General features: G+C 38.2%; 4 protein-coding genes and 1 long non-coding RNA gene across 7 annotated transcripts; 3 read left to right on the forward strand and 2 right to left on the reverse strand.

Annotated features, from left to right (window-relative positions):
- The first annotated feature begins 434 nt into the window (after window positions 1-434).
- atcayb (ATCAY kinesin light chain interacting caytaxin b) lies at window positions 435-31063 on the forward strand. 2 transcript variants are annotated; one of them, XR_007438894.1, is made up of 15 exons: window positions 435-906; window positions 2717-2983; window positions 8258-8364; window positions 11630-11679; window positions 12570-12803; window positions 15498-15668; window positions 15953-16055; window positions 17147-17278; window positions 18437-18523; window positions 20651-20749; window positions 22245-22280; window positions 24553-24603; window positions 25438-25477; window positions 27433-30288; window positions 30334-31063. XR_007438894.1 is itself a non-coding variant. In XM_022678824.2 (14 exons), the coding sequence occupies exons 3-13, from the start codon at window positions 8288-8290 to the stop codon at window positions 25469-25471; spliced, it is 1074 nt and encodes a 357-aa protein (XP_022534545.2). In that variant the 5' UTR covers window positions 435-906; window positions 2717-2983; window positions 8258-8287; the 3' UTR covers window positions 25472-25477; window positions 27433-31063. The 2 variants fall into 2 exon arrangements, 1 of the variants encoding a protein (XP_022534545.2); XM_022678824.2 differs by having other exon boundaries at window positions 27433-31063.
- LOC107197029 (uncharacterized) lies at window positions 25758-52391 on the reverse strand. Its single transcript, XR_001518331.3, has 3 exons — window positions 52245-52391; window positions 51684-51908; window positions 25758-27217 (listed from the first exon to the last, which is right to left on the reverse strand). It is a non-coding gene; the product is annotated as an uncharacterized LOC107197029 (long non-coding RNA).
- Window positions 40111-43995, forward strand: nmrk2 (nicotinamide riboside kinase 2). Of its 2 annotated transcripts, XM_022678825.2 has the most exons (8): window positions 40111-40271; window positions 41257-41347; window positions 42156-42204; window positions 42573-42747; window positions 42842-42913; window positions 43044-43150; window positions 43492-43577; window positions 43684-43995. In XM_022678825.2, the coding sequence occupies exons 1-7, from the start codon at window positions 40246-40248 to the stop codon at window positions 43572-43574; spliced, it is 603 nt and encodes a 200-aa protein (XP_022534546.2). In that variant the 5' UTR covers window positions 40111-40245; the 3' UTR covers window positions 43575-43577; window positions 43684-43995. The 2 variants fall into 2 exon arrangements, with proteins under 2 accessions (XP_022534546.2, XP_049334818.1); XM_049478861.1 differs by lacking the exons at window positions 40111-40271; window positions 42156-42204 and having other exon boundaries at window positions 41256-41347.
- A 3931-nt stretch (window positions 52392-56322) lies between the features above and the next one.
- loxl5b (lysyl oxidase-like 5b) lies at window positions 56323-62673 on the forward strand. The gene is made up of 7 exons (XM_007235968.4): window positions 56323-57210; window positions 57332-57440; window positions 58980-59117; window positions 59352-59508; window positions 61416-61511; window positions 61673-61788; window positions 61944-62673. Exons 1-7 carry the CDS (start codon window positions 56499-56501, stop codon window positions 61948-61950), a joined length of 1335 nt encoding a protein of 444 aa, XP_007236030.3. The 5' UTR covers window positions 56323-56498; the 3' UTR covers window positions 61951-62673.
- Window positions 62674-90427: 27754 nt separating this feature from the next.
- On the reverse strand, window positions 90428-113371 carry si:ch211-178n15.1 (uncharacterized). Its single transcript, XM_022678826.2, has 3 exons — window positions 111192-113371; window positions 106520-107358; window positions 90428-92694 (listed from the first exon to the last, which is right to left on the reverse strand). Exons 1-2 carry the CDS (start codon window positions 112200-112202, stop codon window positions 106678-106680), a joined length of 1692 nt encoding a protein of 563 aa, XP_022534547.2. The 5' UTR covers window positions 112203-113371; the 3' UTR covers window positions 90428-92694; window positions 106520-106677.
- Window positions 113372-117846: the final 4475 nt, after the last annotated feature.

Consider the following 117846-nt stretch of genomic DNA (forward strand, 5'->3'; position numbering starts at 1 on the left):
ACTATAATTACAGTTCATGCTTTTATTCGAGCCTATATGCACGTTACTTAATACAGTCTGGATATGATGGATTATATGTTGTATCACGTGTGCTGCAACAACGCTGCGGGCTACAGTGAGAAAGCCCCATGAGAATTAAGCGATGACATCAGCGCACAGAGTGTGGAGACACAACAGAGCGTCTCGGCCAATAGGAGGGGGTGGAGGTTGTGGGGCTTGTCCAATCGGAGAGCTCAGAGAGGCGGAGGGATGAGGCTCTGTTCACTGACAGAGCCAAGCAGCTATGAGAGAGGGAGGCAGCTGGAAAGAGAGAGAGAGACAGAGAGACAGAGAGAGGGAGGGAGGTTGGGGGCAGAGCTTGAGAGCAAGAGAGCAGCAGCAAAGGAGGGAAAGGAGGGAATGAGAAAAAAGGGAGGAGTTCTGGACAGACAGCTTGTGTGAAAGTAAAAGAGAGAAAGAGAGAGAGAGAGTGATGTTGTTGCTAGGGAACAGTGAAAATGAAAGGTCGACCATCTTTCCCAGCCTGTATCACAGCAAAAACAGGGACATTCGCAAGGTGGTCCTCCCTCATACAGAGGCAATATAGACGAGACTAGATTAAAAAGCAATTTTATTTTCATATAGTATCATTAAGAAGAGAGATGCAGACTGCATAGGGAGGTGGCAGACCGAGCCCCGAAGGTGAGATTACGCAATCGTCCCAGCACTGCTGTCTGCTGGGTGGTCTTCGCTGGAGAGGGATTATGACAGTATCCAGGCTGGAACTGCGTCTATTTTGAACACCCATGTGAAAATTCCCTCAGCCCCTGAGGAGATGAACCAGATCCTGCAGCGGGGCATCCATCCAGGCGGCAGCAGCAGCAGCAGGCAAAGGTGGCAAAGGCAGCCCGGGTTTACGTCTTCCAGGTAAGGATTACAGCATTCTCAGGATGCTGAGATACAGTATCTAATCTCTGTCAAGAACAGAAGCTCAGGCAAGACAGGATCATCTAGTAGATAGTTGCAAATGATCTGTTTGATCTAGGAAGATCCAGACACTTGAGGACAAGTTGGCCTTCAAAAACTAGGATATTAGGATTTCGCTTGTGACTTTGGATTCATTTGAACATGGTCACGAAGCTGCTATACAGAAATTCAGGTCTGTATGAGGATGACAGTGGCAGGAAAAGATCCTAAGATCCTGAGGAAGGAACATAAAAACAAATGTAAGAATCTAAATCTAAATCTAAAACCATTAGAAGGAACACAGTTCATGGGTGAGGATCTAGTCACTGAAGATCAAGTTTATGTGTGAGGATCTAGTCACTGAAGATGAAGTTCAAGTGTTAGGATCAAGTCACTAAAGATGAAGTTCAAGTGTAAGGATCTAGTCACTGAAGATAAAGTTCAAGTGTAAAGATCTAGTCACTGAAGATCTAGTTTTTAAGTAGCGATATAACCACTGAGAATCTAGCTGCTGAGTAAGGATCTAGTGACTAAAGATTCTGTTGTTGAAAACCCTAGTTGCTGAAGATTTAGTTGTAGCAAAGTATAAATCTGTTGGTTTTCTGCACTCTTGATCTTTGAGGGTGATGTTTCTGAGGATCTAACTGCTATCTAGGTTAAAATGATCTTGTTGCTGGGAATTTGGTGGCTAACAGTAGTAAGAGAAGATCTTGCCAGTGACAGTATAGTAGCTAAGAATCTGGTGACCATTTAGTCACTAAGAAAATAGTTGCTGAGGATCTGGTGGGTAAGAGATGTTAGAGAAAATCTAGTCAGTGACAATCTAGTCACTAAGCATCTGCTGATTTCCAATCTTGTTAGAAATTATGTAGTCAGTTACAGCCTAGTCACAAAGGATCTAGTTGGCTAGGGTCTGGATGCTTACCTAGGATCTAAATGGTTAAGATCTAGAGGCTAACCTAGAATCTAGTTGGTTAGGATCTGGAGGCTAATAGGATCTGGAGGCTAACATAGGATCTAGTGGGTTAGGGTCTGGAGGCTTTCCTTGGATCTAGTTGGTTAAGATCTGGAGTCTAACATTATAATTAAAGAAGATCATGTCAGCTTCGAGTGCTCCAGTGAGCTTAGCGCTGCCACTATGATCAGAAGTTCTCCGGTTCGAATCCTGTGCATGCAGCTTGCCATCAGCTGCCGGAGCCCTGAAAGAGCACAATTGGCCTTGCTCTCTCTCTGGGTGGGTAGATGGCGCTCTCTCCCCACATCACTCCAAAGGGTGATGTCGATCAGCACAAGGAATCTGTGAGCTGATGTATGCTTTCCTCCGAGCCTGCACTGATGCTACTCGGCAATTCTGCATCAGCAGCGGTTTTGTAAAGAGGTGGTTGCTGACTTTACATATATTGGAGGAGACGTGTGCTAATCTTCACCCTCCTGGTGTTATCACCTGGGGAATCAGTCCTAATGCGTGGGTTGAGTAACTGGCCGTGTAAATTGGGGAAACAATGAGAAAAAGGGAAAAAAAATAGAAATATAATTATAAAAAAAGAAGATCATGTCAGTGATGATCTGATCACCAAGAAACTTGTTGCTGAGGATCTGCTGACTCACAATGTAGATCATTATGGTCTATTCACTGGGTATCTACAGTCTAGTTGCTAAGAGAGCAGTCACCTCAGTACTCAGTGCTGAGTGCAGATAATCTAGTCTGCAGTCATTTTCTTACCAAGTTCCACACCCTCCCCAAATCTTCCCTCGTCTTTGTCTGAATCAGCTCAGGAGAAAGGAGCCGCTACATGTGAGTGCCAACCACCAGCTGCCCGTTCCTGACCAGAGAAAGAGAGAAAGAGAGACAGAGAGGAGGAGGAAAAAGGAAGAGAGGCACAGCGCCGGTGACTGACTTCCCCTTCCTACAGTGGAGTGGAATGGATTTAAGTGGGTGCCGGCTGGAAAAAGAGCAAGCCTGGGCCTGAGGGAAGGAGCCGAGAGAAAACAGAAGGGAGGACAGCTTGTGTAAAGACTAAACTCTACTCGTTCTAATGTGAGTATTCTTTTAACGCTAGCGTTTGTGTTTTACATGTTATGCACATTCATGCTGGCCTACATTGTTTTGGTGTGAATTGGTAATGGGTTGAATTGCAAATTGGGCAGCCGGCGCTTGCTCTGTCATTGCCCTTGTGTCAGTTCTTTATTGATTAACTCTTGATTAATTCTCTGCCCCATTTAATGCACCTAATTAGTGTTTTTTTTCGTTCCTCTCTAGAGGATCTTGTATTATAGTGGGTGCTGTTTGGACTTGTGTGAAACTGTCACCTCGTGCCCAGTCTTTTCCCAGCTGCAGGATACACACCCCTCTGTGTGCACCATTCATTTCAAGATCATTGTCAAGCCTGTCACGATAACATTATTTTTGGGAAGATATATCATCCCAGAAATTATTGCGACAAACTATATTATTGTGAGTTTATAATTATTTAAATTACAAATTACAAAATGATAATAGTATAGCATAACAAAGCAATTATACTCTTTTAAATACAACAGCAGTTTAAATAATTATAGTTTGGAATACATTTATTTTTTCTTCACCTACTGCAGTCCACACTGTTTGTGTGAAGTCACAGTTATTAAAGCACTGGCTAAAATACTGGTCACTGTTATATATTTGAACAAACATTCAAATGAATACAATAGACAATTTTATCACGATTATCAAATATTATTGAGGTCATGTTCATTTATTGTACGATAAGTTGATAATGTAATTATTGTGACAGGCCTACTGTCATATCTACCAAAACTGGCACTTTACCATTGTAATTTTTTAATGCAAATAATAATTTTACCAAGTTTATTGTTTTGTTATTACATTTGATGTTATTACAAAGCATAGTGACATATCAGCTGTTTTATTTAGCTATGTTACCATGTTATCTCTATTGCTAAATTCAGATTACTAGTTAGATTACTATTTTTTTATTTTTTTTTATTTGAAATATGGGTTAAATCTCATAACTAACCCTCACTGTGTTACACCTCCCTCCCTTAATTTCCTACATTTAAGCTTTTACCTAAAAAAAGCTGTAAAAAAAGTCTGTAACTGGCTAAATATGAAGGAGAAGTTATATGAACTAACAATCTGAAAACATAAATGTTCAACTATTCCACATTTTAATAATTGAACAAGTTTGGGCCCAGCTTACTCCATAATTAACTCTTTTTTACAGAGCCTGGTGATGTATTAGCAGTTTTATATTCATCGATTTAAACACAGCATTAAAGGAACAATCAGTAATAAATGCAAGCGATTGTGAAAAATGGCTAAAGAAGTCCAATTTCCAAACATTGGATAGAGTTTTGCTCCTTCTCAAATCGACACAAAGTGGCATAATGCCCATCTTTACTAAGCTAGTGGTGGTGGTAAATTACCCAGCTATGGTCAGCTAAATGATTACCTGTTCAGCAGAAAAAAAATAGCTAGCTTGCCCATTTCAAAAGCTGCAACACACCGCTTGCGTGCTGTTGTCTATACCTGGCAACCCTGAGTGTGGATATGGGACTGGGGGAATGGCACAGATTACTGTGACCTTCTGCACAGTTCTAATAAGAAAATGCTGTCTGAAGCTCTGCTTAAATTCAGCATGTTTCCTTTATATCTGATAATACATCCTGATCATGTTATGATTTCCTACAGAAAATTGAAGTCTAAATGGTCCTTTAAGACAGCTGAGTTCAGAAGCTAGACTACTTATAATTTATGTTGAAATATAGATTAAATCTCATAACTAACCCACTCTCTTTCACACATACACTGTTGCTCCATAAACTACTGGTTTATCTGTTAATATCGTGTTTAACAGAAAGAGTTTTACTGTTTGAGCTGAGAGCTTTACTATGGTAGTGTTCATTTCCTCTATTAAAGCTTCTTTCTGTAAAATAAACTAGTCTATCACATTATTTGCTGAATGTACAAAATCTACCGGTAAAATAAAGCAGTTTGTCTCTGTAACTGGTAAAATGTGAAGAGTGAATAAGCTGAACAACATTATTATTATTTTTTTTTTTATTTCATACAAAACCTGGAAAAGTTCCAAATTCCAGACCTGGTTAAGTTTTGGAAAAATAAAAACACCCAGAAAGTTTTGGAAAAGTCATGGAAATTTGGTCTACAAATCTTTGTGTTTCATTTTATCGATGTAGAAAATCTATTTTGATCCAGTAATTTAGCCATACACAATTAAACTCTCATTTTATTGTTAAAGATTGTGTGTCAGGTTTGTTTTAGACCTACTATAATTAATTTTGATTATAGTTTTAGTTGATTTTAGCTTTTATTGTCCATGTCTGCACTGATGTTTTAAAAATCGTATGGTCATGAAAATTTGTCTTGAAGGCATGGAAAAGTCATGGAAATGTATTGTTTAAAACAACAATCAGGCCTCACATTTCAAGTTGTAATTCCTATTGTCAGACTCCTGTCCATATGCTCTTAAAGCTTTTAAACTTGTATTTTAAAATGCAGGGCATTTTAATGTGCCAGAGATTTCTGTAAGTCTTCAGCTGACACTCTAGGATTCTTCCTCACCTCATTGATCATTCTGAGCTGTGCTCTTGCAGTCATCTTTACAGGACATTACCACGCCTAGGGAGAGAAGCAACAGTGCTGAACTTTCTCCATTTGTAGACCGTCTGTCTTACCGTGGACACATCAACATCGAGGCTTTTAGATATACTTTTTGTAACCCTTTCCAGCTCCATGCAAGTCAACAGTTCTTGACCGTAGGTCTACTGAGAGCTTGATCTTTTGTGGGAGGCATAATTCACATCAAGCAATGCTTCTTAAGAACAGCAAACTCAAAACTGGTGTGTGTTTTTTGGCTTGACTTTTTACAGTACCAAAATATTATGTTAAACCTGCAGTAAACATGCTAGCTATATAAGCTTCGAACTTTCACTTAAGAAAGCCATTATTTTCCATGTCCATGAACCAAAATATTGATGATATAACAGACAACAGACACCGTTATAATACCATTTCTGACCACCCCACATAGGTATACACAGCTCTGAAAATTAGAGACCACTTAAAAATTATGAGTTTCTTTAATTTTACCAAATTGAAAACCTCTGGAATATAATCAAGAGGAAGATGGATGATCACAAGCCATCAAACCAAACTGAACTGCTTGAGTTTTTGCACCAGGAGTGGCATAAAGTTATCCAAAAGCAGTGTGTAAGACTGGTGGAGGAAAGATGCATGAAAACTGTGATTAAAAAACAGGCTTATTCCACAAATATTGATTTCTGAACTCTTAAAACTTTATGAATATGAACTTGTATTCTTTGCATTATTTATAGGTCTGAAAGCTCTGCAACTTTTGTTATTTCAGCCATTTGTAATTTTCTGCAAATAAATGCTCTAAATGACAATATTGTGGCGGCTCTGGGTTGTGTGTGTGGCTGCCTGCAGGCATGTTTCTGTTCTCCTGTGTGGGAGGATGACAGGGGTGGGGCATCTCCCTTGGGAGGGGTTATGCAGAGAGGGTGGGCACCACTCTGGATCTGCCATCTGGGAGACACACAGCTGGGTTGGTGGCCTTTGGGCTGTTTTAGCTCTGTGGGGAAATGGTTTTTAGCTCTCCTAGTCTTGCTAAAGACTGTAAGTGAGTGGCAAGCCGGTTCAATAAAGGAGCTGTTGAGCATTCAGCATGAGTCTCACGGGTCTTCCTTCCTCTTCCACGCCACAATATTTTTATTTGGAATTTGGAAGAAATGTTTTATGTAGTTTAAAGAATAAAACAACAATGTTCATTTTACTCAAACTTATACCTATAAATAGCAAAATCAGAGAAACTGATTCAGAAACTAAAGTGGTCTCTTATTTTTTTCAGAGCTGTATATTCTATATTCATTTATATCTAACTATTGTTTTTTTTCTGAAGCCTGAAGCACTGCTCTTACTCATAAATCCATTTTCACATAATCAGAGTCATGTAGCCATAGGCAACATTAGAACCACTGAGGTGGACTGAGTTAAACGGCCGAGAACCACTGATTTGCATGTTAACAATGAGTCTTTCTCAAACTGGTATTTGTCCCTCATTATATTACTACCATATAAGCGGCCTGAGGAAAGCTATATTCAAATATCTGCCACTATATAGATAAGCTGTGCTGCAGTGTAGTGTGTGAACTGCATTTATAATCTTTTGTATGTATTTGACTTTTATATTAAATTATTGTGAAATAATAAGTGAATAATTGCTATAATTAAGGTATTGTATAATATTACACCACTGTAGACTTGGATTTGTATTGCAAAACACAGCTAGTGGGCTTATTTCCCAGACCTAAAGGAACCTTAAGCCTCCACTCGAAAGGATTTTGCTGGTGATTCACCACTATGGATCGCCAAGTCATAGTCATATATGCTTTTTTAATACAATAGTCTTTTGTTGTCTTTTGTCTGCTTTACTAAAACTTCTGTTACATCTATTACAGTTACAGCAGCCATACTTTCATGTAAAAACTCTAAGGATTGTTTTTTTAGACAGTAATTAGCTTAAGTATACAGGGGTTGGACAATGAAACTGAAACACCTGGTTTTAGACCACAATAATTTATTGTGGTGACGGACAGTTCTGGTGGAAACAGGAGAGTTGAGGTGCACATTGAATTTTACCGTCATTTGATCAGCCGTGTTTTTTTGTTTTTTTGGATACAATCCGGGTTAGCACCCGAACATCCCTTTCAGACAGCTTCCTCTTACAGCGTCCACAGTTAATCCTGTTGGATGTGGTTGGTCCTTCTTGGTGGTATGCTGACATTACCCTGGATAACGTGGCTCTTGATACATCACAAAGACTTGCTGTCTTGGTCACAGATGCTCCAGCAAGACGTGCACCAACAATTTGTCCTCTTTTGAACTCTGGTATGTCACACATAATGTTGTGTGCATTGCAATATTTTGAGCAGAACTGTGCTCTTACCCTGCTAATCGAACCTTCACACTCTGCTCTTACTGGTGCAATGTGCAATTAATGAAGATTGCTGCTCCAATTTAGCCATGAAACCTCCCACACAGGTGTTTCAGTTTTATTGTCTGACCCCTGTAGAGATCTAAAGTCATTTTGTCTGTTTGAATGGAGGTTTCCCATTGAAATGACCATGTAGTCTAGGACTAAGCCTAACCCCTGTCTGGGAAACTTCCACTTAATGTTTTTAAATGAGCTTCAGGTTTGGATTAATTGTTGAATTGATGATGTAGCTGTAAAATATACCTGGTCTGAAGTTTCTGAATTTCCTTATGTTGCAGTGCTGTCTGCCTGAATCTCCAGAGAGGGGGATGGGCACAACAGAAGCCACTCTGCGCATGGAAAACCTGGAGGTAAAGGATGAGTGGCAGGATGAAGACTTTCCTCGGTAAGAAGATGTTATCTAAACGGCAGCACTTAAAGAATTCTCATACAGTAAAGTTTAGTTGGTAATTCCAGTTATTGCTGTGCTATGTCGCATCATACGCTATAATATACGCTATAACGCCAATATTTTTTAATATCATGAATTATATTATACTCTGAAATATCGTGCCATACCACCCACCTCTACTTATCACATCAGGGTACTATTTTTTTGCCATTTTTAGAAAAGAAAAATTCACACTGTTCTCATTTCCCATTATATATATCTACTAGAGACAGATCATATCTGTCCAGTATAATTTATTTTACTTATTTTTAATCCTGGATATATGGATACATTTTGAGTACAATAATAGTATCATGACATTCTGGATCATTGACTTCTCAGGTTGACAAAATTTCCTGTAAAAATGTCCTGTAACTCATGACTTTATTGTTTTAAATTGGCCTGTCTTTTTACAGTACCAAAACCTATGTTTAACCTGCAATCAACATGCTAGCTACATTAACTTTGAACTTTCACTTAAGAAAGGCACTATTTTTCTATACCTTTGAACTGGACAGTATAATTATCTGTCCAGTATGATTTATTTTACTTTAATCCTGGATATATGGAGATGCATTACTAGTATCATGACATTCTGGTTCATTAACTTTTACAAATCTGATCAAATTCTTGTCGTTTTTAATATCTCAGTTAAGGGTGTGCCATATCATATTGTATGCAATAATAAAACAAAATAAATACTTTTGTTGCAGTAATGTATTGTTGAAATATATTTTTTTAATTCAGTGTTTTGTCATATCGCCAAGAGTACCATTATCGCGAAAATACCATGAAATATTTTGATATTTTTTTGGGGCAATATCGCCCACCCCTAACTCCAATGCAATCCACATGGATTCTGAGGTGTCAACCCGAGTTAGGCTAGTATTGTTGACCCCAGTAAGGCTACAGTGGAGTACCAGTTGACTCAAGTTGGCTGGTCATAATAACTACATTATCGACTTATCGTTCAATAAATGAACATGATCTCAATCATTTTAATTATCGTGATATCGTCCATTGTGTTTGCACTTACAAAATGCACTTACATATATTGTAACTGTGGCCGTGGCTGCAGTGACCCGGTATTTTATTAGTAAAAAAATAAGAGACCATTGGACCTCTGGAATATAATCAAGAGGAAGATGAATGATCACAAGCCATCAAACCAAGCTAAACTGCTTGATTTTTACAACAGGAGTGGCATAAAGTTATCCAAAAGCAGTGTGTAAGACTGGTGGAGGAGAACATGCCAAGATGCATAAAACCAAATATTGATTTATGGACTCTTATAACTTTTTGAATATGAATTTGTTTTCTGAAAGCTCTGCGTGTTTTTTGTTATTTAATTTTCTGCAAATAAATGCTCTAAAAAACAATATTTTTATTTAGAATTTGGGAGAAATGTTGTATGTAGTTTATAGAATAAGACAAAAACATTCATTTTACTCAAACAGATACCTATAAATAGCAAAATCAGAGAAACTGATTCAGAAACTGAAGTGGTCTCTTCATTTATTGACATTTTTCACAGCGTCCCTACTTTTTTGAAGCTGCGGTTGTACTTTAATAAAGCATAACTTTTAAAACTAGCTTACATCTGGGCTATAAAACAGTAAACAACTCAGTCATGAGAATATTCATGAGTTTCCCATATGACTCACCCAGCAAAGTCAGTTCTGCAGGCGGGCAGAGGTGTTTTAGTACATTAGTCATGTATTCAGGTTGATATGTTTTCTATTTTTCTCCTGTTTCAACACTGCAAATGTCATCCAGAGACAGTGATATAAACTAATGCTGTCATTAGCCTACGAAATCAAAAACACGTGATGCGTGCGGCGAATGAGGTGGATCGGTCACGTGTTGGGCACTGTAGAACAATGAGGCTTGATTGCCTGAATCATGTGAACAGCCACAATAAGCAATGCTACAAGCTTGCAGCATAGCTTTAGCCTATATAAACACATATAGGCAGCACATATATGTGGTTAGTTAGGCATGAGCTCATAGTTACAGGTCTAATATATACAGGGATAATTTAATCCATTAACTACCTCCCACAGACAGCAGTCTAAAGCACTGACACTATATTCAGGAGTTCGAATCCCGGTCATGCAGCTTGCCATCAGCTCCCAGAGCCCTGAGAGAGCACAATTGGATTGAAAAAAAAAATGCTGTTTGAGGTTGTATTGTGCACAAAACAAGTACCTCATCTGATAAATATCATTATAATTTAGCACACAATTCCAAAAAAAGACCCCTAGTGTGTGAAAATACCAAAGTGTCCTTTTTATTTGACGGTCTCTACAGGATATGGGTATACACTCTCCTTTTTATGCTGCCCTGAGTTGTCAGTGAGTGCAGCATTGCGCTCTTATCTGTTTTTCTTTCATCATTATATAGAGAATCCAGGTCAGCAGCAGAACAATCCATCTTTTAATGTTGACCCGGGCTGTCAGTGCTATCATGCTACGTGCTATCATCGTTAATTACTACAAACAGGCCGTAGTGATGCCTGTGTAGCAAGCAGCCTAGTAGTGATCTGAATTTGTAGCTGGTGCTGCTTGTTTTTTTTTTCTGTCACAAATGCAAGTCACCTTTTTACCCCATAATTATGTGTGTCTTAGTAGTGATATTACAGTGGTTAGGACCTCGCTAATTGCAGGGTGACAGAATTCAGTGCCATCAGCAGGGGGTGCATGTCCCCAGGGACAAGAGCAACTACAATTCCTAGCTATTTATGCACAGATTTCTGGTTGTAAACACTAACGAACATGAACACACCAGCACTTTACACATAAAAGCTCTGAGTGGTGATACAGTAATTGCCGCTTTTCCTTTTTACCACAGGAAATCTCTATTGTTCTGAGGAGGATAGTGCTGCATGGCTTATGTGCTGACTTAGCCCTTCGTCCAACGTAGGCCAACCTAAAACTATGCCTTAAACAGGACAGGAAAGAAGCAGACAATGGATTCACATTTGCAGCACGCAAACACAGTAATATTACAGCATTAAAAATGGACGGCCTATCATTGTGGTTCTCGAAACTAAAGGGCATGCTGCCAAACTGCATTCCCAGAGGTTTCAGCTGGCATTAGCGGTTCCTCCATAAATGATGAGAAAATCTCTGTGTGTTTATGTGACACCGTGCTGAAACTGCAGATTCTGCAGTGCGATTTTGAACGATGACCTATATCATCTCTCACTGTGTCTTTCCAGGCCTTTGCCAGAGGATGGAGACTTAGACGGCCTTACTGACAACAGAACTTGTGAGTATTTCCAACATCAGAATCACACATCAGTAATTTACACTCTTAAAAATGAATCACTGGTCCTGTAATTTGATCTGCATTGATGCCAAAGACAAGGTTGCAAGGTGTTCGGGGATCTTGCGTACTGCAGATACTGGCTGCAGTATGTGGGTGAGCATTGTCCTGTTGGAAAAGTGCAACTGAGTGTGAGACTTGGTGGAAACAACCACCTACCATGATGAATGGTTTGCTGTCTCAAGTCACACGTCCAGAAGGGATGCTATTTGACACTTCCTTCTGGATGCTACTGTTTTTTTGATGATTTTTACATTACATTACATTTACAATGCGACCTTCAGTAATGATGTACATTTAGCAACAGAGGGTGTAAAATTTCATGGTAAAAAACATTTAGGACAGGGCCTAAAGGAGGCCAAGGGAAGTAGTGGGATAGAGGAGGAAAGGAGGAAAAGAAGGAAATGAGGTTAGAAGTAGTTAGTGTGTTAAAGGTGTTAGGAGAGTAAGTGCTCTTTGAAGAGCTCTGTCTTCAGGAGTTTATTAAAGATAGTGAGAGATTCTCCTGATCTGGTAGTAGAAGGTAGTTAGCTAGAGGTGTTAGGAGAGTAAGTGCTCTTTGAAGAGCTCTGTCTTCAGGAGTTTATTAAAGATAGTGAGAGATTCTCCTGATCTGGTAGTGGAAGGTAGTTAGTTAGAGGTGTTAGGAGAGTAAGTGCTCTTTGAAGAGCTCTGTCTTCAGGAGTTTATTAAAGGTAGTGAGACCAGACATTCTGAACCAGCTAAAGTCATTGTACAAAGCAACCCGGGAGGCCTGTTAGTATGGCATTGATGATGTTGAGTGTTTGTAACCTCCAGTGATGTTAACCTTCCTCTTGTGTTCCCTGTCTCAGCTCCCCCCGGTTCGCTGCACGGAGGCCATGGAGGCTCAGCAGCGCAAAGGAAGCGTAGAACCCTGGTTGCCCCGGACATCAACCTCTCCCTGGACCAGAGCGAAGGATCCCTCCTGTCGGAAGACTTCCTGGACACACCTGATGACCTGGACATCAATGTAGACGACATCGACACACCGGACGACACCGACTCTCTGGAGTTCATCACCAATGGAAACGAGTTAGAATGGGAAGGTCAGTACAAGCCCAAAGTTGTTTTCTGGAGATTGTGGGTTCAAATCCCACTCATGCAGCTTGCCCTCAACTGCTGGTGCCCTGAGAGAGCACAATTGGCCTTGCTCTCTCTGGGTGGGTAGATGGCACTCTTTCCCCTCATCACTCCTAAGGGTGATGTCGATCAGCACAAGGCTGCGTCTGTGAGCTGATGTATCAGACCACATCACTAAGCTTTCCTCCGAGTGTGCTGTGATGCTACTCTGCAATGCTGCATCAGCAGCAGTTTGAAAATAGGTGGTGGCTGACTTCACATGTATGGAAGGAGGAGTGTGCTAGTCTTCACCCTCTTTTTTTTGCATCACCAGTGATGGGGGATATAAGAAAATGGGGAAAATTGACATAAAATTATAAAAACAAAACATAACCTGTTCACATGATTCAGAAGGAGTGATCCCAGCAGCCTGAGGCACAGAGTCATGAGCTGCTCCTGTACGGCTGCCTGGGACTTTAACCTTTCTGGAGGTCACGCATGCCCTGGATGTGTTGCTATGTATCAGAATACACATGTATATAAGCATGCATTCTAGAGTGGGCTAAATATTAGACTAAATCTATTCATTTGTAAATAATTTAGTAGGGTGTTTTATATTACTTAAAAAATATATTCAATAAAAACATTTTCAGTACCACCATGAAATGATTCAGGACTCAAAAGAGCAATTCTAGCTCAAAAACTTCATCCCTGTCAAAGGAAGGTCGCTGATTCCATCCTTTCTTGAGTCCCAGAAAGCATAACTGGCCTTTCTGGTACAGGCCATGACCTGCTCACACTAACTGCACAGGCAATATGTTGCATTTTCATTTTGCAACATAGTTTGCAAAGAAATGATTGGCTTGGTTGCTGTGACTCAGAAGAAGCACATGCTAGCCTAGATCCTACCAGCACTGGTACATATGTATTTTATAGGCTGTAGGCTTCCACTAGAGGCCTCCACTTACCACAGTAGCAAGGACACATCATACAGATGCAGATACTGTAGAATTCTTTAAAACTTTTCACTTCTGATTCTGTCTTTACTGCCTGTCATGTTTGAGCAGAATTCAGGCACACGCTGATACAGCAAATAGTGTTTATTGAATAAAGAAGCAAAATAAAGAGTGGAACAAACAGGGTCAATTCTGGCAAACAAGAGCAGCAAGGGTTAACCATAACTGAGTAGGAGGACAGTCCAGGGGTCATACACAAATCAGGGTAAATGAGGAAAACAAACCACCATTGGTACATGAGAGATCAAAAACACAAGAGTCATTAAATGCATTATATATAATGCATTGTAAAGTAGGGGTTAGCCAAACTATACTCAGCAAGGAGTAAGTGGATTGGAGGTGTAGGGACAGGTGATATCAGTAACTATCTATCTATCTATCTATCTATCTATCTATCTATCTATCTATCTATCTATCTATCTATCTATCTATCTATCTATCTATCTATCTATCTATCTATCTATCTATCTATCTATCTATCTATCTATCTATCTATCCATTTATCCATCCATCTACCTATCTATGTGATTGGCTTTCAGGTAGTGCTGTGTGCAATGTAATGTGGTTGTGTAAAAAGAAGTGATGTCAGTGTGTGATGTGTTCTGGGCAATGTAGTCTGGATACTGGAGATCGCAGGTGGAGCTGAGTGTAGGAGAGAGACAGGTGCTCTCTCAGCACCAGAGAGCATTTTTGTTTGTAGTGCACCTTGATTTCATATCAAATTTAATATAGATCAATTAAAAATATAAAAATAAGTTGACAGCTAACTTATTGCCAATTCAGTGCCTTTCAGCTGAGACTGTTTAAGGAAAATTAACAGTGGTAGTGGTTACAGTGGGTATTTTGCATAATGGTTAAATCGCCAGTAATTGGCCGATCAAGACATTTTCTTGATTGCCATTTCTGAAGTCTGACATTAACCAGAATTCAATCAAAATCCAATCAGAATCCGCTTACATATAATATATAAAAGTCCTATGTGGCTCATTTTAAATGCCTGGGCCCTCAGAATTCTGCCAATGAAGTGTGTGGAGCTACTTTGAGCTTATTGTTAATGGTGTAAAAAATACAGATTTCTTTGCACCTCCATTATAAAACTGCTGGGAGCATCGGATAAAAGTGCTGTATTTTAGAATGCTTTAGGTGAACAGAGGTGGACTATTCTACAAATGTTGGCACTCGTTATCATGTTTTATTACAACCCAAGTCTATTTCACACCGGATTTCTCATTTAAGAAAAAAGCTCATCATATGACAGATATGACATATTTTAAACCAATATTTAATTGTTGTTGTTTTTTTTTTTTGCAATATTTTTTAAACTTTGTTAAACAGAGGTCAGTAAGGGCTTTAAGTGGTCCACAGTGGCAGAGGACTAATGCACTGCCACTATGATTGAGGGATTGCTGGTTTGAATCCCGTTTATGCAGCTTGCCATCAGCTGCCGGAGCCCTGAGAGAGCACAATTGGCCTTGCTCTCTCTGGGTGGGTAGATGACGCTCTGTCCCTTATTTACTCCAAAGAGTGATGTTGCTCAGCACAAGGCGTCTGTGAGCTGATGTATCGGAACCGAGTCGCTGCATTTTCCTCCGATAAATAAATTAATAAATAAATAAAAAATTGGTGAGTTTTTGATATTTGAGTGGTGATCTCTGTCTCCCACAGATGACGCCCTGGTGGCGTGTGCTAAAGGGGCTCCGGGTGCCGGCTCAGGCCACGGTGGTGAGGATGGTGACGGGACCGGGCGTCTTTGGAGGACTGTGATCATCGGGGAACAGGAGCAACGGATAGACATGCAGGTCATCAGGCCCTATTTGCGGGTGGTCACTCATGGAGGTCAGTACAATAACTTATATGATAATAGATATATTCTAATATTAAATATGATTAAAATACTGAAATGATGAACATGCACCACGTGTCTAAATGTTTTTAGATGCTCTAACATCTAACGAATGTGCATGCTCCAGAGCACAGTCAGAGTGTACAATGGATGGCCATTAGTTGAGAGCATGCTGCCCTCTAGTGCTATAAATGTGCATGACAAAGGCATGTCAAATATGTTTGAGTTGCAAATTATTTTAACATAATTTTTTTTTTACAAATTAATTTTTTCTCAGGTTATTATGGAGAAGGCCTGAGCGCTATCATCGTGTTTGCGGCGTGCTACCTCCCAGACAGCGGCTGCACAGACTACCATTACATCATGGAGAACCTTTTCCTGTAAGACTAGCTGCTGCTCAGACACACATATCTAGTCCATACACACACTATGTACTGGACATGCACTACTTTTGGCTGCTGCATCCAACAAGCCATTATCGGCTTATAACATAATATTGCGCATTAGCATCTTCAGTGTGGAATTGACGCACATAACAATGCCAGCTGGACCTTAACGAACTCTTTCTAAAGTTAGCACTGTCAATTTTACAGTATATATTTTAAAATACAATTGTTACAGAAATAGTTTGCAATCCGGTGCACCTTATGTATAAATTCTACCAGTCAGGTTATAAGGAGCAGTAAAGCCACTCTGCTGAAGTACAACATTATACAGGAGTTTTACTTTAATTCTCCAGTGCAGAGGCGTTAGCATTAGCTCTTTTGCCATTCAGTGGTGAGTATTATCAGCCTGTAGCCTGCTGCTAACCCCAGCTAGCACTGCTGGAGAAGTATTAGCATTAGCCGCTAACCGCACTAAGCACTAGCTCTTTCGCCGTTCAGAGGTGAGTATATTGGACTGTTGCCTACTGCTAACTCCAGCTAGTACAGCTGGAACAGCATTAGCATTAGCCGCTAACCGTGCTAAGCACTGTAGTTCTTTAACCGTGTTAAACAAGCCATGTGGGACGACCCGCTAGCTAATATCACCCTGACTTACCGGAGCACTCAGGGTTCCTCAGTGTAGCGCTGTTGTGCGGCATTTCGACACTAATGATGATGATGCTGCACCCAGCTATTTTGGAAATCTGGAAATCTAAGCTTACTGGCCAAGACTGGCAACAACAAAGAGTTATTCCAGGCAGATCTTGCAGAAAAAACTAAACGCTGAAGGTACAACAAATTGCACTACATCTATAAGGTGATTTTCATGCTTTACATCTAAAAAAGAAGATGAATGAACAGGGAATTCACCAAGATTGGCTTTATATATAAAATCATACCAGTGGCCTTAGACAGTGCACACCTAGAAAACAGTGGTGCTAATGCTATGGCAGATCGGTGTATACTTACTGTATGTATAGTCAGTTTTGGTAGTGTACTAAAAGTACATTGTTTTTATAAATATCCATCATCCATGTTTTTGGCAGGTATGTTATAAGCAGTCTGGAGCTGCTGGTAGCTGAGGACTACATGATCATCTACCTGAACGGAGCCACGCCTCGCAGGAGAATGCCTGGCATCACCTGGTTAAAGAGGTGCTACCAGATGATCGATCGAAGGTATTAAATACTTTATTAACTGATTAGGATAGAATACAGTTATAAAGATGTTTAAATGTGCCTTTCTTGTAGACTGTTTTGTAGTTTTGCAGACTGTGATGTTCTTGTAGACCTAAACTTGACCCCAAACATTAATATCAACTACCTTTTCTTACATGAACTGTACATTATGTAGTGAGGAAACCCAAACCTTCTTATTTTTGCCTTCTTTTGCATTGATGGCATCAATTATTTATTTTAATTATTTATTTTAAGGTAAGCAGCTGTTTAGAGGACTCTATGGCTGCTTGTTTTATTGGGACAAGGTTTAAAGGGTAAACCAAAATTTGACCGGTGACAAAGCACACCTCAGGCGACTCTGTTTGTGGCGTGCTTGCAGAAATGGCTTCACTCTCCCATACAGCTTCTCCTTGTGCAAAGTGCGCTGTATTGTCTCACCATTCTTCTTCTCTGCCTTTCTGATATTTTTCTTGGCCTGCCACTTCTGGGCTTAACAAGAACTGTCCCTGTGCTCTTCCATTTCCTTACTATGTTCCTCACAGTGGAAACTGACAGGTTAAATCTCTGAGACAACCATTTTTTATATCCTTTCCCTGAACAACTATGTTGAACAATCTTTGTTTTTAGATCATTTGAGAGTTGTTTTGATGAGCCCATGATGCCACTCTTCAGAGGAGATTCAAACAGGAGAACAACTTGCAATTGGCCACCTTAAATACCTTTTCTCATGATTGGATACACCTGGCTATGAAGTTCAAAGCTCAATGAGGTTACCAAACCAATGGTGTGCTTCAGTAAGTCAGTAAAAAGTAGTTAGGAGTATTCAAATCAATAAAATGATAAGGGTGCCCATACTTTTGCACTGGTCAAATTTTGGTTTAATGCATATTGCACATTTTCTGTTAGTACAATAAACCTCATTTCAATCCTGAAATATTACTGTGTCCATCAGTTATTAGATATATCAAACTGAAATGGCTGTTGCAAACACCCAAATATTTAGAACTAAAAATGATTAAGATTAATAGCGGTGCCCAAACCTTTTCATATGACTGTATCTTGTTAGTAGTGATGAGACCTAATGAGACCTGATAATGGGTGCCAATATAATTTTCTCAACTGTATTATTTTATTTAATTTTGTTTTATGTATTTGTAGGTTAAGGAAGAATCTGAAGTGCATGATCATTGCACATCCATCCTGGTTCATTCGAACTGTGCTGGCCATCTCCCGGCCCTTTATCAGGTACAAACAGGGAACGTTTCTGTAATTGACTCCTTAAACATGAGGTGTATTTGATTCATCACTCAGTAATCAATAACTATTTTTTGTGATTTTCCATGAAATTAAGACCCTTTTCATATAAGTACTAGTTTTTGTTTGTGTTTTAGTCTCCAATCCACACAAAAACCTGTGTGTCACTAAAATCACAATGTTGGGATGCACGACGATATCAGCCACATTTTTTTAAGAATCATCAGCTTTATGATAGTGCCTATATTGAATAGACAGATGTATTAATCGTGTTTATGCTGGAAAAGGACCAAGCGATGCTGTCCACGCTACTACAACTGGCCGACGCTGACCGTGCTACTTTAAAATGAATTGATTTAAGCAATTATTTATTTATTTATTCGATTTAATGTTTTAACCCTTTTCATATAAGTACAATGTAAATTTTATATTGAAGACTATATTAAAGCTGTACAGGAACACATGTTTCTGAAAACAAAAAGAGAATATGAATTAAACCCATCAGAATCTGTGTTATTCTTTAGATTCGTCTAAGTATCACATTTATCTTTGAGGACAAATTTGCACACTCTTGGTCTTTTAATGGCAGTGTCTTCATGAGGGAGAATCAACTGGAATAGTTTTCTCAGCGTTTGAAGGAGTTCCTGGAGGTGCTGAACAACAGTTTTTTCTTAAGGCTGTGAAGCTCCAGCTCATCCCAAATCACCATCTCAGTTAATCAGGTTTAGATACGTTTACTGTTTACTACGTAATTACATAATATGTGTCACTTAATTGTTTTTATGTTTTTATGTCTTTAATATTAATTTACAATGTAGAAAATAAATTAACTAATTGATTTAAGCAATTATTTATTTATTTATTCGATTTAATGTTTTAACCCTTTTCATATAAGTACTAGTTTTTGTTTGTGTTTTAGTCTCCAATCCACACAAAAACCTGTGTGTCACTAAAATCACAATGTTGGGATGCACGACGATATCAGCCACATTTTTTTAAGAATCATCAGCTTTATGATAGTGCCTATATTGAATAGACAGATGTATTAATCGTGTTTATGCTGGAAAAGGACCAAGCGATGCTGTCCACGCTACTACAACTGGCCGACGCTGACCGTGCTACTTTAAAATGAATTGATTTAAGCAATTATTTATTTATTTATTCGATTTAATGTTTTATTTAACAAAAAATTAAAACAAATTTCTCAGACGCAACCATCCATTTTATTGTTTGGATGCATTTGGTTGTAAGCTTAAATATAAGGCAAATAAATATTACATTTGTTCCTGTTATTTTCATTTTTTATTTAGACTTTTCCCGTTTTCTCCCAATTTCAATACTTAAGGAGTAATGTGTAAATTGGGGTTAAACCTCTCTCTTTATGACGTACTATCGCATCATGCAGTGCATAGCATGCTTGTGGATGTGTTTCATCCCTGAGTTGATAAAAAGTAGTACAGTACCAGTCAAAAGTTTGGACACACCTTCTGATTCAATGTTTTTCTTTATTTCTTTATTTAATTTATTTTCTACATTGTAAATTAATATTAAAGACATAAAAACATAAAAACAATTAAGTGACACATATTATGTAATTACGTAGTAAACAGTAAACGTATCTAAACCTGATTAACTGAGATGGTGATTTGGGATGAGCTGGAGCTTCACAGCCTTAAGAAAAAACTGTTGTTCAGCACCTCCAGGAACTCCTTCAAACGCTGAGAAAACTATTCCAGTTGATTCTCCCTCATGAAGACACTGCCATTAAAAGACCAAGAGTGTGCAAATTTGTCCTCAAAGATAAATGTGATACTTAGACGAATCTAAAGAATAACACAGATTCTGATGGGTTTAATTCATATTCTCTTTTTGTTTTCAGAAACATGTGTTCCTGTACAGCTTTAATATAGTCTTCAATATAAAATTTACATTGTAAAAAAAAAATCATAGAAAGAAAGAAAACACAATGAATTAGAAGAGGTGTGTCCAAATGTTTAAATAGTAAAAGAAAAATAGATATATAGATATAGATACAGATATGATGGGCGTAGTCTAATAAGTAAGTCATGTAGTTATTAGAGTGAGGGATGATGACTGATTATCCCTCTCTGTCTGTAGTGTGAAGTTCCTGGATAAGATCAGTTATGTGCAGAGTCTGGAGGAGCTGGCTCAGATCGTCCCCATGGAGCATGTGCAGATTCCAGAGTGTGTGCTGCAGTGAGTACAGTACCTCTCACCAGCAAGGGGAGCTGATGAGACAACTAATGCCTTAGCAATGCTTTAGGTACAGAGAGGTCTACTGAGAGACAGTTAGAGCACAATAAATAAAAACGCACATTTCTTATAGTGAAGATGGCAGACATGAATTTAAATCAGATTAGAACTAATTTAAACAGTAATTTATTGGCTGTTAAGGATTTGGTTGGCTTGTGTGGTTATAAAAAAATTATATGGGGTATAATTAGGAATTAGGCAAACTGAAACTAATTCTTAGCTATTGTATTAGATCATAGCTTGTCACAATTTAGTTTTTTTTTGTTTGTTTGTTTTTTTGATACCACTTTAAAATAAGACTACCTTTATAAAGGTTTATAAACAGTTTACAATTAGTTTACAATTTATATAGTTTACATTTATAATCAGTTATAACACATACATTGAAAGGCAACAATGACCTGTTGTTTGCCAAATAGTAAACCCACAGCCATCTATATTGTTGCCCTTTCTACGTATGTGTTATAACTGATTATTAATGATTTTAAGGCATTTACAACCTAATTAGTAACTATTAATAAACTAATTGTAAACCATCTATAAACCCTTTATAAAGGTAGTCTTATTTTAAAGTGGTACCGTTTGTTTTAACCCATAAGAGCCCAGACACATTTCTAAATATTAATACCAAATTCAGAATTGATCCAGGTAAATTCAGTGAGAAGCTCACATTCATGTATTTCTTCTTCCTGTGCTCACATGGCTAAATATTTCAAGTTTAAAATCCTGCTGTGACAAATGCTACAACAATAATTTCATAATTTTTACTTTTTTAACTTTATACTCTAAAAAAAAAGTCAGAACTAGTTATATGGAATTTAAAACCATCAATTAAAGCATTTGCATGGTTCAATCATGTCAGGTTGGGGCAAGGAGAAGACGCGGAGGCAGACGCAAATTGGAGTATTTATTATACGAGGTATTTATTATGCGAGGTATTTATTATACAAAAACAATAAAACAAAACAGAACAAGAAGTCAGAACAAATGAAACGAAAAAACAAACAACACGCAACCTAAACAGACGATAAACAGACGATAAACATACAACCACGGACGAGGGAGACAAGAATGAAGAGAACTGTTTATACACACAGAAGGGGACAGGGGACAAGAAACACATGATGGCAAGTAACAAAGGGGCGGAGCCACAAATGAACACAGAAAGAGCACATAGACACAGAGACAGACAGGGAACGGGGTAAGGGCGTGACAAATGGTTGTAACGTCAAATAAACTGTAGAATCAAACAATACATTTTTTTTTTTTGGCCCGCCACCACCCTACCTCTTCGGAGGACTATTTAAGACTTTATTTTTATTCATTATTTTATTAATTGAGGAAGGACAGGCGCATAAACCAGTTAAAGCACCAGTGTGGTTACTGTGAGAGTGTGTGTATCAGTGGAATAACTCGGCACGTTCTCTTCTTTCTTTAGATACGACGAGGAGCGTCTGAAGGTCCAGACAGAAAGGTAAAACTGCAGGGATTTGTGAGTCAGCAAACCATCAGGTGCTGCTCAAGTGTCCAGTGGCATTTACATGAAGCCATGAACCCTGCAGCCCCTGATCACTCTATCCCAGGGATGGGCAACTGGCGGCCCGGGGGCCGCACACGGCCCTCGTCATCACTCAGTGCGGCCCGCGAATAGATCAAAAATAATTTCATAATTTCATAATTAAAAAAAAAAAACAAAAAAAAACGTAATTCTACTTTTGACCGCTAGAGGGCGCTGCCAAACAACCACGAAAATTGACATTGACATCCAGTCCATTGTGAGCCAGCAGGCCAAACCACAGCTCTCTCATTAGCTTCAATAAATGTTGGGCCTCTGTGGTCTAGTTTTCTGCTATTATTGAATGAGCTATTTGCAATCAGTTTTTAAATCTTTTTTGTTCTTTGTTATAAATGAGTTCAAATGCCTTTTGCACTTTTATAAGCAAATGTTTTGTCCTTGTTGCTTATGAAGGACTTGTTATAATGAACTTATTTTACACAGAGGAACTACTGTATTTGCAATCAGTTTTTTAAGCAAACTTTTTGTTCTTTGATATGAAGGACTTCCTTTTTGCACTTTTTTTAAGCAAACGGTTTGTCTTTTGCCGTATTAAAATGCATTAATATGCAGAAAATAGTTGTTGATAAATGTTGGTGCTGTAAACATAAAGATATAAATTCATATAAAATTTGTTCTTATTGAAAATCATTTGTAGCGTTTTTCATATTCAATTATTTGAAGTGCGAGGTCATGTGGCCCTCCAATGGTCATGCTGAAAAAAATGTGGCCCTCTCCATCATGGAAGTTGCCCATCCCTGCTCTATCCTATAAATCAGAATGGGCTGTGGTACTGCTGTGCTTAGCTGAATGTGGTGTTCTTCTTCTGAAGCTATGTATGAACAAGATAAAAGCTCTCAAGCTACATACAGGGGTTGGATAATGAAACTGAAACACCTGGTTTTAGACCACAGTAATTTATTGTGGTGACGGACAGTTCTGGTGGAAACAGGAGAGTTGAGGTGCACATTGAATTCTGTCGTGATTTGAGCAGCCATGGTTTTATGTTTTTTGGATACAATCCGGGTTAGCACCCGAACATCCCTTTCAGACAGCTTCCTCTTGCAGCATCCACAGTTAATCCTGTTGGATGTGGTTGGTCCTTCTTGGTGGTATGCTGACATTACCCTGGATACCGTGGCTCTTGATGCATCACAAAGACTTGCTGTCTTGGTCACAGATGCACCAGCAAGACGTGCACCAACAATTTGTCCTCTTTTGAACTCTGGTGTGTCACACATAATGTTGTGTGCATTGCAATATTTAGAGCAGAACTGTGCTCTTACCCTGCTAATTGAACCTTCATATGTGCAATTAATGAAGATTGGCCACCAGGCTGCTCCAATTTAGCCATGAAACCTCCCACACTAAAATGACAGGTGTTTCAGTTTCATTGTCCAGGTGAACAGTGATGCACTGCAGTGATTATCACTAATTAGCATGGCGGTGGTGGTATATATAAGGTGTTAGTAGCATGTGTTGTGCTGTCACGAGATGATCAGATATTGCAGCAGTGCTGCTGGAGTTTTTAAACACTGTGTTTAATCACTCACTGTCCTCCACTCCACATTATACACTCCTACCTGCTTATAGCTTCTCCACCTTGTAGATAAAGTAAAAATCTGACATAAAAGCTCTGAATCTGACTCTGCACAGTTTGTGTTGGTCGTCCTGTAGTCCTTCATCAGCGCCCAAAAGATACTACCTACAAGACACAGGACACTATTGGTGGAGTATTCTCTTATTCCAGCAATGACAATGAGGTGTTTAATAACTCCAGCAGCACTGCTGTTTCTGATCTGCTCATGCCAGCACATATGTCAGCACATAACGTTTCAAACTGATGTGCTGGTTAAAGGAGAAAAGCTTAAGATAGTTTCTGATACTAAATATCTTTGAATAATTTTAGATTCAAACATGTCATTTAAATAGTCAGTTAAAAAAGTGGCAAATACTATCACATTAAACATGGCCAATTTCAGGCACCATATTTAACGACTAAGGCACTCAAACTTCTTATGCCTATGCCTAGATTGGAAAGGGGGTAATTTAGAGCATGAAACAATTGTTGGTGTCAGAAGGGAGGCGCTTTTAGTTTTAGTAAGTGCTGATCTCCTGGGACAACAGCATGACTCTCTCTAGGTAAATGCAATTATCATACACAGTTCCATTACATTTCCTTTCTGCACAGGCTTGAACAAGACCAGAAACCAACAAGAACAGAAACATCAGTCCCAGAAAGGTAAAAGCTTACTATCCTACAGCCTCCTCAGTTCTTCGATGAACACAGAAACTTTGGTTTGACTTTGGTCCAGTTTTCTTTATGGAGAATGTTGATGTTAATCTAGGATACATGGCGGGAATAAGCCTAAAGCCCTACCCAAAAAGGACTAGTTTCTCAGGGGGTTCTGGGGTAATTTTCTCTTTTATGAGGGTCCTCTGTGATTTTATTCCCGTCTGGAACGACCATGTATGTGTTTTTCTCAGACGTCCTATGAGAAAATTACTGGCTGAATCATCTACTGTTTTTCACTGAACTCTGTGGCCCTCCAGTAATTTTAGTCCCGTCCGGACTCACATCTCTGAGTTTTATCACATCGTGTTTAATAAAATAACTATTTGTCCACTGCCATGGACCATACTTACACTTTAGGGCATGCGTTTCCACGGAGATCTACGTAAACACACCAGCGAGTGGAAATGGAGGACCTACTGAACATGATGTAATGAGACCAAGAAAGCCTAAAACTCACTGGTCCTCCTGTTTTTTGCAATTGCAGTTCGGATGCAAGAGTTTTATCACTGAGTAGAAGTGTGAAAGATTTTACACAGACGTCCCCCTGAGAAACTAATCCCGTCCGAATAGGGCTTAAGACTAGAAAGAAGTATTTTAGTTTCATACTAGATATTTGATTTAAAACATTGGGTGTGTTGATGTGAATTAGATAAAGTTAATGAGTAAATAAGTCAAATTTCAATAAAAATCAATGTAATAACATTTTATTTCAAGTCAAAATTTAATACAATGTTTTTTGGTTATTTTAAACCCTGATCCTTAATCTAATATACTTTGCAGGCCTGTGTCAGTGGCTGCAGAGGCGTGTCCTTGACTTCAGGTGAGAAACCCTAATCAGTGTTGTTTGCATTCTCTCTGTAACTCTCTCTAACATGTTGTATTAATGTAAAATGATACACTGAAAATAATAGGGGGTTATTTCACTGAATAATATTTGCATTACCAGGTTAATCTCTACCACCAGGCTAGTGCTAATGACAGTAGAGATCTTCTCTAGCTGAGCTGGTTTAGTGACCACTGGGCGATATGCCATTCTAGGAGAGCGCCAGCCCACCCTGCCCCACCTCCCTGAACTGGAGGGGGGCGAGCCTCTCGGGTCCGGGTCCACTGAACTGGTGTTACATAAAACACATCTGCTCCCCTCTTTAGAACACCGGCCAGAACACCCACTCACATCAACACTATATCTTACCAGTGCATGAGTTACTCTCGCGCAGTGTTCAGAGCATTAGAAATCATATACTCTCTCTCTCTCTTCCTCACCTCTCTCTCTCTAACTAACTAACTCTCTCTTTCACTCTCTCTCCGTTAGCTCTCTCTCGCTCTCTCTCTCTATCTCTCCGTTAGCTCTCTCCTGCACTCTCTCTCTCTCACTCTCTCTTCCACTCTCTCTCTTTCTCTCTCTCTATCTTCTCCTCTGTCTCATCTTTCTCTCTCTCTCTATCTCTCCTTTAGCTCTCTCCTGTGCTCTCTCTCTTTCGCTCTCTCTTCCACTCTCTCTCTCTTTCTCTATCTCTATCTTCTCTGTCTCATTTCTCTCTCTTTCTCTCTCTCTATCTTCTCTGTCTCATCTCTCTCTCTTTCTTTCTCTCTCTCTATCTTCTCTGTCTCATCTCTCTCTATCTCTCCTTTAGCTCTCTCATGCACTCTCTCTCACTTTCTCTCTCTCTCTTCTCTAAGTCTCTCGCACTCTCTCTCTCTCACTTTCTCTCTCCTCTAACTCTCTCTTTCCACTCTCACTCTCCGTTAGCTCTCTCCTGCACTCTCTCTCACTTTCTCTCTCTCTCTCTCTCTCTCTCTCTCTCTAACTCTCTTCTCTGGCTCGCTCTCATCTCTCTTCTACTCTCTCTCTCCTCTCTCTCTCTCTGTCTCTCTCTCTCTCTCTCTCTCTCTCTCTCTCAGTGATTTATCTTTTATTTTGAGGGCCGTGTCTACCTGTCACAGATCACTGCACTGGGTACACTGGTGCATATATCACGCTGTTGTCAGTGGCCATACAGGGAGATGTTGCTCTAATGCCAGTGTGACTTGGCTGAAATGTGTTCAGGGAGGCTCTTGCTCACATACCCACATTAGTACTGAGGTGCTGAGAACCTGAGAGAGGAAATTCACAGGCAGAAGTGTATCAACAATCTTCAATATAAAGAAAAAAAAAATGTTTTAGAAGAAATGCTTTTATGATCAGTTGGTGAATAATACCTGCGTCAAGAACCATCATTCAACTATATCTGATAGAACCACATGAACACCTACAATACAAAGTTACTATATTCACTAATACCACTTACAACTTTACTGTACACAACACAAGCCTTAGATTAACCATGTCCAGAAGAGGCGTCAACTTCTCTGGGCTTGGGGGCATCTGGGATGAATCAGCACACAGTGAAACCCAGTGTATTGTAATCAGACAAATCAGTATCCCAGATTTATTTTTTGAAAAAAGAGCTCTAGACCACAGACAAAAAGGACCATCCAGACTGTTATCAGCAACAAGTCCAAATGCCAGGCTCTGTCATGTAGAGGGGTGTGTCAGTGCACTTCTGTAATGGTAGCAGGCCTGAAAAAAAAAACAAGAAAGGGTGTAAATTAATACATGGATTTAAATTGAGCTGACAGAAACTATAATATATACACTGCATTATTATCATTTTCAACAATGTCAGATTTTTTCTTATTTGGGGTTGAACATGATGTTTTAGCGATAACCTTTAAAACTTATGTATATATTTAACAGTGGCATATTTTTTGTTATTTCTTTATTTCACTTTGAAGGATCTCTGAAAGCACTGACACCAAGATCTGCGTGGAACATTCTTCTATTACATCCATCATCTTCATCACTGCCTACAATCCAGCTACTCATCTTCATCCCTCTGTCTGAAGAGGAGCTGTTAACGGTCTCCATATCTACGTCACCCTCATTCTGACCTGAACTGTGGGGCACAGCTGTACAAATGAAGGATGGAAAAAGACACTCTGTTGTGTAATAACTGTTTTCTTCCACTTGAAGTGCGACACCTGTATAAACTCCAGCTGCTTCAAAAAGTGACTTTTTGAAACAAGACTTTTTGGAACGGTCAAGAACTTCTTTTAAGGTCTTTCGAGGCCTAGAAACAGATGCACAACCAGCCCTCCAGTGGACAATCCAGCCTTGTTTCTAGCCAGCATCTCTCAGAGCTCATGGAGAATTTTTGTTTTTGCACAATGTTGCCAAATATTGAAGTGTAATATAGAAATTGTGATTTTATTTCTGTAATAGGAGCCTTCCATCGCTGTCACAAGAGAACCTCATATTTGAAAAATGGTGACTTTACAGGAGAAGTATTCTTATATGTCTTATATTTTAATGTGACAATAATTACATTCAGGATACTGTGGTCCACTGATTAGGAAATGTTCACACCAATGAAAAAAATGCAGAAAGCATGGGCACCATTGTTCCATTCTTTTCTGTTCTATAAAAAATTAAGCCTAAATTTCTTTCCCCAGAACAAGTCAGGTGTCTCAGGCTGCCTTCAATAAGTTTACACTGCTGCCTAAAACACCAGAAGCATGTCAGGGTGCAGGAAGTAGAGGATGCAGAGGCAAACACAAATGCAAGTATACTTATGTATATTTATTAACAATAAACAACAAACCATAAAACAAGAACTGAAACAAGAAATAAACCACACTCACCTTAACTGGCACAAACGTGTACAAAAAAAAAAAAAAAAAAAACAGGAAACACAGGAATATAAATGTACACACAAGACAGGAAAGGAAACAAGAAACACCCGGGAAAAGGTAACGATGGGGCGGAGCTACAGATTTACAGAATCACGTGAGGAACAAAGGACTGGGCCAGAGACACTTCCATTGGATACCCATTTTGAGCAAGAAATGTATTTTTAAACATCAAAAATGCAATTTATGTATTTTAGCACAGAATTATTTATACTTCCACCAAATGTATGATTAACCCTCCTGTTATGTTGATTCGTCAGGAACAGCAATGGTGTTCTTGGGTCATTTTGAACTGGTGCATCTTGAATTATCCAAAAGCTATCTGAAACCAAAAAATCCTAACAAGCAGTGTGAATATTTCATTACTAACTCCATTACTAATTATTCTATTAATATTTAGTGCAATGGTGTTCCTTACCTCTAACAGGTAATGGTTCAATTAGGATAATTCACCTGTTTTTCATTAAAAAAAAATACATGTTTAAACTTTTTTTAATGTTTCACTACTTTAATGCTTTTAAAAGACCAACATATAAAACACAATAGTTTTACATAACATTAAAACATAACATTGCAATTTTGTTTTAGTATTGGTTGTTGCAGGAGGTGTTTGCAAATATGTGAAATGAACCATTTTTATACTATATGTTGCTTTTACTAATTAAGGGAAGCAAAAGAAGTTTCATACTGAAACAAATACTGTTAACTATTTTTCTTAGATCTTCAAACTTTAGAACGGGTTTTGTCATTGAAACTGCCTATAGTTAGTAATATCAATGCACAAAAACGATTGATTGATATTTTGCTTGTTGTGGCTACTGCACTTGCGCAGATCTCCACATCGAATAGAGGGCCTCTTCCACTCTCGGTACAACTAGCAAACTGATTGGCTCTTTTTGTTAAAGGGCAGGGCTTCCTCCTTAAACAAGCTGTGAGTTAAGTGTTACAAATACTTCCATTCATATTTCCATATTCCATATTTCTCTGGCAGTGCTTTTCTGCAGTCATTGGTTTACACAGTGTAAAAAGCAGCTGGCATTCTCGAATGGTGTGAATAAATGACGGTATGAGGTTCTCATGTGGCAGCGGCATATCACAGAGTCATCTTTAATCCCCTAAAAGGAAGAACAGAGAAGAAACCCATTCTAGCAGTTGTACAGTAACAGGACTGAGTGTAGGGAGCAGCTGATGGTAGATAGCCATGTTTAGTGTTGTGCTGTGTGGGTAAACTTTAGCTAATTACAGTAATGTCTATAGTTACAGATGTATATTCCATCAGTGGCTCATTATTCTGTGTGCACTAGAAAGCCTACAGTACATACCCAACATCACTTAAAATAAAAAAATGGGCTTTCCTACTGTACTGTATAGTAGTAGTGAGCGCCAGGGTTCTGGGTGGTGGTCTCGCATAGCCAGGAGGATCGTAAGGACTGTAAGAAATGCTGCATAATATATCACGACCCTTCTGCACCGGCTCATTTGGGGAAGTTCCTTCTAATGCTGACATTACATCCAACAAGTTTATCTGGTAGAAAATTCATTAGACGCTCTGGAAAAAAGCTTTAAATGTGTTGTTTTTGATGCATTTACTGACATATTGATTTATTTTTTGAAGATAAAAAACTCTACATGCACTGTTAACCTAAAGGGTTCTTATCAATGATGCCATAGAAGAACCACTACGTTAGTTTTGTTCTTCTTTTGAAACTTTTTCACAATTTAAGTTTTAAGTTCTATACCAGCTCAAAGGTTCTTCCTACAACATCCTCATTATATGGCTTCTTCAGACTCTCAGCTTATTAGAAAACATTCTACATTTTACACCGGCTACCAGCCTCATCCAACATTGCTATTGAACTGTTAGCACTTCAGCTACCAGCCTCATTCAACATCACTACTGAGGTGTTAGCACTTCAGCTATCAGCCTCATCCAACATCACTACTGAGGTGTTAGCACTTCAGCTATCAGCCTCATCCAACATCACTACTGGAGTGTTAGCACTTCAGCTACCAGCCTCATCCAACATTGCTATTTAACTGTTAGCACTTCAGCTACCAGCCTCATCCAACATCACTACTGCAGTGTTAGCACTTCAGCTACCAGCCTCATCCAACATTGCTATTTAACTGTTAGCACTTCAGCTACCAGCCTCATCCAACATCACTACTGGAGTGTTAGCACTTCAGCTACCAGCCTCATCCAACATTGCTATTTAACTGTTAGCACTTCAGCTACCAGCCTCATCCAACATCACTACTATTTTTGTGAGGTATCAAAACTTTCAACAGTGGCTAATAAACAACAGGCACAACTATATTAAATGTCGGTTCAGGTAGATGTGGGTGAAAATCGATAAAACAATTGCAATAGTAAACAGCAGGGAAATTCTGACTCCATATTAAACTTCAGTAGTCTGATTATACATTACCACCCCCATCTGCTCTCTGTTTCCAGCTGTTACCATCCTGTTACTGAAGCAGTTTTTAATGTGAAGGGATTTTTGAAATAATGCAGTCTCCTTCTTGTATAAAGTAAACTGATCATACTGTTTGTACAGTGCGCTGTAAGTAAAGCATTTGTATCATGAGATCAATTTCACAAATAATATATAATGTTAATTTTGTGAAAATGGATGTTGGAGTACATGTGCAATAAAGTATAGTAAATGTAAATCTGTGTCCAGATCACCTTTTTTTAATCCCATGTATTATACATTATTTAGGAAGTCTAAAACAATGTATTATTCATGACTTGAACGTACAAATGTAAGTAATTACATTTGTGGTTCATGTGATTTCAGTCTGTACAGACTATTAAAAAATAATCTGAATTGTTATCACAAAAATGGATTCCATGTGGTTTCTGGCTGTACAGACTATCAAACATCAATCTAGATACAGTCTAGACATGTCAAACATTATATTTCATCTGCTCTATGTCTGTCCATACTACTAAAAGTCAATCTGGGTTCAATCTCGATATGCCAAAAAAAAATATTTAATGTGGTTTCTGGCTGTTCAGATGATCAGAAATCGATCATGATACAATCTAGATATGCCGAAAAATGGATTTCATGTGATTTCTGTCTGTACAGACTATTAAAAATGAATCTAGATTTAATATTGAAATGCCAAAAACCTGATTTAATGTGGTATCTGGCTGTTCAGGCAATCAAAAATCAATCGAGATACAGTCTAGCTATGTTAAAAATTGGATTTCATCTGGCTTCTGTCTTTACGGACTATCAAAAGTGAATCTGAATTCAGTCTCAAAATGCCAGAAATCAGATTTGATGTGGTTTCTGGCTGTTCAGATTACTAGAAATTAATAGGGATATAATCTAGACATGCCAACAATTGGCTTCTATGTGTTTTTTTGTGTACAGTCTATAAAAAAATAATCTGGAATTGATCTTGATATGCCAAAGAACAATGAAAATAGCTTTAGACCCATAACTCGTAATTAGCTGATGGCTAACACCATGTTCTGCATCTGCATTCATCACCTAGCCTACTGTCCTTTTGTAGAAGATCGCTGAACATTTCTAACTTTGACTGAATGTTAGAATGCTGTACATTGTAACATTCACGTCATTTGCCTTCCACTCTATTCTGATAGTTACTGATCACTTAGGTGCTTCAATCAAGAACACAATGATCCTTTTCGCTTCAGTCTCAGCCTATGACTACCTAATGGCTAAACCCATGTTGTGCTTTTCTGACCCTTAGCCTACTGCCCGCACAGAGCTACCTGTACCCACATTCCGTCTCAGGGTGACCCAGAGCGAAAACACTGCATGAATGTGCCTGAGGTGTTTGAAAACATAAGTAGTTGTCAGAGATTGTCATTGACGATGTTTGCCAACATTTACGTGGAGTATGAACGTGAGTGAACTGATAAGAAGCCTTAGAAGGTGTTTAATAGAACTATTTTCAGACTTTAGTCTTGTATCTTTTTCTCTGCATACTTTAAAAGGTCTCCTTCTGCTAAAATCCACTTTTTCTTGTTCTTTGTGAAATATACTATAGGTCTCTCTGAGTTGTATATTCATGCTGCATATGAAACTCTTCTTCAGCCTCCACTGTCTGCAGTAGCTAGTAAAAGAAAATCCTCAGAAATACGAGTTGATCAGAGAGATGTAAAATGTCGACGTTAACCAGTGAGTTCATGGCCTTGCCCACCGCGGCTCAGGACCGCCCACAGGCGGAGCTTACAGCTTCCGTTTACAGAGCTAATTAGCGTTAGCTATCTTGTGTAAGTAACTGTAGGTTAAAATCGAATCTCCGGTTGATTCTGCGTTTTACCGAGACCTTAAATATACACTAGGGAGGCACAGTTTGACAAGATAGCACAACTTGACAGCAGGTGGCGTTCTCTGCTGCAGTGCTGTTAGCCAATCAGATGCGACATACAGTATTTGCATGTATAAATATTCATGAGCATGAGCTCATGAGCTCTTTCTTTAAAAATCTCTAATTCAGTGATCTAAAGCAGGGCTAAATAGAAACACCGGAGCACTTTTTTTTCACAAAAAATGGCTCACATGGCATTCATTCACAACTATACTGTTAATACTATACTGAAATGAATGAAAAAAACGATGGAATGAGACTTTTAAAGTATTTTCCTCTTTTCATCCTGTTCTTCAACAGCCAGAAGCCCACCAGAGAGGAGGTAGTGACGCTGAGTTGTTTAAAAACTCCAGCAGCACTGCTGTGTCTGATCCTTCACTCATACCAGCACAACACCCAGTCCTAACACCTTATACACCACCATCACCATGCCAGAGCAGTCACTGCAGTTCTGGGAATGATCCACCGGTGTCAGTCTAAGCAGCTGGTGGTCTCTGACGGTGGTCCCTGTGCCCTTGATTAGGGCACCTAACCTCAAGTTACTCCAGTGGGCTAATAGACCCCCAGAACTATGGCATATAAATGTAATAAATAGCACTGTAGCCTTTAGTGAGCTACAGTGTGTTCTGAGCCTGGAGCCGTCTCGTAAATAAGTCTGTAGGTTAATAAAAACCCAACGCTGTGTGTCATATCACTACTGGAATTAAGGAGTTCATAACTGTTGACCCAACTCTACAGGACACATCGTTAGCAAAGCCATAACACAATCCCAACAATGTTACTGCCTGTCTGATCAGGGCTGTTTTCAGTGTACACCAGGCCGTTCTGCTCTGGTGGAAAAAAACTCAAAACTGTGATGGACATCTTTCTTAGAAAGATAACAACATCTTTGCATCATGATAACAACAGTCTGTCATCTGTTACAGTAGCTCTCACATCAAAACACTGGAGGATGAGTGATATATATGGTTACCTAAATTGTTATTTTGGCTTATATATATGTTATAAGGCATGTAAAAAAAATATAAGATCAGGCCCAAAATATCCAGCCCGACCCGGGCCAAGCCAATACACTGTCATTTTGAGCCCGAGCCTGATTTAAACCCGACATTTTTTAATAAGTAGAGCGTTAACACTGAGCGTTTAAAAACATTTTCGGGATGTTTGAATGAGCAAATCTGTTCAGAATGATGATAATTAACATGCAACACTGAACAAAATCTATTATTCTGGTTCAGGTCAGGCCTTGGGTAGGGTCAGCTTCAGGCAGAGAATCTAAAAGCTCAAAAAAAAAAGATAATTGGTACAGTATTGGTATCGTATGTCTCAATGCTGGTCCTGAAGCCCAATTGCCCTGTGATTTTTACACACATAATCCAACTAATCAGACATGAAACATCCAATCATTGAGCTGAAGTGGGTGTTTTAAAGCAGAAAAGGCAGCACTACAATGTGCAGACCAAGGTTGAGAAACCCTGGTGTAGAACATTGTCTAAATGGTTCTTGGTGCAATGCAATAGAGCTGGTTTGAGAAATTCTGCAAAGTTTTGTTTTTTCCTGCTTAATCACATCTGATTAACTCACTTTTGTAATTACCAGGTTTATTCTGCCTTCAAGTTCACATATGTATGCTCTATCTAATGACTACAGCTCTGGAAAAAGAAAAGAGACCACTTAAAAATGAAGAGTTTCTTTGATTTTACCAAATTGAAAACCTCTGGAATATAATCAAGAGGAAGATGGATGATCACAAGCCATCCAAGCCACCAAACTGAACTGCTTGAATTTTTGCACCAGGAGTAAAGCAGCATAAAGTTATCCAAAAGCAGTGTGTAAGACTAGTGGAGGAGAACATGCCAAGATGCAAGAAAACTGTGATTAAAAACCAGGGTTATTCCACCAAATATTGATTTCTGAACTCTTAAAACTTTATGAATATGAACTTGTTTTCTTTGCAATTATTTGAGGTCTGAAAGCTCTGCATCTTTTTTGTTTTTTCAGCCATTTCTCATTCTCTGCAAATAAATGCTCTAAATGACAAAATGTGGGGGGAAAAGTTGTCTGTAGTTTATAGAATAAAACAACGTTTATAGTGGCCAGGCTGTCTTTTATTGAGATAGGCCCGATAAAAGAATTATATAGCACTGATCATATTTATTCATCTGGGAGATCTGGCTCTTCCTGATATCCACTAATTCCACTCATTCAGCCACTGACATGCATTAAAAGGTAGCGCTTAATGACGGACTGGTCACGGCTCAGGCATGCAGTCACCCTTCCCCGCTAATAAAGCCTCTGATGTTCACAGCGGCCTGAAGATAAACAGCCATAAACAGCTACAGTGGTTTTACCACGCAGGAAGCTACGTGCTAATATAATAACATTACGACTCTTCTGCTATTAACAGGACTGAACATGTACATAAGTGGCACCTGTCACTGTCTGACCCTGGTAACATTCTGGATCCAATCAGGATTGAGGAACACAAAGGTTCAGGTTAGTTAAAACAGCATCCTGCTGGCACTAACGTCTGTCACTTCTGACTCGGGCATGACCGGTCCGGACAGACGAATCACATGTCTGCAGGCTATGCTAGTATTCCAGCTGGTTGCATCAGAAGCATCTGTGACGTGGTGCCACCTTGCTCACCCTCCCACCCCAGTACACACACACACACACACACAAAGTCACACACACACATATACATACACACGCAAAGGGACAAATATAGAGCAGGGCCTGGTCCACAGGGATCTGCCCAGGCATGAAGTATTTAAAACCCAGCTGGTGAAAATTCCCCCCGATGTGTAAGCTACGCAAGCGTAGCAATTAGAAACACTTTGATGAGCGGAAAAACACATGATTAAGTAATACCTATAATCATTATCATATCACAACGTTATAATAACATTTTCTTAAACATTTTAATGAAAATGGAACACCATACAGTAATACAAAGTATATAGAACTTTATATCTCAACAAAATAAAACCTTTTGTACATTGAATGCTCTAATTCAATTATTTTTCACCGCTGGTGAATTTTTCCACCTATTAGATATTCCACCATCAGCTGTGAGAGGTTATCACTAAAAAGGAACCACAACAATTCCGGTTCAAAGTGTCTGACCGTGTAAAGCTACAGAGCGAGGTGTGCGAGTGCTGACTCAATAACTGCACAGTTCCGCACCTGCTGTAAAAGCTGCAAAAAGGGGACCGACTCCACACTGATGTCTACGGATTTAAAATGGAATGTCATAAAAACTCCTGAAGGCACCCCGATACTTTTCTCAGTATAGTTTATTTGTTTAGATAGCTTATATATTTTAAAAATGTATAGGCTGATTTAACAATTTATGTTCAACAATTTACACATTATTTATCTCCATATAAATGACCATGGATTTGTAGGTGTAGTGTGTAGATGTCCCCATACTTTTGTTCATATGTTGTAAGTATGTTTTTCCTTTTCCTTTTACAAACACTTTTAAGTTTACTACATGAAGGCTCCGAGTGGTCCAGCGGGCTAAGCGCTGCTACTTTCATCGGGAGATCGCTGGTTCGAGTCCTGATCATATAGCTTGCCATCGGCTACCGGAGCCCCGAGAGAGCACATTTAGTTTCACCACTCCAAAGGGTGATGTCCGCAACACAAGGTGTCTGTGAGCTGATGTATCAGAACCGAGTCGCTGCGCTGTGATGCTACTCAGTCTATACGTGTAGTGATTACTGATAGAACTAGTATTTGAAGAGTTAAAGTACAAGTTGTTGTATATTATTTGGGGAAATCAGATATAGGTATTTTAGTTTTTTTTTTAATGCAGAATAACTGATTTCTCAAATTGTAATAATTTATGGATATATGGTTATTGATTGGAATGGCTCAGCTACAGTAAAGGCCAAAAGTTTGGACACACCTTCTCATTGAATTTTTTTTATTTTCAATTGAGTTTTCTTTATTTTCATGACTATTTACATTGTAGATTCTCACTGAAGGCATCAAAACTAAGAATAAACACATGTGGAGTTTTATGTACTTAACAAAAAATGACCTGTCCTCCACAGTCACCGTACCTGAACCCAATCCAGATGGTTTGGGGTGAGCTGGACCACAGAGTGAAGAAGGCAAAGGGGCAACAAGTGCTAAACACCTCTGGGAACTCCTTCCTTCAAGACTGTTGGAAAAGCATTTCAGGTGACCACCTCTTGAAGCTCATTGAGAGAATGAGGCCAAGAGTGTGCAAAGCAGTAATCAGAGCAAAGGGTGAATATTTTAAAGAAACTAGAATATAAAACATGTTTTCAGTTATTTCACCTTTTTTGTTAAGTACATAAAACTCCACATGTGTTCATTGATAGTTTTAATACCTTCAGTGAGAATCTACAATGTAAATAGTCATGAAAATAAAGAAAACGCATTGAAAAAGAGAAGGTGTGTCCAAACTTTTGGCCTGTGAGTTTCATAATAGATAATAAATCATTTCTGGTGTAGTTACTGAATAATAAACCCTTTTATTTGCATTATATAGATTACACAAGGAACTGCACAGTAAGCCTGGAGTTCAAGAGGTTAATGTGTACCCTGAGATACCGTGAACTGAACCCTGCTGCTGTTTTTAGAGAATGGAGTGATATACATTTTCACAGCAGTCCACATAACTAAAATTATATCAGCTATAAAATGTCCAGCAGTCTGGCCTTCAGCAGAGCTGCTCCCCACCTGAACCCAGCTGGCAGCAGAGCAGCGTCAGTGATCAAACACCAGCACAGGCTCTTCTCTCAACCTGAGGAAACGGTGCTGTACTGTCTGCTGGTATTGTGATCGAAATATCAGGAGTCTTCTGTTGGAGAAGTGACAGAAGCGGCAGTTCAGGAGGGTAAAGTGATACACAGACACAGTGTAGAACAGCAGCATGGCAGCCTGAGGGACGTGTCACCACCAAGGACAGATTTTACACACTGACTCCAAAAACACCTACCTCTACTGTTACTGTGCTCAAACACACACTAACAGCCTATAGCTAAACTTTCTGCTGTTTGTGTTTATTTTATTTATTTCACATGTACTCTAAGATGAGTGAATCATGATCATTTACTAGTGGCTTCAATCGATTAAAAAAATAATCAGATTAATCAAGATAATAGTCTGTTATAAACTGTGATTATTCACACTTGTTTTTCTTATATTATAAGTAAAACAATGAATGTAAGAAATGTAAAATGCACTTATATTTATGTTGGTGGTGTCAATTAAAATACTAGTATATACATATAAATGGTCATTTTTACACCTGTAGTTGGTTGCTATAAAATTTATGACCGTCTCTTATACTTTAATTTTGTAATTTTTAGGCAAATAAAGGTGGATAATAGCATCTGTTACTGACTGATGTTTTTGACTGAGCTTTCAAGTCCATGCCAGTTCATTCATTCATTCATTTGCTCCTCAGCTAAAACTCAATGTTATTGTACAGTTTAAAACGTGTTACTGATAAATGTGATTAAATGTGATTCAGAGTCAGATTTTTCCCAGAGAATGTATTTAATTATATTTTTATATATAGCTGATGTCATTGTGACGTCATTATGAGATTTTACTATGTTTTGTAAAAATAAAAACACAATGTATCCTCATTCATGTGACTTTTTCACTCAACCTCTTCTTTCTCACCTGACCAGAGGCACCACGTTGCTCAAACCCCTGAGTCATGAGCTTCCTTTCGTGTTCCATTGATCAGCAGAGACAGAGACCCACCCCCAACATATCACTACTGAAATACTGCTCACTTAAAACTTTCCATGTGACAGTTAAAAATAACCATTTCAATCTAATTTATCTTCAAAAGAAGCAGCATTGAGATTCAGGTCACAGGATATTAGCCTATAATTATAAATCAGTCATTACAGGGAGAGTGATATGGAATAATTTATAGACTCTGGTCTACTGGTCTGGTTTATTCTGCTTTCATGTCTCACACACAGACTGTATATATATATATATATATATATATATATATATATATATATATATATATATATATATATATATATATATATATATATATATATATGTATGAATGGGTGTCATTTGCTTTTTGTAACTCTAAAACATGTACTGGTCAAACTCAGGCAGCTTTACTTAATTTTTTGCAAGGTTTCTAATGTGAAGATGGTTTCAAAACTAATGTGACATTTAAAAAGCATGTTTAAAAGCAAGTCGCCTAATTTCTTTGATTTTCTCTGAAGAAAGTCAAGAAATGGTTGACTGCATGATCAAGTAATTAATATTTATGACAAAAAATCCCTCCTGTTACTGGCACTCATTCCTGTTACTTTTAATGTTTTGAGTAACAGGAATTAAATGAACAGTAATGAGTTTTTAGCATAGAACTAGCAAAAACATGAAAAATAGCTAAATGGCAGCTATGCTAAAAGCACGAGGACACTGAGCACATTCTAGTGATTTTCACAAAATTTGTGTTTTAAAAATAAACAAATAATATCTAAGAATTAATTTAGGAAACAGGACAGAGTGTTGAGATTGACCTTCTCAGTCATTGTTACAATAAGATCAAATATATACAGAAAAACAAATGAGGAAACTTCATTTTGGTCTTCCCATGATCTTCAAAAGAACCAACTGGTGTCACTTCCTGTTGTAGATGTGACTTGTAGAACTTGTACAATGTTCCAGATGTTTCAGATGGGTTGATGTTTTCAGGTAACAGGAATGAGTGAAACCTAGGGACACAACTAAAATGTGTATTTTAACTTAAATATTATGGATTTATTATGAAAAAACAACATATTTTTAAAGCCTAGATGGGATTTGGACTTACACAGAATTGAAAAAGAAAAAAAAAGATTTTTAATAATTTTATTTCATGGTAAAGTTTATAGTTGGGACAGGGAACAAATGCTATTTTTTTCAGTGTTCTAAGTATTTTTTTGTATTAATTTTAAAATAAATAAATAAATAACACTATAAATAAATAAATAAGTAACACTGGTAGTGGCTAGTGCGTGCTATCAGACATGAAACATTTTTCCAGTATATTTCCAGTGTAACCAGTGGTAGCTACTGGTCCTCAGGTCCTTATGTCCCCCCACCCCCCACCTTCCTCTGCAAAACCCCCCATCCCTACCCCCACCCTCTGCAGCTCCAGCCACATGGCGACGGACGAAGCGCGACAGGTGCAGGGCTGGTCATGTTGCCCTTGTGCGCAGGCAGACAGTCATGTGATTGGCCGGAGCTGCCACGCAGCTTGACCATGATTGGTTATAGGAAGAGCGGCCCCATTGGCTGCAGCTGCGCATGCGCGGGCCAGGGACCGGTCACTGCTCTATATATTGAGGAAAGTGAAGTCCATCAATGAAATAGTAAGAAAGGAGGAGGAGAGGACAAGAGGAGAAAGGAGGAGAGGAAAGCATTCCCACGCTTTACTCTTACTAACCAGTAGAGTAAACTTTATTATCTCAAAGACCAAGAAAAGAAAAATAGAGAAAAATGAAGTTCATCATTGGAATCGGAGGGTAAGTCAGCATGCTTCATTATTATTATTATTATTATTATAATTATTATTATTATTATTATTATTATTATTATTATTATTATTATTATTATTATTATTATTATTATTATTATTATTATTATTTTAATAATGTATATTTTCCATTATAATGTAACTAGAGATACAGACAAAAGAAAGAACGAAAAACACTTAAAATTGTAAATTAAAAAATACTAATATTACATTTAATTATTTAATTACCTTGCCTTTATTTCCTTTATATTGTTTGAATACAGTATATATACATATATATATTTTTTTAAATGCATAAAAATAGGTTTGCACAGTGAGTTAGACAGTTTACTTTACGAATATGAAACATCACTGATACATTAATTACTTTTTTGTCATATAATTCATTCAACTCATATCTTCAAATCATAACTTATTGAAACTTTTTTTTTTGCTGGAAACTTTTTTTTATCCATTTTTTTTTTATAATTTTGGGTGAAATAGACATCCTATAAAACAAATAGAAGGTAAATATATAAAAGCCTCAGAATAGGTAAAAACCCAAAGAATACTAACTTTTTAAAAGTTATAATGATTTTTTTTTTTTTGCCAGACATGATGTAGACAACATAATAAAAAGGTAGAAGCTTTTATATATTATTGTATAATTTTGTGTGTTTATATTTAAATCATTATATATGTTCCACAGTCATGTATGTGCTTTACGTTTGTACAATGTATTATTTCTACCTAATGTATGAGGCAATTAAATTAATAATAATAATAATAATAATAATAATAATAATAATAATAATGTAAAAGATGAATAATAATAGTAATTATAAATCCATTTGTGTGCACATTTGACATAAATGCAGTTCATCAGCCGTTCAGTGCAGTGTGTTAACCTTAACCCAGGAAGGTGAGAAGGTCATGAAATGTAAAGATGGCTAAATGCTTTCTGTGTTAATAACGAGCAGTGCTGCTATTTACAGCGTGACCAACGGTGGGAAAACCACACTGACGAAAAGACTTGAGAAGATACTACCAAACTGTTGTGTGGTACATCAAGATGACTTCTTCAAGGTATTAAACAATTACATATTTATTATTGTAATGATTAAATTAAAAAACTAAAAGTCTGCTAGCTTCTAGGTATATAGATAGCTATAGGTATATAACATTTCTTCTTCTAGAATATTTCTAGTATATGACCACCTGAAGTGTTAATTATAGAGTAGAATAAGTGTAGAATAAATACATTGATTTCAGTAAGGACTACACAGGTAAATTTAGCTTTATAGTAGCTCTGTCTAGTTAGTAACTGTGTTTGTGGGTGTTTTGTCCATGGCATGTGGTTCTTACACTCCTATGCTGATGTTCTCCTGGACAGCCAACCTCAAGGAGACATAAAATGAATGACTTTAGCTGCCTCTGACTAACCTCACATGCAGCAGGGATTTAGAGGTAGCTGACATTCATTTGTGTTTCCTCAGTTTAATGAATCCACTAATTCTGTTCTATTCAACTCAGTATCAATATTCTATATTCACAATGCATCACACCAGCTAGCTCCTGTAAAAACACATTACTGATCTCTGTAAAGACTCTCTCTTTATTCATTCAATTCTCACCTGCCAGCAGCTCACTGTTATTAGTGACTTTACTTACAGTCACACCAGTGACCTGCCATCTGTAAAATCCTGCACTTCTGTAATTGCCCGATTGAGGTTCAGTCAACCAAACCGAGCTGAACACTCCTATGGCTGACTGACTGACACTGAAGAAAGACAGCCATAGTATTTAGCCTGAGGGCTTGGCATTAAATGTCCAGGTGGGATCAGCACTGCGTGAGCGATCTGCAGCAATGTTTTATTGGTCACTGTTATTGCAGCCCCAAGATCAAATAGAGGTCGGGGAGGACGGCTTTAGACAGTGGGATGGTAAGAGTGGCTTTCGGCTGTAGGAAAATACGACAGTAATGTATTACTCATCTTTCCATGACCATTTCGATTTTGCTTTTGCAATTTTTTTTTTTTGCATTTTCCAAATCTAAAATCTAAAAAAAAAAAAAGCCTTTTTCTTATTCTCATTTGATTTGACTATTAATGTTAACATCCTAACATTTAACAATTAATCTTTTTTAATATATATTTAAGCTATTAATGCTAAAAAAAAGAAAAAAAAAAAAAGAAGAAAAAAAAAGAATACAGAACAAAACAAAGTGTTAAATTTTAAATGTTCACACCGCCATTATTTGGGTTTGTGAGATTTTTTTCTTTCTATCTTTTTCTCATGTTGCCCCGTGCAGTGATCACAGCTCTGGACATGGAAGCCATGGTGAACACTGTAAAAGGCTGGATCGAGAACCCGGTGAAGTTCGCTCGCTCTCATGGTGTGACTCTGTCACCCGTGGCTGATGGTTCTGATCCAGAGAGACAAATCCACATTCTGCTTGTCGAGGGCTTTCTGCTCTATAACTACAAGTAGGTTTGGATTTCTTCACTTTTTAGTCTAAAAAAAACACTTTTTAAATTAAGAATTGCTTTTAAACAAAGTTTCAAAACTTCTCTCTCGCAGACCTCTGATTGAGACCTTCAACAAGTGCTACTATGTCACCATTCCATACGAGGAGTGCAAAAGAAGGAGAAGGTTGGCTTTAATACGTTTTTTCATTTATAGAACTAAATTTATGTTTATTTCCGCCGTAGAATGGATTTGGTCTTTTTTGGTCGTTTTAAACTTTCTCTCATTGTTTTTTTATCCCTATTTACCCATTTAGCACCAGAACCTACACAGTGCCTGACCCTCCCGGCCTGTTCGACGGCCACGTGTGGCCCATGTACTTGAAACACAGGATAGAGATGGAAAACAACTGCAGAGTTATTCGTAAGTGTCCTAAAAAAACAACACCATCAGCACATAACAAATTTTTAGTTGCTTTTTAGTCAAGAATAAAGTTTTAATAGACTTTAAAGTGGTATTTCTACTAGGAAAAGTCACAATATTATAGTCAAAGAGGTTTGCAAAAGGAATATAGCAACCTCCATTTGTTAAAATGACTAAATGTGACCTTTTTTGCTACTATGCCACATTATTACGACTTTATTCTCGAAATAATACAACTTTATTCTTCATTCTAAGCAAATCTGCTCTCATACTTTACAGTACTCCACTTAGGTCTTTGAAGAATTCGTTTTTTAACACACTAATTTTTTGTTTTCTTACAGAATATCTGGATGGTATGAAGTCAAAGGAAGACATCTACAACCAGGTATACGAGGACATCCAGAACAGTCTGTTGAATAGCTAATAGGTAAATTCCTCAACCATTAATCACTCTTTATCTATAATTATTGTATGATTTAATGATGGATCTTTAAAACTGATTTTCTCTTTATTTCTCTGAATCTTTTTTTCAGCGGGTCCAGATCACCTGAAGCTGCCTGTGTATAGAATTGTAAATAGTAGTTGAAGTGAGAGCGCCTTCTGCCATTGAGTGAATCCTGTAAATATGATCAAAGAAATAACTTATTTTTTGAGCCAGTGGCTGAAGCCTGGAATTTTATATCGCCTTACTGTATGTAGTTGTTTCTTTTATAAATATGTAAAGAAGAGGAGTCTGGCTGGACGGCTGTATAACGCGATGCTAACGACGTTTTGTCAGCATATGTTATACTGTGTAGGAGTTGAAACAAAAGAACTGATCCTCATTGAAAGACATTCAAATTCAATCTTTGTGTGTTGTGTTTTTATTGAAGCTCTGGCAGTTGGAAAATTGCAATAGCTTACAAGAGGGAGTGTTATAATATATTGGAAGAGATATTGGCACTGGTGTACTGTGGTCATAGATCACATTACAGCACAAATCTCAACCACAGTTCCATTATCACAATTAATATGAACACTTTGTTTATTTATCCAAAAAAAAAAGTTAAATCCACAAGTTAAAATAGTCCCATTTTATTTGACACCCAAATTCTCAAACTTTATCATTTATCATGTCCTTCAGTTATAATAGCAGGGGTTGTTCGGTCATGGAAAAACCTGGAAATGTCATGGAATTTAAAAAAAAAGCAGTTTCCAGGCCTGGATAAGTTTTGGAAAGATAAAAAGGCCCAGAAAGTTTTGGAAAAGTCATGGAAATTTGCTCTACAAATCTTTATGTATGCAAATTTAGTTGGAACCTCAAAGCCTGGAGAAAATCTATTTGAAGCTAATAACTACGTCAGCTCAGAGTTAATTTAGTAATTTAGCCCTACAGAATGGAGCTCTCAGGATCTGACACACATTTTATTATTAAAAGTTGTGTTTCTCTGATTCATTTTAGACCTACTATAATCAATTTTAATTATAGTTTTAGTTGATTTTTGGTTTTACTGTCCATGTCTGCACTGATATTTTACAAATTGTATGGTCATGAAAATGTGTTCATTTGTGGTAACTACAGTAATTATTACAGTATATTAAACACATTGAATACAGCTCTGGAAAAAATAAGAGACCAGTAAAATGAACATTGTTGTTTTATTCTATAAACTACAGACAACATTTCTCCCAAATTCCAAATTAAAATATTGTCATTTAGAGCATTTATTTGCAGAAAATGAGAAATGGCTGAAACAACAAAAAAGACGCAGAGCTTTCAGACCTCAAATATTGCAAAGAAAACAAGTTCATATTCATAAAGTTTTAAGAGTTCAGAAATCAATATTTGGTGGAATAACCCTGTTTTTTAATCACAGTTTTCATGCATCTTGGCATCATGTTCTCCTCCACCAGTCTTACACACTGCTTTTGGATAACTTTATGCTACTCACTCCTGGTTCAAAAATTCAAGCAGTTCAGCTTGGTTTGATGGCTTGTGATCATCCATCTACCTCTTGATTATATTTGTAGGAGTGTCTAATAGAGTGGAGGACAGCGAGTAAGTGTGTTAAACACAGTGTTTAAAAACTCCAGCAACACTGCTGCAGTATCTGATCCATTCATTCTAGCAAAGCACACACTACTAATACACAGAACCAACACCATATCAGAGGTTGGTGGTGGTCCTGTGGGGGATCCATTGAAGCACTGAGGAATATAGTAAAAGGAGGATATATTAAAAAGTATGTAGAGAAACAGATATTGTAATACAACCTGTAATAATAAAACTTCACAGTGCTGTAGTGCAGACCTATATGATCAGTGGTGCAAAGAGGTGGTCATAATGTTATGCTTGATCAGGGTATAACTACACACTGATATAAACTCATTCAGTAACAGCCAGTGAGTGATACACTGCAATGTTCTCCTGATGATAACAGGCTAAATGGGACATTTCTGACATCTCAAGGGCATGCCTTTTAAAATAACTCCAGAATTACCTCCACAAGTGTGAAATACGTGAGAAAAATAGGGAGGAAGTGCGTTGCCACCGGCACGTCTTCAGAGCACACAGAGCTATTACTGTATTGTTTACTTATGAAGCCTTGACCTTGCTTCTGTTGAGTCAGGTGACTTGGAGGTTAGCAGTGAAGTGAAAATGAATCAACAGGTAATGTAATGATATTATCTCGCTCCAACAGGTTATAAACCCAATATATAAACATAAAATAATAGGTAATCTATTATTCATCCATTGTGGAATCAAAATACCATTGTAGAGTAAAATGGAGAAACTGAATTTCTCTGAAATGAATTTGTTACTATGTAAATATTGTCATTTAAACTGGTTTCATGTGAAGTGCTTTACTAGAGAACTGTGGTATAAAGTAGTTGTGATAAGAACTTCTGATGAAAGAATAACGCCTCCAAAGGCAACAGAACAGACAGCCATTGTACAAAATGTTTAATAGATAGATAGATAGATAGATAGATAGATAGATAGATAGATAGATAGATAGATAGATAGATAGATAGATAGAGAGTGTGTACCTGGATGACATTATAGAAGACATTACCACCCACAGTGGACAGCACAGTGGTGGGTACTGATAATGACTGGGGGTGTCTGGCTAGATTTTAAAAAGACAGACAGACAGACAGACAGACAGACAGACAGACAGACAGACAGACAGACAGACAGACAGACAGATAGATAGATAGATAGATAGATAGATAGATAGATAGATAGATAGATAGTGTCAATAAAAGTAGTATAAGTAACAATACAGTAGTAATGTATTCATAAATAGTGAAGAATATCTTACATAGAATATATGAATAATCCTACCAGAATAGAGTATTATAGACAAATAAATGCCTAGGACAAGGCAAAAGTCACGGGACACTAGCATAAGTAGTGGCATGTTATTGTATATCTCAAAAATTAAATTATACTACTAATTTCTGACGAAACAAAAACAACATACTGAATGACTAAAGATTACATTAATAATTTAAAATCATATATTCATACTGAAAGCCCACAGATCCACTACACACCCCTTCAGAACGCCTCGTTCTAAAGCACACCGTGAGCACAATGTGAAAAGCCTTGCTCTGACTGCTTTTGTGCCAGCCCTGGAAGATAAGAGGGCGAGTCTTATCTTTTAGTGCGTGGTCAGGAGGTCTGGAGTGCCTGCGCTGGGGCAGCTGGGAGTGGGTGGCAGTGAGGGAGTTTATATTTAGGCCGGCAGCGTCGAGGGAGGCGAGCTGGAATGGGGTCTTGAAATATTTCTGCCCTCTCATCCCCACAACCGCCCACCAAACCACCCCCTAGTTATGGCCTCGGGGAAAGGTGAGCGGCGGGCTGGCATTCCGGCCAGCATCACAGTTCACTACGAAGGGCAAGGGTGGAAAAAGGGGCTGGCAGCTGGTAGCTGAGCTGTACACTCTTAAAAATAAGTTCTGTAACTTCTTAAATGGTTCTTGGAGTACAGCCCTCAGGAAAAAAAGGAAAAAATAGATTACATTGAGGTCCTTTACATTAGAAATTGGGTTATACCATGATTTCCTCCTTTTACCCTGTTCTTTAATGTTCATGACACCACAGGACCACCAAAAGACCACCAATGGGCATGCATTATTTATATTATATGGTGGTGCGTCATTCTCTGCATTTATCGGATACAGCAGTGCTGCTGGAGTTTTTAAACACTCCTGTGTCACTGCTGGACTGAGAATAGTCCACCATCAGCATCCTGTGGGCAGTGTTTTGTGAGCACTGATGAAGGACTAAAGGACAACCTGTGCAGCAACAGATTCAAATTAAACAAAATTTATTTATGTAGCGCTTTTTACAACTGATGTTAACGCAAAGCAGCTTTACAGAAATGTTATAGCACAGCAGAGAATCAGACAAAAAAATTTGAACAAACAACACAGAACCTCCAGTGAGCATCATAGGCAAGGAAAAGCTTCCTCAGAGTTGGAGGAAGAAGAAATCTCAGGAGGAACCAAGGCTCATATTGTCGCTATTCAATGAAAAATAAGTATCTCAATTTTTATCTCGATTATTAGTTTACTACATAATTTAAACAGACAAACTGTTTCTCACATTGTGCCAAAATTTCTTGATGAACAGACCAATAGAAATATTCCAAAATTACCTGAAATAAACTCTTTTTACATTGACTTCCATTGAAAGTTTAGAAGGTTTTTTCTCCCTCCTGTAAAGTTGCTGTTTTGGAGATACTTACTTTTCATTGGACAGCGACAATATGTACCTTGTACTATCAAAGTTACTATCACATGTACTTTTAGGGCAATATATAAGGGGGGACCCATCCTCCTTTGGTCAGACAACACACTGGCAGTGGAAGCAACTTTACATCTACAAGGTGGAGCAGCTGTAGGTAAGAGTGTCTAATAGAGTGGAGGACAGTGAGTGATTAAACACAGTGTTTAAAAACTCCAGCAGCACTGCTGCTGTATCTGATCCACTCACTTGTTCCACCAGCACAATACACTCTAATAATACCCCATACACCACCACTATTGTCAGTGTAGTCACTTCAGAGCTGTGAATCAATGACCCACCACCCAAATAATAATAGCTGCTCTGTGGTGGTCTATCCTGTGGGGTCCTGGCCATTAAAGAACAGGGTGAAATGATAATAGGTTTGGAACCAAGAACCTTATTTGTCACTTATAACTTTTATCTAAGAGTGTAGATTAATTTTTACCCTATGATATTTTAAACATGTGGCAACAGTTGCATTATTATCAATAACATTTTGGACATTATCACAACTAAAGAGATAAAGTTATGTAATAAAATGATACATCTGGACCTCCTCAGCCCAGAATAATAAACTAATAGCCAAATCCTTCAGAACAAACATTCCCTGCTGACCCCCACTTCTACTTGGCTCCTTTCCAAAGAAGAACCTGTTTCATTGGGGCTTATGGTATGAACTGAGAACTTGTCACAGACCCTCATAACTGGCACAGATGGACAACAGCAGGAGCACTTGTATGCACAGCTGAAAATGTGTGAGGGAGCATTTCCTGCATTTGTGGCATGACTGTTTTGTTTTCAGAGTCCCCAAATGGGTTCTGACCCATTCAAACCAGTTTCAGACTAATAATAGTTTTACAGAGCGTGCAAAGACAAACATGACCAGATTTTAGGAGCAGTAACCTACTTAAGACATGACTTGAAGGCAGTATTAACTAGCTAGTGTAGCTTTTATCTAGTGTAGCTTTTATCTAGTGTAGCTTTTATCTAGTGTAGCTTTTTGCTTTTTGCTAGCGCAGAGTAGTTTTAGCTATGGCTAGGTAAGTGTAGGTAAAGGTAAGTGTAATTCTGTACTTAAATGTGTGAAAAGTATTCACAATCATTACTAGAACAGAATTATAGATAATAGGGGCCAAAATACTTCTGTAGAAGTTGAAGTATTAACAAAAAGTGTAAAAGTACTGGTTTCAAAACTACTTAAAGTATAAAAGTAAATGTAATGTAAGGGGAAAATGCCATTAAAGTCAAAATTTTAGGACATGCTACAGAGTTCTCTTGTGCACTACCTTCCACCCTCCCTCCCCACCCTCCCAGAAGGGCATAAATTTATCCAGAAGCAGTGTGTAAGACTGGTGGAGGAGAACATGCCAATATGCATGAAAACTGTGATTAAAAACCAGGGTTATTTCTCCACATGTTGATTTTTGAACTCTTAAAACTTTATGAATATGAACTTGTTTTCTTTGCATTATTTGAGGTCTGAAAGCTCTGCATCTTTTTTATTATTTCAGCCATTTCTCATTTTCTGCAAATATATGCTCCAAATGACAATATTTTTATTTGGAAGATGTCTAAAATGTTGTTCAGATAATTGTGTGACAATATAAGAAGTAGAAGTAAAAAGTTGTCTGAAAAATAATAGTTACTCCTGTAAAGTATAGATAACCAACATTTTTACCTAAGTAAGATAATGAAGATAACAACACATTTGTGATGCATTACTTGACATTACTTGACTTGTGATTCATTCTAACATTATCACAAGATTTTTAAAAAGTAATGCGAGAAAAATAAGGCATATCTATCAACAAATGGGTATAACAGATAGCAGACTAGCAGTTGGACAGTTGAACCTGATATTGGTGATAACAGTCACGTGTTAACACCGTGTTACCACCATAAATATCACAGATTGTCAGATACTATGATTGAGTGGGGCGAGATTGAGTCCACGTGACTGCGTTCTCTTGTGCTCTCAAATAATGAACCTATACGCGTGACCCAAATTCCACAGCAGGTGCAGGACCAGGGCCCCTCTAAGGACTTTTCATTTTTGTTACCTTGAAATGTCAATGCTCATCCTCCTGAGGAACAGGGGGTACACGTGGCACCTTGAGCAGCTGAATGGAGGGCAATCATTATGGTTCACTATAGCATGATAGCATTCTACACGTCTCTTCAGTTTTATAGTTCTGTAAGTTAGCATATTATTGAAGAGCATTCTTGGGTATTTTATACAGCAACTACAGAGACTGATCAGCCGTAATATTAATTATAGCTGTCTAATATGGTCAGATGGGTACTGCATATTAATAATGAAACTATTAAAACATCTTAAATCTATAATATTACAAATATATACATTATATAACTTAACTTTATTACAGATGTAGGATTTATGTTGACTTTAATTGGGCATCACTGTGGACAGGACATGGTAACTACGCTACAGTATATGACAATCCCAGCGCCGGAACAGGTCTCTACTATCCAATCCAAATGAGGCGGGACACCCTGAAAACGGGTGTTATGGAAAAACACGCCTTCATAACTTTCCCCAGGGTCATAAATACCAATAAATCATCCACAATATTTCATTGAATTGTATATTAAGCAATGGCTCATAGTCGTAATGCTTAAAAGTGGTGAAGTGCAGGAGAGTGAATAAAAATATTATTTCATAACAACACCCTGAAAACGGGTGTGTTTTGCAAAAGCACGCCTTCAGAAATTTCCTCAGGGCTCTAATCCCATTAAAACATTTTATTTTACTTTTGACCACAGCATTGGAACAGGCTCCTGCTATCCAATCCAAATTCATTAGAGGCGGGACTTTCTGTGTGTTATGAAAAAGCATGCCTTCAGAACTTTGCCCAGGGTCATAAATCAAATTAAAAGATTAGCTCATATTCTTGCTGCTTATACAGGACGTCCTCAAAACGGGTGTGTTATGAAAAAGCACGCCCTTACACATTTCCTCAGGGACCCTAATCCCATTAAAACAGTTTTATTTTAATTGTAATCCTAGCCCTGTGACAGGCTTCTATCCAAACCAAATCCATGAGAGGCGGGACTTCATGAAAACGGGTGTGTTATGAAAAGTTCTCCCAGGGTCCTAAATCCTAATCGATCATCAACAATGTTTCATTAAATAGTATATTCATATTTGTGCGGCTTAAAATTAGTGAACACCAGAAGGATGAATAACTTTAATATATTATAACTGCAAATACTGGAAAAAAGCTCATCTTTCCAATCCAAATACAGGATAGGCAGGACTTTCTGAAAACGGGTGTGTTATGGAAAAGCATGCCTTCAGAACAGGGTCATAAATCAAATTAAAAGATTAGTTCATATTCTTGCTGCTTAAAATGAGTGAACAGCAGGAGGGTGAGTAACTATTATATATTATAACTACAAATACTGGGAAAAGATCATTTTTCAATCCAAATATAGGAAATAAGGGACGTCCTGAAAACGGGTGTGTTATGAAAAAAAACGCCCTCGGAACTTTCCCCAGGGTCATCATTCCCAAAAAAATCGTCCACAGTATTTCATTAAATATTCAGCACTGGATCCCACTCGTGCTCCTTAAAAGTGGTGACGAGCAGGAAGGTGAGTAACAGTAATACCTGAAAACGGGTGTGTTATGGAAAAGCACACTTTCAGAACTCCAAAATCCCGTTAAAACAGCCCAACATTTGGTTTGTTTGTATATCAGCACTTCATTTGAGGAACAATTCAGCGTTTTCTCACCTGGCATAATGGTCCCCACATGATCAGACGGAAAGCATTGGTGAGCTTTGAGCATTTTAGGTGGAAACTCCGTGAAGGATAGTGATTTCTCTCTACGTGGCTTCAGGTGTAAAGAAAAAGAGGGCTGGTGTATTCCTTTTGGGATATCTTGAGCTCAAACCATTAAAGACCATCGTCTTCGTTTAAATCACACAAGAAGGCAAAGACCTGAGCCGCTCTGGATACCTAGATTAATAAAATGAAATAATCCCAAAGTGTAGAAACAAACGTTAGCTCGAGGATCTGGAGCAGCAAACGGGGAACATGTTTATTCAACAGTTTCTTTTTTTTTTTTTTAATAATCTGCAAAAACAATATTTGGACCCATATGTTCAATTTTAAGACACTGTGATTATTTTTTTGTTTATTTCCAACAACGTTATTAAATCGTTTTTATTACTATTATAAACATTGAGGCAGCAGCACTTTGCTTTGTTTTTTTATTTTCTAAAACTCTTATATTTTTTGTTCTTCACTTTCAGATTTCACAATCAAACACTTAATGTAATGTTTTATACTTACTCGTGTCTAAACTGTATGTTATTGTCCTGGCGGAGGGATCTTGAGCCAAACGGTTCCCACGCGCGCGCCGCTCTTATAGCGCGCGGCGGAGGAGGCGCTCTGGACTCTATTCTGGGACAATGTCAGCTCTCAGCTTCAGGTTACAGTCCGCGTGCTCGCTGTGCTCTTGCCCTATTTGGCTCTCGAGTGTTGCCCAATAGTTTCCTGTCCTCCCCCCTTCACCCCCCACCCCCCCATTTTACCACTCTGCAGGTGATATTCCTGGATTATAAGGACAGTCCATGTGACACATGCCTCCCACTGAGGTCACTCTCAGGGGTTTTCCAATAAACCAGCATCAGCAGCAGCAGCCTGGGAAGTGGGGAAATGTTCAATAAGGAAACCAGGGTGGATTCCAGGTTCCTAACTGCTGATCTTTCAATTTAAAGGGGCCACAATATGGGAAATCTTTTTAATGTCAGAAAAGTATAATGTAGTATATAACACATTTACTCCTGTATGCTTCCTGTATCTCCCTTTTTACGGGTTTTCTAACTGTTTTGACACAGTATGAACCTGGCAGCTGTATAAAATGTGTAGATTAGTAGTATGATTGTGTGGTTGTTGTGGGCTTATTTATTTATTTATTTGATTAGCTGTCAAATTAATGAGTGTAAATGCAGGGGAAACAACATAGCGTAAAAAAAAACCATCATATTTAAGTACAAGAAAAGTTGATTAAAAAGATTTATTTTTTTATCCAAGCAGAATGAAGGGAGTTAATGACAGAATACAACACTGCTTTCTAGTGGACGGGATCTACACACAACATTAAATAAATCACTGTCTGACACCAATCTTTACAAGCCATTACCTACAAATGTTTTATTTTTCTTACTCTTTCTTGTACATTGACCTCAACTGACAGTTAATAAGGTTTTAACATATCCTGTAAAGTTGTCATTTTGGAGATACAAGGATTTAGCATGGCAATTTATGGACTGGGATATAGAGTATGGTCCACCATATAGAGTATGGTGCACCGACCTGCACGTTTTATTTATTATTTATTACATAGGTTTTAAATATGATATGAAACCACACAAATTAAGTACAACCTCATCTTTTAATATGGTCTCAATATACTTTATTGATATATAAGTTATTTACAGTGATATACTGTACAATCTAAATTAAAAAGATGTTATGAGCTCAATGTAAAAACCTTTATAGACATCTGTCATCTTAAGTGATATGTTTAATCAGTTTATAACAATGCATAAATTGCTTTACAATAAAATAGAATAAAAAGAGTAAAACTCTGTGATTGAACAAGGAGAATTATTTACACATTTTTTTTCATTAGTTTCTTCATGAGTATTTCTCTGATATTTGGTTGTTTATATGATTGTTTGCTGTTGAGTAATTTTAAGTGCCATTTCATGATCAAATATCACACTGTGTATTTAATTTAATGTGAGGATGTTTGGGTTACTGGCCTTGCAGTGTCACCTTGTGGGTAAATGTATGTAGTGCAGCGTATTAAAATGACCTTTCTATAAAGTGAACATTAGACCTCACTTCATTGTAACTGGCTGTAAAATCATATATAAATAGTTATTCTGTACTTGAGATATTGTTGTGTAGATGTTTGTAATCATCTACATGTAAAGTACATTAACAAACACAATGAATATATATGATCTACTGTATTGTTTTATTAGAAAATCTTGCAGCTCAATAGCATACAATTTATTTTAGACTAATTGTTCTGCTTCATATTTATATGAAACTAACTAATAAACTAGGATTCAGTGGCACTGATAGAACAAAAACTGCTCTTCTCTAAATGTAAAGACTACTAATGCCCTCTTGTGGAGAAACATTAGATGACTTTACATGACTCAGCGACTTACAAGCCACAGTACACATTTTTAAAATATTTTTTATACAGTGGAAACTTAATTAGTGGGTTGAGTAGTTTTCTCCAAATTTGGAAATAAAAAAAAAATAGACAAATAATAATCAGTATCATCAGTTAGGCCCAGTTGAATTTACAGTACTATACTACATTGTAAACTAATAATATGAAAGAACACACAAGGAATCATGTACTAAACTTTAAAAAACAAAATATGCAACAGAGGTAACTCTTAGTCTTTCTTTCCTGGGGCAGTCCTGATGAGCGCCAGTTTCATCATAACATTTTTGATGGTCTTTTTGACTGTACTTGAGGATACTTTTAAAGTTCTTGTTTTTTTTTGGATTGTCTGACCCTCATTTCTTAAAGTCATTTTTTTCTTTACTTAGTTGAGAAGTTTTTTGCCATAATAAGGGTTGGAACATTATTCAAATAGAGCTATTCACTGTATGCCTGTAACTCTACCTCTTCACTACTTTACAACTGATGCTCTCAAACACATTAAGTGACAAGAAATTTAAGTAATTAACTCTTGATGAGTTCAGCACAGCTGTTAACTGAAAGCCTGAATTCTAGGAGACGCTACCTCATAAAGCTGACTGAGAAAATCAAAGACAAGATCTAAGCAAGAGGTGCTACTTTGCAGAATCTAAAATATAAAACATATACTGATTTGTTTAACACTTTTGTGTTCAATAAAATATTTTTTGGATGAATTCAGTTTTAATTTATAAGACTGAAAATGTTAAAACATTTAAGAATGTAAGGTGTGTCTATTCACTGGTACTCTAGTAACACCCATTTAACCAGAAAAAAAACCTTTCAAACACTTTTATAGCTGACAAAAGTATTTCACTTTTTCTCATTGGAGTTTTCTATAGATTTTCTTAGACGTCTTGAAATGCACAGCTCATATAGGTCTGACCACAAAAAAGTTCTCTAATGTATACATCAAAAAAATCCTCTAAAATTCTTTAGTTTCTATCTCTACACAGTTTGCAAAGAATTCCTCTGAAGGAATGCAGTTCTTTCTTCTGCAGACATACCTTCATTGACTGTGGCTAAGGAGCTCTGTTTTCCCTTTATCAGTCCACAGCTGTGTTTCCCAAACCTGGTTCTGAAAACACCCTGCTCTGCACATTTTAGTGGTTCCCCGCTTTAACACAAGCCTGCAGCTCTGAAAGGGTTTGTCAATGAGCTGATTAGTTGAACAGGGAGATCACTGAGGTGTATATACTCATCTGGTTTGTTTAGAGGTTCTGAACAATAATCCAAATGTTGAGTTCAGCGATGAGATTATGCTCGTGCCAGCAGTGCTGCACAGTGAAAACAGGGCACCATTACTCCTGACTGAAGTCAAATTTGATGCAGGTAATTGGGCTTGCCTGTATTAGCAGCATATGAGCAGTTCTCCCTGAGAGTTTTCTTGATCTTCCAGATCTCAGCTTGACTTCCACAGTTCCCCTGAACTGCAATTTCTTAATAACATTCACAGAATATAGCTTGCCTTTCTCCTTAAAGCACCCCCTACCTTGTGGACATGATTAATTTGTAGTCAGATCTTCCCGCAGTTGCTTAGAGAAGCCCATGCATGATGATTGTGAGTCAAAAACTGATTATGTTTCAAAATGTGATACATTTGGTCCTCAAATTTATTAGGAAAGTGCTGTATCAGCTTCACAGAAATCAATTAATGCCACGTTTGTTAATGACTTTGCCCAAATGCAAGATGCATATAGTCAATAATATATTGCGGTCCTAAAAACAGAGCCTTGCGGGATTCCATATCTTACTTTTATATAAATGGAAGCTATATTGTTTACCTTTATGAACTGATAATGTTTGGTTAGGTGGTTAGGTAGGATTTGAAGCTCAATAGGGCTTTTTCTTGGCTTCCAACAATATTTTCTAATTTCTCTAGGAGAATAATGATTTGTTCAGGGATTAAGTCTGATTTGAATGTGTCATTTGTCTATAGATACCCAAAATTTCACATACTGTAATACTGTATGGCTCTAGAGGTCAGTGAGTTAAGGTTAAAAAAAAATCCTTGCAGCCGGTCTGAGCCTGAATGTGTAAACTCTCTCTTCTTTTGACAAACGACCCCCAGCCCCCTACTCCTCCTTCTCCTTCTCTTCCTCCTCCTTTCTCTCTCTTTCTTTCTTCAACTTTCTGTGAGGAAGTTCAGATTATGCCGCTGATCTTCTCCTGAGAGATCCAGAGAGAACATCCTGCAGGTCTTCAGCTGGAGCTTCTGCTTTAATCTGCTTTAAGCTAATTCACTGTTTCTGAACTTTTTAACACTTTCTTTATTTATTTACCTTTATCATTTTTTTTTTTTCATTTTTGTTAAAATGGCAAATCTTACGGTCGTGATGATGGTAATCTTCTGCGCTTTGGACGGTCTCGTGCGTTTTGTTACCGGGCAGCAGGCGCGCGGGAGGGTGGTTGGCCCCTGGACGCAGAGGATCCAGTGGCAGAATAACGGGCAGGTGTACAGCCTGCTGAGCACGGGCGCTGAATACCACGCACCACTGCGCTCGCGCTCCGAGTCCCGGCTTTACGTAAGCAGCCGCGGCCAAACCGCGCGCCACGTCTCGTCGTCGGGCTCGGGCTCAACCGTGCAGGAGGTGACCTCGGGAACGCACGGGAGGCGCACCGGGCTCGTGACGGCTGATGTTGCGCCTCTGCGGGGAGGGCTCGTGACTGCCGGTGCACCGGGAGCGCGCGGGACAAATGGCACGAGCCTTGTACCCGGAGCAGAGTACTCTGGCATCGGGGTACCGGGGAGAAGGACCACTAATCCTGGCACGAGCACAAACACGAGCCCCACGGACGCAGAGAGGCAGCAACGGTTTCTCACGATAACCGAAGATTCATCCAGGAGCGAGGAAGACGCCGCGACGCAGGACTCCATGGTGAGCGACGACCCGCGCAACCCGCTGAAGATTCACCGGAACGGGGTGCTCTACAACGCCTACCCAGCACCCCCGCTGCCACGCGGCGTCCCGCGCTCCCGCCGCCCTCCCCCCGGCACCGGCTACGGGACGAGATACTTCCACCAAGGTGAGATAGATAGAGAGCTAGATGCGCGTGCCAACGGCGCCAGAAAGCACAGGTAGCCACGTTGTTCACTTTGGCGCAGGCGCGCGCACTGACGTGTCCGTCCTCGTGTTCCTCTCCGCAGGCCTGCCGGACCTTGTTCCGGACCCGTATTCCATTCAGGCGGGGTCCTACGTGCAGCGCATGCAGATGTACGCGCTCAGGTGCGCAGCGGAGGAGAACTGCCTCGCGCGGTAAGAACTCATTACGCACAGGTGTAGACTGTGCAAGATCTGCATCCATAACGCGCAGGTAACACAGTTAACAGGTAACAAAGCACGCACAGTCTAATGCAGAAGAAAAGGCACCCCTGACCAACATATATAGCAATAACAAACAAACACAGACACTAATAAATAAATACACAAATAAATAAATAATCATGCACAAAAAATCCACTTTAAACGTGTGTTAAATATGTTAAGTTCAATAAAACAAACATGATTTTTGTCTAGGCGATTTGTTCACGTTTTACGTTTAGGAATAATATAAAAGAATCATGTAATTTGGGGTGTCCAAAGATTTGCATAAGACTGTATAAACTTAACACTTAACACTCTATCAATTAATACTCACCGTTCTGTAACACCTAACACAACCTAACCTAGTGTTAGGTTATCCTAATGGTCATGTCATACCTTACAGTGTCCTGTAATACCAACACATTGTCCTTAAATACCTATCACTGTCTATAATATCTAACACACTGTCATATAATACCTATCACTGTCTATAATACCTAACACACTGTCATATAATACCTATCACTGTCTATAATACCTAACACTGTCATATAATACCTATCACTGCTCTATAATACCTAACACACTGTCCTACAATACCTTTCACTGCTCTATAATACCTATCATTGCTCTATAATACCTATCACTGCTCTATAATACGTATCACTGCTCTATAATACCTAACACACTGTCCTACAATACCTATCACTGCTCTATAATACGTATCACTGCTCTATAATACCTAAAACACTGTCCTACAATACCTATCACTGTTCTATAATACCTATCACTGCTCTATAATACCTAACACACTGTCCTACAATACCTATCACTGTCCTACAATACCTATCACTGCTCTATAATACCTATCACTGCTCTATAATACCTAACTCACTGTCCTACAATACCTATCACAGTTCTATAATACCTATCACTGCTCTATAATACCTAAAACACTGTCCTACAATACCTATCACTGCTCTATAATACGTATCACTGCTCTATAATACCTAACACACTGTCCTACAATACCTATCACTGCTCTATAATACGTATCACTGCTCTATAATACCTAAAACACTGTCCTACAATACCTATCACTGTTCTATAATACCTATCACTGCTCTATAATACCTAACACACTGTCCTACAATACCTATCACTGTCCTACAATACCTATCACTGCTCTATAATACCTATCACTGCTCTATAATACCTAACTCACTGTCCTACAATACCTATCACAGTTCTATAATACCTATCACTGCTCTATAATACCTAACACACTGTCCTACAATACCTATCACTGCTCTATAATACGTATCACTGCTCTATAATACCTAACACACTGTCCTACAATACCTATCACTGTCCTACAATACCTATAACTGCTCTATAATACCTAACATACTGTCCTAATAAAGCTAACACACTGTCCTTTTCCTCTATCTGTCCATCCTTTCATTAGTGGTGTTTTGTGTTGTTTTGAAGGTCAGCTTATAGACCCACAGTGAGGGACATCGACTACAGGGTTCTCCTCCGCTTCCCACAGAAGGTCCGGAACCTCGGCACCTCAGACTTCCTGCCCATCAAACCCAGACACCAGTGGGAATGGCACAGCTGTCACCAGTGAGTATCCAACTGGAACAAGTGCTGCAGGTTCATCTGTAGAGGAAGCTTTCAGACTGTTAAATCAGACACATGGAGACAGTGATGGAACGTTACTGTCCATCTGACTGGCATCTGAGAGTGCAGCTAAATGCCCTTTCAACACCTCCAGTACACAGTTCTGCCCCCCTGTATCTCTAATGTATCTCTAACACCCCCTTTCTGTCTCACTCTGCCCCCCGCCCCATTCCATAGGCATTACCACAGCATGGATGCCTTCAGTAACTATGACCTGCTGGATGTAGCCACTGGCCGCAAGGTGGCGGAGGGCCACAAAGCCAGCTTCTGTCTGGAGGACACTGGCTGTGACCCAGGCTTCCGCCGACGCTTCGCCTGCACTGCACACACACAGGTACACACACAACCCATAAACACAAACACAGACACTCAGCAATAACAGCTTAACCTCAGTCAGATTAATCATTTATTTAATATGGTATTGTATTTAATAAATGTACTATTATTCATTAGGCTATAGGAATGTACTTATAGATCTTATTTAGTATATTGCACTAAACATACACTACATTTGTGATTTTTGACTAGTGGATAGAAAATTTTGATTAGTCTATACAGTAAGGTTGTGATTTTATGACAAGCATGAAAATTTTAGTCATAGCATATAGATTAACATATTATTAATATATTAGTAGTATATTGATTATTACCTACTGTATATACTATTATACTACAGTAGTGATTTTGGACTACTAGTAAAATCTTAGTATTGATTTTGAATTGATGTATAGATTATAGTACTTGTTTTGCACCATATAATAATATAATATAATAATATAATAAAAATAATAGATAGATAGATAGATAGATAGATAGATAGATAGATAGATAGATAGATAGATAGATAGATAGATAGATAGATAGATAGATAGATAGATAGATAGATACTTTATTTATCCCGAAGGAAATTTAGGAATATACAGTATATACAGTTACTGATTTAAGGACTGTATATATTATATATTTTATGGTATTATTAGTTTGGGACTGCAGTAGTGATTTTAAACTAGTGTGGACTAGAGTATGTACTACTATAGAATACAGTATTGGTATTAAAATATATTTTTTTTAATTATAGTATCAATTTGGGACTAGTTTATTGACTACAGTAGTGATTTTGGACTAGAGTTTGTACTACAATAGTGATTTTGGATATTTATAGAATACAGTATCGGATTTGGAGTAGTGTATAGATTATAGTACTGGTTTTGGACTAATGTATAGATCATAGTACCAATTTGAGACTAGTTTATAGACTACAGTACTGAATTTGGACTAGAGTGTAGATTATAGTGTTGATTTTGGACTAATGTATAAATCATAGCACTGATTTTCAATTGATGTATAAATTATTGGACTGATTTTGCACCAGTATTTTTTTCTGATATAACTACTGTATATATTATTATGTATTATATGTTATTATTGGTTTGGAACTCGGGTGTGTACTACAGTAGTGATTTTGGATTAGAGTTTGTACTACAATAGTGATTTTGGATATATTTATAGAGTACAGTATTGGATTTGGTGTAACGTATCAATTATAATACTGGTTTTGGACTAATGTTCAGATTAGAGTACCAATTTGGGACTAGTTTATAGACTACAGTAGTGTACATAATATAGTACTGATTTTGGATTAATGTATAGATTATAGTACACATTTTGCACCAGTGTGTAGAGTTTAGTGTGTAGTGTAAAGACTATAGTACTGTTTTTGGACTATTGTATATATTAAACTATATATTTTAGACTAATGTATAGATTTTAGTACTGATTTAGGACTAGTGTATATACTAAAGTACTTATTATTTAATTTTGGACAAGTGTATAGTCTACAGTAGTGATTGTGGACTAGGCTTTAATGAGTGGGAGAATATACTATATACTGTATAATACTAAACTACACTAGTGCTTTTTGCTGTTATATAGAGTAAAATAAGTGATTTTTGACTAGAATGTAGACTAAACTAAGTGATTTTCTGACTAGTTTGTAGAGTAAACTAAGTAAAACTATATAGAATTCATCATTGATCCAGAATCATTCCTTTTGGCCAATGCAGCATTACATATTTTTCACATTATGTAAAGTGATGCTATAGCAAAAATTAATACATGAAAAAGAATTTAAAAAGAAAGAACATAATAAGAGATTGAAGAGATTCACTCCATCAGCAGTGGCCACCATTATTTTGTTAGTAAATATGTCTGTGGAATAATTGGTTTCATTATTTACTGTAGGGGTTGAGTCCTGGCTGCCATGACACGTACGCTGCCAACATAGACTGCCAGTGGATCGATATCACAGATGTCCAACCTGGAAACTACATACTGAAGGTGAGTTTAATACTATAATGCTATATCTTCACTGTTTTACTGTACTGGGTGTTCTGGGTGGTAACAACAGTGATATAAACAGTGATGCTCAATGAACTCTTCCTCAAACAGTGGCCAGTTCAGTGGAAATATGACGATTCTTTCTTTGGATGTGTTTGTAGGTTTCAGTAAACCCAAATTACCTGGTTCCTGAATCTGATTTCTCCAATAATGTGGTACGCTGTGAGGTCTTCTACAGCGGCCATCACATCCAGACTAGAAACTGCAGAATAACTAGGTAAGAACATGAATTTATGAGTTTTACCAGTTTTAACACATAAAATGGTTCAGTTTTTCTGCATTTTTAAGTAATTCCCAGTATAAATCCAGTTAAATTCGGTTTCCAGGGTATACAATATTAAATTTAATTTTTATTTCCTTTTCTTTTCACAGGATGTAAAATAACTGGATGGTGTTTTACCTTTATGTTGTTTTTTTTATTACTTTTTGAGGCATGTTTTTCAAAGTTGGAAGTTTCTTACATCCCCAGCTTTGAAGACTTGAAATATTCCATTTTGGATGTTGGAATAATGTGAGATAGTAAATGTACTGTATCTGTTTTTTAGATAAATTTAAATGAAATTATGGCAAAATATCTATTTCACTGGCTTTATTTTTTGTTAATGAAATGTTCGTCAGCGTTTCGCGGTTTTATAGTACATTTATATATTAATTTAAGACGTGTCAAGGAAATGTGCTTTTTAATGTCACTGTGTGTTACTGTATGTGTATAGCCAATTAGCTTTTGATTAATTAGTATTTATTATACAGTATATGAAGATGTGAGGATGTGGTATTCTTTGAAACTGACCAAAGTGTAGTTTTGTACAGTTCTCTACTGAAGCAGTGGTTTGGTGACTCTCTAGTACAGACCACTGGCAGACCATACAAAGCGACATGTTCTTCTGAGTTCTATGAAATTTTTCACCCATTTCCCTTTCGTCTCTGTGTAAGAATGCACGAAGGTGTCCAAGAAAGCCCTTTGAGCCTATGTGTAGTCAGACCGCATGCACTGTCCGGAATGCTTCCTTTGTGTCGCGCCATGATTACAAGAGACGTTCCATGGTTGAGGCTGTTTGGCCTGAAATGCAATAAACATTACGCGGAAAGAATGTAATGAAAATGAATTGTGTTTCTTCCTTAAACTCTTTTGCTATTAAATCACAAACCCACTCAACACAAAGTCTCTGTTTTGTCTGTTTGGATGAAGTATCAGCTGAAGCTTTGGTTTGAACTCAGAGTATATTTATTCAGCTTTCACAAACTCTGCTAGTGATCTGTTCAAAGATCTGTTGTGAATTTAACAATGCTTTAAAGAGCCTATTTGCTTTATTCCTTCTCTTGTGAAGTTACCATTTTGGAGATATGAGGCATATTTTCCAGACATTGATGATATACAGACTTAGTGTCTCTTTTAGCTCCTATTCAATACTTATTAATACTTAGCTGCTATTTAATACTTAGATAAGAGCACCTAAATTATTTACAGAGAATTTGAGAGATACAGAGATACAGAACACTTTTAAATAAACTACATGATTCCTTATGTTCCTTGATAGTCTGGATTACTTCAGTATTCATTCATTCATTCATTCATTTATTCATTCATTCATTCATTCATTAACATAAGAAATTATTTTATTTCTTATGTTATTTTCACAAATGTTTATACTATAAATCTTGGATCAGGCATTAATAGATCTTTTTAGGAATTTATAGATAGCACATGTTGCATACAGACAATAGCCTAAAAGTCCAAGTTTCTGAGGTGAATTCTTTCCATCTTAGGTCATTTGGACAGCCTGAACGAAACATTTATTTCTTGTTTTTCACATTCTAAAAACATAGTTTATATTGAGTAATGTAAGTGCTCTAAAATGTTAGTTCTAGCTGAACCACAATAGTGCACTGTTTACTGTGAATGGAGCTCTTAATGGATATGCTAATGGTGCAGTTATTGTGTGTTCCCACTCATTAGAGCTTTTCATTCGAGCTGAGTGATGGATGAAGAATGAGCATTTCCTCTATTCACCGTAACTCTAATGCAGCTCCAGAGCACGTTCCTCACGTTTCCATGAAGAAGTTATATGAATGGAGGCTTTAAATATCACCACATACCTTTTTTAAATGCGAGTCTGCTGAGCATACATGCCCATCGCCCAACGTCATCCCTGTCAAAGTCAACAGCCCCTCATCCCCAAAGAATCCAGTCAGCAAATCCAGCTGTCAGTCAAACAGGGTCTAACACAGTTTAGTATGTTTGTATCCAACCCATTAATCACTGAAATTGGCACAGGATGATGTTTTACAAGCAAATAAAAAACAGACTGAGATGTAAATCCTCAGATAAGATAAGTCAAGGTGCCAAAAATGTTCTTTGGAACTGTACCATTGAAAAAACACTTTTAAATACTTACCATGATCTGTAAATAAATGTACCTAAAAGCGAAATGCAGAATGCAATGATTTTTATTCATAATAAAACATAGAACACAGATAACAAGTAATGCATCTAAAAATAGCTGGGAAGGGGCAGCAAAAGGAAATTTAGGTATAGGAGAGTCAAATTAGAGAGTTCACCTGACAAAAAATGTTCCTCAACATAAAACTGCAAGGTCTTTGGACATCCCACCATCTACATTACATAAAATCATCAAAAGATTCAGAGAGTCCTGTTTTAGTGATCTGTAGTGCACCCCTGTGTCTTTGGTATTGTGAGGTCGCAAAAAATACACCTTGCGCATCTCGAAACGCAGCAAAGGCATGTGACATATTTTTCCAAATGCCAGAGATTTCTTGTATATTTTACCCTGTTGGGTGTTAGTATGCAAAAGTTATATACATGCCAGTTATGACTTATTGTTACTGAGTACACATGTAAAAATACTGCAGCAGTAAAAGACAGCAGTATGCTGAGAACCTCTACTGTGGGCTTTAAATGATTAACAAAGAAAAATCATGCAACATTTTACAGGTTGTAATGCCATTAGCGCAGACTTTTACACATCTGACCCAATAAGCCAGGGGTCAGCAATTAAGTTTGATATTTTCCAAGCCATTATGTGGTGGACACAAAAAAAATCTGTTTTGGAAAATGAAGTGTAATGGGATGTAGTGCCACAGACTAGTAGCTCTCCAGCCCAAAGGGTTGTTGAACCCAATTGCAGAACAGTTGAATTCAAAGCAGGTAAACCCAAGAAGAAAGGAAAAAATAAACACAGCTCTCCTCACGTGGGATCAAACCCGTGTCATCAGGGTCACGGACCAATACACTACCGCTGCCCCGGCTAGTGAATTGTAACACAGCCAGGAAAAAACGCCCTTATAAGGACATAGGAAGCCCAAGAGCGGGCAGAAAAACGAGAATGGGCAGAAACTAAAGTCACGCAAAGTGCGACAGAAAGAGACAGGGCAGGAATGTAAACAAAAGCTCACCAGAGAAGCATTTATTTATTTATTTTTTCATTATCGTTCACTATAGTTCAAACAACCTCACGGGTCAGATGTTTCATGCTTGCGGGCCACAGCTGGCCCACAGGCCGCCTATTATAAAGAAATAAAAACATAATATTATAAATAATATTAATTGAATGCTTAAGGTCTGTGTCTTTGTTACCCATACAGACACAGACTTATCTATAATGGATTCTCTTTTATCACAGGCAGACTCTCTCTTTTTGCAGTGTTGTAGACAGAATGAGATATCTGCACTGGCTTTAATTGCTCATGTATTGAGTGTGTGGGGTACAGATGGAGGCTGTCTGGCTGTCTGCAGGCGGGACTGTAAGAGGAACTCTGGCTGTGTGTTTGCTCACAGTGACCTGTGAAGACTGAGCTGGGGCGGCATTAAACCAGCCTGCCGTATATCCGCCATTGCTGAATGAATGACAAGCACATATTCTTCCTGTGGATGGGATTTGTGATGTGTTGCAATGCTATCTTATCTCATCGTTCTGAGTTTTACTCTAAATAGTGATATTGTATGATAATTTATCTACTTGTGTCCTCATGCCTTGCAGAATTGGGTCGACTGTACTTTATACTCTGCAACCAGGGTTATTGCAAGCGGCAATCTAGATGATTGTTGTATTTTACTTGGCAGCTAGGGTGTTGGAAGAATAGGCATGGGCTGATTCCCATATTATACTCAGCAATTTGGGTTTTCACATATGTGGTTTGGGCGAATTGCCATATTATACTCTGTAACCAGGGTGTTGGCACATGTGGCTTGGGCCAATTGCCATATTATACTCAGCAGCCGGGGTTTCGGCAAGTGGCTTGGCCTTATTACGATATTATACTTATCAGTCTGGGTTTTGGCACATGCACTTGCCAACTAGCTTCAGCTTTAGCTCAGTAACAGCTCAGTGCTTGCTAAAACTGAAACAACACTTTTTAAGATTACAAATTTAAGATTAAGACATTTTTTGTCTAAGGCTGCAAGGTTTCAAGTTCATTGATGGATCACAGAGATATGACCTATTAAAATATCCGTCCATCTCTTGTACTGTGCATTATCATGACTTGAAAGCTCTGTTAATAGAACATGAACTTCAAGAACATTTTGGGAGTAGTAAAACGAGGAGAACTTCGAAGCCAAACGCGAGGCTAAAGTAAAGTGCGAATGAACGAGACACGTAAACCGAGGAAGGTTTATCCTGGCCAGCTGGGAGCCGGGCCCCTGCCAGAATAGCTTCTCCCTGTTTTCCAAAGTGTCTGGAAAATTCCCTCCTTCTCTTTACTCCATTCTTGTCTGTCTTGGTATTCTCGTCTAATATTGACTCTTAAGGAACGCTGGCGAGAGGCTAAGCTCTTTTTTCCTGCTGTTTATGGAGAATTCAGTTCATGATGCACAAAAAAATACTATTTTACACTTTCCTTCATGTTCATGGAGAGTCCTGAGGTCCTCCAAGGGGTCGTTTTAGTGGTCAGCACTTGCAACAAGGCATCCTGAACAGGGAGCTTTTGCTGGGGAAGACAAGGAGCCGTTGAGTGTGCTGCAGCGTGCACGTCACGGGGCTGCCGATGGAGAGCGCCTCTCAAATATGTCACCGAGGAGAGAAGAAGGTGGAGTCTGTTTGTCCAGCTGCCCAGAGCGCGGATAGAGTCCTCGGGTGAAAGCATCTGGTGAGCGTCTGCCACTGTCCCCCTTTACACAAAGCACCATGCTGCACGTATATGCACACGTAGGCCTACACACCACCATCACTTTCACTCACCAGTGCATACCATGTGTTCTGCTGCAGTTTCACCCAGTAGATTCCACAAAAAACAAAGATATTCACCATTTGTGCTGGACACCGATGGAATTTGACCTCCGCTTGGCTCCCACCCATGCAGTTAAAACCTCAAAAAACACATGAGAAGGCTTTGGTGGCAGAACTGAAGGTTAAGGGCCTTGCTCAAGGGTCCATGTGTGGCAGCTTGTCCAGTCTGGGCATTGAACCCACAACCCTGATATCAATCACTCAATACCCTCCATAAGAACTTCACAGCAGCATTCAAACTCACAATGACAAGATGCTGTGTGAACACCATTGCAACAAAGACAAATAACTTGGGACATTTAGGAAATATAACATGCACCAGATTTTAAGGCGCACTATAAATGAACATCTATTTTCTGGTCTACGTCAAAGTGAGCAAAGATGTCGCCATGTTTCCCTTCTAATGGGAAAGCTGGGGGAAGTGCCTAAGTTAACAAAACTGTAATTCTTAAAAAAAAACATTTTCTTTTAAAGTGAAATGAGAGCTGGAAGTTAATTTACACTGATTTCTCTCCTGAAAACTGTTTTTTTGTGTGAGTAACGAACTTTGGTTTATTTACAGTAAGCTTAAATTTCAAGTATTTTGTCTAAGAATTAGTCCTCTGTGAATTTCTTCAGCACTAAGGCTAGGTGCAGCAGCATTAGCATTAGGTGCTAACCACAGCTCTAGCTGGATGTAAAGGCTGCTCGATAGCGTTAGACTGAGGAACCCTGAGTGTTCCGGTAACCCAGGGTGCTATCAGCTAGCGGTTTGTCACATGTAGCTTGTTTAAACATGGCAAACATGCAGAATACAACAGAACAATGAAAGAGCTAACACTGTGGTTAACGGCTAATGCTAATGCTGCTGCACCCAGCCTTAGTGCTGGAGAAACTTCACTGAAAACTCAACCTTATAGCACTGTACTTCAGCAGCTTCAGAGTACAACACTATAATTCAGATTGGCTTCACTGCTCCTTAATACCTGACTGGTAAAACTCGTACATAAGGTGCACTGTCGATTTTTTGAAAAATTTAAGGATTTTAAGTGCGCCGGTATTGGTGAACCATAGCCAGAGCCATCGCTAGCAGTTTGATCTCCCATTACTCCAAAATGCTACAGTAATATAATATAATGATACTTACGTCATTAATAGTATAGAAAGGCTTTTTCAAGGATTTAATCATAATTTAGTCATTTGATAATAGTTTGATTTTATGTTTTATAGGACTCTAGTCTATATAAAACCAAATAGGTCATTTTCATTCCAATAAATCAAATTCTTACAGTTTTATTGATTGAAATCATATTATGACAATGTTCAAGACTTCAGTGGTGCCATTTGATGATCTTATTTTATAGGAGTCCAAACAGGATTTTTTCTCTAATTTTGCCATCCCATTATACCAAATTCCTGGACACTTACAAGAATAATACTATGGAAAGTTTTTTTTAAAGACATCTGGGGTGTCATTTGATAACATCTTGATTTTCTTCGTTTTAAGACTTTAAGTTGTAATCTATAGATAATGTAAAGATTAAAATATAGTGAATTTAACCTGTAAATAGGTGTATTTTATTTTGAATAAAAAAAGCTCTGCATTTCCAGAATGTTACACAGTTCTACAAATAGGTAGCTATGTTTCTGGTGTATATTTGTTGATTAGACCTGGTTTAATTGTGTTTATTGAGCTGTAAAACTTGTTTCTTTTCCATTTTCAGTCTCTGAATAAGAAGCGTGAGCAGGGCACAGACCATAGCCATGAGCAAGGCCTTTTGCTTGGGCCTCCACAATCATAATAATAGCTGATAGCGCCCCTATGAAATTTTAGCAGTATGTTAGCATTAATAATTTTGGCTACTCCAACATTAAACATTAGATATTCCATGTTTGGTGGATGCTTGTTTGGAGCGTTTTAGAGCTCACAAAGATCTCGAGCAGACAGTGGTTTCTGCTCTCATGTCTTACAACTAACCAGAACTCAGTGGTTAGACTGCTCCTTAAATTCACTGTCAGTGAAGTATTTATAACCTCCAGAAGACCTAGAGAGATACTTTTCTCTCACAAGAAAGTGTCACCCATTGGAAATAAGAGTGTGATTGGTTGATCCCACTTTGGCTTATTAATTTTGTGTGCAGTTTATCTTCTAGACGTCTCCAGAAGTTCTAAATAAGGCAGAGGCAAAAAGCTTAGCTGTATGCATCTACACACCACAGTGGAGATAAAAGAAATACATTTTTTCAAGTGGTTTTCCAAACCTTGAAGGTCTTGAAGGTCCTAAGGGTTTCCAACTCGAAAAAGGTCTTTACATTTGGATCTTGAATACAGTTTCAGTCCAGGATTTCACTTTATCTCTACATGGCTGATCCTTTTTCATACTCTACATGGCCGACCTTTAACTGTTCCCTTAACTTCTAGGAAAAACTAAATCCAGAACTGGAAACTGGATTCAAAGACCCAGATTTGAAGACTGGGCTCACTGGTAATATGTGTCTGTGTTAGGAAAGTAGAATTAGTCTTATGTAATTTCTCTACTTACTTTTGCTCATGTTATGTGATGTTTCCTATTATCTCAATCACAGTAGTTGTGATTACTTGCTATAAAGTTTTCATGTGTCAGTCTTCTCCCTCCTCTCAGGCAAGTTTCTAGTGCTCAGTTTTGCCTGCAAATTAGCCACCAGGTCATACTATTAAACTTCTATGTCATGGGTCGGCAATAGGTGGCCCCCGGGCCAGATGTGGCCCACAAGCATGGAACATCTGACCCGTGAGGCTGTTTGAACTATGATGAATGATAATTAAAAAAAAAAAAAGGCTTCTCTGGTGCGCTTTTGTTTACATACCTCTCCTTGAGATCAACTGTTCTGCAATTGGGTTCGACAACCCTTTGGGCTGGAGAGCTACTAATCTGTGGCACTCCATCCCATTACATTTCTTTTTCCAAAACAGATTTTTTTTGTGGCTGGCCACTTAATGGCTTGAAAAATATCTGGCCCTTGGCCAAACTTTATTGCCGGTCTCTGTTCTATGTCATCTAAAGTAAAGATTTCCATTGTTACGTCTGAGCAAATATCAATAGCAATACCAATTCCAAGCTTTATTGATTCTCTGTCTAAATAGCTTTGCCCATTTTCACCTTTTGTCGACTGTCTCTGGTTTGGGTATTTGGGTTTTTTTCACTTACCAAAAATGACTAATTTTCTTTGAATTGCATCCAGTTGAACTAATTAAATAGTGGAGTTGGATAAGCTCAGCACAGCAATGAAAAGATCAGGAATTTCATCATTGAATTGAATCACCATTCCCAGAGCCCAGGCTGTCAATCCAAGCTACGATAAGTCTGTTAACACTGCTCCTTTTAGCTATTTTGTCTTCTGAAGTATGCATGTGTCTGCCCAGTACCTGCCAGGTTTTACACTATTGTTTCAAACGGTGAATGATTTTTGCTCAGGGTTCACTGTGCTTTGCCCATCAGTACAACACATCTGGTGTATATTTAATGGTTACAGAGCATTGGGCTGGGTGTGTACTCTTTGGAATAAAGTAGAACAAATGAAGACATCATCTGACTGGCGTATTTTCCTTTGTTTGAATCCATCTTCACTCATCCACCTAGAATAGTGGTTCTTAAACTTACTAGACCACAAAAACCACCCATGATCTAACTTAATTTCCAAGTGACACCTATACTAAAGCTAATGTGTGAGCTTTGCTTGCTTTTGCAATTGACAATTTTTTGATTATTGATCTGGTCAGTGCAGTAGGCCTATGCTGTAAACCTGCAATTAGTTTGAACTCAAATAAATGATGTATGTTTTACCTAAAATTACACAATATTTATTTGATTATGTTGATTTATGTGTTAAATCAACTTATATTAGGCATTGATTACTTTTATTCTATTGTTTTTTTTGGTACAATCTATTTTCATACTGGATGTCTCCCCCACTTTCTGACACTCACCATCAGTGTGTAGTCATTCCCCCAGTTTCTGACACTTTTAAGTAAACTTGTAGATCATTTATTATGATCAATTGACTGGCCTCTATGTTGTAGGCTGTAAGAGCAAGCTTCATTTTCTGAGCTGCACTATGCTATATTTGTTGACTCTATAGCAGTTTCTTTCTCTATCTAATTTTCTAATTTTAAATTAAAATATTTTACTCAACAGAAATCATAAAGAAGAGTATATACAAATCTATTTTATTTACAAAAACTGACAAAAAATGGCAATGAATTACCAATAATTCAACTTATCCAGGGTTACAGTGCACTTAGACATCTCAGAAAGCTCGAGAAGAGGAAATTACTAGAAGTGTAATATGATGTAGTGAATGATAGTTTACACATGGAATTTCCTTTGAACCCTATGTTAATTATTCGACTATTAATGCAGAAAGTATTGGGAATTGTTCAACTGTGGGGCCTATAAAATGAACGTTAAAAGAGAACTCTGGTGTAAAATGGATTTTGGTGTAGAAAACCATGATAAAAAAGTCTTGACCTTTGATGAATAGCACACCTCCGTTCTCCCACAGCATCCAGAAATTTTAACAGTTTGTCCAAACACCCTTCAGACTGGGTGACACACCCAATAAATCACTTTTTCCACCATTATCCAGCTCAAAGTAGCTCCACACCTCCTTGCTAGAATCCGGAGAGCCCCGACATTTAAAATTAGGCATTAATAACTTAAAACGTGCACAAGAAGCTTATTAAAAACCACTGTTTACATCCTATAACGCTAGCTTCAGCTCCGAGCGCCTCCATCCCTGTACTGATAATGACACAGACGTATATATACATAGACTCTGCATAGAGTAGCAGCAGGAGCTAGGAGGCAGGCTATATTATGACCCTTGTCACCCAGTCTGAAGTGTGTTTGGACAAACTGTTAAAATTTCTGGATCTCAGAAAGCTGTGGGAGAACAGAGATGTGCTATTCATCAAAGGTAAGCACTTTTTATCATGTTTTACTACACCAAAAGTCCATTTTACACCAGAGTTTTCCTTTAATAGTTATTGTACTGTAGTTATGAAAGTAAAGAAAGAACTGTGTGGACTTGTTTTATCAATCAGGAAATTTCACATTTTAAGGTTTGAGAAGCACTAATCAGCAAATAGTGAGAAACTCTTCTACAATTCAGTCAGTTCAGTAATTGTTCAGCATCAGATTACTCTAAAGCCTCCCAGCATCTGGTGTCTGGGATGAATCAGCATGATGTGCTCTGTTCAGGAGAGATTTGAGGAAGAATGTGAAGACTGAACCTGCTTAAAGTCTCAGGTTCTTTCTGATGAGCTTGCAGAAAACACTACTATCCCTCGACTGGACTTGAGCGTATAAGCTATTACTCCCAACAGCGGACCAGTTGGACTTAATTTCACACAATAATAGACCCCATACTCAACTGGAAGCACCTCTGAAGAGTGTTCTGTCTTCCCCTCATGTAGTAAAGTAGACATAACCCTATTTCGGAGTCCTTTACTGATGCTGACTACAGAGGAATTCACAGGAACATTAAACTGCCGTCTGTCTTCCACCTCACTGTCCTTGGAATCGTGCCATTGGGCTCTGAAGCCGAAACCACACCACTCCTGTGGTCTAGACCCAAACCACAAAGGAGCATGTCATTGATCCTCTACGAGTGAGGATTCATGTAAACCTCTGCATTACCTGGATCAGTAGGATTTTATATATTCCGCCACATGGAATGAACAAACTCAGCATGCTGGAAAAAAAAGTACTGAAGCAGTCTGAAGAGTCTCTTCCACCAGAACACCCTTTCTTTCAAAGATGCAGAGCAAAAAGTTTATCTTAATTGCTCAAGAAAACTCTTTGATCAAGCGTTCGAATCACAGAGAATGCTGCTTGATGCATCATGACATCAGTAGCCAGAGTCTGAGAGAATACACAAAGCGTCTCCCCCGCTAACCGTAATAAACATTGCTGGGAAAAGTTCAGCTGCGCTGCCATGGAGAACAAAACTCTATTTTTTTTTTATTCAAACAATTTGTTTTTTTCCAGCATTTAATTTTTTACTCAGTAATGGGGAGTTTTCCAAAGTAGTGAAGTAAATTACTTGTGTTAAAATGAACTTGAGTAAAAGTAAAATTACCTAATTTAAAAACTACTTTAAAAATTACTCATAAATCTACTCAATTACAGTAATGTGAGTAAATGTAATTAGTTACTTTCCACCTCTGGTAATTTCCAGTGAGCAGCAGAACAAACCTTATTATAACTGTAGCAAATGTACTCATAGAGCATTGCAGCAGGGATAGTTGATTGTCCACCGGGGACCTAAACCTCCACCTGTCCACAAGCTCAGTTCCAGGTCCACAGACATGAGAAGGTATGTAATAGTCCTCATCCTCTTAGTGTTGGGGGTATTAAAACTAGAGTTCTAGTAAGTGGGTGGTAAAACTAGTTCAGGACACAAATGTTGTGAAAGAAAAAAAGAAGGAAATGTTATAATCCATACCGTCTTCCAAGCTTACTTTTTTTGGTTGGTAGAACATTTTTTAGAAAGTTACAATTAACATTATCAGAATGTTCAATCTGTCAAGTTTTGTGTATGTTCTTAGAATGTTTACATTTACTTTTTTTTATTTTCTTAGTTTTGAGAATGTTACTTTTAATGTTTCCATAATGTTAATATAGTCTAACTAACATTAGTATAGTATATCTAACCTTTTCAAAATGTTCCTAGATGTGCTTTTAAATGTCCTCATTACTCAATGGCAGCCATTATAATCTAGAAATGAGAGTAGTCAATTTAAGTCATCAAGTGGCTTTTATTGTCATTACATCTGAGTACAGGTACACAGTGTAGTTAAATTACGTTCCTCCTGAACCATGGTGCAACAATGAACAACAAACAATAGACAACATATAGTGCAGGAGTGACAACAGTGCAACATAAAACTATAACACTAAATAACAATAAATACAATAAATACAAAAGAGGAGACAATTTAAAAGACAGGACAGGACAGTGTAACCAGATAAATGAACAGTGCATTTTTTGAGAATGTGATTTTTAATCTTTCCATAATGTTAGTGTTCCTTCCTGGAACATTGTTTCTGCTATGTTACTGGCTGACCTTCCTGGAACCTTTTCAAAAGCATTGCTAAATGTTCTCTTTTAGCTGGGTCTCCACATCACCTTGATTCTTGAACTGTTACTTGGTTACACTCTTGGCTGTCAAGAGCCTTGACATGGAGTTGCTCACCTGTAAAGGATGCCTATAGGAGGGTCATCTTCAGCAGCGGACAATAACCTGAGCAGGTTGCTGAAGTCTTTTTTTTAGTTTTTCAGATTTTGTGGAGTAGAAAAGGGTTCTATTTTAGGGTCTATAAAAGTGATGTAAAGTGTAGTAGTAGCAAAGTGTGGGCCCACATACAGAGTTTAAATAACTTTACCTAGGATTATCATTCAGTTATTAATCCTAAGGCAGAACAATTGACTAATGAAAAGATTTATGTGTCAACCATTTGCCAGGGTTCTACTGTATAGCCTATATGATGAAACATACTTAACTCCATTTTTGTCAATTTTAGAGCGTTTTCACACCAGCACTGTTTGGTCCGGTTAAAACGAACTCTGGTCCGTTTGTAACTTTAGTGCGGTTCGATTGAGCAGGTGTGAAAACAGTAATCGCACTCGGGTGCGGATCAAAAGAACCGGACCGAGACCAGCTAGAGGAGGTGGTCTTGGTCCGGTACCAAACGAACTCTGGAGTGGTTCGCTTTGGTGAGAACGTGATCTGGTCTCGATCCGACCCAGCTATTAAATATAGTCCATTTATTTGAGCTAAACGGCTGATATAACGCAGTCTAAACTGATATATTAGCCAGATAACGCTAATTACCACAGCTAAGAACAAGCGCTGTGTCCGTGCGCGCGCCGTCTGCGCTGCATTCACTGCTCACGGCCGTGTAACTCTGTTTACTATGTTTACATCTGCGCTGCACATAGAAACGCTATGTTTAAAAGCACAACGTTTCAGCGTTCAGTGTAAAAACACATATATGCGCTGGAACACAGAATCTTCTCGCTATATTTACTTTTTTTGTTTATGTATATTAACTTCCACACCAGACCACGCTCTGACCAATCAGAGGACACAGCCCGCTTGCGTGTTTATTGGTGCGCATTTTGGTGCGTTTACATTTATGCCTGTGTGAAACCAGACTAAACAGAGGGAGAAAACGCTCCAAGTAAACGAACTCATCAACTGATTTGGACCAGAGAAACGAACTACAGGTGTGAAAACGCCCTTAGTTTACTACATAATTTGAACAGACTAGGTGTCCCTTACATTGTGCCAAAATTTCTTGATGAATGGACCAATAGAAACTCTTCAAAATGACCTGAAATCAACTCTTTTTACATTGACTTCCATTGAAAGTTTACAAGGTTTTTTCTCTCTCTTGTAAAAAAATAAAGTTACTGTTTTGGAGATAAGTGTTTTTCATTGGACAGCGACGATATATGAAACTGTTCATGTTGATTGGACTGTATTTCTGAAACTGAAGGAATTTTGTGTGGGCTTGCATACAGGATTTAAGGGCTTAATTATGAAAAAAGGAAAGTTTTGAGGGATGTGAAAGGAAAATATGACAGGAAAATGTGACAGGAAAAAGAGACGCCCACGGCGGCTGCTTAGAAGTTTATGTTGCCCATCTGAGAGAATGAATTACTGTACTTTGAACTGGCCCGACTGTTACCTGTGAATGTGAGAGTGTGTGTGCCAGTGCCAGCGCTGGCACAGCGTTGTATGCACCGAGCAGAGAAATTCCTCAGTCGCTGAGTCAGTGCGGAAAAGCCAGGGGAAGAGAAGAAGCCTGAGGACCATACAGAAGCAATAACATCCTCAGCTCAGGATCCTCAGCCGTAAGATACGGAGCCACACTGCGTGGGTTACATATACAACTGGCAGACACCTCCACCAACATGCAGCAGCAGCAGCAGCATCAACATTGGCACCGTTCACAGCTGAAAGCATGTTCTGTCTGTGTTACAAACATACCGAGAAGTTCTGAGGGGGAGGAGGGGGGGGGGGTCTCTGTCTGAGCTACAGAACAGTGGAAGCTACTCAGACTACACAGACTCTGTTTTACATTAGCTAACCGGAGGAAGCCTGTAATTATTTACCAAACAAATATTTATGATTTATGAGCGAAAATGAGTCTGTGTTGTTGGCAAGCGGCAAACTGGCAAGAGTTTTATGCGTCCAAATATCTCTCTGTTTTACCGTTCATTACTGAAACAGAAACTAGATGTGGTTATAAATGCTCTCATTACTCAATGGCAGCCATTGTAATGTATAAATGTATAAATAAGGTCCAGACTAACCGGATAAATGAACAGTACATTTTTGGTTTCTACTCTTGGTTTCTACAGTAGTCAGAATGTGTCCAATTGTTCTTGGAAGCCTTGCAACAGTAATATTTAACAGCCATAGTGAAAAAATATCAGATTTACACAACTTTCCTGTAATTATCGGTCCTCGCGTTTGGACCTATGAGGCTAATGATTTAGCAGCAAGCCTGCTGAAATAACCAATGTGGTCAGCTCAAGCTGGTTAAGATGGTTCAATAGTTTAGCTCTTCATAATCATTGGGTATTGTAACGCCTGGCACTGAAAGCGTTCCTCTGTCTCACACATACTCAACAGAATATCAGGAATTCATTCACCAGAGTATTGATTTCACCTGTTCCTCTCAGTATAAATACACCTGAACTCCACACACACCTCGCTGAGTATTGTTTGGTTAATCCACTCTACAAAGCGTTTTTATTTGCCTGTGTTTGCCTTTTGGATTATGACCTTGTTTTGTTTATGGACTCTGAATTCTGCCTGTTTCCCAGTATTGCTCAGCTGTGTATGAACCCTGGACTGGACTATTTAGGTATATGGTATGATTATCCATTATTGGCCTAGCTCATTCTGATTACCCCCTGTCCTAACCATTTATTTACATAAAACTGCCTGTTTTACATCTGCACCTGTCTGTGCAGCCATGACAGGTATGTTACATTTTGTAAGGTATTAGTTTGATGGTTTAGCTGGGCGACCAGCATGACCAACATGACCAAGCAAGTCAATAAGGTAGTATAACCAATCTAATCAATAAGGTAGTATGGTCCGCAATCAGGGTGTTGGCAAAAACAGCTTTGGCCAACTACTATATTATACTCGACATCCGGGATGTGGGCACATGCGGCTTCCTATATCATATTCTGGCATAATGTGATCTAAGCATTTGGGCTAGATGCAGACCTGGATGGGCTGTTTGACGAAAGTTTGTACTTGTTATAATGTTTCAGTACACCCCAAGTCTATATTAGAATGCCCAGAATGCTCAGAATGCACCACACACTGACATCACCCATTCATTCTCTTACATGACTGATCACAATATCCTTCAGATCACAATCACCTGAGTATTGATTTCATCTGTTCACCTCTTTATACTGGATATACCCCTGCACTTCACTCACTACCGGCCGAGTATTGGATTTGGTTCTGTTTGTCTATACAAAGCATTTATCTTGCCAGTGTATTGTTTATTCTATGTTTGACCCATTTTTGTATTTTTTCGACTATGGTTTTTGTCTTGCTCTTTTATACTGCTTTTTGTTTCGCCATTCTTGGCATGTTTTATGCCCTCCATGTTTGCTCTCTGTTTTTTTCCTTCCCTCTTTTAGACCACAATTTTGGATTATTCTTAGTTATCAAAACCCTTTTATTGTACCCACACTTTCATCCCTGCCTGGTCCTGGCAGAAGAAGACAGAAGGAGACAAAAGGAGACAGAAGGAGACAGAAGACACAGATACAGTGGATTTCCCACTCTCTTAGCTACGATATGGCAGATAGTATTCTGGTCAGTTTCTGGTCACAGACAGGAAAGAGCTCAGAGCCAAAACCAGCCAGGATGTTTGCCTGTGTCTCTTTCCCTTAAATTCCTCTCCTCCAGCACTGCACCAAAATATTTAGTGTGAGTGAGAATGACTCATGCTCATCCTGCCAAAGACAACTGTCTGCCTTTATTTGAGAAAAGGACAAGGCCAGCACTTTCTCTGACGTTGAGGATGCTCCCCGGGTGTGTGTGTGTGTCATACTCTGCTTAGTTGTCTCTTTCTCTGTTTATGTTTGTGTGGATGTGGCTGCAAAGTTCTGGGTGTGGAGGAACCAGGAAACCAAAAAATGCGATGACATTCCTTTTCACGTAGTTAAACCCTGGAAAAAATTCTTACACTGAGCCTTTTGGACCTGTTTATCTACAATCACCCTGAGGAAGACAGCGTAGTTTGTTTGGTCTATGCACCTGTCTGTTTAGAGGTCAGTAAACATTTGGGTCAATGAGGAGGCTTTCGATTTATTAAAGAAATGAATCTGGAGCTGAAAGTAAAAGCAGAAGCTTATTTGGATTGTCCCCCAAAAATGAAGCACCCAGCTGCTTTCAGATACAATTTAAATTCATTTAAGATTCTTTTTTTTTAAAGTGGAGAGACAACACATCTTAGCAGTTCAAAGGTGGGAAATGAGAATAGGGCCAATTATTTCAAGTAATGCCTTTAATGTTCCTGATGAGTGCCAGTTTCATCATAACGTTTGATGGTCTTTGTGACTACATTTGAAAACATTTTTCCATATCTTTTTAGTTTGGATCTGCTTAGTATTAATCTGCAATTCAGAAGGTTTTAGGTGTGTCCAAACTTTTGACTGGTACTGTATATTAGGGATATGTATTGGCAAGAACTTACAATACAGTACAAATAACAAAACAGGGTTTATGATTGAATATATCACAATGCATTGAGATACTGTTAGCAAGGCAATATATTCTCTTGAGACCCTACGTCCTCATAAGTGGACATTAAATTTCTGCTTCTCTGCACCATGATAATAAATATATGTATTATTATAATACATTTTTAAAACGTTGACCGTTTGCCCTTATATAGAGATAGCATATAGTGTTCACATAACAACATTATACTCAATTGATAAAAAAAAAGATGGAAGGAATCCCAATCAAATTTTTTACAGCCAGTCCAGGCAGATAAATGGTCCAGGTAACAATTCTCATTTAATTTTATGTTTAAAAGTTGTTAATTTTACTTACTTAGAGTTGGGTCCTTTTGATCCCAAATGGCAAGCATAATTTTTAATCGTTTGACTACTGTCCCCATATAAGAACATTGTTTTTATTTTTGCAAAAATGATTTCTTGTACAAAGACAAAGTTTAGTTTTTATACTTGGTAGGTCCTGCTAATTCAAATAGCTAGGATAAATTTAAAACACACACTCAGCAAAAGTCTGGGTCTCAGGAGGATACTGCTAATGTTTAAACATATTTTATAAAAATTGTAATAGCATAAAACACAATCTTAACATATTTAGAGACTCTGAGTAATAGGAAAATTAACTTTTATCCAATCAGAACAGTGGAATTTAATGACAAGAGCACAAAACTGCCTCTATATTTGTCGTAGACACTTGGTGTCACTCTTAGCACACCCGTGTCATTCAACAAGCTATAGGACTTAAGCCTCTTTCTCTCTCTCTCTCTCTTTCTCTCTCTCTCTCTCTCTCTCTCTCTCTCTCTCTCTCTCTCTCTCTCGTCCTTCATTATGAACAGACCGTACTGGTCTCAGACCGTAACCATGAGTCGCTCTCCTATTCTTAGCCAGACAAAACAGAGCCTCTTGCTGTTTCAGTGTTTTTTGGCTGGAGAGGGACAGTGGGTGGTCAGAGTGTTGGTTGTTTGAATGGAGATTAGAGTTAGATGCTGTTTTTGGTTCAAGACGTGGTCTAACATTCTAGCATAACACAGGTCACTCATACTGAGAGAGACAGACAGAGAGAGAGAGAGAGAGAGAGAGAGACAGAGGATAAAATGGAGCAAGGAGTCTCTAGATCCCAGTAGAAACAGTGAAAACACACTAACTACTCCTACAAATTAAGGTTCTGACTGGTTCTTGACATAGATGCAAAAGAAGGTTCTTCTATAGAAAAGAACCTGTTAACCAACTTCATGTTTGAGTGTAAGAAATGATAAATAAAGCGTAATAATAGAATAAAAAAGAGGTTCTTCTATGCTTATCTTCAAAGAACCTTTTAACCAACTTGGGCCATAACATATGAATTCATATAAAGTCCTCTAATCTGGACCTCAAATCCAGTTTTCAATCCAGTATTTTGTTCTCACTGGAAAGGAAATAATGTAATTGTAATTGGCCACCTAGTCCAGGTTCACTCTACATCATATTAGGCCCAATTTTCCAGTAGCTAAACAAAAGCCTCAAAAATCGCTGTTCTCACTGCACTGGCTGCTTTAATAAATCTGCTGAAAGATTTGCAAAGTTTGATATCTGGACCTGTCTAAGGCCCAGTCCCATTTCACCCCTTAGCCCTACCCCTCTGTTTTGCGAGTGCACGCCCAATTCTCGTTAGGCTGGAGGGGTAGGTTTGTGGTAGGGCAGGGCTTGTAAACCCTTCATATGGAGATTTTTCATAGGCACACTTCAAACCAAGGGCTATGAGAATCATTGGTAAGATTCCTACAAATGTAAATATTTTCCTTGTTAAATGTAATGATTATCACTAATATTACCACAGTTTAATGTGTAGCTTCAATGTTTTATGGCCAAATTCTTCATAACAAGCATACAAAAACTTTGCTAGTAGTTTGTCTCAGTAGGTAGCTAGCTAGCTAACTTTCCTGTTCCACCTTAAATGGTGCAACAGACGACAGGGGCTGCAGCATTTAAGGCAGAATGGAAAAAATTAAATAAAATAAAATAAAAGCTAATCAAAGCTAATTTCAGCTTCCCACCACAGAGGAATTAAGAAATGGGTTGTCCCAATTCTCAGGGTGAAGGAATTCACCCCTTCCCCTTGTAACTCTGTTCCAATGGGAAGGGTTACACTCAAACTGTTTCTAACAGACATGCATTTTTCCTAAAGTGTGATTTTAGATAGCATACAAGCTTAGCATGGGTTTCTCCCAGAGAAATACCTTGTAATTTGTGGCCCTAACATGTTGTATTGAAGGGTACAGCAAACTGATGACTTTGAAGGTTTATTTGAGACGTAAGCTGAGTACAAAGTACAGATTTGAAGACCATTGCAATAAAAGAACCATTTTGGTTTGAATAACAATGATGTTGGATACGATTTATGAACGTAAATGACCTTTTTGATGGTTTAAAAAAAATTCACATATTAAATTTACAGTATACATGATATGGACATTTTCACTCACACATCCATCTCCTCAGCAGAATAAGGTTATAATGTGAAGGTTCTAGATCAGGGTTCTTGCTGGACCCTTCTCATTATAAGAAGGCTCTTTCCGCACAGGCAGTAGAGAACCAAATGGTTCATGTGATTCCTCTATAGCGTCACACAGAGAATCTTTCATGGGATGTTTATTTTTAGCAGTGTGTAATGTAGACTGATGAATGGATGGTTGGATAGATGAATGGAGGCCATGCTGAGGCCATGTCTGTGTCTATACCTGTATCTTACCTCATGTCTGAGGCATGACTGAGGTCTCAAATCACGCTAATGTGCTGTGGAAGCCATCGCTTACCAACCCAGCTGCTCCACTGCTCATTTCCCCCGTGTTTGCTTGCTGAATCACGTCCTCCTCCGTTCTGAGCTATAGAAATGACTGCAGGAGTCCAGAGAACCTGTTGACATTATGCCTGTGTTCACTCCTCCACTACACTGCTCTCTTTTCAGTCCTCGAGAGAGGAGAACTAAACCCTTAGCTCACTGGTGTAGGGTGATAGTGGAAAGCTTGCACTTTCTCTCTATACATAAATACTGTACCTTTGGAAAAATATGAGACCACTTAAAAATGATGAGTTTCTTTGATTTTACCAAATTGCAAAACCTCTGGAATATAATCAAAAGGATGGTGGATGATCACAAGCCATCAAGCCAAGCTCAACTGCTTGAATTTTTACACCAGGAGTAAAGGCATAAAGTTATCCAAAAGCAGTGTGTAAGACTGGTGGAGGAAAACATACCAATATGCATGAAAACTGTACGTTTCTTTGCATTATTTGAGGTCTGAAAGCTCTGCCTCTTTTTTGCTATTACAGCCATTTCTGCAAATAAATGCTCGAATTGACAAAATTTTAATTTGGAATTTGGGAGAAATGTTGTCCATAGTTTATAGAATAAAACAACAACGTTCGTTTTATTCAAACATATATCTATAAATAGCAAAATCAGAGAAACTGATTCAGAAACTGAAGTGGTCTCTTAATTTTTTTCCAGAGCTGTATATACACTCCATAAGACACACTGTAAAATAAAAGTGGAATAAATATTTATTTTCCATAGAGGACCATGAGTTTTGTTTTTTCAAGTATTTTTTTTTTTCAATTTGCTCTTAAGAAAAGTTAAGTTAAGATCTTAAGAACAGTTCTGCTGATATTGTATTGGCTGAGTGATAGACTCTTGAAAGGGGTATCCTGTTAGTGGTGTTAAAAGACTTCTCTCTGTTCCCCTCACAAGGCGTATTAGTTTTTAACATTTTAAAATAATGTGAATGTAAAGAAAAAGTAGAAAAAGTATATCTGTTCTCTTGAGTGGGGAATTTCAGATACAAGTGAGGTCTGTATTTTTATTTAGCAATTTTGATTGGATAAATGGCCTTAACTTCAAGTTCAGAACTAGTTTGTGAGTTACCAATAGACAAAAGTAATCTTAATGTCACGCCTGGCCCTGTTTCCTGTCTGTCCTCGTGCCTGTGTTGTCCCACGTGACCCGTGCCCCTGTGTTCTGCCTGTGATTTTCCATTACCTCATGTCTCATTTGTAGCTCCACCCCTTCCCCAGGTGTTTCCACTCCCAGTGTGTTTCCTGTTTAGTTAAATAGACTTCCTCTGTTACTTGTCCTCTGTCGGTCTTTGCACTGTCTCCCGTTGTCTGTCCCTATGCGTTTCTCTGTTCTCAGTGTTTTCTTAGCCTTAGCCCGAGTCCCTTGTTCTGTGTTTATCTCTGTTTATTTTCTAGTTCCCTGTTTAGTTTTCTTGTCTACTCCCTTGCCCTGTCTAGTTTAGTTAATTCTTATTATCTCTTGTTTGTTTTATTTATGTTCTCTAGTCTCCCTAGTTTGTTTTGGTTTGTTTCGCTGTTCTTTGTTTACTTGTTTATTTATATTTATTTAATAAATTTCGCCCTACCTGTGTATACGTCCGCCTCCTCGTCTCTCTGCCTGGGTCAACCCTGACACTTAAACCTATGAGAACTATGTAGCAAGAGTTTGGAAAATTCTCATTGTCGTAAGAACTTTCTTAAAAAAAGAGATTAGGAAAACATATGTAAGACAAAATTAAAAACATTTTGGAAAACCAACCTCAGAGTGTGGATGTGGATGAGCATTGTCGTGTTGGAATAGAGCACCGGAGTGTGAGTTCAGAAAAGGTAGGACCACTGGATGCAGGACCTTTTTAACATAATGATGGGCTGTGAAAATGATTGTAATGAAGACCAATGGTGATCTGCCATCAATCAAAATTCTACTGTTGATCTCAGTGCTCACCATGGTGCCTTCACACACTGATACATTGGAAGTCTCCATCATAGACAGTTTGTGACTCATCATTATTTAAGATGATCCATGCCATTCTGGATGACTCAGTCACTGTCAATAGTCAATTTCTATTCACATATTAGAAACAATGTAAGATATGGTATAACAGACACGCCATGTGTGTTTTAGAAGACTAACATTAGTAATGACTTGAGATCAGGCCTTACCCTTTTCCTACTCCAGTCCCTCTACAGGGAATTACTCTCAGAGGCTGAATTTTTGTGGTTTTGTTTAATGGGATTACGACTATACGCCTAAATCTACAGGACATGCAGTTACAAGCTGTAAAAAATAAACTCCACACAGCCAAGAAGCTGACATTTCCATTTCTCAACCAAGTTTACTTTGGAATCGTCATAAATGTCGTGACGTCTCATTTACTCCAAACCTCCCTTTTATGTTCTTTTTATAAAAGGTTTGAACGTGACAAAAAGCGAGATTAAAACACAACATACACACAGTCTCAAGTTAACGAGATCGTTATTCATATTCCAGTGTGTTTATAAATGTGTAATAAGACTGTATGACTATAGCTATAAGCTAAGAATAAGCTGCATAGTTTGGTCACAGTCCCAGACCGAGAATAATGAGTGTGTGTAAATGACCCGGTGCACTGCGCTCACCCCCAACCACTTAGCAGCTAGTCACAAGACCCCGTGCCCCCCTCTGTCCTGCTATACCATCATTCTTCTACAGGGCAGGGAGGACAGGCATAATTAAAGGGGTCCTGTCTCATGGACTCTGTCCTAATCTATACATTATTCAAGATAAATAGAGCTAAAAAAAATCTGAAAAATGAAATGAAAAATAAACTGATTGAACTGATTAAAGATGTAATAAAGTAAAAAAAAAACTGAAGTAAAACAAATATATACATATATCACTGTTGTCCAATAAAAAACATGCATCTCTGTTTTTGTCATTTTGGGTTTTACCAATCATTTGAAATCAGCTTGCCATACTATATACTGTAAGTATTTCTGAACTAATGGGCAAATAGAAATGCACTAAAATTGTTTGGAAGGAAACTCCATGAAAACTGTTGGAGTTCCATTTTTCTATGTGTTGAAGATATGTTTTTCATTGGACAGTAATAATATTAAAAAAAAATATTCACCTTTTGCCTGTTCATTTTAGTTTAGCTGTTCTTAAAATCAGTTCTGCCAATTCTCACTGTACTGGGCTGAGTGACTCTTGAAAGGGGTATCTGGTTAATGATTTAGTAAGCCTTCACTCTGTCCCCCTCACAAGGTAAAAGAAAAGGTTTAATCTGTTCTCTTGAATGGGTATTTTTGATACAAGCTAAGACTGTATTTCCATTTAACTGTTGATTGAGGAACTGCAGTTTCATGTGACCTCAATATTTGATAAATTATCTTAATTTCAAGTCTAGGACTACTTAGTGAGATATTTTAAACAGTGACCAGACATTTATACATTTATAAAACATCTCTGCAAAAGTCCCTTGATGAGGAGATCTGTACAGGCACAGTAATCAGAATATGTTATAGAAAATCATGTTTTTGTGCATTACTGATCTACAAACATTCCACTTAAACTATTAATTTGGCATTTATTAGATTTAATCAGTGCCTTTAATATAAATATGTTTTAAATAGTAACTTGACCTTGGGTTTTGAGTATATATTGGTCTCTCCTAATTCATAGATCATAAGATTAAAGCCTGGTCTTAAGTGGAAAACAAAGAACATAATATACACAAGTTAGGATGATTGTATTAAAAACACTGCAAAAACATCCATTGGTGAAAACTAGACAAAATATATGTAAATTTAGACATATATGCTTATATTAAGCAAAAAACTCTGCCAATGCGGTAAGCCCAATTATTCTCGGTAAGATTTCTTTAAAAAAGTAATCACAAAGTCTCAAAATAAAATAAATAAATAAAATAAAAAAATAAGATAAAGTGAGTAATAAAATAAAGTAAGAATTAAATCAAGCAAAAATCACAGTTTTTTTGCCTTAAATTTGGAAACAAGAAGTAGAATAACTTGATTGATGACTTTTTGTGTTTATTTTTTAGTTCAAATTACGTAAAATAAGATGACAATTCTAAGTTAGACTGAATAAGATCGTTATTCCAAAAATAGACAAAATAATCTAAAACTTACAATGCTTAATAAGACCAAATTTTAACAGAGAAGAAAATAAGATCTATTTCCTTAAAACTTGAAACTTAATTTCACTTGCTAATATTTATTTTTTTGCAGTGTACTCAACAGTGATTTTAATATCTAGCCTCATTATAGTCACTATATTTTAGCCTTAAATAAACTCTTCTACTCTCTACTGACTCACTCATAAGCCTGTGATGATAAATATGTTATTGTTCTATTGTTAAATATATAGACAAGAATGCCATTTATATGCAAATATTTCTGGGACAATATATCGTCCAAACAAAAATAGTTATTGTGACAGGGCCAGTCACATAGCTTTCTGTTCCAGTGATTAGTAATCCTTAATATGACATTATTATTCAGGTTCGTCTGAGGTCATCCTCAAATACAGATGAGCAGAAGAGGGAGGCAGGGTGGTTTGGGGTGGTTTGGACGGGGGTTACTGAGTCCACGAGAAAAAAAAACGAGTCCGTTGAAAAAGGAGTGAGGCAAATAAGACATAATGGAGCGTAAAACCTCACACTCACTGCCCACTAGCCATTAGTGTTGATATTGAAGCCAATTTCGCAGTGACTTGGCTTGTTTGTCCTGTGCCATTTAGCACCAAGCCTAGTGACCAAACATTTACAGCACAGCATGCCTCAGACTGCGGGATTCAGCGGGAGAAGCATTCAAATCTCACTCCAAATATAACCCCACCCTCCTAACAGCAAGGAAAATAAGAATGAGAAAAGTTTGTCTAAGTATTTGGATTAGAGTTGGATTCGAGGTCAACTTTTACTTTCTGACTAATGTACTGTAAACGGTCTAAATGGTTGTAGACATTGTTATTACTATTGGGTTGTCACCATGTTATTACAATGTTACTACTATTGTGTAATTGTATAATTATGTTATTACTTGCATTTATGACCACATTATTACAATGCTAATACTATTGTGTTATCATCATGTTATTACAATGTTACTACTATTGTGTAAAGATGGATGATCAAACCAAGCTAAACTGCTTGATTGTTTGCAGCAGGAGTGGCATAAAGTTGCCCAAAAGCAGTGTGTAAGACTGGTGGAGGAGAACATGGGTTATTCCACCAAATATTGATTTATGAACTTGTTTTCTTTGCATTATTTGAGGTCTGAAAGCTCTGCATCTTTTTTGTTGTTTCAGCCATTTCTCATTTTCTGCAAATAAATGCTTGAAATGACAATATCTATAAGTTTACAGTACTTAAAAATATACTACATGAACCTAAAATTTCTTAGGTAATCAGTTAAAACAGAATGTTTGTGTTTAGTGAACTTATTTAAGTTTTCCAGTGTGATATATGCATTCAGCTACTTTATTAAGCAGCATGTATTGCTGACATAAATGTGCAAATGCACACACACACCTAGCTTGTCTAGCCCAGAGAATAGAGAACTATTACCAATAGATTAGGACTATCTGAAGCGGACACTCTCACTGTAAACCCAACATTGGGTTTGAGTTTAAACTCGAATAAACTCAGTCTGGTGTAGGTAAAACAGGGTATTCCTGGATATAACGGGATAGTCTTTCAGTTGAAGCAATTTATAATAATTGATTTTGAGACTGAATTCTGTTTGAGCAGCTTTATGGCTCCTAGAACCATCTGTTTGCTTACTGGAGTCACTGACACTCACCCTCAGTGTGTAGTCATTCCCCCCAGACCCTATATTGGGTAAACTTTTAGTTCATATATAACAGCTAACTGCCTGACCTCCACAATATAGGGTGTAAAGTTAACTTTTAATTTTCTGAGCAGCTATTTTTTTTTAGAACTCAGTATTCATAAACTACACCCTGTTTACTGTGGAAAGTACTAATAAGAGTACTGATCAAACACACACTTATACACCACCAGGATCTGTAAATCCAGTACAATACAAGAGGAGATTGCAGCCAAATTTGGTGATGTGAATAATTCACATTTAAAAAAAGACATTAATGCGTTAAAGTTGCCAGGTTAATCAAATATATTAACGTGTCTAGGTAAAATCTAAGTGTATTGATTGGAAATGAAATTGAAATTTCTTCAAGGTTCCCAGCAGCAGAAGCAGTAGCAGCAGCATCCCTGTTAAAAGGAACAGGCAGGGAGAGTGTTTACTAAGCGAGTAATTGGACAGACTCAGTCAGAGGCCTATACATAATTCATACACGTTCCTCACGATGTGGATGTGCAGTACATACCCTCACATCACAGCCCACAGCCTGAACAAGGTGTTTCATTTCAGATCCAGACCACTGCTGTGCTCAACCTGAACCACAGAAATGGTGTCGCTTATGGAGCGATACTATATACTATATACACCAATCAGCCACAACATTAACACCACATACTTTGTTGTTTCCCTACGTATTTTATTATTATCATCCCCCTTTCGCTCTGTTCTTCAATGCTCAGAACCCTACAGGATAGAAAACCACCACAGAGCAGTTATTATTATTATTTGGGTGGTGGATCTTTATTCTCAGCATTGCAGTGATTAATACTGATATGGTGGTGGTGGTGGTGGTGGTGTAGAGTAATTACATTAGAATTAACATTAGAATTACATTTAATTAATTTAATTGGATTAAAAAGTAAAATAAAGACAAATAGACTAATAAATATAGTACTTTTCTGATATTTTTCTATACCAATGAGTAAACCTGTTATTATCATTGCGTTATTACTGTTCTATTACAAATATTTTACCACAATGTAATTACTATTGTATTATTATGAAGTTATTTCATATAGTCATATATTGCCATTTTATTACAATGTTATTACTATTGTGTTCTCACCATGTTACTAAAATGATATTACTATTGCGTTAGAACCATGTTAATACCATTGGGTTATCACCATGTTGTTACCATTGGGTTATCACCATGTTATTACAATGTTATTACTTTTATTTTATCACTACATTATTAAAATGATGTTACTATTAAGTGATCACCATGTTATTACAATGTTATTACTTTTATGTTATCACTACATTATTACAAAGATATTACTTTTGGGTTATCACCATGTTATCACAATGTTATTACTATTGTGTTATCACTACGTTATTACAATGATATTACTATTGGGTTATCACCATGTTATCACAATGTTATTACTTTTATGTTATCACTACATTATTACAATGATATTACTTTTGGGTTATCACCATGTTATCACAATGTTATTACTATTGTGTTATCACTATGTTATTACAATGATATTACTTTTGGGTTATCACCATGTTATCACAATGTTATTACTATTGTGTTATCACTACGTTATTACAATGATATTACTTTTGGGTTATCACCATGTTATCACAATTTTATTACTATTGTGTTATCACTATGTTATTACAATGATATTACTTTTGGGTTATCACCATGTTATCACAATTTTATTACTATTGTGTTATCACTATGTTATTACAATGATATTACTTTTGGGTTATCACCATGTTATCACAATGTTATTACTATTGTGTTATCACTACGTTATTACAATGATATTACTTTTGGGTTATCACCATGTTATCACAATTTTATTACTATTGTGTTATCACTATGTTATTACAATGATATTACTATTGGGTTATCTCCATGTTATTACAAAGTTACTACTATTGTGTTATCACTATGTTATTACAATTATATTACTACTGGGTTATCACCATGTTATCACAATTATATTTCTGTTGTGTTATCACTTTGTTATTACAATGTTATTACTGTTGGGTTATCACCATGTTATCACAATTATATTGCTGTTGTGTTATCACTTTGTTATTAGAATGTTATTGTTGTTGTGTTAATGTGTTATGTTATTACTGGCATGTACCACCATGTTATTATAATGTTGCTACTATTGTGTAATTATGCTATTACCAGCATGTATTACCTTGCTATTACAATGCTAATACTACTGTCATGCTGCTGCACTATTACAATGTTATTACTATTGTGTTATCACCACTTTATTAGAATGTGTTTGCAGTTGTGTTATCACCATGTTATTACAATATTTTTTATGTAGTGTTATTATCATGTTATTACAATGTTATTGCTGTTTTGTTATCACTATATTATATTGTGTTATTACAATGTTTTGCCTGTTGTGTTGATGTATTTTGGTATGACTGGCATGTATCACTGTGATATTATAATGTTACTATTATGTTACCAGCATTTATTACCATCTCATTACAATGTTAATATCACTGCTGTCTTTATGGTGCTTTATTACAATGTTGGTAATATTTTTATTACCATGATATTAGATAAAAACACATATATAGATATATACATAAAAATATTTTAACTTGATAATGAGGTAACAGTGGCCCACAAGTCTATGTGGAAATATGAATTTAATTTTTAATGATCTTACTGATCCTGAAAATAATAATAAGACGAATTAGAAGAAGCCAATTGGATTATATACGGACGCGGATACAGTAACCACAGTTAGCATGCAGTTGGGATGCATCTACTGCTGTCTCTTCACATGCTATAGTACAGGTATAGTAGTGTGAATATATAAAGTGCACAGATGTGCTGAGACAGCGAAATGGGTGAAATGGGATAAATGGGCCCCTCAAGGATAAGTGAAGAAATTCTCAGACAAGACTTAAATAAATAGAGACACAGCCGCTGTCAGGGCTGGAGACACTGTACTCAACTGTACAAATACTCTATTCTGCACAGAGTTTCCAACCCGTCTCACTGCAGCCTGTGTTCATACTGTATAAAAGCATAGTCTTAAAATCTAACATAACCTGTACAGAGAGACAGAGGAGAAGAAGAGAGATAATGATGAGAAATAAAGACATCACTCTGACAGAGTGCTTTATAATGTTCCCATTTTTTATTTCCGGTGAGCTTCATTACACATTCTTGAGTCATTAAGTCTTTTGCATCTTTCAGTAGCCTAAAGCGCCCTCTTCTGACCACAACGTGTCAATGCTGTTACTACTTAAATGGGCCAATATCAGAATAATGTGCCTTTTGTGTCTGAACACTCAAGAACAGGAATGTTAAACATTACTTTATAGTACTTTTTGTAGATTTTACACACTTTTCTTCGGTGATGAGGGTGGCTTTTTGAGTGCATGACTGCAGTGCTGCCTGGCTAAGTTGAAAATGTATTTTAATTGGTCAAATAACAATTTTTAAACAAATACATTTACATTTTAGTCATTTCATTTATTCAGTAAATTATTTAAATGGGTCCAAGAGTTCCCTGTCCACCCTGTCATCCTGGGATAACCTCGCCCCTTTAAACTGAAAGCTGCATGTTCAGCAATGAATAGTAATAATTTTGCATATAAAAAATATTGCATTAAATTATAGCATTTATATATTTTAGGTCAACCACCTTTTTACTAAACACTAAAACTGTCCACCCTGTTACACAGCTTACCATGACAGGATGGACAGACGTATGTATGACAGGAAATAAAAATAAAAAAATAAACTGAATGAACAATTCATCATGTCTGTCACTCTAGGTCAACCATGTATTCATTAAACACTAAATATGTCCACCCTGTCATCCTGGGATCCTCGGATAACTCCGCCCCTTTAGGAGAGTAACCTTTCCTTTGACAACAGTAACATCACAAATATTACACTCTTTAATTTTCAGAGGGGCTAAATACTAAAAGCTGCAAGTTCAGCAATGAATAATATTAATTTTGCATAAAAATATTGCAATAAAATATATTAGTCTCTTTTGAGCTCATGTAAATGTTGTGTAATGTTGTCCATCCTGTCGCAGTAAAATGTTTGCAACTCTAGGTCAACCATGTTTTCATTAAAAGCTAAAATTGTCCACCCTGTCATTGTCCTTTCCTGCAGCTTACCATGACAGGGTGGACAGAAACATACATGACAGGGGGAAAAAAGTGACCATAAACATGAACAAATTAATATGCCTGCCACTCGAGGTCAACCATGAGTTAAATTGCCAATCCAGTCACTGTCCATCCTGTCACTGTCCACCCTGTCACTGTCCACCCTGTTACTGTCCACCCTGTCACTGTTCACCCTGTTACTGTCCACCCTGTCATTGTCCATCCTTTCATAGTCCTGTTACTGTCCACCCTGTCACTATCCACCCCTTCACTGACTACCCCGTCAAAGTCCACACTGTGACTGTCCACCCTGTCACTGTCCACCCTCTCACGCAGCTTTCCAATGGCAGGGTGCACAGACACATTAATGACATGAGATAAAAAGTGAAGATATGAAGTGATTAAGCTGGGAAAATCTGAAGTCCTATAAATATAATAAATCATTATTTAAAGTTAAGTAGAGACACTAAAAGGCACTCATTATTCTGATAAGGACCCACATACATACAGTCTATACTGTACAAATGGCTTATAGTGGCTATGAATGCTGCTTAAAATAATCCAGTATAACAAAGTTAATGAGTTGAAATCCAGAGGTCCAGAGGAATAAACACTTATAGCTTTATTACGCTTCACTCTGGACCACAGAACACACAGGCTGATTATACTGTATACTGTAGACTTCTTTGTATCACATGGCTTCAGTTTTTACATTGATTGTTTCCCCGCCGGACATTGTTCATTTCAGCAGTGATAAAAGGAATATTAAAACATTTTAAACAAAGTTGATTTTTTTCTTGATTCGTTTTTTCTTTTTTGGTCAGCGTAGCAGTCCTCTCACAGTCATCATAACAATAGTTGCATAATAGATAATAATATCTGGGTGCCAGAACTCAATCTGGACTTTCTTCCCAAACAAGGAGCAGCTTATTCATCTGTAGATTTTTACCTTTAAAAGGTAAAAATTCAGAGAGCAGGTCACAGGTAGGTCCTGCGTGAGCCTAGAAAGGGCAGCTTTGTTCTGTAGGTGGACACAGTGCAGTCAGGCTTGAGTAGATAGATAAATAGAGAGATAGAAAGAGAAAGAGAGAGGAAAGAGAGAGAGAGAGAGAGAGAGAGAGAGAGAGAGAGAGAGAGGAAAAAGGCAAAAACTGAGCTGTTTCTGGAACTTTCCACTGGAACTGCTTTCTTGTCCAGTAGTAAGACGTCCTCATCTTGCTGGTAGCAGCAGCTCCACTAAGTGGCGTCCATCCATCCCTGTGACGAAACAGACAAGATAATAAGTCAGTGCCTATCACTACCAAAGACCTGTTTATTACAAATTAATATTGTCGAATATTTTCCAAAGAAAAACATGTGCAGTATCTCCACAACAGGAACTTTACAGGAAACTTTCAACTTTTAATGGAAGTCAATATAAAAAGAGTTCACTTCAGTAATAATGTAATAATAATCACAACATGGTCAGAAATACTAATTTACAACTCATCCTGTATAAAGTTATCCACCGAGTACTCTACACCACACACAAAATGCATAAAATAAGATTCACAAACTCGCTATCCTCGCTATGTGGCACTGCACACCCATTAACCAGTTCTGGAAAGAAGTCATCACCCTCCCATCTCATGTCTTAACCACCAAAATCCACCCAAAACCATTACTCTGCCTACTGGAAAGACACGTCAAACACCAATACAACACCACAAAACAAAAAATAACATAAATTGCTGGAAAATAAAATCAACTAACAGACAACTTAAAACTCATCTTTTTAGGGAAGCTTACTGCTGGTAATATATCTTTACTTATATACTTTATTTTATTTTATTTTATTTTATTTTTTATTATCTTTTTTTTTTAATACTTGCTCTGTTACGTGTAAGTGCTTGTATGCATGCTTGTTTTTATGCACTATACCTTCTGTCTATGGCTGTGTTGTTAAGAGCTTTGAGTTTTCAGGAAAGGCGCTATATAAATAAATTATTATTATTATTATTATTATTATTATTACTATCTCCCTCAAGACACACACTCAGAATTCACACCCAATTTGGACACATCTAATTCAAACATTACAGTAAATGACATAATAATCCAACACAAGATAAACTGTACCTTTTATATATATATATATATATATATATATATATATATATATATATATATATATATATATATATATATTTTTTTTTTTTTTTTTTTTTTTTTTTTTTTTAGATAATTTCAGTGTATTTTGGAGAATTTCTTTTGGTCCATTTATCAATAAGGTTTGACACAGTGTACAGGACACTTTGTGTGTTCAAATCATGTAGTAAACTAATAATCAACAAAAATGGAGATTGTTTTTTTATTGGAAAGCAACATGGACACCACTCCTAATGAACACATTCAGCTCTCAAATCCAACAAAAACAGGATAAATGTTGGCGGCATCCTGTGGGCACTGATGAAGAACTAGAGGATGATCAACACTGTAAACTGTGCAGCAACAGATTCAGAGCTTCTGTCTCTGACTTTACTGTATCTACAAGGTGAAGAAGCTAGAAGTAGGTAGGAGCGTCTAATAGACTAAAAGAGTGGAGGACATTGAGAGTTTAACTTATATAAAGCCTTTCTAGGAACCCAAGGACGCTTTACAGTTTACACGTTTTACTCACAACCATTTATACTCAGCACTCATCTACACACCGGTGAGAAGCAGCAGCCAATAGCGCACAGCATACTCTCAACCAGAAACAACCGTCCACCTGGAGGACTGCATTGGATCAATTTTAGAGTATACATTTTTCTGGCCAATTTAGAGTATCCGATTTCTCTGATCTCCATGTTTTTGGACTGTGGGAGGAAACCGGAGTCCCCAGTGGAAATCCATGGGAGAACATGGAAACTCCACTCAGATAGGGACTTGAACCCAAGACCCCAGTGCTGGGAGGCGAACATGCTAACCACTGAGCCACCGTGCCGCACCAAACACAGTGTTTAAAAACTCCAGCAGCACTGCTGCACCTAATTCGCACATTTATACCAGCACAACACACACTAACATCCAAATAATAGCTGCTCCATGGTGGTCTTTCCTGTGGGGTCCGTCAAGGGAAGTGAAGAACATGGTGAAAGGAGGATAATAATAAAGTATGCAGAGACACAGCGCACTGAAGGTTTGAGCACTAAACCTTCAAACCACCAATGCTTAGGAATAATAATTTCCTCCTAATTACTGTTTTGACTGTAAATACTGCCAATTAAATTAATGAGGACTGGTCCCTGCCTTTTGCACAGTAGTTTACATTAGATAACACGTGGTCCAAATCCCTTTTAAAGCCATTATCAAGAAGCTGAATGTCCTCCAAAACACAGCAAAGCTCACATGTTTGTCCTTCCTAAGTACAACCCCTTCAGCTGGCACGCTAGCACTACACCCACTAATCTACTTCATTATTTATCCACAGGATTTGAGCAATAGCTCGAATTAGAGCACAAAATAACTTAAATTGCCCTTTACCCACTCAATCAGAGCTGCTAAAAGAAACCAAAAAAGCGCTGAATGGCTCCCCACCAAGCCGGCACTTGTTTAACACCCTGATTTAAGAGTGTGATTAATGCGCTGTGTTTGGCTCTGTGTTGGATGACAGCAAAACTGATTAGGCAAGTGCTTTATTAAAGCAGCGGAGCGTTGCTTCTGCAGGGGCTTAAAGGCGTCGCTGGGGATGCCAAGGTGTGCATTTGGAAAAGGGATGCTGCTTAATAAAACGCTGTAGATTAAGGATGATGAAGAAAAGACGTAGCAGCTCAGTGGCTTTAAATCAGTGTTTCTGTTTCACCAAACCTGGTGCTGGAGGTGCTCTGAAAGTCTTACACATTTTTGGTTTTTTTACTTTTCCAAACAGCATTAGTTCCCTTAAAGTGGCAGACTGTATTATTTTGTTTCTAAACTGAAAGCAGAAGCATTTCTGAGTGGAGAAGGGAGTTCTTCTAAGAGTCTTTACGTACTTACGGCACATTCACAGCCTATAAAAAGGGATCCAGCTCAGATTTTACTGAAGGCGAGCTGCTGGTGGAGCAGTGGAGACTTCAGAAGAGGAAACTCAGAGCTCAGTAGCTCATTCACTCATAGTAAAAACAAAGTGTGTAGTTGAAGTGAAGTTTCTGACTGAGCGCACTCTCTCTCTCTCTCTCTCTCTCTCTCTGTCTCTGACTGAACATAACCTGGAATTGGATTCATGCAATGAATGGCTACAAGTACATGACTTTAGTGCACTATAGCATAATCATTCTTAGTATACTTTAATCTACTTTTTTTCACTAGGATATATAGGGTATGTGGGAAGGGCAGAGTCAGCTTATTAGTACTCTGAAGAGGCTGATCTTAAAGGTGCAGGTGTGATAAAAAACAGCATGCTTCATTCTGAGCTAAAACAACGAGACGGCAAATAGACATGTAGAATTACAAACAACTAAAAAGGCTTAATAAATATGTTAAATGGCACCATACGTATTTCGTATAATGAAGCAAAAACTAAGCTTGGTGGTGTTGTCTACGGTTGTTTCCAATTTGTACAATACAACCATCGTTTCTGCTTCACCAGAGTTACATTGCACAGTTAGCAGCATGCAAGCCTAGATTAGCAACAATAGTAGTTATTTTAACATAAGTATAAAGTGCTATACAGTATTGCTTTAATTAGCCCTTACACCATAGATCTCCCACGTTTTTATCTAAATACACTAAACTAAGTATAGCGTTTTTTCTCCAGCCATCAGAACCTGCTAAGCTACTATCAAGTCATACTATATCATATACTGCATTCCGTTAAAGCACACATTAAAGCCACATTTTCTTTACACTTCACTACAGGGCTCGTTGAATCTCCCGAACAGGTATACACACCAGTCCTTCCACTAACACTGCTCTGCAAGTAACCATAGAAACTTGCAATGCCAGGCACACTCAGCCCTTAAAATCCTCTGGACACCCGAGGAGGCTGTCACAATTGATTTAAAAGACTATTCTTAAGCCCATGTCACTCAGAGACTAAAAATTGAACACAGCCATTCTTTCCGGCAGGAGAGAGTGTACCTGCGGTGGTACAGAGCGTGTCAAAGTTGGAGCTGAGAAAGGATCAGATCTCATCTTTTGTAGCTGCATAAAAAACAATCCAACACACAGAGGGAGATGATCCAAGATCAGCGCTGCGAGGACACCTGTTGCACTGAGAGTCTGGTAATAATAATCTTTTACGCCGAGGCTTGTCTTGTTGTGGCAATGTGCTTCAATCAGCCACTGTGTTCTGTGGAAGACTGAGCGAAAAGATTCAATATTATTCAGTCTAGTTCAGTCTTTTTGAAGAGGCTTTTTAAAGAGTTATGCAGCAAAGGGAATGGTTATGCAGTATTAGGTATATTATGTATAAAAAACTCAAAATTCTAACTCTCTTTTTAGCTTGGTTCAATGGTTCTTTTATATGGCGGGAAATCAAAAATTGCTGCATTAAAGTACTAAAAATTAACTTTTTTGATAAAAGTGAATTAAAGCAAATTATAGCGTGCATAGGCAAGACACAACACCAAAACTGCACATTTTAAGCCTTCCCATATCAGATTTTAATCTTTATGGAATATTTTTATATCAAATAAGCAAAAAAAATCCCATTTTTAAAATTGAATTGAAATTTATGTTTTTTGTTTGTTTGTTTCTCCCTTTTTTCTCCCTAATTTGTGGGGCCAATTTTCCAATCCATTTATCTGCTAGTGAAGACTAGCACATGCCTTCTCCGACACATGTGAAGCCAATCACCGCCTTCTGCAGAGAAGCCAGAGCACTCGGAGGAAAACGCAGCAACTCAGTTTCGATACAGCAGCTCACAGATGCCTCGTGATGATCAACATCACCTTGGGAGTGATCTACCCACCCAGAGAGAATAAGGCCAATTGTGCTCTCTCGGGGCTCTGGCAGCTGATGACAAGCTGCATGAACAGGATTTAAACCAGCCATTTTTCAGCACTTTAGACAGCTGGACCACTCTGTGCCCCCCCCCCCAAAAAAAAATATTGTCTTAATGTGGACACATGACTTGTTATTTTAATGTTAAAATAATGAAAGAACAACTGCAAAATGTTTGGGATAGAGCTTTAGACATTAAATAAATGCTATTTTAGAAGGAGCTAGTTTCTCTCCAGCACTAACCCAGCACTCCTACTACATTCTGTACATAAGGTCACATGATCCCTCAATTTCAACAATGTCCTGCACTAATCTCAGAATGATCAGTGTATGTCAGTGAGGAACTTTATGAATTAACTTAAAAAGTTTCCTCTTTAGTGCTATCTGGTAGATCACACAAAGTGTATCACCAGTCAGTACATTCTCCAAATCCACACCACATGAACATCACACAGCTATGATGGAGCGCAACATAGTACCGTCAATCAAACAGTTTCCTTCCTTCCAATCCTGCAGAGAAAACTGCACAGGATCCAGCTCCACATCAGATCCAGCTGTGGAATTCCCAAGGGCAGGGATACAGGCTGACCCGACGATGCTGAACTCTGAGCATCTCCACATGCCTGGCGTCACGTCTCGAATATAACTGTCTGGCAAACGTTCTGCCTGTCCGTCGCTGGAATAAAAATAACCTTGTCTAGCATAAAGGGATCATCGCCGGGCCAAGCCGGGCTTTTCTTTAAGACAAGCTTTTTATTATTCCTGCCGCATTCTGCAGTAAAAAGTCATTAAAACGTATCTTTACAAGCTTTTTTTTATGGTGCTGATATGAATGGTAGATGAAAGGCAACTGGGTTTTATTTGTCTGGATTAGATTTTAATGAGTGGGTTTAATTGACATGGAAATTAGAAGAAATTAGAAGACTAGGTTTGGCTTTTTGTGTGAATCAGAGGGCAATGAGTGTCACAAGCAAGATAATTAGCTGACCAGCAGCAGAACCAAGCCTCTGTCTCGGGGATTTCTGTTACTTCTGGTCGCTGAAATATCCCTCCCGGGAAAAACACTCTGCACACTCTGTTAGGAGCAGATTGCTGAGAATTTGGAATGTTAACTCAGTAAAACACAATCAGGTCAGGCTTGCAGGGCACCATATGCCCAGAGCCTCGTAACAGTCTAGACTTTATGGTCTGTGTGGGCTAGCTTAGTCTTACACACACACACTTACACATACACTCAAATATAACTGCCGGCAGACTGTGGGAAGTTAGATTACATTTAAATGAACACCACCAGCAAATAATTAAAGCCTCACAGTGGCCACCGCTGCGGAGGCAGTCACTGGAGGGGCTGGGAACTGGCATCCTGTTGAGTAATGTTTACTGAAAACTTCAGTTAATTTAACTTTTGTACCACTATAAAATAAGGTTCCTTTATAAATCGTTTAGGGAGTGCTATAACGTGTCATATTGGCACTGCCGAGGCCGAGTGCCAAAGATCAGCACAGCAGTGCCAATATTACACGTTATAGCACAAACCTCAAGTGTATAATCGCGATTATACCACAGTTCCAATTATTGTTATTTATTAAAAGATTTTGAGTTAAACAGGATGAGAAAATGCGATCGGTTTGGTTATAAACAATATAAACTCTGCGTATAAACTATACAATAATTGCATAGCTGCTCTGCTTGTAGCTGCGCTGTAAACTCTGCATTATCAGCCATTTCAGTCAAAATTGTGGAAATCTAAGCGTACTGTAAATAAACGGAAGCGCTTTACTCACCCAAATAAACGTTTTTTAGGAAAGAAATCTGTTTAGATTAAAGTCCAGTGCTTGTTTGACTGAAAGAAAATGTTTTTTTTTAAGAGTCCACCTTACATTCAGCTTAAAATACCCTACATTAACTGTAAAACATATACACTTAAGCTTTTATTTTAATAATAACTCCTCTTAATCTGATACTGGTGGCTGATAATGTGTGTAATAATGCATATTTTTCGAATCGCTGGGCTTATTTATTTGTGGTACCGCGTCTTTGTCTGCCACGCCTATTGGAGACATTACATTACTGTACTTTGCCTCTAACTCATTTGGTTTGTATTTGGTTTGTAAGCACTACATCATTGCTAGGTTACCTGTATGTGGCGGAGTAATACATGGAGAGCTTAGGTTATAGTACATTACCGGCTAATAATATCACGCATAAAAATAAGGCTCCGTTATAAAGGGTTTATAAAGAGTTTATAAATGAGTCTATAAATGATTATTAATTATGTTGTAACAGTGGCCTGTTGTTTGCCAAACAGTGATTCCACATTCATTTATACTGTTAATCTTAGCCTTTTCCGTCAGTCAGCATTTACAAACAGTACTGTGCAAAAGTTTTAGGCACCAAAGCAAATTACATTAATTCCATTTATCTCAGCAATATGAGTGTTTTTACCTAAAAAAAAAAAGCACTATTTAAAGTGAACTAAAATAATTATTTAAAATTTTCGTCAGAAAATGATATTGAACACAAATGATTGTTAAGGCTTAATGTTGAATGTAGTGGACTGAATAAACTTTTTTTTTGTAACACTTTATAATAACTTTTATTAATATACCATTAAGTAATGATTAATAAATAATATTTTTCTCAAATTAAGGAACTGAAAAAGTTGCCAACATATTTGTAAATATGAATGAACACATTGGCGAACTGAATTGTAGTTGATAAACTTTTTTCAGGTTTAAAATTCTTAATAACTAGTGATTTAATAAAGTATGAATATTCATGCTGTTAACTAAGTGTGATGTGTAAACATTCGTTGATATTCAAGTTCTGATGAACTAATGCTCTGTTCACATCTACTTATCCTTAGATACAAACATATTAATGAAGGTTATTTTAAAGTATTACCCTTTTTTACATCTAGTTTTATTCTTTAAAGGATTAATAGTAGCTAAATACCAAAAAATACCAAATAAATGTGTGCCAATACAGAAAATACTGTGGATTGGACTTTAGAGCACAAAGCCAGAACAAAATCTACATTTTTAAAAGGCCAAGAAGTTAAACGGTACTATATACAGTATTGTGCAAATGTTTTAGGCACCTGTGGGAATTTCAGTAAAGAATAAAGGTGTTATCTATGAAGTAAGTGATTATTATCTCAGTAAAACACTAACATTACAATAAATACAAACAGCAATTTTACAAAAAACAGTTACAGCTTTTACAGCCCTGTTTTCCTTAAAACATCTCCAAATCTCTTCTCCTCATCTGAGTTTAATAGAGTTATTTCTAGTTCTCATCATATTAATCAACACCTGGTTTGGTAAATTGGTAAATGTGGTAAATCAGGTGAGCTGCTGACGGAACTGAACATAATATACACATGCTGGCTGAGGGGAGGAGCATCCAGGAGAAATCTGGAACTACACTTTGTTCTTCAGCTCGGCTCACAGGATATAACATACTTATAGTTAAAAATGAGATTTCCTTGTTATGTTTTACTGTATTTATGTTTATTTGTATCTGTTTAAATCATATGTGGTGCCTTTTTCAGGTAAAAACACTCATATTGCTGAGATAAATAGATTAGTGTAATTTGCTTTGATGCCTAAAACTTTTGCACAGAACTGTATCTGATCTACAAGATTACCTACACTGTAAGCCCAGATGAGTTGAATTTACTTTAAAAATTTGAGGAAACCGGTTGCCTAAAAAAAGTTAAGTAATCGGTAATGAAAACTTAAGTTAGCATAACTTAGAACATCAAGTTATTAAAACTAAATGGGAAACTGATTTAACTTTTTTATTTTTGTTATATTGTAAGACCGGATAAGTTGAATTTACTTTAAAAAAAAATGATTTATTTCTAAGGTAGCCCAGGGGGAATCACTACACACTGATGGTGAGTGTCTGTCAGAAACTGTTGGACACACCCAGTATGCAAATAGATTGTGACAGAAGCTAATGGAAAAAAAAAGCTGCCAGAGACAACAGACTAAACTCAGTTATTATAAGTTGGTTCAACTCAAAGATCTCAGTTTGAATAGTACAGTATATGTGCCCACAAATGTTCAACTAACTCAATTTTATGTAAAACAGACTTAAATCATTTGAGTTCAAACAACATATGGGTTTACATAATGCCTTCACATTGATGGTGAACACCAGTGGCTTGAGGACACGTCTGTCTTGCACGCAAACAGATGGTCCCAAAAGCCAATGGATAAGAAGCTGAAGTTGCTAACGGCAACAGGCTCAACTGAAGAAGATTCAACTTAAAGATAAAATTTGAATGTATAAAATCACCACATATGTTTATCTAACTCAGAGCTAACATATAATAAACTTAATTCATTCGAATTTAAACAAACTGTGGGTTTAGAGTGTAAGCACCGCTGACCAAAAGACGTCCTCTGTAAACAAGCCATGTCCCAAAACATCCAGTCTGTTTTAAGGATGGAGCACATGTTTGGGACACTCCCTCACATAGCTTATAGTCACCGCTCCACCACTTCCTGCCCTGGGTGTTGGGCCATGCCATGTCCCCTCCCAGATGTGGGCGGCCATCTTTTCGCACGGCGTCTGAAAGTGCCTGTGTTTACGGAACCATCGCAAATATTGTACAAGCTTGCCTCACTCACTCCTTCACCAGGCCAAGTGGCGTCTAATCAAAACCAGACAGCAGGTCGGGCTCAAATGCTCAAATGTGGGGGGGAGAAGGAAAATAGCCTGCTGTAGCACATACCCTCCACCAGAGGACGACGAGCGCCCCTGCCAAACCTCAACCACTGTTTTCAAAACATGGCAGGGGGAAAAAAGACAGTCAGCCTAGCTCTTCCTGTACACACAGATTGTTCCTTTAGTTTGAAGGGTACGATTTCACAATCACTCTCCAGTGCAGTGCTTCTAAACCACTGAAAACAAGGGGGCTTCAGATGGTTCCTTGAAGGATACCTCAGAAAATAAAAAACACCTTCGGTGTAGGTAATAGAGAAATGAGGGTGTGAAGGACCTGTAATGTGGTAGAGAAGCTTCACCAGATCAAGTGTAGGTTCCTTAAACCTCTAAAAGAAACTTAACATCTGAAAGCAAATCTTTCTTACATCTTTCTTTTACGGCATCCCTCAAATAACTATCTGAAGCTCCACTTATTTTTTTAGAAAATTATACATTACAAGTCTTTAAATCTGGATCTGAAATGTAGTTTACATTTCTTGACCTGGTCACTCCATGTGACTACTATCTGAATTGTATCTTGATAAGATTTAAACCACATGCATTTACAAATGGGTTTCAATTTTAGTCTGCAAATGAAAAAAACAACATATACGAAGTGTATCTAACTAAAAAGGTTAAATTCAGATTGCTGTGTCGGATGGAATATTCAAATTTGCTCATTGTGAACCAATTATTGTTGGTGTTTTATAGTTATAGTGGAAGGAGTTTTGGTTGTCAAATTTGTTAGATAGTCTTACACTGCTATATGATGTGGTTCAAATGTGTCTTAGTCCACCTCCTGAAGTGGTTTGAGTGATCAGATTTGTATCTGGTTTAAAGGTTTACACTGAGAGCATTTTAATGTGGTTTGGTCTTATTTAGTTATTTGGCTATGTTCAGACTATCAGTCCAAAGAAGATTTTTGGTATATCTAGATTGTATTCAGATAGTCTGAATAGCGAGAAACTACATGAAACCCAATCCACATTTAGGTGAGGTTTAAAATGTGATTACAATCAGATTTGTACAAATTTGAAGAGATCGCCATCTTTTCGTTTTGGATACTTAAATCAGATTTTCCTTGTCACAATGTGTCTCTCACAACAACCTCAACAACCTCATCAAATCTAGAGTGAAAGAAGTGTGGGAAGCTTGTGGATGATCTGCCTCCCTAAACAAAAGCCGTATTCACATGATCATCACATAGACACTTGTGATTTTAGATCAGCCTACCAGTCTATATCTGATTTTTGGTATACCTAGATTGTATCCAAATAGATTTTTTAAAGTCTGGTCAAGCAGAAACCAAAGGAAATTCCATTTGGACATGGTTTAAAATGTGACTTAATTTCCAGTGATTAAAAAATCTAAAATTGGATTGGATTCAAGGTCCAAATTTGTTGACCTGTAGTGATCATAAAAAGTCACAAGCACTAAAGAACTAGGAAGGACAAGAAAGATCTTCCTCCCTAAACACAAAAGCCATGTTCACATGATTATCACATAGACACTCGTGATTTTAGATCAGCCTACCAGTCCAAATCTGATTTTTGGTATACTTAGATTGTATCCAAATTGATTTTTTTAAGTCTGGACAAGAGGAAATAAATGAAATCCCATTTGCAGATGGTTTAAAATGTGATTTCTTTCCAGTGATTAAAAAATCGAAAATGGATTGGATTCAAGGTCCAAATTTGAAGGCCTGTGGTGATAGTAGATGGTCACAAGCACTGAGGAACTAGCAATGACAATAAATATTTGCCTCCCTAAACACAAAAGCCATGTTCACATGATTATCACATAGACACTCGTGATTTTAAATCAGCTTGCCAATCCAAAACTGATTTTTGGTATAATTAAATTGTATCCAAATTTATTTTTTTAAGTCTGGACAAGCAGAAACTAAATGAAATCCTATTCGGAGATGGTTTAAAATGTGAGTTCATTTCCAGTGATTAAAAAATCTAAAATTGGATTGGATTCAGATGGTCACATGATAGATGGTCACAAGCACTGAGGAACTAGGAATGACAAGAAAGATCTGCGTCCCTATACACAAAAGACATGTTCACATGATCCAAATACAGGCATTCCTAAGATTTAACCAACACACACTATCATGCTATGTTCAGACTACCAGATTGTAGGGGTGGTTTGAAATGAGATTTACAAGCTGGAAACTGGACTGGATACAAAATTCTAGGTCTAGATATGATGACCTGTGCTGTTTGCAAATTGTTTGGGCACAAGACAATGAGATGACCAGGTCAGATGATCTACTACCCTAAACAAAAGCCATGATCACATGACCATACATCATACAGGCACTTTTTAGATTAGATCTCCTATTGACAACCAGTCTTGAAACAGACAGTATTAGGTTATGGTCAGACTGATAGCCCAGTGCCAATTCCTAGACAGTCAGACACCATATAAAATGTGATTACAATCAGATTTGTAATAATGCATCTCCGTCTAGACACTCAGTACACTATTATCAGTGATAATGAGAAAAATCCAGGATTGAAAACTGGAATGGATTCAAGCTCCAAATGTGATGACCTGTGGTGTTCGTAGATGGTCACACTACTGGGCAATGAGATGATGAGATCAGATGATCAGATGATCTGCCTCCCTAAACAAAAGATATGTTTGCATGATCATCACACAGGCATTTGAGAGATTAGATCAGCTATTAGATCAGAACGCACCTCCTCAATCTCTGCTGGGTAAACAATGCATTATTTTTAGAACGTTTCTAAGAACCCTGGTTGATTGCATCCTGAATTGCATACTGATCAGCAATATGACAAAAGCAACTGTCCTCCAGGGGCTCTCAACCAGCCAATCTCCTCCGCACTCTCCAGAGCTGATTAGCTCTGAAACTCTGAAATTACCCAGGAGTCAGTGCATTGACTCCGCTGTGCACAACACAACATCTCTGACAGGAACCCGAATGCAGCACGGCACAATGTCGGCGTAGTGCAACAAACAGATGGAATAGATCACTCATGACTCACAGAATAACCATATTAGCAAAGACGAGGAGGGTGGGGGGGTGTGGGGGAGGGGGGTTAGTCTGATTTTACACAAGTGGCAGATGTTCAAGCTGTTGAGAAAGTGATTCAACTACAGGCCACCTCCTTTGCCTTCTATTTCCCAGAATGCATGACTAAGAGTCTAGATGGTGATGTTTTTAGCAGCGCAGAGGTCGTCTTGCGCAAGAAGCCGTCTGAAACTCTTTCAGATCGAGTCAATCTGAAACTTTGCATGAATAAGCCATTGTATTTGTTTTGAGTAGAAGAAGGACATTTTATGGACAAAAGTACATTGACACCTTTTCATGCATTGTTTCTTCTTAAATTAAGGTTAATAAAACAAATAGTGTATCCTGATTTTGTTTGGTCAACATGATCATATTGGGTCTCATATACAGCTCTGGAAGAAAATAGTAGACCACTTAAAAATGAAGAGTTTCTTTGATTTTACCAAATTGAAAACCTCTGGAATATAATCAAGAGGAAGATGGATGATCAAAAGCCATCAAACCAAGCTGAACTGCTTGAAGTTTTGCACCAGGAGTAAAGGCATAAAGTTATCCAAAAGCAGTGTGTAAGGCTGGTGGAGGAGAACAATTAAGATGCATGAAAACTGTGATTATTCCACCAATTCCGCTGTGGATTATATTGGTGAACTCTTAAGTCATGTTTAACCCCTCCTGTTCCCATCATTGACATATATATGTGGGGCTTTCTGGGACCAAATTTGGCTACCCATACAAGCTCCACACATGCATATTATCTAGGTATTGTCTCGGAAAGACTTTCTACTTGATTTCAGAGGATTGCTGAGGGGATCTGATTGCATTAAGCACATCACTCCCAACTCCCCAACTCATTATTCCACCAAAATATTAGATGGAGCACCATCATTCTTGAGGAACACAGTTCTTAAATAGCTTGATCCCAGGGGGGCGTTTATACCTCTTCATAGCCATGTTGGCAATACTTCGCTTTACAAAGACTAGACAAGACTAGACAAGCTATATGTGTGCAGTTACAACTATGGTTGCAACCAAAACAAAACGAACCGAATGACATCTCTTTAAGAGGTGTCCACAAGCATATTGTGTACACCGATCAAGCATAACATTATGACCATTCTTGACCATTCTTTTGTTTCTGCACTCTCTGTCCATATGAGAAGCTCCTATATGCTTCTATAGTGGAGCTGTAAAATGGATAAAGGATGTAGAAACAAAAAAAGGTGGTCATAAATGTTTTTGTTTAATCGGTATATGTAATGTATGTGAAAGTAAAAGCCTTCGCACAGTCAAGCACAAAGCAACAATAAACACAAACACTCAAAAAAGCATTCATGATGAGCAATCCTCTGTATATGAGGACACTCATTGTCCACTCACCCTGAGTTACCTAATCGCGTGGACGCTTGGGAAAAAAAATCTGGTTGAGGTTGTTTATGGGTATGTGTGGGTGTGTGCTGTCCTCAGGACTGCAGACAGACTGACAGACAGACAGAGCTCTGAGGCAGCGGGACCCCTGTCTCACCCCGTCCCTCTATTTACACCATGGTGGACGTTAGCTGTTTTTGTTTTCCACAGTACGGAGGTGTCTTGAGCCCGTTTGAAGAATGGCTTACATCCTGATTGGGCATTTTGGCTTGTCCGTTCTGGGGGTACGGTGGGGGTTTCTGGGTCTTTGAGAGGCCAATGGGTGTCAGAGGAAATGAGGGTTCAGGAATAGAGCTAAGCTTTGAGGGGAGCATGTAATCCAGTCTAGATCTTTGGTTCTGGAGATCTTTGACTCTGACTCTGGGAGGTCTGGCTCGCAGGCAGTCTCCATTGGCGGAACTCTTAGTCCTCTGCGATTCTGTTGCAGACGTGTGATTCATTCCTCTGCAGCCGGCAGACTCAACAGCAAATGTAGTGTGGACAGGAGACGACGGGTTTGTGTGGTTCTTTGTGGCGGTGCGGCTGTTGGCATGAGAAGCAGCCATCGCGGCCACAGAAGCTATGCTGTGGTCCGACGAGGAATGCGCAGTCCGCGACTTGACCTGACCTGGCCGAGAGCTCTTGTCTCTTGTCGTTGATTCCATCATATCTCCGTTTGAGTTATGTACGAGTGCCACCACTCCAAAGCGGTTGCCCTGGTGTCTGGGATCCTGCAGCGGACCGTTGCATGGCCTCTGCTCCTCACCACCCAGGTCTATGTTGGAGGTCAGGATGTCAATCTGTTGGACCACCTGTAAAAATAAATGTAGACATTAAACATTTATCTACAGTACAGGCCAAAGGTTTGGACACACTTTTTCTTTATTTTCATGACTGTTTACATTGTAGATTCTCACTGAAGGCATCAAAACTATGAATGAACACATGTGGAGTTTTATACTTAACAAAAAATGACCTGTCCTCCACAGTCACCGTACCTGAACCCAATCCAGATGGTTTGGGGTGAGCTGGACCACAGAGTGAAGAAGGCAAAGAGCAACAAGTGCTAAACACCTCTGAGAACTCCTTCAAGACTGTTGGAAAGCCATTTCAGGTGACCACCTCTTGAAGCTCATTGAGAGAATGCTGCCAAGAGTGTGCAAAGCAGTAATCAGAGCAAAGGGTGGCTATTTTAAAGAAACTATAATATAAAACTGTGCATAACTCAGTTTTTATGCCTTCAGTGAGAATCTACAACGTAAATAGTCATAAAAATAAAGAAAATGCATTGAAAAAGAGAAGGTGCGTCCAAATTTTTGGCCTGTGCTGTACATCTCTTGAGTGTTTTCAGGACATAGACGCAAACAAACAGAAAACTAAACAACTAATTTAACTCATTAAGAACTTGATGGCAGCAACACATATAAAAAAGGTTGGGACAAGGCAATACAAGGATGGAAAAGGAAGTGGTACTAAGTAAAAACAGCTGTAAGAGGTGCACTTTGATCTCTCTCAGAAGCAACAATAAACAGAGGTTCGCCAACCTGTGAAAAACTGCATCAACAATTTCAGAAAATATTCCATCAAGATTAAGTTACGAAAACTTTGGCTATACCACCACATCAACAGCACATAATATCTTCAAAAGATTCAGAGAATCTTAAGAGGACAAGGCCAATGGTAAATATTGGATGCTAGGGATCTTTGGGCCCTCAGGTGGTACTGCATTAAAAACAGGCTGTACTGATTCTGTGCTGGAAATCACTGCATGAGCTCAAGAACACTTCAACCAATCCACAAATGCAGATTAAAGCTGTATTAAGAAGCCAAAAAAGAAGCCATGTCAATACGATCCAGTAATGGCACCATCTTTTCTGGGCTAAATCTTGTTTAAAATCAATGTAGGCAACCTTTTATTGCCCTGTCCCAACTTTTTTGGTAATGCATAGCTGCCATCAATTCTAAATGACTTAATAATGCTTTTTTGGGAAATGGTAAAATATCTCGCTTTCAACATCAGATATGTGTTTGATGTTTTACTGTGAATAAAATATGGATCTATGAGATCTGCAAATAATTGCATTCTGATTTTCTTTCTGTTTTTTTGCTGTGCATTCTCTGTAAATCAAAAAGTGGATCAAAATCAAACAAGGAAACTTAGAACTTTCCTTACTTCATAAATAAACATTGCATTTGTCAGTTTCTTGCGTTACGTTTTTCGCAAACAGTAGTGTTTACTTCCCTGTCCCTGAATCACCCAGTCATATGACCACTAATTGACTGCTAGCTCTTTTTTATCCAGCTACAGAGTGCCTGAGGAATGCTGGCTGCATTCTTCCTTCGACAATAAAAACTGACTTCAACAACAAAAATTACTTATTAAATTATGTATTCATGCTCACAATGCTCCAGTAAATCAAGATCATTTTCTTAAAAGGACTATAAATGTCAATGCTAGCTCTGCATGTTAGCCAAAAGCTACACCCTGCTGTTTTAGCTCACTAGCTTTTGTCCGCTCCTCACTTGGGTCTTTTTAACTTGATTTGTAGGTCCTGAAAACGACCTCCATCCAATGAGCTGGTAAATACAAAGCAGCCTGTAATGGAGGTCCTGTTGTGTCCATTTAAAAACTACAACTCGAGTCTAAATAATTCATTTACTTTTTCATCTCTTGGAGTCCATTATTACTAATGTGGATCTACATACTGTGCTGTGTCTTCAGCTATCTTTAGGTATTGATTTTTTTTTTGCTGATGCATCCTTGCTTCCTTTTTTTTAATGGAGAGCAGCTTGTACAGTCTGAAATGCTTTCTGTAAAGAGCTGAATCCCATTTGTTTCTGTGGCAGAATACCTTATCATTTGCTGTGATTTGCTTAGGGCTAGGAAATAAGACAATATGTATCACAAATGCGTCTAAATGCATCACTACATCTACTTTACATCCACAAGGTGGATCAGCTGTAGGTAGGAGTGTGTAATAGTGTGTAATAGAGTGGGGGACAGTGAGTGATTAAACACAGTGTTTAAAAACTCCAGCAGCACAGCTGCAGTATCTGATCCACTCACTGTACCAACAGTACAACACACACTACTCATACACCTCATACATTATCACCACCATGTTAATCAGTGCTAATCAAATAAAAAAATAATAATAATAATAACTGATCATTATATCCTCTTGAGACCTTATGTCCTCATTTGAGGACCTTACATTTCTGCTTTACTGCACCATGATACATTTATTAAAACACTGACCCTTTGGCCAACATTACGGGAATCCCAGTCAAAAGTTTCTACAGCCAGTCCAGACAGAATTCTCATCCAACTTTAGTTTTTACAAAGTTTAGCTTTTATACTTGTTCGGACTTTCTAATCCTAAATAGCTAGGATAAATTAAAAATTCACATTAAGAAAAAGTACGAGTCTCAGGAGGATATAAGAGCAATATACACATTTGTACTAAAATTCATCTGCATTTTATCCATCCCAGTTGAACAGTATTCATTACACTGTTTAGAATGAAATATTGAGCATTATTCAGATAGTCAGGGTTATTTGAGCACAGAGGATCTTCACAATATGCTCAGAAAAGTATATTTTGCTATATAATGCTAAGTGATGCCATAAACTATTGTTAAACTTCCATTCTCTGGAACGCAGCTCTTCATAGATCTTGTTCCTTACAAAAACATTCAATGGTTCAGTCTCCTGATAAAGAAACAATGACCCACGAGGCTAACTCAGGCTAACTTAAGAAGTCCAGCTTTGATGCCCCATATGAGGTAATGATGAGGGGCTTTGATCCCGGCTGCAGCTGTATTTTTTTTCACTTGATGTTTATTTTGGGCTGAGGTCATGTTCTCGAGAATTCAGCAGTAGCTTACGTCCCTGTAGCTGTCAGACTGGATTCATTACCGAGATGTTTGCAGAGAGCACACTTAAAGAAGATCCACTTCACTGGCTGGCGCTGGACATTGCTCTGATCACAGCAAGATCTTTCCTTAGTGAAGATCCTTTACTAACCTTTTATACTGTATATTATAATTCTGCCCATATAGGAAGGATGTGCCTATATCGTCGCTGTCCTATGAAAAACACTTATCTCCATTTTGGTCGATTTTTAGTTTACTACATAATTTGAACAGACAAATTGTCCTTTACAATGTGCCAAAATATCTTGATGAACGGACCAATAGAAACTCTTTAAAATGACCTGAAATCAACTCATTTTGCACTGACTTCCATTGAAAGTTTACAAGGTTTTTTCTCTCTCCTGTAAAGTTGCTGTTTTGGAGATAAGTGTTTTTCATTGGTTTCACAGGTTTTAAAGAATTAAGGCCTTTTCCTGTATAGGAATCTAATTCACTGGCACTCAATGATATGATCACTTCCTCTTACAGCTGTATCAGCCATGTAAAATGCAAAGTAGGCGAAGAGTGCTAACAATGATAATGTCGTCTTATTTAGTAATTTAGATGATTCATTTCTGCATTCTTCTGGAATAACACCCAAGAAAGATGTGAAGAACACTGAGCACCACTGGAGCTATTATGCAAAATACTTTTTTTTTACAAGCTACTGATGACACCCACACCATTCCAGCCTTTCTTTTTTCAGCAAGATCAGCATTACCCTCCTCACCTCTTTCATCTCCAACTGGACCTGCTTTAGACCCCCAAGTACGTCTTCCAACTCCGTGACCACTTGTTTGATCTGCTCCCGCACGGTTCCTTGGCTTTTCCTCTGTTTCCTCCTGCTGTCCTCATCTCCACCATCCCCCAGCCTCCCTTTTTGACCCATCTCTGCCTCTTCTTCTCCCCAGGGTCTGCTCGCTGACGGCCTGGGAGCCGATGTCCTGGAGCTCCTGAACTTGCTTTGGGGCACCTCTGTGGAAAAGAAGGCTGGGGACCCATTACAATGCGTCTTTGCGGGACTGGTTGCCCCATCAGTGTCCTGGCTGTCGCAACTGATTTCGTCATCGTGTCCCTGAAATCTGACATGTCTTCTTTCACAATGTCCATTGTAAGCAGGTGCGTCCAGGTTGTCAAAGTCAGGTTCTTGGGAATGTACGCCTCTGTGATAGTTCTCACTTACACAGTCCCAGTAATGCTCCTCCGACACATATCGGGCCTCTGTGTAGTACCGCTGACCCCTGACCTTAGTTGGCAGGAGCTGCGAGACGGCGCTGCCGTTGAAGGGATGCGGTGGCAACTCTGGAGGATACCATTGCCTTGAGCAACCGCAGTCCCTGTGTCGTTCCCAGATGCACGCGCATGGAGCAAGCCTGGGGTCCACTGGCCAGTCCCATCTGCAAGCTCTTACCTCCCTCCACGAGTAGCAAGGAGGGCTACTACAGCTCTCAGGCACATGGTAGTGGCTTGGTCCCAGGTAAAAGTGCCTTCTCTGAGGTATGCAAAGGTCAGGGTACCCCATGCTGTCCTCCGGCATTCGGACCTCTGAAGGAAAGGGCACAGGCAAGTCCCCCAAGTCCCGCCACTGGACAGGGCTTAGACTGTCCGCTGGAGACAGGCATGGCCCATCCATGGGCTCTTGCCCATGGGAGAGGGCTGGTCCCTGGAGCGAGCAGAGGCGGCAGTAGTCCTGGGCTGGATGGAGGACGCGTTGTCCTGTTGCCGCCTTTCCCAAATGCATACCAGCAGGAGTCCAGAAGCCGCCCAGGCCGACGACTTACAAAACAACTGGTTTCCTCCCCTCTCTCTCCTCCCCACCCGGGCCATTCACTAAGGCTGTTTTTCTCATCTGCGTAGTTTCTCTTTCTTGCACTCCTCCTTTTCTTACTCTCTTTTTTTCTCTCTACCTTCCCTCTTTCCTTTTTCACATACTGTTTCTCTCTGGCTTCTGACTTTTCTGTTTGTTTGCACTTTCTTACTTTTGCAACTTCACTCAATCTTTCTCTCTCTCTTTCTCCCTCTCTCTCTTTCCCTCTCTCTCCTGCTCAAGCCTGCTCACCTCCCCCTTCCTTCCTCCTGGTTCTTTTTCTAACCTCCCCTTGTTTTCCCTCTTTTCTCCCTCTCTCTCTCTCTCTGCCCCTCTCCACAACTTCTCTCACTTCCCGTATGCAGCGAGCAAGTTGCACTCTCTCTGGTGATGGGCCTCTCTCTCTCTCCCTCTCTCTCTCTCTCTTTCTCTCTTTCTCTCCCTCTCTTCCCTTTCTCCCTCCCTCCCTTTTTTCTCTCACCCACCCCCCTCCACTTCTTCCCTCACTCTGCTGCAGGCTTTCCTGTACCTATATCCCTCACTTTGCTGCACTTTGTCTCTCTCCCCTTACTTTGCCTCATCTCTCTTTACCTTCTTCTTACCTCCTTTTCTCTCTCTCTCTCCGTTCCTCTCTCTCTCTAGATCCCTCTCTCAAAGTCTCGATCTCTCTCTTTACCTTTCTGTACCTTTCTACGTAACCTCACTCCTTGCCTGTCTTCGCAGTACGTACAAATTCTTGGAGTCAACTCCCCCCCTCCCAAAATCTAAACCATTCCATGTCGCTCTGTCACAGTTTATCTCTCTCTCTTTTTTTTCTCTTCCTCTCTTACTATATCCCTCCCTCTCTCTCTATCCTTCCCTCTCTCGCTCGTTCTGCCTCCCTCTCAGAAAGTCTCAGAGAGTTGCGGCTCGTAAAGACGTTGCCTCTCCATATGAGTCCCGAACGCTCCCTCAGATCTCCCACACTCCTGGTTTCTCTCTCTCTCTCTCTCTCTCTTGCTCTCTCTCTCTCCCTCTCGAGCCTGCCTGCCACTCGCCAATTAAACACAGCCAGGATTCCACACTGCCTGCAACGGGGAGGGGAGAGAAAGAGAAGGGGAAAGGGAGAGAGAGAGAAGGAGCGAGGCAGAAGAGGTGGGGTTTCAAGCAGCACCGTAGCAGACAGGATCTAACATGAGCGGGAGACGGAGAGATAGGGAAGGAGAGAGACAAGGAGAGAGGGAGGGAGTGATAGAAGGAAGCAAGGAGGGAGGGAGAGAGAGAGAGAGAAAGAAAGAGTGTGAGAGAGGCACAGCCCCGGTGGAAGGGGGATTTTCAAAATAACTCTTCCCTCCTTTGAGTCCCCTCTCCGTAAGTGTGCTTGATAGACTTCAAAGCATGTACGCATGTCGGAAAGTCTCTTATTGTTCTTCACAGCACTCGTTCCTGCACTTACGTAGTTCCAGACATATTGACTCAAAGCCCCGACCCAATGCAATCACGCAGAGGACTGCTTGTCGGGGTTAAATCCTCTAGACAAAACAACATTTCTGTAAGGTGTACATTTGGGGAGACAAAAAACACAACTTTTCACCTAATGTATTCATGCCTGGAGCTTCCACTGGAGCAAGGGTTCCTCCCTGGTGTAATGTATTTGTGTTATTCCCCCACAAATATGAACACTGTGGATTTTTTGGTTTGAGACATTTTAGCATATGAGTGGTAGAAAAAGGAAAGCACATAACCATGTAGCTAATGTCTAACGACAACTGCTTGTTGAAAATGAGCCAAGACATTTGTGCTACAGATGGTTGGATGGATGCTGTAGATATCAGCAAAACTCAGCATGAACAATACTGAATGGTTGTCATGTCATCATGATTCAAAGAGATGAGGAAAATGAAAATGATCATTGAAAATAAACTCACAGTAATGAAAATGCTTATGGTTTGAAATGCTTAGTACATTCGAAAGAATCCAGAAGTAAATTTACAAAAAATAACTTTTAACTTTAGAAAATGTCTTTGATTTAAAGTGACCTATGTCCTATCATTGGCCCAGGTCTTGTAGTATTTTGATCCTATTAAATCCTGCCATTCATAGAATACGAAAGCAATGCCAACCCCTTGTGAAACTGGATGGGATAAACCTGGTGGCAGTGCCGAGATAGAGGGAAAAGATCAGACGTCATATATGTACATATGTACGTAAGGGCTTCACAAAAACTGTTGCATTTAATTCAGGTTGTTTCGTGGTTTTGATTTTATGTATGGGGTGAAAAGACTTGAGAATAATTAATTTTATTATTTAGCAGAGTGAAGAAAATGTACTTTGTCCCATTTTCTGGATCCTTTGCGCTACTCTTTTCTTCTCCTTCTTTGTTTTACACTTTTTGACATTGTGTACAAATTTGATGATTAATAGACCAATAGAAATACTTGAAAATGTCCTGCAATTCAATCTTTTTTTAATGTTTTGACTTCCATTGATGGTTAAAAAGTTTTTGTCATTTTAAATTACTCAATTGTAGCAAAGATGCGCTTTGCTTTTCTTGCTAGAAAGGCGACTTCTTCTGAATCACACGAGGCCAGCCAACAACACATCTTTTGGGGCTTCTGTTTGGAGGTGTATGTTAGTTCTGATAACTGGCTTGGGGGCTAGCAATCCTGCCCAGTAAATAAAGGTAGTGGTGCTAAAACCTCTGTGCTAAAACCACTGGGAAACTCTTACAATAATATGTCTAACCCTTTGACAGCTACAGTACCCAGATGTCTCCGAAAACAAATTGTGTTGAAATGTGTTCATTGTGCTGAAGTACACGCAGGGCTTTGTCTAGCAAAGTTGTCAGAAAATTTCCCATTCTGCCATGTAATGCCCATGAACATGAAGGGGAGTCAGATTGTGGCACAACACCAGTTCTTTTTCTTCTTCTTTTGTTTAAGGGGAATTGATAGCATGCCTTAAATTCCTATTAATGAGAACCAGAACCATTTAGAAAAGTGTTTTCACACTGAAAACATACAAATCCATTTGAACAAGTCCATCTCTTTTGGTATGATCAAAGTTTTTGGTCTTTGGTGGTAAACTGGTGGCCGGAAAGTCCAGATTGTGCAAGAATTTCGTAGGTTTCTCTAAAACAAACCATTTTACATTCTGAATGACTATGTTTCCTGAATTATGCAGAAACAAAAATAAATATTTTGATTCCTTTGTAAGTTTGCAGAAAGGCAGCTTGTGGAAAAAATAACAGGATTCTTGATATGAAAATGATGATATCTGTCCAAAAGAGAGTTCTTTAGAAACCTGATTTGCACAAAATTCTCCTGTGTCGAGTAGATACAATCTTTCTCTATCTCTAGATCTCCCACACTCTCTCTGTTGCAGGCACGCAAAAGCAGATCAAATCTGTCCAAATATTCGCTGGTGGTTTGGACCACCACTCACACATGCACACGTATGCGACCAGTCAAGGCCGGGACACAGCACTGCAATGAACTCCAGGCTTTCTACATTCCGACAAAACAACCCCAATCAACACACACAGAAATACACTCACACCTGTGGGGTGGGGTTGGGTGGTGGGGGTTTGTTGGGTAGCACCTGTCAAAAAATGACAGAAGAGAGAGGGTGTGTGTATATGTTTGTATGTGTGTGTATGTGTGTGCATGGCTGACTTTGTGTGGGGCTGACTTTGTGTGGGACGTGTGGGTGGGGGGGGGGGGGTGCAGGCTTTGGGTGTCTGCATTTCGTCTCCAAATCTAAAAGGTTTCCCCTGCAGGCCTTTCTACAACTGCGCAGCTTAAGAAAGAAGCAAATCTTCCACATGACTGAGCCTCGGTCCCGCACACAAATCCCATAATGTGGCTTTTCTCATTCGCGTGCTTCATCAGCAGGCTAAATTAGGAAGCATTCTTCATTCCAACTCAAAATGGATTATGGGATAATTGCAAGAAATTGAATTTATGTCACCTGCCTCCTTCCCTCTCTCCCGGTGTTTCTGCAGAGTCCTGCATAAAAGCAGCTCTGCTCCACTCGCCACCAGCAATGTCAAAGTCATATTTCTCATATCTCTCATTCATCTCCACTTTTTAATCTTTCCCTGAGGTCTCCTTATGTGTCCAAAAGAGACGGAATACATTTTTTAGCATGACCCTCTTCCGAAAACTCTTTCCTTATCTCTTACAATTAAACAGGCTGATTTCTCCATTTCTCCATTTTTTGTCTTATATAACACTATCACACACAGTTCAAATTAGTTTGTCTTCCTTTATACAGGACACCTTCTCATTCAATGCGTTTTCTTTATTTTCATGACTATTTACATTGTAGATTCTCACTGAAGCATCAAAACTATGAATGAACACATGTGGAGTTTTATGTACTTAACAAAAAATGATCTGTCCTCCACAGTCACCGTACCTGAACCCAATCCAGATGGTTTGGGGTGAGCTGGAGCACAGAGTGAAGAAGGTAAAGGGGCAACAAGTGCTAATAAACACCTCTGGGAACTCCTTCCTTCAAGACTGTTGGAAAACCATTTCAGGTGGCCACCTCTTGAAGCTCATTGAGAGAATGATGCCAAGAGTGTGCAAAGCAGTAATCAGAGCAAAGGGGGGCTATTTTGAAGAAACTAGAATATAAAACATGTTTTTAGTTATTTCACTTTTTTTTTTGTTAAGTATAAAACTCCACATGTGTTCATTCATAGTTTTGATGCCTTCATTGAGAATCTACAATGTAAATAGTCATGAAAATAAAGAAATGGGGTGAAAAGACTTGAATGTTCATTTGAGAATAGTATTTTTTTTTATTTAGCAGAGTGAAGAATCTTTTAAATCCTAAATTTTGCTACTCTTTTCTTCTACTACTTTGTTTTTCAATTGTTGACATTGTGTAAGAATTTAATGATTAATAGACCGATAGAAATATGTAAAAATGTCCTGGATTACAATCTTTGTTCATTGACTTCCATTGACAGTTAAGACGTTTTTTTTCTTGTAAAGTTGCTAATTTGGAGTTTTTGCAGAGATATATTTACCTCTTTTCTTATTGGCTGCCCTCCACTGGGCCGTGTTCAAAAAGCAGTCCAGGCTTTAGGCAAAAAATGAGAAATTGCTGAAATAACAAATAAGATAATGCAAAGGAAACAAGTTCATATTCATAAAGTTTTAAGAGTTCAAAAATCAATATTTGGTGGAATAATCCTGGTTTTTAATCACAGTTTTCATGTATCTTCGCATTATGTTCTCCTCCACCAGTCTTACACACTGCTTTTGGATAACTTTATGCCTTTACTCCTGGTGCAAAAATTCAATCAGTTCAGCTTGGTTCGATGACTTGTGATCATCCATCTTCCTCTTGATTATATTCCAGAGGTTTTCAATTTGGTAAAATCATAGAAATTCATAATTTGTCACAAGTGGTCACAACTACAACAGTTACAGGTGTGGGTTTTCCCAAGTTGTTTCCTAAGGTTGGAAATGCCTTGCTTTGTTAAAACTTTAGTAAGTAAAATTCAGTTTCCCATTTTTTAAATCCTAACTTGCGCCACCCTCTCCTTCGAAATTAGCCCTGGACACTGCAGCTATTTTCTCTGACC

This window comes from Astyanax mexicanus, chromosome 4 (assembly GCF_023375975.1).
Source record: "Astyanax mexicanus isolate ESR-SI-001 chromosome 4, AstMex3_surface, whole genome shotgun sequence".
Taxonomy (NCBI): Eukaryota; Metazoa; Chordata; class Actinopteri; order Characiformes; family Acestrorhamphidae; genus Astyanax; species Astyanax mexicanus.

What these genes read in the sequence shown, in the direction of transcription:
- atcayb (XM_022678824.2), top strand. Translation starts at nt 8,288, where the DNA reads ATGGGCACAACAGAAGCCACTCTGCGCATGGAAAACCTGGAGGTAAAG. An exon ending in ATCATGGAGAACCTTTTCCT is followed by an intron (nt 16,056 to 17,146) that starts GTAAGACTAGCT and finishes TGTTTTTGGCAG; the next exon opens with GTATGTTATAAGCAGTCTGG. An exon ending in TACCAGATGATCGATCGAAG is followed by an intron (nt 17,279 to 18,436) that starts GTATTAAATACT and finishes ATGTATTTGTAG; the next exon opens with GTTAAGGAAGAATCTGAAGT.
- nmrk2 (XM_022678825.2), top strand. Translation starts at nt 40,246, where the DNA reads ATGAAGTTCATCATTGGAATCGGAGG. An exon ending in CGGCTTTAGACAGTGGGATG is followed by an intron (nt 42,205 to 42,572) that starts GTAAGAGTGGCT and finishes TGCCCCGTGCAG; the next exon opens with TGATCACAGCTCTGGACATG. An exon ending in GAGTGCAAAAGAAGGAGAAG is followed by an intron (nt 42,914 to 43,043) that starts GTTGGCTTTAAT and finishes TTACCCATTTAG; the next exon opens with CACCAGAACCTACACAGTGC.
- loxl5b (XM_007235968.4), top strand. Translation starts at nt 56,499, where the DNA reads ATGGCAAATCTTACGGTCGTGATGATGGTAATCTTCTGCGCTTTGGAC. An exon ending in GAGGAGAACTGCCTCGCGCG is followed by an intron (nt 57,441 to 58,979) that starts GTAAGAACTCAT and finishes GTTGTTTTGAAG; the next exon opens with GTCAGCTTATAGACCCACAG. An exon ending in GAATGGCACAGCTGTCACCA is followed by an intron (nt 59,118 to 59,351) that starts GTGAGTATCCAA and finishes CCCATTCCATAG; the next exon opens with GCATTACCACAGCATGGATG.
- si:ch211-178n15.1 (XM_022678826.2), bottom strand. Translation starts at nt 112,202, where the DNA reads ATGCATTTGGGAAAGGCGGCAACAGGACAACGCGTCCTCCATCCAGCC. An exon ending in TCCAGTTGGAGATGAAAGAG is followed by an intron (nt 107,359 to 111,191) that starts GTGAGGAGGGTA and finishes TTATTTTTACAG; the next exon opens with GTGGTCCAACAGATTGACAT.